Source organism: Epargyreus clarus, unplaced genomic scaffold, assembly GCF_041222505.1.
Source record: "Epargyreus clarus isolate Ecla_fem2 unplaced genomic scaffold, WU_Ecla_fem_2.2 ptg000034l, whole genome shotgun sequence".
Lineage (NCBI taxonomy): Eukaryota > Metazoa > Arthropoda > Insecta > Lepidoptera > Hesperiidae > Epargyreus > Epargyreus clarus.
The window spans coordinates 10,022,693-10,166,871 of NW_027332239.1; the positions used below are offsets into that span (position 1 = coordinate 10,022,693).

Consider the following 144,179-nt stretch of genomic DNA (forward strand, 5'->3'; position numbering starts at 1 on the left):
AATTTGAAATTTGCTACCGTTCTCGGGTCCGCCTACGTATTCCCGTTTCACTTTACCCACACACAACTGTTTTGTTGAAACAGAAATGACAAAACGTGGTGCACAGAATTTAATAAATGTTACTTAATGATGGTAATATACGCGAAAATAATAGTTGCAAATGTCTTCTGGGGGAATGAGAGGGATTAAAATTTAGAGCTTAGCCTAGTGCAAATTGACTCTACATAATTTTGAGACCTTTTTAACGATCACTCAAGCATGCATATACGAGTACAATTCCTCACGATATTCTTCACTTATAAAGCACGTGACAAAAAAATCTAAAAAAAAAGTCCGTGAAGTATTTGAACCTCGAATCCCCGCGCGCTCAAATTTCCTACCACTAGGCTATCTAAACGGATCACATCACAGGATATAAAGTCCGCTGAGGCTGTCGCGGCGAGCGCGACCGGCGCCGGCGCAGGCGCCGTGTATCTTAGTATTCTGCGTATCATGTTGTTAGGCTATTCCTCTTGACATCAGGGCTAGCGCGCATTAAGGTGCCGGATGCTGTGACCCAATTAAACGATCAATGTTTCTTACATACATGTAGCCTTGAGGATTTGATTTGGTATTCATTGGTGTGTTATTCCCATATGTATAAAAATTAATTGATTTTTTTTTAATTTGCGCTTGAGTTTTTATTTTGTTAATGTTGTACTCGTACTTATTTGATGAGATTGTGTTCATTTCTCGGCCGAAAGTAAAACATCGGTTGTCCTAGTTTTAATAGTCTCAATTTGTTTTATTCATTTATAAGATCCTTTCATCACATTATTTTGCCTTTGGTGCCCCTTACATACTATTCTAGTTCTCTGCACGTTCGGAATCCCTATGATGTTCTCATTAGTTCCACGAAAAAAGATTTGGTCGTTTCCAAGATTAGATCGGACGGCTAGAAATACATAAATAAATTATTAAACAGCGTTCTCATCTCTCAGGGCATGTACTTAAAATTATGCACATTGAAAATTTTAATAACAATTAGCAATTATATTTTCAAAGTGTCACTATGTGCTTTCTAGTTCTTATGAAATGCGTAACAAGCAAGCGGAACCGATTAAAATGTCACAGCTATAAATCAGGGTTAATTATCGCAGGCATTCGTAATTAACCAGCTTGACGGCTCAGCCCTGGGTCCAGCGACGGACGACGCATGCGCAAGGTCGTTGGGTGCGTTTCTATCTACGAAGGCGCCAGCTGACCATCTGTATACGTAAATAAAATTAGCGTGTCCGTTTGTATGTCAAAATACAACCTTTTACTAAATGCATACGAAAGTGTATAATATGGCGCTTATAACAAAAACACAGTTATTAAAAATTTTGTCTGTTTGTTTGTTACGGCTAATTTTGGAAAGGGGTTGATCAATTTTCACGAGACTTTGGTATATAGCTGATATAACAAGGAGTAACTTAGGTTACTTTTATTTTGGAAAATGATGCATTTTCCAAAATAAAAGTAACCTAAGGGCTCCATGCTAAAAACACAACGTTTCGTTGAAGGTATATCGGTTATATGTACTTACGTTATGACACAATTCGTGTCACATTTTGAAACACGGGTGATACCGCGGCGCATAACTAGTTGCAAACGCAATCAAATAGCATCCTCCGTTAATGTGTATTGAACATCAATTCCTTTAATGGTCCGTCTCCATCTTACCAGTATTTGTGTAGCGCAATAAATCTGCCCGTCGACGCCGCTTTCGACTTTGTCCTATTTTAGTGCGTACAATAGATACGCACGCATGTACGCACGCATCAATGGCGCTATCTAGTGCGTCAGTCGTTATTTATTTTAGATGCAGCGACAAATGTAAATTTAGATTGCGATTTCCAACACAGTTATATTGTCTGCCGGCGCCCGTTTCCTGATAGTCTCGGTTTATGAGACAATTTTGTTGTGATGTTGGGAAAGATAGTGTAGCAAAAATGTGGAGCTTTGTCGCTTATGTGAAGTGTGAATTTTCGAACGAACGAAAGCGGTCGTCCTATGCCGCGGCGTGACTTCGCCGCTTGGCGCAGGGTCTGCGGGCCTCGAGGGATCCCTCCTTGCCCGGGCAATCTCCTCAGTGGGTAACACTGCCCACCGGTGTTGTGGGCTGCCGTGAGGCAGCGGTGCAGCAATCGGTCCTAACGTGACCTGTGCTAGGCTGCGTGTGCAGATTTTCAGTCCTCCAGATGGTCGGAGGACACCTGCCCCTCGAGTTCACGAGGGAGCGGGCGACCGTCGGGGGGTCGAGCGTGGAGGGGCGCGAAGCCTCTCAGATGGGCATGTGGCCCATTGTCGGCGCATGCGTACATACGATGCGCCAACCTGGCCACAAACCTGTCCAAGGTCGGAACCTTGAGGTCGCGCTCCAGCACGTCGTTCCGAACATAGCGGCCCGCCCTCACGATCGTTCGTAGGGCCTGGCTCTGCACGGCACGGAGACGCTTGCGGTTGGATTCTGACACCAGGGCATACCATGCTGGTGCCGCGTAAGTTAGGCGTGATCGGACGTACAACTTGTACACCCTTAGTTTAGTACGGGTCGGTAGATGAGATGCCAGCACTGGTCGGAGCATCGCTCGTGCAGCACGGGCCTGTCGGATCACGTGGTCCACCTGAGGCACCATGTGCAGCGAGCGATCAATGTGACATCCCAAGTACCTAACTGTGGGCTGCCAAGCTACTTCCCGATCACGGAAACGTAGCGGCGGCGGCATAGTACGCCTGCGGCTGAAAAGTGTCGCGACCGTCTTACCGACGTTGACGGCCATACGCCACTTGTCCAGCCACTCTGGGAGCAGGTCCAGCAAGCGCTGCATCCTGCGTGTTGCTAGCACAGGATCACGAGAGGACGCGAAGTACGCGCTGTCGTCCGCGAACAACGCGAGTTCCAAGTCCCTTTCCCATTCCTCGAGGTGACCTTCGAGGGTGGGAATGTCGTTGGTGTAGAGTGCGTAGAGTAGTGGCGAGAGGCAGCTGCCTTGAGGCACGCCCGCACGTATTGGGCGGGGGTCTGAGGCTACGTTCTCGACCGATACAAAGAACTGCCGTCCATCTAGAAACGACGCTATTAGCCGCACCAGCAAAGCCGGCACGGGCGACTCCAACAGCTTAAAAACGAGACCAGGATGCCATACGCGGTCGAACGCCTTCTCGATATCGAGAAAGACGCCGACCGTGTGTCGTCCGTAGTTGGCCTCGCTTGTAAGATGGTGGATCACCCGTGTAAGCTGAAGCGTTGTCGAGTGACCGGCGCGGAAGCCGAACTGCTCGTCCCTTAAAACAAGTGACGGCTGCAGTCGCTTCAACGCCAGTCTCTCGAACAGCTTCGCTATGGTGGGCAATAGCGTGATGGGACGGTAGCTGGCCGGGAGACGACGGTCTTTCCCCGGCTTCGGGAGAACTATTACCTTCCCCAACTTCCAGGTGGAAGGGAAGTAGCCCGTGCGGAGAATACCGTTGAAGAGCCTAGTCATAGTGACTATGGCTCCTCTTGGCAGCATTGCCAACGCCATATTCGGCACGCCGTCGGGGCCTGGCGCCTTGCGCTTCGGCAGGCGCAAGGCGGCCTTCCGCGTCTCCGAGGGGGAGATAAACTCCAAGCCCTGGGGTGGCGGTGTCGGACGCCCGAGGAAGTCCTCTACCCACGCCTCTACGATCTCGTGGTGTTCGGCGGCGGCGGCGGATGCGGGGTGAGGGGAGAATTGCTCTTCCAAGTGCTCCGCATGGATCTCCGCCCTGTCCTTAGGCGCATAGCACCGCCTGCCCGCCCCATTTAGAAGCGGGTAGACTGGCGCTTTGGCTCGGGTAAGCTGTCTGCTGAGATGAAAGAGTGAAGTTTCGTGTTCACCAGCCTGGTCGACTCTCGCCTCCCAGGTGGCCCCACGATACTCCGCCATCCTAGCAGACAACTCCTCCGCCACTGCGTTGAGGTCACGCTTGACCCGGGGGCAGCGGGTGCGCGCCCATAAACGGCGTAATAACCTTTTATAGGCCAACTTTTTCTCCAGGTGGACTGGGAGTCTCGCGCGTCTATGCGTCTTCGGTGTGAGGGTGGTTGCTGCGTCCAGCGCCTCCCGGACTGAAGCCGAGAAGGCGCTGGCCGCCGCTTCCACCCCCTCCGGCGTATTTAGCGATTGGGGGAGTTTAATACCACCCAAGGTGGTTTGAAAAGCTCCCCAGTCCACCCTTCGAGATTGGCGCGAGAAGGCCACTGATTCGGCTCCTAGGCCAAGCGTGACGAGTATGGGGAGGTGCTGTGTGTCCAGATCATACAGCACCTCCACATGGACGGGACAACGGAGACCCCTATGGAGCACTATGTCCAGGACTGACAGCACTGTGTGAATTTTCATTGAGAGAGGCACGATTATGTTTAGGTATCAGGCGTTACTTTGCGGAAATCCATGCTATTAAGTTAATATTAAAACTACTTCGCAACAATCCGCTACAAATATGTACGATATTTGTAGCGGATTGCTACGATGTAGTTTTAATATTAACTTAATGTTTAGGAATATTGCAGAATTACTTACTTATATTTTTGAAAACCATATTATGTAATATTAAAATAATAATAATACCTACTCGGCTAACTTGAGGCGACCATTTTGGTCCTCAGGAATAGAAACGCATCTTTGGTCGGCTTCAGATACAATTTCATATGGAGTTGGTCATACACCTTGGGTGGCAGTGACCATTTACCATTAAGTGGATTGCAAGTTCGTTATAAGCAACTCTACTATCTAATCTACTAAGTAATATTTTTCTGCATACTATAGCCGAGCCTTTAAATTTGAATTATCAAAACTTACTTAAAAGTAGAAACGTGTACATGTATACGAATATACGTGTATTCCTATGAAATAAACAAACAACAAGTTACCATAACCGGTTTTCTTTGTCAGATGCCACTAGGATAATCCTGATCAATACACTAATAAGCTAAAGCCATGCTAACTACGTACCAAGTCTAGAATTTCCAACAGGTCAGCTATTTTGCCATCAAAGTTCCACAATCCATCAAAGTTGCGACCTACAATGTTGTCAAGTATTTCGGCCGCATTCTAGACTGTGCACTATGCGTTGACTCCAGGGCCGAATTTAGGGAAGCGGGCTACCGCATCGGGGCCTCCACAAGAGGTTGGCCCCCACAATAGAGAAAAACATATCGAAATTTGGAGCCGTCGTCAAGCAACATACCTATAAGTTCATTTTTCAAACAGTATTAGGTGTTCAAAAAAGTAAATCTTCGAATAAAAATATATTGAAAAAGTTTTTCTAAATAGTATTGAAATGATTTTATTTCTTGACAGTTTTTTCCGACTTGAAGAAAATAAGGTTACTTTTAATTCAGAAATTAATTAGGGGCGTCCACTTTCATTGCCCCAGGGCCTCCACAACTCTAATCCAGCCCTGGTTGACTCTGACGTGTTGCATTGTTTCGGTCAACGTCATTTCTCAATCGATTGCCGATAACGCTCGAAGTGCTCATTACCGAGGCGTGAATACATTCCTGCATGATTTAAGCTGTATTGCTTGTTTTTGGATGTTATCTTTACATATTATTACAATAATTTTATGAAATTGTGATACAGAGCTAGGCTTTTAAGTTCCACGAAAATTATAATGCTTTCTCTGTTTACTTTTTACCATTAGAATTGTTTTTGAATAAAATTGTCTAATTCAACTATTATTTAAGGTATATAATACTAGCTGACCCGGTAAACGTTGTGTTGTCATATAAATAAAAAAATGTTAACAACACCTTACTACTTAGGGGTATGAAAAATAGATAGTCGCCGATTCTCAGACCTACTGAATATGCATATAAAATTTGGTGAAAATCGGTAAAGCCGTTTCGGAGGAGTACGGTAACTAACATTGTGACACGAGATTTTTATATAGGTATAGGATAATAATGATTCACTCGGATTGTTTTATTACACAATGTTGATATAACGTTGGATTTAAAGGTATTATAAGAACCCAATTTTAGTCATCATTATTTAATATGCAGTATGTAGAATATATTTCCAATTAAGTACTTTTATATATTAAGGGGTTGGTTTAAGTAGTTCTTTCGCCAGACTAGGATCATGCCTTGAGAGCGGCCATGCTCCGATAGTATCTGTTCGGAGTTTGTACTTATGCGAGATGTTTAAAAAACATCGATAGCGCGATTCAGAATATATACTTGTGGCTTTTTCTAGATGAATTGCGTAAAGTTGCGTATAATCAAGTAATTTTACTAAGAACTGTGTTTCACTAAAGTGGTTATTTCTTGAATTTTCGTCGAATAATTTTATTCACATTCACTTCACTGAACAATTTTAGTCATATGCAATAATTATGTACCTACTTATGTACGTGTAAAAGTGTTTGTGTCATCATTTAGATACACTTATCTAATTTTATCAGTCTCTTGAAGTTACCGATCGATAGTTGATAACAAGGTAAGTGTTCATTGTTATAACACAATGTCTATATATAAATATTCATAGAAAAAGAACAGTTCATCCTTTTAAATCTTTTTTCCTTTATCAAATATTTATTTTATATTTTTTATATTTATCCATTAAAGACTATGATGAACTTTAGCTATTAAAAAAAAATGCTGCATTAAATAAGTAAATAGTTCAATAATTTTCTAAAATAATTTCCATGACGCATGTACTTATTACAAATCAATTAAGTCATTGTTTATTGTAAAACACAAAATCCTGTAAAAAATCTTATATTAATTTATATTTTGTGGTTTGTTTCTTGTGGTTTAGGTTTTGAATAAATTACGTGTCCTATTCATGTATGTTCTTCATTTAAGGATAATTTTCACACCTTTGAAAATAATCGTTTTATTAGGGTTCCGTACCCAAAGGGTAAAAACGGAACCCTATTACTAAGACTTCGCTGTCTGTCCGTCTGTCACAGGGCTCTATCTCTGGAACTTGATTATTTTACAGAGGATGCGTAATGACGGCCGCTATAACAACAAATACCAAAAATAAAAATTGAAAATAAATGGGGTCACCGTACAAGAAACCGCTATTTCTCGACGTTTTTCGCTTTATCTATTGAACCGTAATAGATAGACAGTTCGAATTTTCACAATGTATTTACTTCAGTGGCTGTTATAATAAAACATACTAAAAATAAAAAAAAATAAAATGTTGGTGGTACTTCCGTACCTTCACGTGCGAGTTCGACTCGTACTTGGCCAATTATTTCTCATATTAAGCTAAATTTAACGTATTACAATTTGTGTAACTCAGTGACTTGTCATAATTATATTTACCAGTCACATACGGTCAGTGACAAAACGAATTGTTGCGAAGGGCATAGGTACAGTTATAACTTAAATTTTTAATTTATCGTAACATCATATGTATGTATGTACGTCACTATGTACTTGGTATATACATATAGGTAAGAATAAAGCAGTGTAGTAGTAATTTTTGTTTGATACCTATTTATTAACAGCTTTTGCGCTCTCAATAAAAACATGGTCACATTTCAATTATAGTAATTCTAATTGAAAATTTGACGAGGTCTTTTTCGAATTCGAGGAACAATGAAGGCAGGCGATCATTCGTTATAATAATTTAAAGCATTATGACTTAAAATAGTACATATTTGTATGTTAAACGCATACAGTATCGTGTATCGATTGCTGATAAAGCGGCAAGTGTTCGCCGTATCTCATTACGGGGCGTGAAATAGGTATGTTCCAACATGTTTTGTTCTCTAAGCAGATAATTGTTATGTTGATTCAGTTACGACGCCTTTGCATACTCGTAATAGCTAACGTATATGCGTTACGAATAACTGACCGTCTAGAAAATAATGGAAGCATTGCTACTTTGGTTTTGTATTGCTCTTACATGGCTCTTACAATATTTTATAATTGAGTTGTATGGTGTTTAAAAATATTACTTAATCTCCCTTTTATTGTAGGGACCTACATATTAATACGAGCTGTGTTCCATTGTTTCACCCGCGTTTAAAAGCGTTTACCCTCGGGAGATTTCATGGGTTTTTTGTGCAGAACCTTAAGTATTTTTCTAAAATGTAGTAGAAAAGTAGCCTAAGCTATACCTCTGAGTAAGAGTTTCGTTAAAATCGGTCCAGCCATTTCGAAGATTACTCAGAATAATTTTATTTGTATACGCTACTATTTTGACATTACAACGTTTCAATTTTTATTTGTACAGATGTATGATCTATAGCTTTTATATTAATCGGCAATTGAGTTTCTGCGTTCTATAGCTAAACGGATAACATTGCTCGCGTAACTCGATCCTGACTGACACAATTTACGTTGCCACTAATCTGATATGGGGTATTGTCTCTATTGTGTTGTGAATTTAATATGCAGTCAGTTTTATACCACTTTCAATCGAGATTTTTATAAAAAATACCTGTTATGTTTGGGAGGCTATAACAAAACGTTTGGAAATGTTTGCGAAAAATCTGACCTGAATTGGGAGATTTAAATTGTACGTGGTAGAAATCCAGTAGGATTGGTTTGGTATCTTTTTAACAGTGTTGTTAATATTATAAAAGAAAGAAACGAGCTTGAATTCCATTTGTATGTAAATGACAATTACAGCTCATGGGAAATTATAATCAAGCCTATATAAGATTGGAGTCCCATCTAAATTGAACACTTAAGTTGAAACACCTCGTTTGTTGTGTCCGCTACTAGTAATATCCTTACCAAAATTTTCACTTAGTTAAAATTAAGCACTGAAGTTATATAACTAACTTATATCCACATATTCTTAGAAAATTAATATGAAATTTACAGCCTAATGTTACACGCTGAGTTTTATATGCCCTTGGTAATAAATTTAATTACCTCCGAACATTTGTGCACCGAGAAGTCATAAATGACTTCTCGGTGCACAAATGTTCGGTCCCCTTTACGGTCCCCGTAAGTAATAAATCAATCATCGTCATCAGTTATTAGGATTATTATTATGATAACTTGCGAACTTACGTTAAACTTAGGATATGAGTAATATGTTATGAGAGAAATATTTTAGTAGTTAGTGTACTACTATTTTTCTTTCTATTTTTAAAGGTGGTAAAACTCTGTGTTCGCCTCGGGCACCACCACCGCCACACTTATTTCTGCCTAATAACAGCAGTGTTAACCGCTGCTGTGTTCTAGTCTGAAGGGTGTGGTAAGGGAGACATAGTAATCCAAGGCTTTCCAGCTTAGTCCACCCGGGAATTTGTTAATCAACTACCAATTTAAGATCGGTACATCATACATAATATATTATTTTAGATTTGTAACGAATTTTATATTAATGTGTTATTCTTAAATTGGCGTATAGTATGGAATAAAACATTAAACTCTATTTTTCGTATCGTCTATTCTAATTACTGATTGTAGTGGTCATCAAAAAGAGCCATTTTCCCCGCTTTTCGTTAATGCAACACCTTTAGTATTTTAAACATAATTGCACCATCGAGTGACGTTTCTCTATATTTTTTCCTTCCACACAGCCGAGCACTATAGAGTTGGACCGAAGTACTCGAGAACCCTTCGCATGCGTACAGTAGTGACGAGTGCGAGATCTTGAGTTCGTCTAGGACAGACGCATTGGTACGTGTCTATGGTAGTTCAAATGTGTGTTTTTTTCTTTATGCAACACTTTAGTAGCTAGTTGACGTAAGGGTGCACACACACGTTCCTTCGTCAACCGATGACGACGACGAATCGATCGTCAGTTGCTACCACACCAATCTGCGTTTATCGACATGTATAGCCGAAAAGCCGAAGCTCTCCACAATAATGGTACGACGTTCGATTACGTTAAAGTTACGTTACGACAATCAATTACGTTAATAGACGATCGATCGATTGGTGTTCGACCACCCTAATGCCACAAAAATCGTAAAACCGTTAATTATTCAAATATTAGCATTTAAACTGGCACGTAGCTACATACAATGGGTAAATAAAAATCAATTTTCGAATGCGACAGAGAATGCAAAATGGACTGACGCCATTTTCATTCAATCAGCATGCATTAATGGCATGAACAATTCAAGTGACGTAGCGCCGTATCGCCGAACCCTACGTCATGCTCACGGCGCTTATGGCATGGAATAGCTTATGGGATAGAATAGTTTATGGCATTGGCGCCAAAACTTTGAGAATTGTTATCCTTTTTCAGTTTGTCAAGGTAACAAGTATAGTTTGCGACATGACAGGGAAAATGTTGGTTGCTGTTTGTTGTTGCTATTTGCTACTTATTTTGTCTAGTAAATTCTATGGATTACTCACTTTTTTTATTAAATTTAAGCTCCATATAAAACTTGGGCAAATATTTGTGAATTGTTATCCTTTTTCAGTTCTTTCAAGGTAATAAGTATGTTATAATACTTTCCGACATGAAATATGAAATGTTAGTCTCTATTATTATCTGTGGATTTACTACTTATTTTCTGTAGTAAATTCTATTGATTACTAACTTTTTTATTAAAATTTCATATAAATTTATGTTATAAAATTTGTGAAAATGTAAGCCGTAATTAAAAATTCGCTGTTACTTTAATACCGTTATTTTTCATCGAAATAACATCGAATAGCAGTTAGTCAGACAGCCAGTCTATTCAGACTTGCAACCTCGACCTTTGAGAGCCACTGGATTATGGCATATCTGTCATCGTTGGGTGCGTGACCTGACTAGACGCTGGGGGATTATCTCGGCTGCCACTGACACTGACTGAACGCCGACCCTCGACAAGTGCGACGCATGAGGGAATATTGTGATTGCGTACACGTTTATTGCATTATTTCTTTACATTACGCGTGACATAATATGTTATTAGGGTTCCGTAAAACGGTAAAAACGGAATCCTATTACTAAACCTCCGCTGTATGTCTGTCTGTTATAGGACTCTATGTCCTGAACTGTAATAGATAGTCACTTAAAATTGTTACACAGTGTGTATAAAGGTGGCCGCTATAACATCAAAAACCAAAAATAAAAATGATTGAAAGATAATTATGTGTCACCAGACAAGAAACCGCTATTTTTCGACGGTTTCCGCTTTATCTATTGAACCGTAAATAGGTTCACGGTTCAAATTTTCATAATACATTTGTCAATGGCTACTATATTAACAAATACTAGAAAAAAAAATATGATACTCTAGATGGTACGGAACTAGGGGTCGCAATACCGGACCATCTAAGCAAAACGGGTATTTTCGGTACTGACCCCAGACAAATCCCGGTATCCCGATATTTTCGAAATCTCGAATCCCGGTTTGCGACCTCTATACGGAAACCTACGTGTGCGAGTTCGACTTGCACTTGGCCATTTTTCACCGCACTACTATTCAATTCATAACGCATACATTCAAAATAGACGCTAACTTATTGCCTTCAAAGTAGAACAGCGAAAATAGGTCATACAAATAAATGATGTTACATTGTTTCACCCGTTTGAATGAGAAGTTAAAGGTTTCTCGCTAACTGGGAGGTCGTTTTATGTGTTTACGGTTACCTAGTGGTATCTCAATCCGCTCGTAATATACTGGCCTTTGATAAGTAAAATAGAAAGATACTTCATCGCCTTGAAATTGAATGAAGCCACGAAGGATGATTTCATTATTTATTGTTTGAGTTCTTGACAAATAAAAAACATTTTAGAGTAGATTTACCTATAAATAACTAATACTACGCGATTTGCGTAAACCTAAATAAGTATTTCAAACATTTTAGAGACATTTAAGAACGGAGACGTGGCGATACATTATTTACGCAACAATTTCAATTCTCAAACCGGGTTACACTTTATTGTTAGGAGTGATCAATCTATATATTTTACTTATCTATGAGCTTGACGCGTTGAAAGTATGTTTACGGCCGGAGTTTATAACCTAACCGATGCATGTTATCCTACGATCTACGTCGACGTTTAAAGGTGGTAGAACCCTTTGTGGTTCGACTCCGGCGGCACCACCGCCACACCTATTTCTGCCTCAAAACAGCAGTGTTAAGCACTGCTGTGTTCTGTTTTGAAGGGTGTGTTAAAGGAGACATACTTTTCCGAGGCATTCCTTGTTCGTGGGCGACCTTAGGTAGGAATATCTAATCCTATCTGGGGTTGATTACATATTTCCATGGTAGGCAGTAGCCACTTACCATCAGGTGGATGCAGTCCACCTCGTATCTCGTTTGCTACTCCTATATTATAAAAAATACTATTTTACCGGTTACGCTCGTGGGGTTATTAAATCGATTTTTTTCTCTTCCTAGGAAATTGCACGACCCTTTGCGTTCTCGTTTCATCCCCGAGCGAGGCTTAAAAGAGGGACGATCGAGTGGAGACCGCAAAGTGATTTTTAAACTCCATTTACAACTGGAGTGAAAGATTAGCTACGTTCGTATGTCAGCCATTTTCAATGAACCGAGAGAGCTCGGCTCTGTGCATTATTAATGGAATGATATTTTGAAATTTCAGTAATAGGATAAAGAAGTAGCGTACTGGGAAGGTTCGCGTGACTTACAGTAGGAGGCATGTCATTCTACGTTAAATGAAGACATTGATTAAAAAATGCATTTTCGGATGGTCATTACACTAATTTACCAAGTGAGGTTCTTTTATACTTGCATTATATAATTTATTTTCTTACTACAATATTTAGTTTTTGTCTCAATTTATTAGCCAAAAACGCTCGCCAAAGCTCGTCTTTAAAAGTTGTTTACGCTTATCTTATGTTTTTGTTGATTTTCAAAAAAATGAACTTAGTGACAGTTATTTAATTAAAAATCTATTTGTTTAATTACGATCTCTTATGACCATTATAATGATCTTTTACACCAATTGACGAGTGTGGAAGGTTTAATATATTAATGTTCAACGAGTGACGTCCCTGTGACGCTAATTTTAGCGACCGCAGTGGTCAAGTGACACCTGTGAATAACAATCATACTCCAGTAAGGTTGCGGTTATCGTAAATTTTCCGTTAAATGTCAGAAGCAGATGAGTCATGAGTCATAAGTCATAATGCCCTTCGTTTGGAGTGACGTTTCATTTAACGATTGTAATGTCGGAAAGGGTCTTCATCATGATACCGGACCGGCAGAGCGTCAAATAAATTATTTTTTCAAAAAATACGTATAATTCATAATAATTCCTAATTCGTAATCTTTATTTAGTAAATTTTTGGGTTATAGGATGTACACATAGTCAAAAAAGCACCAAAAATTTAACATGCCGATTAAGGCGTTCTAAATGTATGGCTCTAACATAAGTCTTACAAAGTACTTTTTTTTATAATATAGGAGCAATAGTTAGGTATAATTGTATGTCTATATTTTCATTCATTATAATTTCTTATTTGTGAATTAATTCGTGTATTTAAGGTACTATCGAGTTCAGGCAATACTATACGGTTAGGTTAGGTTTTAGTTAGGTTAGGTATTATTCACATACTCCTGTCTTTTGACCTTTTTGTATGAATGTATTGTTTATTTTAATCTATGCAATTCGAAGTTATTATAATAAAAGATCTTATAAGTTAGATTGTGTAAGTGCGTGCTAAATATTTTAGTATATTTGCCACTTATAATTGAAATGCTTTATCGAACGATATTTATCAAATAGAGCAATTTGTTTAAGTTACCTATATTGCATTTTACTTACTAAATACATACGAACATATTTATTAAAGTGTTTGTCTGTTTAATTAAAAGTTATTATTAATGTTATTTGTGTTATTGGAGGAATACGAAAACGTCTGGGATTTTTATAAACGTGTGGTATTCTTTGACATCATAAATAAAGGGCTCTACAAAGAGTGACGAACTACACTTCACCTGCAAAAAAAAATCATATCTGGAGGTGAACAATGAAATAAAACCCATGTATGGAGGTGAGCGGTGCCGCGGGTGAAACCTATCATTGAATTGTAAATAGTTATTCCACTTATAATTTAACGATTGTTCTGTATGAAAGAGATTGATTTATATATTTCACGTTTATTGCTTACTTTGACAAAATACTTTGAAATCGTGCAGCAACACCCTAATACATTGTTGTACGATTGGTCGTTATTAACGCACCTGAGAGTAAGTGCTTCAGGTCACTGCATTTACCTGTAACGACTTTGACACCAAATAAAAGAACTCTAGCGTGATCGATAAAGGCTACACTTAATCTCGAAAATATTAAATTATGGTCAAAAACACAAAACCCATGAACGGGGGTTAATACAGGCAGCGCCGTCGACTGTCGATAGTTAATAAATTGATAGATATGATATAATTGAAATGCTTTAACGATTGTTCTGTATGAAACAGATTGATTTATATATGTCACGTTTATTGCTTACTTGGACAAAATACTTTGAAATCGTGCGGCAACACCGTAATACATTGTTGTTCGATTGGTCGTTATTAACGCACCTGAGAGTAAGTGCTTCAGTACCCTTACCATGAGTTTTTACGTTTTGACAAATATGACTGTTTTAGTATTTGTTTACGTATTTGCCCATACAAATTCCATTCAGCGCCCCTAGCGGATTATATCAGAACTATAGTGTCAGTAATGTTACATGCAATGTCTAAATTGACAAAATGACGCTTCATGTTTTGTCTCTCTTTTTTGCGATCATGTGAAGCAGACAAAAAAACTTGAGCACTTACTTATTGTTTACTCAGTCTACTGAAGCAAACGGAACAGAATAATGAATTGAGTAAACGTAACGTAAAATTGTAGGATGTTTTGAAAACTCATGGTAAGGGTACAGGTCACTGCATTTACCTGTAACGACTTTGACACCAAATAATAGAACTCTAGCGGGACCGACAAAGGCCTATTCACCTATAAAATATTACATTCAGGCCAAAAAATAAAATCAGTGCATGAGGGTGAACACAGGCAGTGCCGCGGGTGAACACTGTTATCTATACATACTTAATAAATATGCCAACCTCGAAAATATTTAATTATAACTTCGATCACTAATAAGAACAATTATAAGCAAAAAAAACAAAACCCATGAACGGGGGTCAATACAGGCAGCGCCGTCGACTGTCGATAGTTAACAAATTGATAGATATGCCACATTTAAAGAGATTGATTTATGTATTTCACGTTTATTGCTTACTTTGACAAAACATTGAACTCGTGCGGCAATACCGTAATGCATTGTTGTGCAGGATTGGTCGTTAGTAACGCACCTGAGCGTAATTGTTTCAGGTCACTGGGCTTGGATTTTCCCGTATCGAGGGCTTCCAGTTTATGCCCTCGTGAGGGCTATTTATCAAACATGCTCCGTTTAAAACAATTCCTATTTTAATAGCCGTTACCGGTTTGCGCTGAATGGTTTATTTAAAGCGAGGATAACGGATTCGTATGGGAGTTCATACATTTAGTATTATTTTTACTAGACTGTAAGGAGTAATGTTTATTGAGCGTATGTTTGTATTTTTATATGTACATATGTATATCTTCTTTATCAAGCCCTGAATGGCTTACAATAGCACATGGGAGTTTGTGAAATGTGCAAAAATGGTTTAGGTTAGGTTAGGTTAGGTTAGGTTAGGTTTTCTGGCGAAGCGTGGGATAGCGTGGTCGCATTCTGCGACCGCGTTATGCTCGCAAAAGAGGACGCCGAACGGGCCAGGGAGCGCGCCGATCCCGCGCGGAGACGGAGACGCCGTAGGCGTCGATAGCGCCCACTGGCGCGGTGTCCCTGTAGTTCCGGGACTAGAATAGGGCTACGGTATCCTCTGCCTGTCGTAGGAGGCGACTAAAAGGGGGCTTCCGGGGTTGCGGGCGGCAAGAGTGGGAGCTCGAACCGTCCAGCTAGCGACCCCGGGAAGGACGGTGGTATGTGTGGTCGCATACCGTCGTAAACACTACATGGTGTGGGAGGAGCGAAAACTGCTCCTCCAGGGTAGAGCCCGATCGGGGCATCGCGCTTGGAGGGCTCCGGTTGTGTTCCGTCGGAGATCCCGGAGTTCTCCAACAAGCGTTGAGGACGGCCACCGGGGGGGTTTTAGTGCGGTAAAAATCCCACATAACCCGGCGTCGCTCCCACGTCGTCGGGTACCTTTTGAAGGTTTCCCCCTCGAGAAAAAAAAAAAAAAAAAAAAAAAAAGGTTAGGTTAGGTTAGGTTCGACTCTGAAGGCACCACCACCACACCCATTTTTGCCCTATAACAGCAGTGTTAAGCGCTGCTGTGTTCTGATTTTAAGGATAAGGGAGCTTATGGTAAGGGAGAGATACTTACACGAGGGGTTCCAATTAATCCTCAGTCCCCATAAGATGCCACAGACGTCTATCTATTTATGTCTAAAAATAGACAATTATAAATGTTAAACTTAAAATAGAGTAGTATTATAAATGTTTGCATCGGGGATCAAAAACATTATTGTTAATCATATTTTTAATAGACTTACTATAAAACGATCTACAACTAGTGCCTTTTGCCACGATTGGAATGCAACATACATGTCCAGCCGCACAACCCAATAAATTCCATCTGAAACTTTCCCAATAAAGCCGCATCCACGAGGAGAATTCAGTTATTGTAGTTCGCTAGATTTTATGGTAGATATTGAACATTCGCCGGAGGAACTCTATCTAATTTTACTGCTCAATAGGAAGCTGCGAGCATTGTGATGACTGCAATATCTCGCTCAATAATAATTTCAACGTAAGTTTCTAATATAGACACTAGAAAACTATTAGCTCTACTAATATTGTAAGTTAGTAATTTAGTTTGTTACGCCTTCACGATTCAATCATTGAAGTGATTTTAATCTAATTTTATTTTGACATAGTTTAAACCTCAAGCACATTGACTATTTCAAAATCAACCGCTAGACGTGGAACTAGATTGAAATATTACATAAAAGTAATTTTAAATATACTTAAGGACTAAATAATTAAGTAATTTTAAAATTTTATGACGCCTTATAAAAGTAAGTTTACTGTTTTTGTCCTAAAGGTATATAGTTATAGGTAAAGGCATAGATTAGTAAAGATACTACGTCGCCTTGAAATTGAATGAAGCCACAAACGGCTTATTAGTAAGTTCTTTTTTTGAATTCTTGACAAATAAAAAACATTTTTAGAGAAAATTTACGTATAAATAACTAATACTGCGTAATTTACATAATAAATAAATAATTATTTCAAATATTTTAGGGACATTTTAGCACGGAGACGTGGCAAAACTTTTTTACGCAACTATTTCAATTCTCAAAACTGGGCACATTTTCTTGTTAGGAGTGAATAATCTTTACTAATCTATGAGTAAAGGTGTATACTTATAGGTAAAGCTCATATGCATAACATTTCTCATAAAAAATCCGAAGTTTTCACATGAAAATAACACAAACCCACGTCACTTCACTAATACATTCTATATAATAACACGCATCAATCTATTAACAAAATGAAGTCATGATTCGTTAAATGTAAAGAATCCTGCGATTAAACTTACATTTTCGAAACACGCAAGTATCATTAGTCGGTACAACCAAATTGATTGTTTCTATTTCAACCACTATTAACGAGTCATGCGATGGTTTACTAAGATATAATTTATCTGTGATATCGCCGCTTGTGTTCATTACTCAATTTCAGTTGATTACCTACTGTTCTATTCAAGGAAATATTGGTCGGATATAATAAGACACAATGAAAGGCGTTGTGACTTGGTTATTTGAATTAACTCGAATGTGGTTTATTTTCTGGTCATTGTAGCTAACCAGTACCTATTTTACTGGTTGGATGATACAATAAGTATTTAAAAAAATTGAAGATAATGAAATTGAAGATTTTCGAGGGTTATTTTAAGTTTTATTAAAGTCATCGTATTTAATACTTGGTTCTTATAATTCTATTAATTTGTATTTTTTTCTTCGTTTGAACTTGTTCCAGTTTATTTGCCATATTACAGTTACTAATGATTACAACATTGATTGACATTATTATTGTTGATATATAGTAAAAATATACCTATGAGCAATGCCGTTACGTAATGTATTATATAACTTCCCAGACGTCTATCTATGATTTATCAACTAAGTATGTAGGTACTGCCATAAACTAACACTGAAACAAAGCCAGCTAATACCTATGATAGACGGACAGAAGCGACATTAAGACAGGCTATTCATCAATATGTCACTGTGCCTTACTTGTTTTGCTTATGAATGCCAAATCGGCTAACCATTTACGTTATCTGTCCGATTGATCTCAGTAACCAACTGATTTCCCACACAAGTTTTCATACAATGCATTCGAAGAGTGGCTTTTCACACGTACCACAACAACAACAAGAAACCTGCATGGGCGGCTGAAAATGTATATGAAAGTGCATTCACATGGGTGGTCCATTTGGTCGTGCAAATTAATAGTGTGGTGTGTCACAAAGCAACCACTAGCTTCAACGTGGCAAGACGGTGGCAACTCTATCTCAAAAATATATTTTGTGACATCACAACACATCGCTGCTTGACGATTTCGCTGCGGCGTTGTTGTTGGTTGTGGTACGTGTGAATAGGTTTACTAATAATAAGTATATATTACGTACTGAACGAAAGAGATAATCCAGGGATCACTAACACTACAGCAGTGTTAGTTCTATTATTATCGATTAATTTATGTTTCAGAGCCCGAGTTTGCATAATCTTTGCATTTGCAAAGGTACCTGTAAGTTGGTTGTAAGTTGTAGAATTAAAATATGCCAGTGATTAAGAATAAGTGGTGTTTTAATTATGTCATATAATAGTTATTGAAGTATCATTTGTTTTAAGATATGATGGCGGTGAAATGTGGTGATGAAATGGCGGTCTCACGTAGCCCTCAGAGCCAATATAGTACATATTATCTATCCAATTCTATTTAGAATTGACTACAGCTGAAGTCGGTTCATCATTCAAGCTAACGTATTTTATAAAAAAAATGTAGACAAGTAAGATACATATGTCCTTCCTTATTCTTATTAGATAATTTGCCATTCTCATAAGTGATATTTCCTAGTTTTGCGACAGAACAAAGAACATAATCGTAAAGTTATGATGCTTATGAGCATAATGATGTCATTGTACTGCAGGTTGTGTATGCAATGGGCATACTAACTGCTAATGTCAGCTACATAATCTCACATTAGCATTCCGCGTGTACGACTGGCCACATGCGGTAACTTGATTTTTTAGAAAACGAGAATGCAGTCCATCTGGTAAGTGGCGACTGCCGCCTATGGACATCTGTAATCAACCCAAGATAAGTTTAGATTCCTATCTGAAGTCGATCAGAGATGCGTTGCTATCTCTGAGTACTAAGTTGGAAGGCCTCGGAAAAGTGTTTCCCTTACCACACCTGAAATAAGTGCACCAGTGGTGCCTTCAGAGTCAAAAGGGTATTTTTTTTTTAATTTTGCTCCTATCCTCTAACATGTATCAGAGACATTTTTAAACTACATACTCTTCCATACTAGTTCTCGCTTGTATGCCTCTCGTACTTTTATTCTTCATGCCTGATCTTTCTTTCATACTTCTGTTTTATTCTTGATTTTAATTATTCTGTTTCTATCTGTTCACCTATTCTATGCTATTCTATGCTCTATTTTACTCTTCTGTTTTATTCTTATTTCGTTACTTTCTTAAAAATAAAACACACATTGTTCTTTATTTACATTTGCTTTTTCTATCTTAATTATTCTACATTTCTTATATACTACTTATTTGCTTATCACATTTCATTTTCTTCTTATTTCTAATGCTGGCCATATGTCAAAAGGGTTACCATTAAACTAAGTCCAAATTCCCTTAAATTTCCCAAAGCCTAACTTTTGTATTTGGAACAAATAACTTCATTAAAAGTCATGACCCAGCAACAAATGTAATTGGACCCACCTTTTTGTTTGCCCCGGATTGGGATCGGGAGTGCTAATTACGAGCCACGCTGTACAAGGGACGAAGAACAAAGGGACCAACAAATAGAATATGTGGGCTTAGACGTATCGCTATTGTAATGTACGAGGACTGAGACCACGCCGAGACGTATTATAGCGTTTGATGTCTGTTTTATGTGCGACTGCGTATTTTTAGGGTTCCGTAACCAGAGGGTAAAAATGGAACCCTATTACTAAGACTTTGCTTTGCTGTCAATCTATGGACTGTAATAGATGGACACTTGAATTTTTTACAGAGAATATATAACGATGACCGATATAATAACAAATACTAAAATTAAAAAAAGTTGTATATAAAAAGGGGTACATACAACAAAAGGGGTACATACATTTTTCGATATTTTTCAAAATAACTGTTAAACTGTTATACGAGACAGTTCAAATTTTCACAATGTATATATTTTAATGGCTGCTATAATAACAAAAAGTAGAAATGAAAAAAAAATTGGTGGTACTGAACCCTCCGGGTGCGAGTTCGACTTGCACTTGGCCATTTTTTTCAGTATTGTCGGGCCACAGTGGGGGAGCAAATGGTATAGTAATGAGTCGTGGATCTATAGTTGTGAGTTGACGGTTAAAAACGAGGGTGGCGCAGAATTTATCCCTGTCGAGAGACAGCGTCGCCGGGGGAAATGCGAAGATTCGCCCTATTGTAACTTGTGACGGCCTTGCAATTATTCAACCACTACTTTTGTTGTATTTTAATGTTTTATGAATATCGCGTTGCATCTGGCCTGCATCCATATTTGTGCAATAGAAAAATAATTTGTTTTATGACGTTTTCAATGACATATTTGAATTAAACTGACCAAGCGCGAGCTAGACGCGTACACAAAGGGTTCCGTCCATCACCGAAAATTTCATTAATTTGTCCAGTATATTTATACAGACCGCGATTGATCTTATGGAGTTCGATTTTGTCATTAAATGTGTGGAACCCAAAAAAATGCACATAAAGCATAATAACATTGTTAAGGTGACAGTACTGGCTCGGATCTGAGTAGGCACGTTCGTCCCTGAGGGCCATTAGTTCGTCTGCAGACGGTCGCGAAACTTTGTCTGGAAAGTTCACTACACTTGCAGGAGATACTCTGGATTAATCTATTATTAACACCCTATAAATCGATGTTGAAGATGTGAAGTAAACTTTATGTTATAGGTCGTTACTTCATACTCGTAATAGCATTTCGTTGTTCAATTGTATTCCCATCGTATCGTAAATAGCATTTTGTGTATGATAAGGTTTTTTTATTTATCTTATTTGAATTAGTATATTAAAATATTTTTGCTGCATTGAAGCAAGGAAACAGATTGACAAACGCATCTTTTTCTGGAACGGTAAATATATAAAAATACGACTATACAGACTATACAATGTTTCAAGTGGCAAGGCGTTCCAGCTTAGTCCTCAGGGGTAGAAGCGCATTTGTGGCCGCCCTCAGGTAGGAATATCTAATCCTATCTGAGGTTGATTACAGATGTCCACGGGCGGCAGTAGCCATTTACCATCAGGTGGACTGCATGCTTGTCAGCTACTCCTATATTATAAAAAAAGTGGATATGGATGTAAAAAAAAAGTGGACAGAACCCAAAAACTAAAATGATATACAGGGCTACTAAAACTGCATAATTCGATTTCATTTTAATTTTGCATTCAACGCATACACGATAAATTCGCCCAGTATACTTAGTTATCAGACGAATAGCTTATAATTTACTAACTTGGTTACCGTTTGACGCATTTCGCCCTAGACGATCTATCCTCATCAATAATGTATGTATTCTACGGTCCTCTCAAATTTTATCAACGCCATTTTAAGTTCCCAGCAAACACTGCAGAACACTCGGGTGGGGTCGTAATGCATAATACAGTACAGTCTGTCTGCTACTCTAAAGTCAAATGTATGTGCGTCTTCACCACTTTTCTCCATATTCTTTAATGCCAATAAGCTTTTGTACGTGCTTGGGTGTTGCAATTTTCAGTGTATTTATAAGATTGTAGTAGAAACCGACCAGTTCACCTGATGGTCACTACCGCTCATGGGTACCTGTAACCAAGGTATGTAACCAAGATGGGTACATATAGAACACATGCCACTTTTCTAGATGGTCGCCCCATATGTACCTCAACCGGCAGTAAAAGCAATTTTTCGTGCAGGAACCCTAAATATTTTTGAAGTTCAATTAGATTATTTTTACTCGTTAAGCACTTTTCTTTTGTGTGCAGTCCCTTTATAATTTGTTCCTTCGTTTCCAAGTTTAACCCAATTTATACTTCGAGTTCGTGCTTTTACGTTTTCATGGAAATATGGAAAATTTTTATATTGCTTGTACATATTATTCCTATACTGTGGACTTTGTATAATTAGGAAACAGGCAAGCAATGTCATACGCCATAAGTCTGCACTTAAACTTTATTTTGAAATGTACACATTGATGAATAGAACACCTTAAAAATAGTATATACAACTTTTTAAAACCTCATTGAAATTAAACATGGTGAATACCAAAGCTTCGGCGCTCAAGCCGAGCTTGGTTAACTTTTAGTCAAGTTGAAAGTTTTTCCGAGATTAAATACAAGTGCAGTAATGCGCTTTGAGAGCAAATAAAGCAACGCCGGGTGCGGTGTAGAGCGAGTTTTAATCAGAGACAGTGCTCTCGACAGGAGGGAGCGCAGTTGTGCTCAACGAAATTGTTTCAAGTGTCGATGTCGAGTCGAGCCGTCGTTCAACTTCTCGCTGCTGCTGTTACATGCCATACATATGACATTTCCATATATCGACGTATACGGCCTTGTTTATATTTATAGAGATTCGACATGTCGTGTTAGAGAAATCATAATTTCGATACAATATTTTGACAGGCACGGCCCGTGTCTGCACCGTATTATGGACATACACATTTACCTATACTCATTGTTTATAACGATATTTGATTTTATTTTACCGCGGACCATGACTGACACATACAAAAGCATAAAACAAAACATTTAACTATATAGAAGCGCCGAATTTAATCTCTTTAACATCTAACTAGGGATGTTATAGATACGATATTTCGGATCTGGATATAGATACGGATATAATATGAAAAATATTTCATTTCAGATACAGTCACGGTTACGGAGCTCTATATCATACAAACTCATATTGATTAAACGCTGGGAATGGTACTTTCAAGTCCATTGGATGCACTGTGAATAACATTTTAGGGTGCGATAGTTGCGAGCGCAACACGATAAACTCCCATGTGTTGACATATTTTGACAATCTATCTAATGTACTTACCATCCCTAAACCAGAATATGAGTTCTGGTACAATCTATCTAATATACTTATACCCTCATATTCTGGTCCAATAACTTTCCAACCCTCGAAAATATAAGCAAAATATATTAAAATCGACATAAAAAGTAAACCAAACATATATCAAATCTACGGGTGTATACATGCCTATGTATATTATGTAGAGTCAGTTTCAACACTTGGTAAAAGTGAACGTTTCAGCTAATTCCCTAACATGTGAGTTGTTGCATATGCAATGCAAACTATTTATTTTATTTTCTATTTTTGCGAGCAGACCGTAGAGCCCATTTGTTGCGCTATTTTGAATAGAATAAAACGTGGCCCGCTTATAGAAAAATTTGTTACTAATTCCAAACACGACTCCGATGTAGCAACGGTTCATGTATGTAGTAAGTATGGATAGGGATGTAACGATAGATCGAAATTTCGATAATGTGGATAGTTTCTCCTAAAATATTCATATTTATAGCGGTATACAAACCATAGTCCATATATAACATGACATGTTATAAAAAATGAAATATTGATATCTACATTTTCAAACATTAAATATTATAAAAATAGTAATAGTAAATAAAAATACGATTAGGTTGTTAAAAAAACGCAGTCTCAATTAATAATCTTTGGACTTTGCCATCGAAAGAAGGTCTTATTGAATTTTATAAATTATAAATAACATCGCGTGAAATTTGCTATCGATATTGCATGTCTTATATATAAAATCGATATTTACATCGACATCACAACAACATCCCTAGGTGCAGCAGACGGTAGATGAACAAAGGTAACATTTGGGTGGGTGCCAAATCAGTCGCAGCCGGTCCAAGCTACAAGTGTCAGGCGCAGATTGGAGTTTGGCATGTCTCCCTTGCCACCAGCGAATAATTTACTAACGGAAATGAGGGCAACGGATAAAGCGTTAATTAATCTCTGGAGTGATCAAACTGAATTTACAGACTGCACGCGAAATTAAAGTTTAGGCTTAAAGAGTCAGAAAGGAAGGAAGGAAAGAGTTAAGGATTTAGAATTGTTAAACTAAACTTCACAATGGAAAAGGTAGGAAGTAATACCTATTAAACTTTTTGGTAAACAGTAAGTAAATATGTACCATATATATTAGTATATTAAAATGCAACCGTAAAATGTAGAGGTAGACATTAATGACGCTCTTTTCGACACAACCATGAAGATACAATTTTAATCGGATTCCGTAATATCGTTGTCGAAAAGCGCAGTGTTTTTGGAAACATAAAACCTTTAAAGGAGGTAAACACAATTATTCACCCGCATACATCCAGTCTGCAATTGAAATTGCATCACTCTACCCCATCGCACCCTTACCCTTGCGGTTCCAGTGGGAACGTCTTTTCAATTTGTCCCCTCTGAGTCCTACATTACTGTATATACTTAGCGCTCTTACGGCTTTAAATGAATTCTCTTCATGAATACATTTAAGGGCCTTGATTTGCATATATTTTCAATTCTTATACGATAGTGCAAAAACGAAATCACTATACTATATTATTTAAAGCTAAAGTGGTTTTGATAAGAAAGTGTGTGCTTTTTAAATTATTATGTAAAATTATGTAAAGTAAAATCTTGTCTACTTATGTGTCGCGAATGTAGTCTAACAATATCGGTATTATTAGACTGCATTCGCCACACGGGTTCGCACGTATCTCTGTGAGCTGTTTTATATTTTTATGCTAAAATCGTATTATTAATCGTAATAGTATAATCGTAAATAGTTTCAAATGTCATTCTCCGTAAGTGCTTTGTTTTCGAGTTAAAGATTTGGGAATATCGGTTCAATAAATTTCAATATAAAAAAGTACAAAAATTTCAAAACATATTAAACTTTTAATATCTTGTAATTGTAATAGTTATGAATTTCATAAACGGCTGTCCTCTTCATATTACAGACAGGAAATTCTACGATAAGCATATAAATACGAAAATAACCTGCTTAATGATTCGCGCTGTCTAGTTTATTCCAGTAAATTCTTCACACATTTTACGATGTAACGAGTAATACAGTATCACAGTAATATTTACTCGCATTCGACCCGAGGCGTCGTGTTTCACTGCGAGCTACGCTGGGAACATGAACAGTATCCAGTCTATCCACACCTACGACATCTGATATGAGTTTTTCTCACGAATATTACGACTTGACACTTTCACGCATCAATGTAATGATGTTTGTAATTTTATAACAGACATGTCCACTAGTTGAAATATGACTTAAATAAGAATACATTCTCAAATTTTTAATCGAAAGTCTAAACCTCCATATAGTTACCAAACAAGGAATAAAATGAAACCTAACTAAAGCGAATACTGTTTTAACGTTGCCTATATAAAAATAGATATGATTTTTGATATAAAGATAGAAATACGAGTATTGTTGATACGATAAATATGATAATAAACTATTCGTATGTAATTCAACAAAATAAAAGTTAGCAAAATCGCAAGATTTGTATACTTTTCGATAAATATTACAATAAAGTCCCATATTCTGTAATTACATTGCGCTAATTGCAGCAATGATTTAGTCGCGCGTGCTTTTCCCTTTTATGACAGCTATTAAGTATACAATTTTAGCAAAATATACAATTCAGTTAACATAATAACAATTAAGCCTCGCTTTAATCGTCAAACTATGCAAATTTCCGTAAGGGTTCTTGGGATATGCCATATACAGTATGGTTATGTTATGGGCTCTGAGAAATTTCGTCGTCAACCTATTACTATTCTACTACTGGCCACTGGTCCCGTACAAATAGACCTACAAATATTTCAAAAATGTTTTCATATATAATGGTTATGTAAATGAGGTTATTAAAAAAGTGAATTTTTGATCGAGGCAAACTGTTAAATTTTATTTCTTCCCAAGATTATTACTTATCCAATAGATTTTATCGTCAGAGGATGCTTTTATCTGGATGGGTCGTTGACTGCTATGGTAACGAGACGAATGAATATTTTAAACGTGTACAGTAGGGGGTAATTTGATATGGACACCTAATCAAAATGTGCGGCTAAATTACCGATAATGTTATTACGTTGGCTCGGTGTCACGTTACTTCACGTTTTCATTATTATAAATGTTTCTAAATAGGGTTTTTAGTTCTGTTTATTTACATTTAGAAGCATAAACGGGAACTAATTTTATAAACGAACTACGTATTTTGGGTATTAACTTTTTTAAGTTCTTTTTAAGTGTAATCAGGTAATAATATATTTGTTTTTATGTAAATACTAGCTGACCTGGCGAACTTTACCGCCTCAAAATCTTTTTATTAAATATATTTTATAAAAAATATAGGCTATGTTACTCGTGGATAATGTAACTTTCGAATGGTGAAGGATTTTTAAAAATCGGTCCAGTAGTTTTTGAGCCTATTCATTACAACCAAACAAACAAACAAAGTTTTCCTCTTTATTATATTAGTATAGATATAGAATTATTTTTAAGATATTCTGTAACTATCTACATATGAGTATGCAGATATAAAAACTTTTTGTATTGTTCCATAACCATTTTGTTATTTTTGGTTTGTTATCTGTTTACGACTTTTAGAAAAAAAACGGGAAATCCGTGATTATGGTCGAATTTAAACGACAAACAAGAGCAAACATCTCGTATTATGTAGCAAAAAACTTGTTGAATGTAATAAAACCACAGAAGTTTACAAAGTTACAAGGTCGATCGGCCTTCTGGCGCCACTTATGTGGTTTCGTATTTAAATGTTGTGGCTACTGCCAATGGTGAATGATGATTACTCATTCACTATGGAATAAACATGTAAACAAATTAAATGCAAAGGATTACGAACTTATAAGTATATTTTCCTCTATTTAATTCACACATTTATAGCCAGTGATGTAACCCATACGGATCATTGTGTCGAGATCCGCGAATACGGATACAAATCTCAAAAAGGTGACTCAGTCAAGAGCTAATATCAACGAACGGACCTTGAAACAATAGTCGACTAAACGCGATGGATCCGCGTATAGATCTTCTCGTCCGTGTATCAGCGAATTGAAATACGGATACGGATATCCAGTACATCACTACTTATAACTGCATTTCTGCAAGATACATATTACAAAGATGGCTGTAAGTGGTCTACACATTCCTCGGTGGCACTTGAGTCTTACAAAGATATTTCCATTTAGCGGTAGCGAGCTCCAAGTGTTATCTAAAACGATCATCACTGAGAGTGGATTCCAACAAGTCGACACCGTGTTTTTTGCACACTTAAATTCAGAACACTCTACCACGATGGAATTACTAAGACTCTAGTGCTCAGCCGATTAAATTAAAAATTCTTATCAGAATCAGTTTTTTTATGATTTTTTATCCGTCATTCTTCTACTGTGTTGTACGATGTAAAAAAGACTATTTCATTTGCAATAATAAATAAATTTATTCAACGAAACACCTACAAAAATCTATATCAGAAATCAAATTAAGGAAAAATAATAACTATTTATTTAATTCCATAGTATTAGCAAAAGTATGATCTAATGTTCAATGCTATGTGATCGGATGTATGAATCATAACTTCGACTAAATCTTAACATTTAGGTTTGACTTCTTGTACCAGTCTCCAAGTACGACTATTTCATTAGGACGACACGACACGACACGGTACCGGCGACAGCAACACGACGTCGGCAGCAATTTTTAATCGACAACAACACGAAAGAATAAAAACTTACTTATTAAGAATGACAGTTGTACCTATGTTAAAACCTAAATGTACCTATGGTAAAAGTTAAAACTTATTTATTAAGTATGAAGTATATATATATATATATATATATATATATGTCGGCTGATGGCCACACATCTTCTTTGCTTCCTTCAGATAATAAGATCGTACATAGGGCGATGTAAGAGATCAGCGATCCAAATGACAATCATCACTAAATATTCACCATTACACTTTTATTATACAAACACAAATTCACAAGTCTCATCAAACAATGGAAACTAGAACAGAATAATAAGATTCATCTCGATTTCGGTTTACAACGATCCGTCGGAGCTCTCCGATCATTGCCGCCATGACAAGACCTTCTGTCTTCTTCTCCAACGTTCCGTTACGCCCGGCGCCATCTCTCGCCAAGGCGTTGTAAACTCCAATACGTTCGTAATTTGAATCACTCAAATGACCTGCGCCGACACGGCCTTCCTGACCCTCGCGTGTCCTCACGCGTATAAGATCTCCGCCGACACGCCACTCTTGACTAACACACGCCCTCGTGTCGTAAGCATCTGGAAAACAAGTCAACTATACACACAAGCCATATCCATTGATACGAATCTACAAAAACCCACCCAAATTTTTATTCCATTCCATTAGTCCGAGAACCCATATTCAATTGCACATTTTCTCACTTATAGGTCTCACGGTCCCATTTTTACCCTTTAGTTACAGAACTCTAAAATGCCCCCACAGTTTAATTGGTAATAAAATACTTCATGCGTCGTTGCCAAAGTTTGCATATTCAGCTTTCTAGTAGTCACAGGCCGCCAATCCAGGCAGTTCCCACAGAACCGGACGCCCCCTAGTAAGTCGGACGGGCAGAGGCGTTAACGCCTTTAAATGAGGCCAATATCAGAAAATCACAGTACCAATGTCGTCATATCTTTGCGTCACTAACAACTAAATAAACCGTGTGCAATCTTAATACCAGGGGCAAACAAGGAATACATCATATATCAACATTTTCATCTACCACGTATCAACATCTCGGTCCACCACGTATCAACATCTCGATCCACCACGTATCAACATCTCGATCCAACACGTATCAACATCTCGATCCCACACGTATCAACATCTCGATCCAACACGTATCAACATCTCGATCCACCATATATGTACATTGCGATCTCCCAAGTATTAATATTGCAATTCACCACATATCAACATTGACATCTACATATCGCACCATATAACTGCAATCATTACAAATACTTTCCTTTTAACGTGAAACTGTGAACACCAAACCATTTAAATTATCCATACCATTAAAATATCTCGCGAAACACAATTACTGATTCCCAATAATTCTCTGGATATACTAGCCATACGGAGAGGCAGCTCACGCCACGAGCGGGTCCGGTTGAGGAACATTAGGCCTTTGGGTTAGGTTAGGTAAAAGATCATAGAACTAATGTATTTCACATACGTATTCCACCTTACCCTGCAATAAATTAATTCAATTGAAATGAAAAATATACTACACAACTGTACTGCACATACTAATGTATCGACAACTTTAAAGTACAAACATACGCGTAGAAATTATTGAAATGTCTCGCCTTATCTAAAGTCAATGTGCAATATTCAAAATTATTAGGTAGGAGTTGCGAACGCATTTTTTTAAGCCAGAGCATATCTTTCTAAACTTTACAGACCAACGATGCATAAAGAGACCACTTCCTTATCTCAGACATACCTGTTCCACGTTATATATTTTAGCCTACGTCGTGGTCTTGAGAAAAAAGAAGATCCAATCCCTCACTACAATTTTTGACAAATGCCTTTCAACTTTATAATACCGAACAAGATGACACTGCTCACAAGAAAAAAAAAATCAGTGTTATTTGACGACCCATCCCTTGTATATAAACATCTTTCATTCAATCATAACTTCGTTATCTTACAGTTACACCCAAGTAGCTTCGTATTACTTGAAATGACATCGTTTTGTAAAACCAAAATAATTTCCACATATTTAGGAAATCCCATATGGAACAAGGACATCTTAAAAACTAACTAACCGGCACAAACCCCATTCTTTTATTGTACAGCACTATGCAATAACACGTCACCACCCCACTAGGCCTCTCAGTTTAGAGAAAAAAAACAGCAAAAGAAACTCATATCGTTTCCATATTTTTCCAAGTTTTACACAATTCGCTATACCATAATTTAACGATTAATTTATAGTTTCTTTTGACCGGTGTACCGCAGATAAACCCACTGTTGACTATTAGACACTTCATATCAGTAGAGCTAAAAAAAAAAAACTGAATAAAACATCGTATCACATACTAACTCCATCGTTTGCATTCATACTCGTAACAATCAAACGCATTCATTCCTAATTAATACTGTGTATTCAAAATAAAGTGTTTCTTCGGGCTTTTCGATCTCCAGAATCCAACCGTAGTATTCTTGCGTCTGTAATTATCTCACAAATGGACCATTTAATTTTAAATTAATTCAGCGATACCACATGACCGATATAAAAATTCCCTGTACAGCATCGCCCGTTAGCAGATAAATAAATAATCTTCTTTATCTGTAATAAAGTAATAATATTTAACCATTTTCTATTATATTATTAACTACACTCTACAGATTTCCAATTTCCAAGTAAAGCGTTGAACTGAGAACTTTCGTACTCATTACACAAACCCAATATTTACTTCATCCATTTTATCTACTCGTAATGCAACCTTCATCCCATTAAAAAAGTGACGCGATATTCTATTTCCAATATTATGTTAAAATTTATGATACATTAAATAATATTTCGCTATCAATAATAATGCAACCAAAAATACTGCAATAGCAACAAGTTCACAAATTATTACATAAAATGTACAAAATAATTCATTATTTTAATTTCCGAAGTGACAAAGTCATTTTATATTGACATAAATTTTTCCTCTACCGAACTTCATAGAAACAAAAGGAGGTTTTTATTAATTTCATTTCGTACATTTTCAAAATTTTCCAAACTATCATCGTTTCATAGTATGTGCACATGTTATTATTCTTTTCTCTTGTGTATTAAGTTTATTGAGAAATTAAAATACACGTCCCCGAAGCAGCGAATCACATGATGCAGAAATCAATCGTCTTCAAGATCTTATTTTTTTTCTTGCGGTCATTTCTTTAATGAAAACTATCTACAGCATCACTTCACTTTGTTAGGATATCCAAGACATTATATTACGTTTGTAGCTACAAAGCTTCCAATGTCAATTTTGTCTATCTTCATTTGTCACACATTTTTGCAGAATTTATGATATCCTTGAAATTATCACGATTATTCCTGGGGCGCTGGGTTGGGCCACTTCTGATGTCGGCTGATGGCCACACATCTTCTTTGCTTCCTTCAGATAATAAGATCGTACATAGGGCGATGTAAGAGATCAGCGATCCAAATGACAATCATCACTAAATATTCACCATTACACTTTTATTATACAAACACAAATTCACAAGTCTCATCAAACAATGGAAACTAGAACAGAATAATAAGATTCATCTCGATTTCGGTTTACAACGATCCGTCGGAGCTCTCCGATCATTGCCGCCATGACAAGACCTTCTGTCTTCTTCTCCAACGTTCCGTTACGCCCGGCGCCATCTCTCGCCAAGGCGTTGTAAACTCCAATACGTTCGTAATTTGAATCACTCAAATGACCTGCGCCGACATATATATATATATATATTAATATCCGCACATATGAAACTTTACGTGTGTACACAACATTATAAATATCAGGACAACAGCCTATAAATAAATTGCCAGGCCAGTGGGAAAACGTTCAGTATACTTATGCGTCCTCTGATGTCGTTACCGTGCCGTGCCGCTGTCGTTCCAATGAAGAAGAGTCTTATCTTGCAAAAAATCTGGCAACCCAGTTTGTGTCGCTCATTATGCTCCGCTTCGTAATGGTTTAAATAAGTTTGGAGTGGTTTATCTCCAACTTCTGCAACTCATGTTCGCATTAAATATTTCAGATACGATTCAGAGTGAATTTCCCTCGACTGTTTGTTAACCTAGATATGACAATGTTATACGATTTTAATTATAAACGCTTAAATGTTTGAAATTATAACGTCATTTTATACAATACGGGACGTTGTACGGGCATTACTGTATTTATAGGTATACCTACTAATATATCCACCTAATATGTATATTTTGACCACAGCCACGTAATTTTGACCAACATTTGGATGTCATTGATGAGTCAGGGAAAAACCCAATACCTAGTTCTACCTAATACCTACCTAGGTATTCTGTTTTTATCTCTAACACATAATGAGTTGGAAATTGGTTTCCGTTTTATATGCCTACTGGGTAGGTTTTAATTTAAGTTTACCTAAATTCGAAGAAAGTTATTTAAAAAAATGAAAAATCAGGGGGTCCAAGATTCAAATTTCAGACGCTCTCTGATTTTTCGAAGTTATGTATGCAATAGAAATATTCTTACTTTTATGTTGTAGAAAAACATGCTCAAAAGATCTTGAAGAAACATACTTGCGTAAGCATTTTAGATAATCTCATAGGTTTGTAAAGTCTACTAATCTATAATTCGCCAGCGGACTATGAAGTAAACCCTCTGAAAGGAGAACGATACCAACAGTAAGGGTTGACAATGTCAAGACGTTATTTTTCAGTAACGTAAACAATGTAATTATGATTCATTTATATTGTTACTTCTTTAAAACATGACTATGACTATTCCACACAACTAATGAAGTCGGCCCGTTCATTCACAGCGCCGCTATCGTCCAACGGGAGAGACATAGCACGGTATTATTAAAACTGTATCGCTACTATTTTAAGTCGACTCGTTTCCTACTATATTATTCTGTTTGTGTCTACTCTTGTATGTTAGGCGCATTAAACTAACTTAAAATATTATCATACGTTTTATACAGGGGTTTATGAAGTACCTACTCTACAGTGTCTTATATATTACTGTTAGAAAGTTTGCTTGGTATTTTACTACTTTATGGGTCTATTCCACACCGGGGGATAAGATGGCTACATCAATTATTAGTGACAAACTAGTTTTGTACTTTCAGACTTTATAAGTCGATTCGTCTTAGGTACAGTTAGACCTTTGAATTATGGGTTAATTGTATTATTGATAATAAATAACGCATTCTAATTACTTAGTCCCACACTAGGATTCTCTGTAATGTGGGTGCCGTAAGTACAATTACACAGGACATAAATCTAAATTCATCATTTAGATGTATGCTTGTTGCCTAATTGCCTAACCGGGACTCGAATACGAAATCATTTTAGTGGAGGAATTGTATAGTAAAGGAATTGTATAATAAATGAACATTATGTAGTTTTTCTTCTGTAGTATACATACATATTTAATTAAGTAACGAAAATTATATTTTTATATTTTTTCAAAGAACGAAAGGAAGAAAGAAAGCTTTTTATTCACGTCATTGTAACACAGCACAGTTACAGAAAAAAAATACAATTATCTAAAAATAGGTATGACATAAAGCAAAAGAAACTTATTAAGTTATTTATTGATATAAATACACAAAAGTACTTCAAACAATTTTGTACATGTGTGCGTGAAATCCGTTAGACAATGTTTATTGTAAACCCATCTAATTGGGTAGAAAAACCTACACGAATTCGAAAACTGGTAATGCAGTCATTTCAACGGAGCTAATAGGCTGGCTTTGTGCTTTGTTTCATTAAATGAAGTTCGGCATTGTTAAATAGGTGAAAACTGATGAACAGATAATTATTCACTCTAGCGATGGCGGTGGGCATTACGTGGGTAGTCGGGCGATTAATCAATGTTAAATCAAACTTTTCTTTGTATTACATACTAGATAATCGTCGTCGTTGTCAGCCTATTACTATTCCATTACTGAACACCGTAACTTTGAATGAGAAGGTTTAACATTGACCATTACTTTATAATCATAATCATAATAATCATAATCATAATCATAATCATAATCTTTATTTGCTAAATAAGGTACAATAGGTGTTTAGGCAAAGTATACAATCCTCTTATTTTGCCTGTAAGGCGTGCAAATATATAGTCAGGTATGACGTAATTATTTTATAGTACCAAGTAACAAATTAGTATACACAGAATTAACTATTGCTTTTCTATTCACACATAAATGTCAAACATAAATTTTATGTCAATATATGTTCCAAATTACATTTACAAGATTCTCTAAGTCAGGTCAATTACATAATTTATACATGTCATTTAATAAATATTTTAATAAATTCATATTCAAAAAACAAATTCAGTCATTACAATGTCAATCATTACAATTTCAATTAAATAATTCACTTGATATTACTATAACAAACATAATTATTAGATCAGTACACATACATCTATTGTTACAATTTTATCTATGTATATTGTTCTTCTAAAAAATCTCTTATCGAGTAATAGGCCTTTTCTATGAGATAGGCTTTTAGGGTATTATTAAATTTATAACTTGGTGCTGATTTTATGCTGTCTGGCAATTTGTTGTAGATTGTAGGTGCCATACAGAATATATTTTTTCTGTACAATTTGGTCCTAGAGCCTATTGCTCGTAACTTATTGTTGTGCCTATTTGTGACTAATCTCTCATAGCTGTTTATTTCTTTGTTTACCATCACGGCTACTTCATATATATATAGCGAAGGGAAGGTCAATATTTTCAAATTTTGGAAGTAGGTCTTACATGAATCCGTTTGATGTAACTTACACATTGAACGTATACATTTTTTCTGTGCTTTAAATACACTTTCATTACCAGATGCATTGCCCCAAAAGACAATTCCGTATCTCAAAATACTTCCTACATGGGCGTGATAAGCTGTAAGAATTGCGGTTTCGTTAACTAAATTTCTTAATTTATATAGTGCAAATGAGTATCTGTTGAGCTTTTTAGTAACATGTTCTATATGCGTTTTCCAAGATAAATTGTGATCAATGTGTATTCCTAAAAATTTTGTTGTGTCAGTTTTATTTATAGTTTTATCCTTATAATGTATACATAGTTTTACCCGTTTTGTATTTTTATTTGCAAATGTTATCATGGATGTCTTGTTCAGATTTATTTTGAGATTATTATGATTTAACCAATTAATTAGTGTTGTAAGTGAGCTATTGATTTCATTCTCGTAGTTAGTTGAGGGATCCTCAATAAACAAGGCCGTACTATCGTCGGCAAATAATATCATAGGATGTTTAATTATCTTTGGAAAGTCATTAATGTAGATTAGGAAAAGTAGAGGACCCAAAATACTTCCCTGAGGAACACCGAATAAAACTTCTCTCGCCTTTGATAGAAATTTTGTTTCTGTTTTATTGACAGGACTAATGTTACTTATTTCCGTTATTTGGTTTCTTTTAGTCAAGTAAGATTTAATTAGATCTAAAGCATTATTTCTTATTCCGTACGCTTCCAATTTATTGAATAATATTGAATGGTCAACATAGTCAAACGCCTTGGTCATGTCCATAAATATAGCCGTTACATGCTTTTTGTTTTCTAGGCTCGACATTAAAATTTTTAAGAAATTTATAATTGCTTGATTAATTGATTTATTTCTCCTAAATCCCATTTGTTCATTGGCCAATATATTAAATTTTTCAAAATAATTGTATAAATTATTATATATAACTTTTTCGAATATTTTGGAAAATACAGGTATTAGTGCAATAGGTCGGTAGAATTGCATATTTTGTTTATCTTGATTTTTGAAGATTGGCTTTACTATTGTTAATTTCATTTGGTCTGGAAATTTACCATGCTGAATACATTTATTTAAAATATAGCTAAGAACTGGGGCAACGATTTCTGCAACATATTTAATAACTTTCGTACTTATGCCGTCGAACCCAGTACTGTTAGTGTTTTTCAATGACTTAATAATAAGAAGTATATCTCGCGTAGACGTTGGACCTATAAATATGGAATTTGGTAAGTTATTATTAGTTTTGTATTTATAATTACCATTACTTACGAGTATGTGACTGTTGTTGTGTACATCATCTACAAAGAAGTCATTAAAATGTTGTGCAATGATTTGAGGGTCAGATACCAATTTTCCGTTTACTTTAATTGTATCTATATGGTCTTTAGGGATAGTGGTAGTGTTGTTATTTATTATATTCCACGTTGTTTTTACTTTATTCTGTGAATTCTTTATTATGTAATCATTTTGCGATTTTTGTGTAAGTTTAATTATGGTCCTGAACCTTTTTGTATAGATTTTAAATTGATTTCTGTAGCCTTCATTCTTAGTCAATCTGAATTTCCATAAAAGTTGTCGTTTAATCTTAGAGCATATTCTAATGCCTTTAGATAGCCATTTTGGACGTCTTGTCAACGGTATTTTTATCTTAATGAGAGGAAAACATAATTTATAAAATAACTGAAATAAGTCGAGAAAATTATTATAAGCTGTATTAGGATCGGCAGCGTTATATACTTCTTGAAATGATAGACATTTTATAGACTTATAAAATATTTTAAGGTTTTCGATCCGTAAGTCGCGTTTAAAACTATACCAGTAATTAAAGGTAAAAGTTTTTTTAACCGGACACTGTAGGGCCTGAGCAGTGTGGTCTGATAGGGCTAATTCTAATATAGAACTTTTACAATTACGCATATTATGTGCAAAATTATCTATACATGTTTTACTGCTTAATCGTGTCGGTTCGTCAATACATAGCTTTAAATTGTATGAGCTTAATAATTGCTCAAATTTTATTGCTGTTTTATTTCTTTTTAATTTATCGATATTGAAGTCGCCGCATAATATGATTCTTTTTTTATTTTTAAAACATAATTTGTGAAGAATTGAATCTAGTCTATTAAAAAACATGTTAATTGTTGACGAACTATTGTTGGGTGATCGGTACGTACAAATGATTATTATATTATGCTCTATGAGTTCTATAGCACAACATTCTATAATATTCACAATATTATAAGGTTCTATATCATCGATCATTCTAAATCTAAGACCGTTTCGCACTAATATGCATGATCCACCATTCCTGTTTTTCCTTAAACAGAATGAGGCCAGAGTGAAATTTGGTATTTTTAAGAAATCTATGTCAGTTATAATCATGTTATGTTCAGTAATACAAAGGACGTCAATCATACCAATACCTTTAGTGGACAGTTCATCTAAGGAGACTAAAAGATCATCCGATTTTGACATAAGCCCGTTAATGTTTTGATGTAATATATTTATTTTATTATACACGAAAAAATAAACTTCCATTACTCTCATCATGGTTATTGGAAGTGTGAATATTACTCAACTCTATATTACTAGTTTGTGTGCTGACATCTGTTTTAATTGTGGAACTTAAAAATGATAAATCAGTTTGGATGCATTTGTCAACTTTAGGATCAACTTTTTTTAACGTGGATTTTCTTCCGTAGAATGTCAAATAGTTTATTTTGTAACCTATATGCAAGAGATTTCTAAGTAAAAATGTACATAAGGATTGTGTAAAATTACTTCCCTTCGGTATATTTCGTTCGTATTCCAAGTTCAAAAAGTATGCATTGTCATATCTAGAGCATGCGAATTTTAACTCATAATTTAATTTTTGAACATTTAGACACGCATTGTATGGTATTTCACATATGGTAACATTTGTATTAGTAAAGTTATGTAGCCAGTTATTAACATTTAACTGGAAAGTGAAGGGGTTTCTGTCATTAGTTCCTCCTATTACAACAATGTGATCTTGCTTCCCCAGGGTTGACAGGTCTTCATTAGGAGCGCTTAAGATTTCTGATAGAGTTGCTCCCGGCTTCCATAGACACTGCACAAGGTTAGCATCTTCACCCAATAATTTTTGGAGATTCCTTTGTACTCCTCGGCCTTGCTGGTCCGCCAAAATGATAACTCTCCTATCTTCCTTCTTTTTATGGATTTTTTGGGTACTAGAAGATAAACTATGTTTATGTACAGGATTTATGATCACGTCTTGCTTAGATTTCAGACTTGGATCATTCAGATCGGTTATTTCAGACTGGATTTGTTCTGTAGCGGTCAAATGAGTTTTTCCTACACACTTAGGTGATATATTTTCAGGTGGTACAGCAGACGTTTCTGTTGTTTGGGATTGGGTTCTGATAGGTACGTGTTCTGGTGTATTGGTAGTGCTAGTGTTATTTCCTTTTTTCCTAATTTTCCTTCCAAGACGTCGGGATGAGGGGGTGAGGCTTTTTCCTTCTTGTGACCCAATAGTTTTGTACATCTCAATGACCTTGTTACATCTCTCCAATTCCTTTCGAAGTTGAGTATTTTCATAATTAAGATTTTCTATTTCCAGGGTTGCTATGTTGAGTCCCTCACTAAGTTTATTTATTTTTTCATGTAATTCCCTAGTAAACATATTTTCATCGATGGACGTATTAGGTAAACTCGATATTGAATTATCGAGCATGAACGAAGTAGAGTTAGTTAAATTTTGGAGTGAACTGGATCTTCGTGGTTTCCTCATGGTTATGTTTTCCAAATCCATTTTGATGTGTATCGTTCAATAATATAATTTTGTATATATATATTGTTTATAAATTTATACAATTTTTTTTTTTTTTTTTTTTATGATTATAATTTTTATTTTTTTATTTTTTATGTAATTATGAAATAAAATTTAAATTAATCTAAATTGAAAAAATAAAAGCAATCAAAAACAAAAAAATAAATATTTTTTTTTTTTTTCCGTCAGTAGAGTTTTGAACCTTGAACAGTCCAAGCGAGCATTTAAATCCAGCTATGTTCTAAACACGCCACGAGTCTTGTCCGGTAACTATTGAATTGTTGGTATGGTTTCGTATGCACAAGTGGAGACTAACAGCTGATGTAATTCAACAGAGTTCAAGGTCAGGTACATTCACACTTATAATTATTTTTCCAAGTACCGACACATTTAGTAGTCACAATTACTTTAATTAGTTTCTGTTTTAAGTTCTATCCACTGCACTCACTTATAAATGTTTCACTGTTGTTTATTTATAATTAGTTGCTGTCTTTAACACGGGATTTTGAATGTTTATAGCAAACTGAAGTTTTGGATTTCTAAGAGTTTTGGTTCCCGGTTATAAATTTCAATGATTTCACGATTAGTTGCGAACTTCTTGTTTGGACAACACTATCACACAAAGTTTATACACTAATACATTGTTTTAATGACAGTTCACTGCAATTACTAGTTGCTTAATATTTTTAATTATTTAGAATACGCGTACTAGGTGTTACTTGTGGAGGCAGCGCCCTCTCTATGAGTTATAGAGCTCTATGAGTTATATCTCTATTTATAGTTATATCATTGAGATATTTTAAAGATTTCACACGTATCTTTACGTTTGTCTTCACCGTTAAAACATGTAGCAGTTAAGTTCTAATTCCTGCCTAGGAATAGGCTTAAGTTCTAATTAATTTCTAGGAATTAGATATGAACTGATATTTTTTCGAGTCCCTATTTAAAAAGCTTAAAATAAAATAAGTAAACACATTACACGTTATTTAATTTGCCTTCACGTTTATCGACATTGCTTCGATGAAAATATTTTTAATGAAATGAAAATATATAATGTTATTTCGTCAAATTAAAATTCCTAAAATGGGTTTACAACACAGTTAGTAATAAGCTATAAGTTTTATTGGAGTATATTAGTTACGCTGTAATTTTATATTTATAGCTCTTTCTACGTAAGTAGTTAAGATTACAAGTTAAAGCAAACTGGAATAACTCTAGGGCATGCGCGGATGGTAGAAAGAATATTTTTTTATAAATATTAAGAATGCCTTTAAATATTCATTTAGTTTTTCTATATAAACTGTTGCGAATTTTTACACTTAAAGGAGATGTTTCAAAATGTATGGGCTCCCGGCCACCTTTTGTACACTATACTAAAAACTAAGAAAACATGCAAAGAACAATTCGTAGGGGTTTATTTTCTTCAAATCATGTTCGTTTAATTGTTAAAATACAATAATTTACACTTAAACTTGCAACACAACAGTGGAAAATCATCATGGCGGTAGTGATTACCGTAATAATGTCATCTGTCATTCTATTTTAACTTGACTATATACATTATATACGTTTTTATATATTTTTTACGCGAATGGGCGTAGATATATAAATATTGTATTGTATGTATTGAGAAACAATGCCTATATTTGATAAACATTAATTATATTTACTTTCATAAATCTTGACTAAAAACAAACATACCAAAACTTGTACTTTTATACCAATTTATTTTAGTTAAAACATTTAAGTGTGTAAATAAAACAACTTTAAGTACACATTTGATAATATTTTACTTATTCTTCACTTAGATACATTATTTATTCATTTTCAATATCTTCCCTTACCCATATTTTCATCCAATCATGTAGCAGGTTCTGTAATATCCTGTGACGAGCTCAGCCCAAACATCAAACAATGGTCGTAATGTGAGCGCAACTACCTACGAGTACGGTTCGTTGCCCAGCGATGCAGTTGCAATAATAACTGATTATTTTGTCATCCCAAGAATGTCCTTGTCTTGCTAATGCAATTATCTAAAAAAAGATAAATGTAAAAAGATTAGCTTCTCTAGTTTAAAATTATTAACGATTATTTCACGATTAATACAACTAACTGATGTATAATTTACCTGATGATGTTGAATCCTTGTCAACGCAATCCACAGCCATCGCACGAAAATCACAAGTCCATAAAACATAAGCTGGGTAAACAAGTGAGGTAGAATCAGTCCAAAATCGTAAGCAGCACAGAGCAGAAAACATATTCAGGATTAAAATTGAATCTTCTCACCAGTACATATTGCTTCAACGTTTACATTGGAGTCCCTTAGTGGAGTCCATTATTATTATATAATATGTATAATTATATCCACTTTACACATATCAAATTGACAACTTCTTTTTTAATTTGACATGTCACTTACATCTATAAAACCAGATACTATTTAAAAGGTGGTTTTGTTATAATTATTATAAATAATTAATTAAATTCAGAAATAATAACGGAATACCCAAAACAAAAGCCAGGTTGTAAAGTACTAAGGTAACAATAACTTTACGACAAAAACAGCGAAATACAGAATTACCGACATCCAAAGAGTATAGTACCTGACCGACATCGACAGTTTTGAAAACTTGACATGACAGTATTCCGCCATATTTAATATTTCAATGAGGAATGCTTATTTTAAATATTTTTAAACAGGAATACTTAAGGTTATCAAAATATATGTGTATTTTTCTTCAATTATACAAATTAATCGTGTTTTTTAGATATAGTGTACATGAGATGGCCGAAAATGAAACATCTCCTTTGATGATTTTACTGAACTTCGTTACGAAAATATTTAAAAAGAATGCTACGGCCGTGCCGCTTTTTTTGGCTTTGGCTCGACTTGGCGGAGGCACTGCCGTGCCTTCAGATGTAAAAACTTTACATCAAATGTTTTTCTATAGTGAAAGTATTATTTTAGTAGACGTAGTTTAAGTACAAATAACTTCAGATTATAGCAACGACAAATACAAAAAAAAAAAACAAAAATGAAATCTGTACGAATTGACTACGTAACCCCTATAAAGTATTAAGTAATTAACACAGAAATGGTAACAATTAAAAATATGCCAGCTCTAGATTCGTGCGCATGCGGGTTACCCTCCCGCGTACTACGGAGGGCGACCTTCATAGGTCGCCGCCCCTCCATTCACCCCCTGCATCCCTCATTGATTTTCGACCCACCACATGACACACTATTCGAGCGCGAAAACTGACCGAACGCATGACTGGACGACATTTGTGGCACGTGCGGTCTTGTCAACCCTCGGATGAAATTACAATTAGATTTTTAGGCGTATTTTCCGTTATCAACTGTAAAAGTATGTGCGACACTTTTGCCAATCGTCATTACTTAAGCTCTAAAATATTTGGCCACGTTTATGTCTACATACATTGACCGTGTCAGACACGACCTGTGGCAGACAATTCTTTTTTGGGAAAAAAATATTATGTTGATAGATACGGCCTTAGTCAGTGTTATACAAGGACAAATATATTTTTTGCTACGACAAACTTACTTACTTTTTGCTACGCTCTATGTCTTTAAATATATAATAATACCTAAAAAGAAAAACAATTGGCGACCTAACAACAAAAGCACGAAGTTAATCGTAGTAATTTTTAACATTTTGACCTATTTTAGATCTGTCTGTTTTGAGTCACAGAGTCACGTACCGTCCCAATATTTACGATAAGTTTATATTGTTTTACGTTTACAATGAATGCCTATTACGGATACTTCCTACTGTACCTACGCTGATCATCTACGTCGGTTCTGACGTAAAGTTCCGTGTATATAAACAATAATTTGTAGAACACTTATCAATATGGGCTCAAATACGTATATTACGTCTGTCCTCTTGTTTCATACGATCTCAAATTGTTCATACATTTGTTTATAGGTAGAAAGAGAAAATGGGAATTATTAATGTATTTTTAAAATGACGTTTAAAACTCATCGAATACATAGTGTGTAATGTCTATATATAGATATATGTAATTTTACACATAAAATAGCAATGTTCAAAATATTTTTGTTTTGAACTCAGTTCATGTTTTTCGACTTATATTTGCGGGAAGAGTTATAATAAAAGTTATTTCAGTCGATTGCTTCCATCATAACCACAACCACCTCACATTTGAATGCTTAATCATTTGTTATTGCGGTTTCACGTTATAAAATCTACCAAGAAAATGTCTAGTTTTGATTCAAAACAATAAATAGGTATGCTTATTATTGTGGTAAAAATAAATATTTACCTAATGACAAAGTAAGTAGGTATGAGTTGCACTTATTTTTAGATATGTGCTATGGAAAGGTAGGACCAGAATAGTGCGACGGGGCCATACCTACCGCATTCATAACCTTTTTCTAGCGTAAAACACATTGTCTTTAGGAGTTGCAACAAATGAGGTATAGGTAGAAACCTAGAAAGTTCTACATTGAGTTGTTTGCCATCCATGGGCGGCAGTGGCCGTCGCTGACCATCAATAAAAAGATAATAACCAGAAGAAAACAATAATAAAAAAATCTCAAATGCTTTCATTATGCTCAATAAGTAGTGACTTATTTCCCACTTTTGAATTATAAGGTGGTCTACTTATTAAAACTGCAATTTGCATAAGAGCTAAAAGGAAAAACAACATAATTTAATTACAAGCCTCGAAGCATTAAAGAAATGTTCGATATTCTTTGAATGTCTGAGGAAAGAGGATTCATTATGTCGAATTATTTACGTTTGTTTACCAATTAGGGACGAATCATGTTCCTGGTATTACGTGTATTGAAATTTAAAGTAATAATTAAAAGCGCTTATTATTTCTGGTTAAGTATTACCTTTAATTTTTCGATGTCGTGAGAAGATACAATTTACATTGTTGAAAGTTGGTTTATAAGTCATTATAAAAAATATTTTGCATTGTGAATGAATTAAATATTGGAGAATTTATTTACATCTACAGGCTTAGAACGCGTCAGACACGTGTGGTGACAGACAAAAGAGTTTTTTCCTATACAAAAAGTATTGGTAATTATCTACCCTAGCATAACCGCACAGACATGCCGTGCTCACCAAATATAGAAAGATATGATTTTGTCTCTTACGGCTTGTGACTGACACGTTAAATGTTTGTAAATATAAACGGCAATGTGGATCGAACCGCAAACTTTAATTTAGAGTGACAAGATAAATGGCGATAAGACGAGATTACAAAAAGTTTAGAATGAACACGTAGGATGACCGCGTCTAACGGGGCTGCGACAAACTTCGAAAGTAGAAGATTGTTCGTGAATTGTGTGTCAGTATTATTTATTATTTTGAAGATAAAAAGTTATTTTAAAACACACATACATTTACTTTAACATTCAGGAATTTGCAAAACGCTCACGCCCTAAAACCAATATTTAAAGCAAACAATCCTTTGGAAAATTGGCTAAGTGCGATTCGAATTCTCACTCTAAGGGTTCTGTAGCATTTGTCCTTTTTATTTTAGTATACAGGGTGATTTTTTAAAACGGGCCTTCAGGGCCAAATCCGAAACTATTAGGATTAGCGAAAAATGCTGAAAGGAGTTACGAGGCCAATTTTGATAAAAACTAAAACTGCATCATTACTTTTTTAAAATAACTTTTTCCCTAGCTGGGAATCGAACGAGTTCATTTTGAAAAAAATACACCCTCTATATTATTCCACTATCTGATAGTGTTGCTTATAAGGATCAAAATCTGGGAAGTAATGATAAACGACAAACTAAAGGAAAAGCCTCAATTTTAAGAAAATACATATTTTTTTACATTAATTTGGCAGTTAAGTTCCCGCCATTCATCAATTTAAACATTTCGCGTATTAACATTTTTTTGGCTCAATGTTTCAAATCATTCAAAATGGACGTTTTGTTCTTCAAGAATTTATATTTTTATGTCCGACTTAGTTAAGGTTACTTTTAGGACCATTATAATAGATTTAACTTGCTATGGGCGGAATTTCGTTTAATACAGATGTAAAATTGACAATTTGCGAGAATGTCTTTTTCGAGTCAAATCCGAGTGATAACTAAACAAAGAGATATAGAAAATTATATTTACTGTGAAAACGTAGTTATAATCAACAAACAATAACAATTTACTATTTAATCACTTATCTATTTTTATTAAAAAATAAATCCTAAGAACGGCGGTAATTTACTTGCCAAACTATTACTTTCTCATACTAAGCCGTATGTCACGGTTATAACATCGAATAATTAGTTGATTAACCAACAAATTCTTCAATGGTATGACTTACGTATGTTTCTAAAGAATTACACATAAATCATTTGTTATGTATAATCCTTAAGGATAAGTATGGCAATGTATGGAAAAATATGTATTTTCTTCAAAATTCTCCTTTTCCTTTAATTTGTCACATAACATTACTTCCCAGAATTTGATCCTTATAAGCGACACTATCAGATGGTGGAATAATATAGAGGGTGTAATTTTTTTTAAAATGAACTCGTTCGATTCCCGGCTAGGGAAAAATATATTTTAAAAAATTAATGATGCAGTTTTAGTTTTGATCAAAATCGGCCTCGTAACTCCTTTCAGCATTTTTCGCTAAGCCTCATAGTTTCGGATATGGCCCTGAAGGCCCGTTTTAAAAATTCACCCTGTATAAAATAGTCATCATCAGATCAACTACAGAAGTAAATTTATTTGAAGTTGTTTCCTACTTACGATTTAAGATAAACCGCAAAACGCGGAAAAGAGCAGGAACGTTTTGTTTTTAACTTTTTCTATTTTTTGTATTTGTTATACATACTTAAAAAAAAGCGTCTATCTATTATGGTTCAAGTGATAGAGCCCTGTCACAGATAGACACACAGTGGAGCCTTTGTATTAGGGTCCCGTTTCACCCTTTGGGTACGGAACTCTAAAAAGTCATTCATTAGCGTTGCTTTGTTATCTTAGCAGTAAGAGGCAGTCAATGACCTCACCGTCTCGGGCCGATTGGAGCCAAAGCGTAGTGCGTAATGTGAAGCTCGCGCGATTCTGCGAATGTTTTGCGCTGTGATTCACTATCCGCCTCGCAGCATCCTTGTCATACTTTCAGATCAGTGTGCTTATAAGAAACCAAGTGGTACGCAGCCTTATGTTTATTTCTAGCCAGTTCCTGTATAGCAAGTTTCTATAAATAGAGTTTTTTAACTGCATATACGCGCTTGTGCTCATAACGTCTGTATGACCATTCTTTTGTTTATCTGCGTTAAGGTTTTCTTGAAAGGATGTTCGCAGTTCAACTGGCGAAGTCGTTTACTAATGAATGTTTTATGTAGATCACAAAATGCTCTAGTTCGATGTTATGCTCCTTTTCTGCCTGATGTCCATCTGGCCAAATATGCACATAAGTACAAAACTTTTTTTTGAACACTAGTAACCAAGAAGTGTTTTAATTTTTACCAAATTTTCATTTTTTAGTATTTTCTTATAATAGCAACAGAACTAAATACGTTGAGAAAATTAAAGGTATCTATCTTCAACGGCTGAAAAATACCGATCGCTTTTCCCATTTATTTTTAACTTTTAATTGTTATACACATTATGTAAAAAATCAAACGTTTAATTAAAATGGTTTAAGAGATAGAACCTTGTGACGGACGGACTTAGGCTTAGTAATCGGGTCCCGGTCCCCTTTGAGTATGGAACCCTAAAATTTCGTCATGTTTTGTGTTTGGTAAATAACGTACTAAGTGAGTATGGTAAATACCATAGTGTTACGTGACAACTAGTACGTTATCCCGTTTACTGCCAGAATATTTCAATCTATACACGCCTCTGACGATGTGCCTACGTAGATATTGACTCATCTTCGATCGGGTCTAATAATTCCCATTTCATTCAATAACTTGGTATATTTAACTTGTTTTGATACTTACAACATCAGTACCGTTTTGTCCTTTGTGCTGTGTACGCGTTATTCTTGTGCGCAATTAATTGTTTCGTGATATTGTATATTAAGTTTAGTATAACTAAGTGACAATGTGTAATTGCAAAGCGTTTAAAGATAGAAATGCGAGGAAGGTTTCGGAGAGAGGGGTATGTACCGAATTAAAAATTAACTTCTATTACAATGAGTAGTCATGAAAATAAAACGATATTTTAAAAATAAAATGTCATAATAATATTAAGAAAAATAGCTAATACTCAGTGTAAAATAAGACAAAGTTAGGTTCAATATTCTGAAAATGAATTAATTAATAGCATAATGAATGATGTTAAAAAAACAGACCAATAAAATCCTTGAAATTTTGTGTGGTTGAAAAAAGAAAAATTTAAAAAAGATGAGGCTTAAAATTAAATATAATTTTAATTAAACAAATGAATCTCTATTTTATCACTTTGTGATTTTACTGACAAAGTTATACCTATTGTAATATTTCAATATTGATTAATAATTAAAAATGACATAATTTAATTGTTTCTCGCAAGCCGTTCGCGAATTTTATCATAAACTGTTGCATAAACGGTTGCGTGTATCGGAAACGGACATGGCCTGCCCCAACGCGCGCCCACAGTTGCACAATGCGATCCGTCTTTATCGCCAAACGCCCGATTTAGGACGAGCCGTTCCGCTGCAGCTGCAGTCCCGCTGCTTTATTCCACTTTAACACTTTCATCTTATTTAATAATTTCATCTTAATTATTTCATAGTGTTTTTTGTATGTGCCACCTTGATCTTATTTAAAGAGTATTCTACGCGCGGTTTTCTCCCTGTATGTATATACCTATATTCGAAGTAGATACCTGATTAATATGCTTTTGTATTTCCCCGTAAAGACCTCTATCGTGATCTCATTTCGTCAATCCTTTATCTGTTACCAAGATTAACTAATTTTTATAGGTTCAAAGAAAACAGATTTTGGGATAGCATTTTGTTCTTTAGTTCCGTGCAAATAAGCATAGAAGGAAGAAAAACTGTAAGCAGCAAATATCTGACTTGTATTTCATGTTAAAAATAATAAAAACGGCATAATGCGAGAACAGCGGAGTGTTGATTTTTGTACAAGTATAGTAGTCAAAACAATTATAGAGGTTCAAGTGGAATAGACTTTTTCTTTACCCACATATTTGAAGCTCCATAATTTTTTGCCAATAATAAAAAAAACTAAAGCAATTTGTCACGTTTCCTATGATAAATTACACCACCGGTTACATAGTTTACTCTGGATAAAGAAATCCCCTACTAATACCGTTAAACGCAAGATGTACCTAATACGCATTTTATAAGATGACAAATTATTTACTCTTCGGTAATTGCAAGTCATTGAGTATATCTTGTATTAATGTCCTTGTACACATAAGCTAAGTCACCCAGGTGTACATGTTTAGTGGCAGCACGTCTATTGTTATGTTATTTGGTTTTTACGCAAGACTAAACAAATTGAGGTACTCCCGAGTAGTGACATGACAAAACCTATAGTCAGGACCTCAGGACTAACATTGTTAGATTGTGTGATCTATGTATTTCCTCCTGTTGAACACGGAAAAGGAAAATGAGATGAAAACGTACTATTTGATTAAACGTATTAGTATTAGTATTAAGTTAAACGTACTTAATGTTATTTTGAATTAAGATGTAAATAATTAAAAAAAATCCCGAGTTATGCCAACAATTCTGAATTAAGATACAAATTAAAACAAATGGAGCATGCAATTCCTTAATCAGGATAGATGGCGCATAATTTTAACATTTTGTTTTGCCAAATGATAAGCCCGAATTACTCGAAATACCCATTAATATATTATAAAATTCAAGTAAGATCGCAGTACGAATTATTCCTATGGCTCAACATTAATGCAATTCTGTATAAAACTTTCGTCATTAGAATATTTTGAAAATAGAAACGGTACCACACGTGCGTCAAATTACTCGTATGTGGGTGCAAAGGTGTCAAATGTTAATAAGGGGTACATTCAAGATAGGTGGGCTTGCATGTAGTCCCCCTCGATTTGGTGCATTTTATGTTTGTAACTCGATCTCATACATAATTGATATGTGACACCTGGTTATATCTGGTAGGTTTATATTTCATGTCATTATATTACAAATCTATTGAAATTATTTTATTATTAGCATTATTTTAATTAATTAAATTGTTTTATTTTTATAATATTAAGTTCTTATTTATATACCTAATCACTGGCAGGTATGAGTTAGCATAAACAATAAAAATAATGGTTTTGAAGTTTGAGTTGTATTTTGTGCGGGAATAAAACAGTTGTAAATTGGTATAGTCCGCGTAAAACTGCTAGTCCGCTCTGAATATAGAAATGAATCGCGTCGCCATAGCAAATTGTATGGCTACACCTGCTCGCAACAACTTCAGAGCGGACTAGCAGTTTGGCGAGAACTATAAGAAATAGTTTTTATTCTTATAACGAGCTATTGCCCGCGGCTTCGCTCGCATTACGAAGTAATATTTTCATCCCCTATATTATCCCCTTGGGGGTAGAATTAATCAAAATCCTTTCTTAGCGAATTCCTACGTCATAACATCTACCTGCATGCCAAATTTCAGCCCGATCCGTCCAGTGGTTTGGGCTGTGCTTTGATAGATCACTATGTCAGTCAGTACCTTTGAGTTATATATATTTAGATTACACATATCCCATAATTCCTATATTTACACTGTTGATGCAATAAACAAATGTGTAGGTAGTGTCTGTCCTACCACATTAAGTACCTATATATTAAGGTGATTTAATAGGTATCGTAAAATGTGAACACGACTGGCATTTAATCATTCACGTGTTGTCAATTTTAAATTTTTCATCAATTTTAATGACTTTCGGCTTGACCGATCAGTTACAGTTGATAGTGAACGTAGATTACTTTTCAAAAAATTGAAATTGTGAGATCGCTTAATTCAGGTTAATGTAGAGACCACAGCTGAGTAGAGACGATACTTTTGGTTTTCCTGTTATTTGTAAAAAGATTTATAGCACCGCGCCGTCATGAGACATGAGTAGGACAGTATGCGATATGAGGTTAAACTTTAAAGTATTCGGATTGGGATTTTTTGCTTTCGAATCTGAAATTGTTAACTGTGATTTATGTTTTTATTTGCCTGTCTACTTATTTTTGCTTATTTTTATACGTACCCAAAATATCTCTTGAATAGTTAACATTCTTAAATATACGGTTGTGATGAGGAAAGTCGATTGCATACCTACTTTCTTTACTAAAATACTTTCGATGACATTAAGCCTTAATTAAGGGCGAACATTATTTTACCTTTATCCTCAAGATCCAATTTATCCATTTTATAATAACATGTGCAAAGATTATTTTAACATCTTTAACATCCTCAAATCTTTACCATCCTCAAAGCAATGTTCGGTGTTATAACATATTCAATGCTCTCTAAGTATGTAAGTATTTAATAAGCCACTTCTTGTTGCAGTGTATGGCGCGAGCGTTGTACGACAACATAGCGGAGTCACCAGACGAGCTTGCGTTCCGGCGCGGCGACCTGCTCACAGTCCTGGAGCAGAACACGGGAGGCAGCGAGGGCTGGTGGCTCTGCTCGCTGAGAGGGCGACAGGTAAATAACAGTTTCTCTTATAAACATGCTTAGAAAACAACGTGGTTTGGGTTTGTTATAAGATTGGAATAGCAAACAAGCTGGTGGTCTACTTGATGGTAAGAGGTAAATGCCGCTGCCGCCCACAGACTTCTGTGACCAACTACTAACAATATAGAATAGGTTCTTCTTGAAGCCGATCACAAATACGTTGTCAGGCTGTCACTCATGAATACTAAGATGCATACCTCATATATAAATAAGTCGTTTTGCACACCCATCTATCGAATTGATTTACGCTAGAAATGGGTATAGCGATTATACCTCCCTGGGCGAACGATACTGACTCTACCACCATTTAAATATGACAAACGATTTCAAAGGTGAACGAAAATTGTAGCACTGAATTCACATTTTACGAGCTTTCGCCTGAAGCTCAGTTTTTGTAGCTCAAATATATAGATACTACGGTTTTGTTAGTCGTATTGGTTTTTGGTTCACTGCGTTTTACTAGTGTGAGCCGCCTCTAAACTTTACCTGTAATTCTCATTTAAATGAGAGGGTACCCACTTGTAGATAAAGAGAAACCTAACGTGTTTTCAGTGTAAAATGTCGTATATTTTGCGAGGAAGCAGAACAACTGAAACAAACAGTTTTTGATCTGTACGAAGAAAAGTGTCCTTTTCAAGATAACGAATTCTGAAACATCTGACCATTAAAAATATTTTATATTTATTGTGTATGACTATTGCTTCCGTTTAATCGATTCCCGGTAAAATGAATAAAAGCAAAATACTCGTATTATTAATTCTTTAAAATTAGCTTTTTGTAAACAAGGATAAATTTCAAGAACAAGACCTTGTTTCGGTCGAAGCCGCCGTGAGGTCACCGGCCGTTTTTGCGGTGAACATAATGACGTTGCGTCTCGTTTTGTTATGGTGAGGTTATTGTAGGTTGATATTAACGAGAATTTAGGGTCGGTACATATCTGACGGAAAATGCGTCGAGCGTATCATCGGTCGCGTCTATTCGGTTAAATTAGACCTGCCACATTGCGCGTCTTGTCTTGTCTGTATACAAACGATCTCTGCCATAGATATATTATACTAACAGTAGGATAATATATCTATGATCTCTGCTGATGTTGCGTTGTCAAAAATGTCAAAATATACGTCAACAACAAGACGGGACTTCGTACCCACCGGCCTCTCATATGCCGCGTCTGTGTTTGCAATATGGGGGTGGGTAGGGATTATTCGGGTCTCGAGGGTACCCTCTTTGCCTGGGCAAATTCTCAAGGGAGTGAATACTCCCCGGATTTTTTAATATTCTTTCATAATAATATAATATTATTAAATAATATTATAATATAATGAGACAACATTAAAATTATACCAACCCCGCTGTGTAGCGGGGGGTACAAAATATACGTGGCGCGTGGCCGACCGACTGATAATGCGTTCACGGAAACTGAACCAGACGTCTTATGCTCCACGAACTAACGCATTATCCGTTAGGTGTGAAAGGTTAAATGTTTTATTATATAATTGTCTGTTCTGGCGTAACGCGACCGATAATACGTGACGCATTTTCCGTCAGATATGTACCGATCCTTAATGTGCTACGTTTGTTGGTTTCAGGGAATATGCCCGGGGAACAGATTGCGGATCGTGGCTGGGGTTTTCGACGGGAGCACGGCGCTTCAGCGGCGGCGTACGAGGACCCCCGCGCCAGTGGCCCACCAACCACTGCCGGCGCAACAATCACCGGCATTTACAAAAGTGAGTTCCTTCTTTTAAATGATCTTTAAGAAAGCTTATTAAATATCGAATTTCAAGCTGCTGTATTGCTGTACTTAACCATTGACTAATTTAAGATATTCTTCATTTTATTGTTTATCTTAGCGCTACCCACTTTTTATAGGATAAAAAGATTAGAATTTTGCATTGCTTGATTGAGATATGTCGGATTTTATTAATCCTTGCAATTGCAAATTCCAATTGATAAATACTGCGTGCATATATTTATAATTTACATACTTAATATGTAAATGGGTCTACTTCTAAAGTTGTTTATAAACGCTTAATCTAATAAACAACGATGTTTTGCTTTCAGTTATTATGTATGTAAAGTACGCGCCAAACTGTTAGTCCGCTCCGAATATAGAAACGAGTCGCGTCGCAAATTCGGCATTAGCGAGACGAAGACAGCGCAGCATCCCCCGGCACCCGTCCGCTGCTTGCTCTCGCCCACAGGTCGCACATAGCTGTGTTAGTGTGCCTTTACTCGACCGCATTGGCTCTCTATCTACACCTGCGCGCAACAACTTCAGAGCGGACTAGAAGTTTGGCGCGGACTATAACATCATATTTTTTTTTATTTTTAAACCAAATACTGATCGTTTCAGATCGAAGAGTGTTCACATTATGACGTACCACGCGCGCCGATGCCAGTCAACCGGCTCGGCACATACGACTCGCCGCGGCCCACAGCGGACTGGTACGACGCGCCGCGAGCTCCGCGGCCCGCCAGCGCGGATTCCGCGTGCAGCGGCACGGGCTCGCTCACGTCCGCAACGTCGAGCGCGTCCGCCAACTCGGGCAGCTCGGCGCACTCGGCCGCGTCCGCGTCGAGTACGTACGACGTGCCGCGCTCGCGGGCGCTACCCTTGCCGTGTGACGCGGCGTTAGAAGCTTTAGAGAGATTGCAGGTAGGTCTTTGTGAGGGGGTTTGAACTTGTAATGAACAAGCTACTTCGTACCTCCATTTCCAATTTTAAAATGGCTTAGGAAGTTGGTTGAAATGGTTATTTGGATCTAAAAAGTAATAGATAGACAGCAGAGGCTTAGTAATAGGGTTCCGTTTTTACCCTTTGGGTACGGAACCCTGAAAATCTGTACAACCTTTTTTTAAAGTCAATATTACCAAGTTTACCTTATATTATGAGGTAGGTGGACAGCGCCATTACTTAGTATTCTGTAGGTTAAAAACGAAATATTTTCAAGGGCAACAGGTCTGATCAATCATTATTACATGTTATCAATGTGGTGCATTTTTATCGATCGATAAGTAATCCAATTAAGTCACGTTGAGCATGGACCCGGTAATTTTATTGTACGTCAGTTACTGACGACGTTCTGATAATCGCCTGTATCGCCTGCGAGCTGATAAATATTAACTGATATGATGAATGTAAAACTCGATACAAAAGAGACTGAATCTCGGCAAAATCATGTGATTGCCTAAAATAAAACAGCTAATTGGCAGTCTGTGTATACGTTTCTCCCTCCATAAAAAATGTAAATAAGAACCTCCATTTCATTTTTGGGTCCTCAACCCAAACGTCTATTTATGTCAAACATTACGCATAATTGCTAACTACTATAACTCTATACACCTCAACTTGTTTAACTGTAAATTATAACGTCCGTATTCTCCTGGGGTCACCTGCTAAATAAAAACCTAAAATCCTAGCTAATGATTACATATGACAATTATAGGGTACCTACTTAATCACGATAAGTAATTACTTAATTACAAATAAACACTTTCAGTTTTAAATAAAATATCCTTCCGTATTCAATATACTTCAATATATTTCTGGAAAATCTAAGTCTACTCTACCACTACTCCATAGATAAGTAAAGATACTTCGCCGCCTTGAAATTGAATGAAGCCACAAACGGCCTATTAGTATCTAAGTTATTTTTTTGAATTCTTGAAAAATAAAAACATTTTTAGAAAAAAATTACGAATAAATAACAAATACTGCGTAATTTACATAACAAATAAATAATTATTTAAAATATTTTAGGGACATTATAGCACGGAGACGTGGCTAAAGTTTTTTACGCAACTATTTCAATTCTCAAAACTGGGTACATTTTCTTGTTAGGAGTGAGTAATCTTTACTAATCTATGCACTACTCTAACAATTCTCCAAAACGTCACTTAATTCTAAAGTCACTGATTACAATACCAGGAGGAGGCGTCAGCGGCGGTGTCGCGCTTGCTGTCGTACGTGCGTCCGGGCTGGCGGCGGCGCGGTGCGCTGCGGCCGCGCGTGCTCGACGTGCGCGTGGCGGGCGCGCGCCTCCGCGCCGCGCTGCACGACCTCGCCGTCTTCGCCGACGCCACGCTGGCTAACGCGCACGATGCGCAAGATAAAGGTGATTGATTATACTCAATATAATTCTACGTCACTTTCTGCCTACTAATAGCAGTGGAAAGCGCTGAATTGACTGACTGACTCTAGATTGAATAGTATGTGCGGAGGTTTTAGAAAATTCAATAAGCAAACCAATACAATGCAATACAACTCATGGTAATTGCCCATCCTAGACATCTATTATTAACTCCAGTTAGGATTAGAATCCTACGAAGGATGTCGGCAAGAAGGGGCAAAAAGTTCAAATGCTTCACTCTTCGAACCTATAAAATTCAAAAAAAGGCTTTCATACTCGATTTCCCCCGTTTGTAGCCACCTAATGGCGTTGCCAAAATTGAATCCTTGAGTTAAAAACTTCTTAAAAATGTGTATAAATCTTTGCATAGAAAAAGGGAACATAAGCATCCTCACGCATGAAGTAACGAAATGAATTTAGTAGGTACTTTACAGCAATTTGCTTTATTCCCCAGGTATCGCAGTAAAGCTACGGCCGCTGGTGAAGGCATTAAAAGACGCGGAGCGGATCACGCACGAGGCGACGAGCGCGCTGGACGCGGGCGACTGGGCGCCGGAGCGGCTGGAGCGCGACCGCGAGCCCACGGACGGCACGCAGGACGCGTTGGACCAGCTCGTCGCGTGTGCACGCTCCCTTACTGAGGACGTGAGACGCGCGGCCTCGTTTATTCACGGCAACGCGTCTTTGTTGTTCAGGTTAGTTGACGGAAGAATGAATAAATTTTAATTTATGACTTGTTTGTTCATTTTCATTATCAAAGTCAGCTTGATATACCGTTTATACGTAAACATCGATCAGGTCAGACGCGGTCCATAGTCAGAAAAAAAAATGTTATGGCAGGCACGGTCTGTGCTTAAGTGGATAATAATACCACTAGAGATGTGCAATGTCGTTAACCTGGATATGTATCAAATAGTATTAGGTTTAGTTAAAATAAGTTTTATAGATGAAACTCATCTCATTTACCAGTCATAAATACATATTGACAAGAAGTATACGTTTCATCTGGCACGGCACGGTACTGGCACGCTCTGTCTGTCGATGTAAATGAATCCTTAGTCTTGGCCCACTAGTGTACATGTATGTTTTTATAGGTTACTGTAAGGTACGTTCAAACATAGTAATGATAACCTTTTTCAACATTAATATCGTATCCCCAGGCGATCAGCGGCGGTCCCGGAGCACGAGTGGACGGAGGAGTACGACTACGTGCGGCTGGAGTCACGCTCGGCGGTGGGGCGGCGCAACGCGGAGATCCGCGCCGCGCTGCCCGACAAGCTGCGCGCCTCCTTCGACGCGCTCGTGCGGGACGCGGACCACGCGGGCGAGGTAAATATGTGCCACTGCATGTGTGTGTGTGTGTGTGTGTGTGTGTGTGTGTGGGTGGTGTTGGTCCTTCGAGCCGGATTGAGATGGAATGTGAAGATACGCGCCGCGCATCACGGCAAACTATGCGTCTCCTTCGACGCGCTCGTGCGGGACGCGGACGAGGTACGTGTGTGTAACTGCATGTGTGTGTGTGGTGTTGGTCCTTCGAGCCGGATTGAGATGGAATGTGAAGATCTGCGCCAGGCTGGATGACTAACTGCGCACCGCGTTCGACGCTCTTGGACGGAATGCAAATCAGCGAGCTTTGTACTATCATGCAACATATAGATACCCGCAAGTAATTCGCCGAATAACTCGTCAATCTATGACGAGTAAGTAAACGCGACGTTAAAATACAGATTTATAATTCTTTGCTTTGCGATAAACCTCAATCCCGCGGAGAAGGAAGAGCATCGTGGCGTGTCTCGTACACACCCAAGTAGGTTATTTACATATTCAGACTATTATTTGCGTGAGTAGTTCTAACACATTTCGTACCATTTAGGGTCGGTTATGGTGAAACAAAAGTAAACTTTAGTTTACTATAATCATTCCTCTATTATTTCAGGTTAGCGCAGTAGCAGCGTCAACTCGGTTACCCTCCGACGACAGGCAGCTCGCAGCGTTCTACGCGGCTCAAACAGCTACGTATGGGGCTCATCTCGCCACGGCGGTGGAAGCCTTCCTGCGGACCATCGAGATGGGCCAGCCTCCCGATGTCTTCCTCGCTCACGGCAAGTTCGTCGTGTTGAGCGCGCATAGGATAGTACATGTTGGGGATACAGTGCACAGGTACTAATTTATTTTTAAAGAATTAGTTATTGTTGTCATAGTTGTATTTTTCGCTTCCAAGTATTTAATAATAAACAAATAGGAAGTAGATTGACGCAGATAGGTTTGATGGTGTCAGATAGAAACGAAAAAAAATCCATGGTTTAAGTCTATGATCACATAATTAGATTAATTATATAGAATCACATAGGTTGTCTATAATTGATAGTATCGGGCTTGCATTAAGAGTATAAGTACCTACTATTTACAAGCGATTTCATCCTATATGCTATGAGTGCCGCTTTGTTTCTCTTGGGAAATGACACAATTTCTCTTATCTGATTTTTCATAACTCATAACGCACCAAATGAACTACAACTTCAAAAATATCAATAACTTTACGTCTATTTAACTTTAATAAACGTTATTATTACAGGAGCGCACAACACGCGGGTCTAAAAGCGAAAGCATTACGATGTTCTGACGCACTATCCGATGCGCTAGCAACGACCGTGGCGAAGACGAAGGCCGCGGCGCAGCAGTTCCCGTGCGCGAGCGCCGTCGCCGACATGGCGGAGGCGGCGAGGACACTCGCAGCACGAGCGCACGAGTTGAGACGGGCCTTGGTGAGTACGCTCATTTTAGTCCTTCGAGCCGGATCATGATTGTTTTCGTGTTTCCACGCGGTGGCGACAACTGTGGCGAAGACGAAGGCCGCGGCGCAGCAGTGAGGTCGCTTATTTTGGTCCTTTTTATTGTTTTTTTAACAATATAGGAGTAGCAGACAAGCATGCAGTCCACCTGATGGTAAGTGGCTACTGCCGCCCATGGACATCTGTAATCAGCCCCAGATTTGATATTCTAACCTGGGGTCGGCCACAGATGCGCCTCTACCCCTGAGGTATAAGCTCGGAAAACTATGTCTCTCTTACCACACATTTAACACTGCTATTATTAGGCAGACATAGGTGTACTGGTCGTGCTGCCGGAGTCGAACCACAGAGGGTTCTGCCACATTCACAAGTTTGCTTATTTTGGTCCGTCAAGCCGGATTTTGCTAGTGATTTTAAAAGTTAAAATTAAATTATTTGTATAATAATTCCATGTTGAAAATAGCAAAGTAGATTTTTTACAATAGGTTCCGTTGGCACTTCTGATGGCTAAATTAGAAAGCTTCATACAGAAATAAGTCTTACCAAATTTTATTTCAGTAAGAAATGTTTTGGCGTTGTCTTCTCTCAGCAACTTAAACTATGTAAACAGAACAATCGAACTGCAGGGATCCTTTAAATTTGAGTGAGATTAGTTTTGGTTGTACAAGACACATTTTTCTACTAATATTATGCAGTATCCTTATACTTACTTTATGTCTTGCTTGCAGGTCAGAGCAGCGGAGCCACCGCCAGAACCACTCACTCCCGCAACCACCGTACCCCCTTCAGCCACGACCACACCACTCACACCACTCACCCCAATCGCCTCACACAACTCCGCTACACAATCGATGGCCGCGCTGCAAATATAACCCGATGCTTAAAGCATAATGAATTGAACGTGACGTGTTAGTCAGACAGCAATGTCAGGTGAGCAAGCTTGAAGCTTTTAGTGGCATTGTTTGTCGATACGAAAGGTCGATATCAGGAAGACAATAAAGAAACAGTTATCGAACTTCGTTGTTAACAAAATGTTGACTCTGTAATAATTTATGTACTTAATTATAACAAGTGTTTGTGAGTGATTGGTTTACGACCATTATAGACGCGAGGTGAGACCATTCGAATGGTGACCAAAAGATTGAGACTTGTAAGCTTCCAGCGAAGCGCAATGTTACCAAAGAAAACTGAGATAGGACACAATACTTACATCGACGTATACTGCCAGTAAAAACGTTCAAAACAGAGTTTCTATTAAATTTAGACTTTATAATGTTACAATGAAACAAAGGCTGCCTTTATTTGATTTATGGATGGAGTTTGGCTAGGGATGCAAACGTTATTGAAATTTCGATGACATCGATTTCAAAATATCGATTTTATATCGAAATTGAAAGCACAGCCGATACGATATTATCATATCGAAAAAATAAACTATTTTACGTAGTAATAAGACCAACTCGGCGGAAAGGGTTTTCCAATTTGAATATTTTCAATTATCGATATTTTACACTTTCGATACAAATATCGATATTAAAATCGATAAATTGCATCCCTAGCGTTCGCAGCTATGTGCGATTTTTAAATTGCTGGATGCTCATTTGCCGTAGTGAGTTGAGTTGTCCGTCCAGTTTTATACAATTTTGCAACAGTATCATAATTATCGTAGTTTGTGTATGTGTTAATGTATTTATGACACGGAATGTCGGCAATGGTAAGATAGTACAAAATGTGCTCGCCACTTGAAACCGGTTAGAGCCGTTGTGAGATATAGGTATACTTAAGCTGACTACACATTGGCTACTATCGCTTGAACTGGTCGCTTTAGCGATTAAGTGGTTAACGTGACTGTCAAACTGTGCTCGGTATCAATTTTGTAGGCATCTATGACCATCGATACATATTTTCAATAAAATAAAACAAGTGCCGTTCTTAGGTTGCTTCATCAACAAATTGGACGTCTGAACGGCTTAAGCAATTGTTCAGTAGCTTAAGTGACAAGATGGCAGCCTACCCAACGTTCGTGCGATAGTAGTCAGTGGGCGGTCAGCCTTAATTTCCTTTCCACCTTCTGCATACTTCGTATTGATTCCGCGACTTCTAATAACTAACGCCTATAGCAAAATGCGGCATGATGTATTATTAAATATAACTATAGACTGCGTTTGCGGTTTAACCGATAAGTGAGATAATTATACAAATAATTTCAATGTTCCTTGCACTATTTACGTGATTCGAACTAGAGTATTACGCTCAGATTACTAAAAATAGGAAAATTAGACATGAATTGATTACGACTGATTCCAATGTTAGTTAGTATGCTCAATTACTATAGCTACTAATGCTAAATTGTGTTGAGGCAGTTTTATAAATGTGGCTTGTTATTACTAAACATTAATAATTAAAATAGATGTATGTAATACAAGTACCACGGAAGTTTCGTTTGAAAAACATTACGATCCATCGCCAAAACGTATACAAACAGAAATTATGTTTGATTTTATTTATTAAAATGGACTCTATGTAACTTTAAATGAAAATGTATTTCAACTTTATTGTATGTATTAAGTAATAATTATTTATTTAGTAACTATTTATTTGAGTAGCTGGCTACTTTTTGACGTTAATTGCGAAAACTGACAACCCTAAAATGGGCGGTAGAGTAAAGATGATTAAATTTGAGTATGTCATATGGAATACAATTTTCATATAAAATTGACTTTACATATTGTGTCTGAGAAAGTAAAGCAAATAACCTTACCAACCAAATCTTATGATTTGTATGTATAAGTAGGCATCTGTTGCACTAAATAAATAAAAGTATTATTTAGGAAGGCTATCGACTTTGACCAATATTTTTCATCCTATCCAATATATTACACGAAAGCGCGATGTCTTTCAAACGAAACCATTTTAAATGTAAATGTCGATATTTGTACTTTATAAATATAAATAGTAGTAGGTAATAATATATCAATGTAAAAAGCATGTTGTATATTAGCAATGTGTAATATATTTCCTAGAGGTCGTAGTTTAGTTAGGCATAGAGAAATTGTACAAATGCATATTAAATGTAATAATTTTATTAATGAATTATAATTTAATCAATTGTAAAACGCAATCAAGTAAAATATACAAATTTTCGTATTTATTTTTTTGTGTTTTAATTTTACCTTTTGACAATCAGCACCCTTGACTTCAATAGTAACATCATTAAGTGTAACTTAACTATATATATGCAAAAATAAATATGTACTTCGTAAAAAGCTAAATCGATTCTAGTGTAACTGAATTTGATATCAATTTACAAAATTTCACGAAACAGTATTACTAAACCGAAAAATATTATAACTAAGCAGAGTTAAATTCGTCTATTTACATTTATTTAGCTTCATTTAATAATATCTTATTACTTCTATATACATATAACAGCCATCTTCCTAGATTACCGACTCATAGGTGCTATAATTAATTATCACTAGCTAAACGGTGAAGGAAAACATCGTGAGGAAACCTGCATACCTGAGAGATTTTATAAAAAATAAATAATCTCAAAGGTATGTGCAGTCTACCAATACGCACCTGGCCAGCGCGGTGGACTATGGCCTAATCCTTCTCATTCTGAGAGGAGACCCGTGCCCAGCAGTGGGACGATAATGGATTGATGATGATGATGAGGTGCTATAAAAACCTTTACTTCCTTTCCTTATAAACAACCTTGCCATAAAATTATCCCAATTACAACACCCACGCCATCTGCTTTCAAAAACCGTCATATTTTCCGCGAAGTCATAAATTAAACTTATTTTTAGACTTGTTTATGCCTCATCTGGCCTTTATTTTACAACAATATTTTATTGGACAAGTAGCGGCGGTATTTATCGTAAATCTGGGATCTTGAAATATAAGTGGGTCTTTAAATTTTGACGTTTATTCATAAGAAATATGACTTTGGAAAAAGAAAGATCGTTCGTTTTATTGAAGGTTGACAATGATTTGTAGGTTCATAAGTACCCTTCACTTTTATATACAATATTTAATATCTCCTAATTTAATATTTCAGTCTTATATCTTTCATATTTTAAAATAATTAATTTAAATGCAATAATACTGCTCTTTGAAAACATGGTTATTGTCTTGTTAGTTACTTTGAAAAACCATTTAATAGCTTTGTTGAAGAAACAGACAATAAGCAGTAAGTAATGAAGAAAATAGAGAAGAAAAATATATAACATAATTAACAAAATTATTCAGTCTGAGATTTCAAAATAACGACTATTCTAATTCATTATTGCTATAGTACATATTAACAATATTTGTAATTGCGTACATACATTGCCTTATTTATTATCAATTATTTAACAGTGTTACGAACCACTTCATTATCGAATGTTTTTTTCCAAATATTTATTGAAGTTTACCAATTAATTATTTACCACCAAAATAGTTGGTTTAACATTCAATATTAAGAATTTCATATCAAAGTTTTGACTTGCGTGACACGCTGTTCTCAATTCCAAGAGTAGATTTGAGTCCTGTGGTGGTATTTTTTTATATTACGGTAGTAGCAGATGAGCACGCAGACATCTGTGATGTGCCCTAGATAAGATTAGATTCATACCTGAGTCAGTAGCACCTGAGGACTAAACTGGAATGCGTCGGAAAAATATGTCTCCCTTACGACATTCTTCTAGTCTGAACACAGTAGCACTTTACACTTCTGTTATTAGGCGGTCATCAGTGTATTAATGATCATTCAATGCTGATTCATGTACTCCCGTGTCCGTGCTTCCTCGTAGGTATACTGAAGGCATACGCGTGTTGCGGGCAGTTTTCTATTTGCAGTTACGGCCATTAGCCGCGCCATGCGAAGCTGCAGAGCTCTACTACTCAGGGATTTTTTCCCAAGATATATTGAAGTTTACTAACTGTAAAGTGTAATAACTGTGTTAATAATCATTCAAGCTGATTCATGTACTCCTGTGCCCTTCCTCGAAGGTGTACTGCAGGCTTTCGAGTGTTGCGGGCAATTTCCTCTTTGCCGTTCGCCGTGCGAAGCTGCAGAGCTAGAGCCCAGTGAATTTTTCCCAAAGATGTATTGATGTTTACTAACTGTACACATAGATAAGTATAGATATCTCACCACCTTGTAATTGAAGGAAGCCATTAAATAGCTTAAAAGGCTGACAGATGTGTCAGCCATTTAATGGCTGTCATGGTGTAATTTACGCGGAACAATGCCAACATGTGCAGTTACGTAAGTGGTGCAAAAACACAAAATCGAAGAAAAAGTGGGGAAAAATATCGTTTCATTCGTCAATGATCTAAAAACTACATTTTTTAAATATTTTATATAATAAATGACAGTGACAACTTCAATTGTCAAAACTAGTTCCATTTTCTTGTTAGGAGTGAGTAATCTTTACTAATCTATGACTGTACAGTGTTATAACTGTATTAATGATAATTCAATGCTGATTCATGTACTCCCGTGCCCGTGCTTCCTCGAAGGTGTACTGTAGGGCCTCGTGTGTCGCGGGCAGTTTGGTCTCCGCGGTCACGGCAACCAGTCTGGCCGCTCGGAGACGTAGAGCTCTTTCTACCGCCATCGACTCTCGCGCTGCAGCCTCCGCCTTCATAGCTTCTTGTAATCTTTGTCTTTCCAACTGTGAAATAAGTAATATTATAAGAAATACTGTACCAGATATCATGACAAGTGAAATATTTTATTTATATATTTTTTTATTTTATTTATATATTTTGAAATCGTAGGTATCTATTTCTCTGTATATGTTACTGAATCTTTGCTTGCTTAAACTCAATAGACAAATAATTGAATATCTTCGATACATTATATTTAACTGTTGGTAATAAATACGACAACAGTACAGACAATTTACTTGATGCTAAACGTTACTGGGCATATTTAAAGCCATTAAATATAATAAAAGTTGCACATGAAATTAAATAAAAATATACAATTTCAATAAACTTACTTTCGCTGTCTCTAGCTGGTAGTTTAAAAGCTCCAATTTTAATTTTGTCACTTCATTGTTACTGAAATTATAAGCGCCAATAAAGCTAGTAGATCCTGAAATAACAAAAAAATTGTCATTTGCATTTACATCAATATCAATCCAAACATATTATACTTAATTCACGCCCAAGATATTGCTTTAGAAAACTTTGATAGCGTGATTTGGGATACACGAGGCGCCATCTCTTATTAACAGAAGGAATAAAACAACAATAGCTATACAAGAAACAGCTTATACAAGAAACAATAATTTTCGGCGTTTTTCGCTTTATCTATTGAACTGTAAGACAAATTAAGTCCAAATTTTCGTAATGCATTTATTTGTATGGCTGATATGATAACAAATACTAAATTTAACAAATAAATGAAAATTTGATGGTACGGAACCCTCCATATGCGAGTTCGAATCGCTTTTGGCCAATTATCTATAATAATTCTCTAATCATTCATTGTGTTATAATTACCTAGGCCGGAATCGCTACTGAGAACAGTGCTTAAGGGATCCGGCGCAGCATCAGGGTAGTGGATCGCTGAATCCGGGAGTACGTCGTTGGCGCAATCATCGTCGTCGACCACACAATTATTATCTTCACGATCTTCGTCCGAATCGGGTTCATATTCGAAACGGGGCTCTGCTTTTATTTCCTGTAAATAATACAATAAAAATATATTTTCTAGTCCACCTAACGTGATGTTTGGGCTTTTCCAAATAAGTACAAATTACTAAGATTTTTTTAAATAATATCGTAGGAGACGAGCTTGCAGGTTATTGATGGTAAGTGGCACTGTTAATGGATCTGTAAAAAACCCCAGATAAGATTAGATTCCTACCTGAGGTAGGACACAGATGCGCCACTACAACAGAGGAATAAACTGAAATGCCTCAGAAAAGTATGTCTCCCTTACCACACCGTTCAAACCAGAATACAGCAGAGCTTAACACTGATGTTATTACGCAGAAATAGGTGTGGTGGTGCTGCCACCAAAGGCGAATCACCGAGGGCTGTACCATCTTCCAAAATAGATAGAAATTTTGAATGTTATCATAAAATCACACTGGCTTATGTGTTCTCTAATGGTAAATCTTAAAACATGGTGGCAGGCTTAGAGCACTATCTCTAAGCCTGTCAAGTCATGGGACATATGTGATCAGTGATAGGACATAAAATATTACCTTATTAACCTTACTGTCTTCCTCTTCTAGCTTTTCATGTCTCTTGAAGTATTTCTTAAAGTAACCACTTTTAGCATTTCTCTTCAAGTTATGAAATTTCGTACGTAATACTCGTGTAGATCTTTTTTGTGGACTCTTTTTATTGAAAGCCTCTGTTATCTGAAATAACCAATTTAAGTAATGAATACTGATGCTATCATAATACTTGTTTCTGACTTATAGTAGTATAGATAGATATGCGGTTTGTGCAAAGAAAAGTTATTTATATAACAGATTCTGACATTTGTGTGTCATTCTCAATGTGTAGTATATTGATACTTTCCTCCATTGCTCTTTCTATAATATATGGTTATAATCCCTGCAAAGTATGCATGGAGTTTTTACTCTAAAGGGTCAAAAGAAAACTGTGATACGACATTGCAACGTAAATATCTACAAGCTTGCATGACACTGGAAAGAACATTTGACGTGGTAGAACCCTTTGTGGTTCGATTCTGGCGGCACCACTGCTACAACTATTTCTACCTAATAAGGTAGTGTTAGGCACTGCTGTGTTCCGGTTTGAAGGTTGTGGTAAGGGAGACAGACTTTTCCGAGGCGTTCCAGCTTAGTCCTCAGGGGCAGCGGCACATCTATGGTCGAGCTTAGGTAGGAATATCTAATCCTATCTGGGGTTGATTACAGATGTCCATGGGCGGCAGTAGCCACTTACCATCAGATGGACTGCATGCTCGTCTGCTACTCCTATATTATAAAAAAAATCTTTCATATCATACATTCCTGCAACGCCAGGGAGACTGCAACTGATGAGAGATGCATTGCTACACACCATTTTCTGCTTCGTGAATTCGCTTTGCACCAATTTCATGTTTTGTGTTTTGACTCTAATATCAATATGCATAACAGACATAAATATGCATATTGATGCAGCTTAATAAAATAAAGGTCTTATATTTTAGTTATATACTAGCTGACCCGGCAAACTTTGTACCGCCTCAAAATCTATTTATCACATATATTTCATTTAAAATATAGCCTATGTTACCCGTGGATAATGTAGCTTTCGAATGGTGAAAGAATTTTTAAAATTGGTCCAGTACTTTTTGAACCTATTCATTACAATCAAACAAACAAAGTTTTCCTTTTAATAATATTAATATTAGTATAGATAATGTAGGATGGATAGCTCACCCTTAACCATGCCCTGTTCTTCAGTTGTATTGCCTTTCCCGTGTTTTCCCTAGAAAGTATTAGCCTCCTCTCCTCTTTTACACATTTTAATAAGAGACTGCTTTCTTGGGGTGAAAAATTTAGTGATCTATTCCTGTAAATTATATTATAATGTTTATCATCATAACTTGAATATAATGAAAGAAAAACTTGTTGCTATTACGTAGTTTTTTACCTATAGGTAAATTCATATGCATTCTCACCTTATTTCAATTTCATCTCCTGAAATAAAGAAAATACATTATAATATTGACAAAAGTTATGTAATAATACTGAATTAATAATAAAATGTTTATTTATTTTAAGGCAGATTATGTTCTCAAAATAATACTTACCAGATTCATCAGATTGTACTGTTTTTTCCAAGTTATTAGAGATGTTATCTTGATTTTCTTCTTTCTGCTCAACTATAGCTGGAAGGATTGATTAGATTGTAATTAATACTAATTATATTATTGTTTAATTATAGTGTGTAACTTCAGTGAAACTGCTTTAAAAACTATGCTTTACATTTTAACAACAATTTTTTTTTTTTTTTATAATATAGGAGTAGCAGACGAGCGTACAGTCCACCTGATGGTAAGTGGCTACAGCCGCCCATGGACATCTGTAATGAACCCCTGACAGGAGTCGATATTCCCACCTAAGGTCGGCCACAGATGCGCCGCTACCCCTGAGGACTAAGCTGGAACGCCTCAGAAAAGTCTGTCTCCCTTACCACACCCTATAAGCCGGAACACAGCAGCGCTTAACACTGCTGTTATTAGGTAGAAATAGGTGTGGTGGTGGTGCCGCCGGAGTCGAACCACAAAGGGTTCTACCACCTTCAAATAATTAAAAAAAATACTACAGTTGCAGTTTGTGCATGAAAATATAAATGGATACAATAATAGCCATAAAGGTAAATAATTCAGTTTTATACTCCTAAGTAAAATACAGATTGTCGTCAGTTAATTGCCAAATTATTTTCTAAGAAATCCCTTTAGAGTACCTTCTTTTAAATCTTCCTCAACTTCTTGTGGTACATCCATTATATTGGAGCTCATGTCAGCCTCATGCATCAGTGTGACCACTTGATTTGTAAGGTCACTGAACTCATCATACTTCGCATCCATTAAATTTTTAGACACTTTCTTAGCATTTCGCTTAAGATTCTCCCATTTCGTCTTCAAGCACTCCGCCCCTCTAGCATGTCGGAAACCTTGGCTATTGAATACTTTAGCAATCTTCAACCACGCCACTTCTTTAGCCTGACTAACGGCGGCTGTTGTCGACTTGTTCAAAATAATTACTTTGTATTTCTCAATCAGTTTCAATAAACATTTCTCTTCTTCTCTCGTAAAACATGGGCTTCTGTACCTGAATACAACATGGACGGATTTAAACCAACATATATTCTGTATCAAAATATCAACATGTTTATATTTGGTAATTTAAAAGTAATGTTTATACTTACGAAGAAACATGGGCCGGCTTAATTTCGTTGCTGTCTTCATCCATATCAGAATATATTTAAATAAACAATAAGTAAATTAATTGTTTTACATGTACGAACTAATTAAAACGCTAATGTAATATTATAATAAGATTTTTTACTGACTACCATCTAAATAAGTTTTCTTTAAAATCCGCTAATTCAATCTATTTCTCTATTCGTATTCAGACAAAACTGAACTGACAAAATGACGTTGACAACTGACATTTTTACTTTTTTATTTTTAGAAAATGTAACAAAATCACATTTTTTTCTTTAACATTGGAAAACGTAGAAATGATTGACAATGTTATGTTTAAAAAACTATTTTACTTTCGACTCTTAAAATATTTTATGTAATTCGTAGTGAGTTTTATATTACAATAAATGTAATCATTTTTTAATATCAGTTGAATAAATTAATTTATCTTTGTCTACTCTACAGGTAAATAATACGCATTATGTCATTTATTTATGACTTATGGTTAGGACATAAACAAAATTTTATGTCAGTCCCGGAAAAATATAGGTTAATTTTCAGATCTTGAAAACATTGGGTTTTATTGTGTAGCATGAAAAATATACCTAAACCATAACAAAATCCGAACTATAATTGTTTTATTAAAACTAATTAACTATCCCACCATTCAATCCAAGTGTGATCGTAAGTTCTTTGTGCTAACAAGTTCAAAATGGCGGATATCGCCGATTCCGTAAAATAACGCAATATGCATAAAATATTGTTCCGGAAACTGAAACGCTTTTAACGACTGATATTTAATTTAGTTATTAAGTACTACTGGTAAATGCATTCCGCAATACTGTGTTCATATTGATAACCTTAGTGATGAAGGAAGTGATTTTAGCTATTATAACCTTCGTATGTAGCATATTTTTAGTTTTTATGTTTGCGTTGTTTTGTAAGTAGTCCATTTTGAATAGAATTTGGAACTTGTGATTGCGTTGGTATAATTGAGACGTAAGTTGTTATATTTTGTTTCAGGTTGGTACGTTGTGTGGAAGTGCTGTCTTTCTAAGTTTCGCTTTGTTCGCGAGCTCCTGGGTGGTATGTCCGATACTCCTCCAGCATCAGAGACGAGACAGCCTAAGCCTAGAAAACTAAGAAGGGAATAACGCAATCGAAAATATACGTTTCCTGTATTTATATTTACTATAATATAATATATTTACTATAATATATACCCATATAATATTACTTGTCAAGATGAATATTCGTTGCGCTCGCCCAAGTGATCTGATGAATATGCAGCACTGCAACTTGCTGTGCTTGCCAGAGAACTATCAGATGAAATATTACTTCTACCATGGATTATCATGGCCACAACTCAGTTATGTGGCCGAAGATGAGAAAGGACATATTGTTGGTAAGAATTTTAATAATTATTATTTTAATATAAGCTAAGATAAAACTATGTATATCCATAAAGTACAATTGACTTGTGTTTTACCTCAATGTATAGTTTATACACAAATTTAATTTTTGGACAAGTTAGGAGCTGTAAAGTTACTAGGATTGATTTTGCAGCTGTTTCAAAATAACTAATTTAATATTATTATTTAGTCCCATCTTCACTGATTACAGATTATAATTATATGCATCATGACTAAATTAATAAGATATTTATCATAATCATTTAACTTATAGGATATGTGCTGGCTAAAATGGAGGAAGATGGGGAAGACAATCGCCATGGTCACATAACATCACTTGCAGTCAAAAGGTCCCACCGTCGTCTCGGACTGGCACAGAAACTCATGAATCAGGCATCCCTAGCCATGGTTGAATGTTTCCAGGTGATTATACATTTTTATGTAATTTCTACTGCATATTTTTAAATTATGAAACTGTAAGAACAAAATCAGTTGCTATTGTTGCAATATAAAGTAATGCAATATAATTGAATAGTTGTGCATTTTTTAAAGTTATTATTGGTGTTGCAAAGAAGCCATCTACCTGGTGTTAAGTAGCTACTGTTGTTCATGGACATCTATTATCAACCCCAGATAAGATAACATTCCTACTTGAGGGCCACATATGCATTATTACTCCTGAGGAACAAGTTAAAAAATCTCCCTTACCACACATAGATATCATGGCAATTAGACAATCAAAAGAAAGTAAAAAGAATTTTTATAACCTTTATAAATGTAACTTTCATTATTTACAGGCTAAATATGTTTCCTTGCACGTAAGAAAAAGCAACAGAGCTGCTTTGAACCTATACACCAATTCTCTTGGCTTTAAGATCCTGGAGATAGAACCTAAGTACTATGCTGATGGAGAAGATGCTTACTCCATGATGAGAGACCTTAGTGCATTTGCAGCTGAAAACAAATTGGATACTCAACTGCCTGAAAGTTTGGAAATTAAGTCTGAATCTGCTATTGTTTCTCAGTGCTAAATATATGAATAAAGCATTTTAAAAGCAACTGTTATTTATTATTATTTTATTTGAACCTATATTCATGTCAATTTAAGCTAAGCTAAGTAAATGTAATAATGAAAGGTAGTAGAACTATTATTGTTTGACCAGGGACATACCATTGCCAAGGCCATAGGAGCAGCAGTTCTGTTTTAGTTGAAGAAAAATCCAGCTCATTTACATATTAAGCGGTCATCTTAGATCTCATGAATGGCGAAGTACCTTATCAGCTTCAGGTATAACCTGTTTTATATTGAGTTGGCAAGTTGGTCACAGATGTCTAATTGATAACGATGACATCTTTTAAGACAAAAGAAGTATACAAATTCTTTAGACATAATATCATAACAGTAGCAATATAAGGCATAAAAGGCTCATACATAGCTAGATTCTTCGTTGAATATAGAAACTGTACAGCATACTGTTATCTGAATTTACAGATCGTAGACTTACTTTTATCTACATAAAATATTGATATAAATCTCGTTTATAATGCAAGACATTATTAAATAAGTTTAAATAGTAAAAGTGCATCAGATTTTAAAATATTGTTTGCAAAAATATAATTTACCAATCATCAATAACCATGTAATACATCTACTCTCATAGATATAGAATGAAAACTGTTAGGTTTAATGTTTAATTAGACTTTTATTATATAAAAAGATTAAATCTATAAATACATAATTGTAAACAGTTAAAACTACCTAGCTCTCAGGATCATCCTCCTCCTCGTACAAATGGTTTAACTTTAGTTCAGGCTTCTTTGTTTCTGTATTATCTTTTTTGACTAAGAGCTTTTTCTTTTCCTTCTTTTGTGATACTCCTACAACATACTCTGGCATAACCAACTTGTCTCTTTTGAAAACTATCTGTTTGTCTGTGACTGGTTTGGGTTTAATAGTTTTTGATACTTGGAACATGGGTTTCTTGAATGTGGCGCCTGTTTCATCCGTGTCTACTTCCTGGACCATTTTATGTGCTTCTTCCCGTTCTTCCAACTCTTGCATGAGCGCGAGTGCTGTAGCAGTGTTAGTGGCGTCCGACATCTGTTCTGGTGTGACATCCGCTAAGGAGTAATATGTCCAATTTTGTGGATTCACTATAAAACCAGGTTTAGTTTTCGCACGCAAACAATCCTGGAGTTTGGCTTCTGGCCGTTTGAAAATACTTTCCCTGCCTCTAAATTGTTTCATGCGCTGCTTAAGTTTTCTGTAGGTTTGTTTATCGATCTCTCCATAACCCTGGGCTGGGGGGTCCTCTGCTTTGTTGGTCTTCGAAAATCCACATTGCTCCTCAGCAACTTTTAAATGTTTGAAAAGGCTTTTCTGCCTTTCATGAAAAGAAGACATCTCGTAGCAATACAGCTATTGTTTTTAAAGAATTGTTATATATTATAATCGATAATCTAATTTGTTTTTTCTATTCCTTCACGTTTTGTTTACGAAATTTCATCGTTTTGACTTTGACTTTTAAGTTGACAGCTTGTATTTTTAAATAATCATACATTTTTAATGGCAAAGATAAGTCATAATACTTCCATTATAACATTACATTACAACATCATTTCAAAATTAATAGTCTTAGCTAGGATTTTCTACTTATTTTATTCAGTAAATTTATAATGATTTATTTACCAATGATAGTAAATAACTATGCTAAGGTCTTTTCGGGCAGAATGGGTTTTGACGACCATGCTGCTTGTTACACAGAGGGTTCCGGGTTCACTGCCCGGCCATACGTATATAATTATGTAAATAATAGGTCTTTATGTATCTATAAGTGAACAAATTTATTACTTATAAGCTAATCCGATCTAATATGTGAAATATTTAAGAAGTTGTTTAATGTGTCTGCCTCATAACTCTATTAAAGAAACTGATAGATAGTTTCACGCGGAAGGAAAATATAACAAGTAAACTTATTTACATCTCTCAGACATAGGTATCTCCGCAATCTTTTCTTAAAGTTGGTTACTTGGCTAGCACTGTAGGTGATGTTTTTTTTTTAATTTGTAATCGAGGTACAATTAATTATGACGATACTATAAGCAATATTCTACGAATTATTAATTTTTATTTATAACGCCATTACTGTTATAGGTAGTTACATAAGCAATATTAAATATTTAGCACAATATAAAGTCATATAAGTAATTGCTGTAATTTTGCTTAATCATCGATAAATGAAGTAATGCCTAAAGAAAATAAGGCATCAACATTAGAATTTAATGTAGTTATTTCTGAATCATACCGGTCATTTTACACTTCGTAAGAATAATGTTAGAAAAATAACAACGAAACATTAAAAGATATGAGGATATAGTTAATTTTTTACGTTCTGTTGTGGTACATTGCGGTTAGAGTTAGTTAAACTATAAAGTCGAGAACAGTTGACATAATATTGCACAACAAATGACTAATAAGTTTTCTTGCACTTATTTATTGCACATAAATTGCAAATGGGAATTTATGTAGTAGATAAGTTAATCTATTTTTATACTTGTTGAATAAAAATAATAGGAAAATGATAGGGAAAAAATGGTAGAACTCTTTTTTGGTTTTGTTACGGAGGTACTAGGTAACAACTATTTTTGCTTTTTAACAGCAGTGTTTTGGATGGGAGTGGTAAGGGAGACACCTATATACGAGGTGTTTTAACCCAGTCCTCGTGGGTAGCATCATATTTATGGCCTATCTCAGGACTCCAATCTTATGGAACTGATTACTTTCGGATATCCATATCATCTTAGTTACAAATTAGATAGGCTGCCTTAGCTAATTACACTGTATAAAAATCAATATACTTAGAAAACTAAAAAAGACGCTTTTATGATAAAATCAACTAAAAAGTAGAAACTAATTTTCAATCTAGGAATCAATTAAGGAACAGTAAATAGTATAATTGTGAAAAAAGCGTGGGATGCTTCATTTATCCCTTTTCGAAAAGCGCCACATGTTATAGCGGCCACCATTATGCATCCTCTGTAAAAATTTCAAGTGTCTATCTATTACGGTTTAAGAGATAGAGCCCTGTGACACACGAACAGACAGCGGAGGGTTCCGTCTTACCCTTTGGAATCCTAAAATCATTCCACAAGAGGGCATTCTAGGTAAGTTTCAGAACATTTGTGTTATAGGGAAATAATATTATTATTTTTTAAACTAAAAATCACGCTATATCAGTTATTGAAACTAAAAAGTAATAATTGTTGAAATCTAGTAACTTTGCGATGAACTTTCTCTAAGGCGCTCGAACACCGCCTCGAAAATCGTTAATCCTGATGACGTTGATAAGGACAATGGAAAAACATATTAAAATCGTGTATTGTTGTTGATAATTCTTCAAAATTTTGAATTAAACTGAACGTTCAAAGTGGATAGAAATCGGGTTCAAAGATTTCTTTACATACATACATAGATATAACCAAGCTAATAAAAGAGTGTTAAAATATCATTTAAACAGCTGTTCACTTTTAAAATATTTTCTTGGATAATAAAATGTCTGCAATAGGTACCCAGCTAAGCGTAGTCTCACCGACTGAGTGAGGGTGCATCGGTGACCTTATTAACTGAACTAGTTAACTAGCTACTCGCCACCCTACCTATGGTAATGCTTAATTGAGTGCAATGACCAGAAAAAAACATTTTTGGTATGAAAATCTTTGCTTATTTCAGCGTCATTTTGAAGATAACCTAATCAAATGTATTATAAAATTGTATGAAGTAGAGACTAATTGTAAAATCAAAAAGACGATTGCTTAAAAATATAGCCTAGGTATGTCACTCTCGTAATTTAGACGAATCCAACGAAATTGTTAAAACTCGTCATGCTGTTTGGGCTACAGGACGTGCCAAAGAAGGAGACATACATACGGTACATGGTACTCTCCAAAAGCATTACCTACCACCGCAGTCGGGTGATATAGGGTGGCGCAAAACTAATCACCTTATTTTGTTTTTAAATTTGTACTGAATAAAAAAAGCGATTTTGAATAATAGAAATCTTTACCAGGGCCTGTATCTTTTTTTGCTAATAAGAAAATATGATATCTGTCAAGTGTCTTCCACCAGCGTTGATACAAATTTGCGCCCGTTTTACCATATTTTCCATGACTTTCCTTAAGATTTCCGCCAGTAACACTTCGCATTCTAGTCTTCTTAGTCTTAAGGAAAGTCGTGGAAAATCAAGCGCAAATTTGTGTCAACGATGGTGGAAGATGGTGAAAGTTATTCATAAACAAAATAGGGTGATGATTTTTGAGCCACCCTGTATAAGGATATTCTACAGACACAAACTTTATAACATAACTTTAATAAGTAAATGAAAATGAAAATGAAAATATTTTATTTGTATCAATACAGTTACATAAGTAATCCATTGTTGGGGCCTCCTTTTAAGTATATTTATACCTGTGACAGGAAGCCCCGCTCTTCCATAGCATAATAAATAATTCTTATAGTGTTATGAAGACCAATTGAAATTGTTGACGTGAAAAATAGCTTACCTAGTTCAGCTACACATAGATTAATTATGAATGTAGGTGAGCCATACTAGAATCCAAACCAAAGCTACCGACTCGTGCCTACAATGCGCGTGCTTGGGCTTAATTCGCTCTAATCCGGAGATAATGCTATCCAACACAAATACGTAGTGCCTACGAGGCAAAGTGTATTTATGAAACGATTGTAGCCACATCCATGCAAAATCTTTTATTTATTTTATATGGCAAAGTAAAAGAAGCATTTTACTACATATCGTAAACTAGTTTTTGCCCGCGGTTTCGCCCGCGTTTAAAAGAAAATGATATGGCATACTTACATAAAACTGAAAATTCGTACCTTCATTGGAATGACAGTGGCGCCATCTGGCGAAAATTGGTCGTACCAACTCTGGAACCTTCGTGGGCTCATGGACAACAACTTTGCTAAAGATCATCACTTGATTAAATGCATAGTTTAAGATAAGAAAGTTTAAGATTCAAGCCTTACTAATATCGATTAAAATAATCGATTTATTTGGTCCAAAAGATCGATTCCCCGATTAATCGATCTTAGATCGCCATCCCTAGTTACCGTGGCATTTCCGGGAAAACATATACCTATGTCATTTATCAGGTCTCAGACTATTTTTATGCAAAATTTCATTAAAATCGGTTTAGTGGTTTAGGCGTGAAGAAGAGACAAACAGACAGACAAAGTTACTTTCGGATTTATAATAGATATTAGTAAGGATAAGGATTTTATAGTGATAGTACTAGTGATTTTGCCAATTGTCTCCAAATATGATTAAGTAGATACCTACACTTCTTTACAGCTTTTAGCAAGCACCTCTCTTTCTGGTTTCGATTTAATCACGATTAGAGAGTAATTATTACTTACCAATTATAATTTGGTATGCGTAATGTGGGATAAACAAAAATAAAAATATATCGTTTATAATAGTTTCCTTTTATAATGTTTTATCTTGTTGTGACATAAAATAATGAAGATCGATCGCAACTTACGTAAATATAGGAGAAAAATTGGGTTTACTAAACTTACTTAGGTTAATATTAAATAAAACCTATTAAATAACATCTATTTTCTTTGATTATAATAGGAAATAATACCACGCAATGCAATGGATTTTATTTTAGTAAGTACTTAATCTTAATGTAACAATAACGTTAATACCTACTAACTATCATATGAATGATAATAATACTCCTCCTTACCTCAAGGATTACTTCCAGTACAGGTTCTTAACCCATGACAAAATGCTTCGGTCGTCTCGTAACTTAAGGGCAGATATTCCACCGCATACGAGTGGTTTTTTTCATTTTTCTTTCTCTGTTCAGGCAGTACTGCTTTGGAACGCTCTGCCCGTGCATATTAGGAAAGCACCAAGTAAAACAATGTTTAAAAAACTTGTCCGAGAGCATTTTCTAAACACCGCTGCAATATCGTAATCATCTGTATTGTTTAGTTTATATAATATGTATGTATTTGTATATATTTTGATATATATCTGAACTATATATATCTATGTATATATATAATATAATATAATATAATTTATTTTATGTATATATAATTAACACCTGCCGCCATTCTCTCCTTCCACCCAGGGTTGACTGGCAGAGAATGCCATCAGGCATTAAGTTTGCCCTATTGTATCTTTTTATTTTTATAGAGGTGCAATAAATAATTAAATAAATAACTATATGCGGGTAAGATCAAGGCAGTAAGATGCTTTAAATGTTTGCATTGATCTGATTAGGAAACAAAATTAAACAGATAACCTTATCCATTGGTATATAGCAGTAGTAGGGATTCACCGGTTCTGGGGCACCGATTTTCCCCCTCCCCTCTCTATTCACCGGTTGTGGGGCACCGACTTTCCCCCCTCGCTTCCCCGTCCCCCCGCTGCCCTGTTTGCCACGATCGAGGGGCGAGCCCGGCTAAAAAAAAAAAAAAAAAAAAAAAAAAAAAAAAAAAAAAAAAGTTTGGTGTCAAAATGGGGGTTTCCGACCACGCCCGATCGATTGCACGCATTTATTTTACGCTATCTCCTTTGCTTACGAAGTTAGCTTTTATGAATAACGACCTCTAATTCATTATCTAATCACCTCCTTATCTCATTAAGCTCGCTATGTCCATATAACAATACGGACCTTACTTATCTAATCACCACTCGCTGTCCTCACAACATAATAGGGTCATTATCACTGTGTCGTTAATGATGGGGGTATGCGCATGGTAATGCAATAAAAAAAACTTCGTATTGACATTGTTTATTATTTCCAAAACAACCTTTTGAACAATTGCGATACTACAATATCGTTTATCAATTTATCCTCACAAAACAGGCTTAAAAAATCTCTGAGTGTATTTCCATAATACATGTAATGCAAGTATGTAAGACTATATTCTCCACAAACTGAAGACCAATCAAGTTGTATTCTATATCTATTAAAATCCCAATGTTTTGCGTTCCTTCTGAAAAAGGCTTTGTGATGGCCTGTTGGTGGTCGACCGTATGAATCAAAATACCCACCGATGCCATTTCTGTCTATGTACATGCCTACCCAGTGAGAGCCTGGTTCACTGTCAGGGTCCAAATTACTTATCAAGTACATTGGAGTCTTAACGTATAGCGGTAATCGGTTTGCTGCATAGACATTGTTTTTCAAGCTACAATGAATTTTACTTAAATGCTTCTGAATCTCGATTGTATCCATTGTGCATGCCTACTTATCGATACCTCTGATAGGTACAATACACTATTTACAAATGCAGAGCAAAATTATCCAAACCTTATATTTAAAGGGACGCAATATGGTTTAACTCGAATGAAAGACTTCAAATAGGTATAATATATTACATTTATTAGGCTTTTACTTACATCTAAGTATATAAATTTATCTTAACTACTGTAGTCGACGGTTACATTTCGGTTCTTATCAATTTCAATAACGTTATCAAACTCTGCATACACTATACAATTAATAGTTTCGGTTAGAGTTGATTCAAACCGAACTTCTACCCTTACACTGCCATGCTTTATAAGATTCCAATGAGTCATGGAATTTGATGACAAATCAGGAGTTAGGTCAAACGCTAATAGGCAGTAACCTTTTGCATATTGCTCCCTAGATATTCCATTACCTTCATTTAGAAAATGTATACCAGTCCCCGAAAATAAAGTGTGATAGGCTGCAGTAAAAATATCATTCTCGAATGATGGTTGCAATGCTTTTGAAGGTATTTGTTGGCCATCAATATATAAACAAAATGTGTTCATAGCATAGTTTTCAAAATTGAATGGATTTTTAGTAAGACTTCCATTGAATGCTGTGTTGTTTACAAATCCAACTATACATCTTTTAGGTACTTGCCCCAGAAATTTTGCCATATTTTGCCTAATGGTATTGACACATTAGCTTGGGGTCATTACAAACTTAGATAACAACGGTGAAATATTGGTTTACTTGCAAATATGTTTAATGTAATTCTTTGAACTATATATTATCTTAATTGTGTTTATAAATGTGTATGTCTAGTTTATAATTGTTAGTTTGGTAATGTATTTCAATGTTTGTTCCTGTAAACCATTTCATGTATGTGTTCTAGTTTTAAGACAAATTATACTTGATTATTATAAATGTGTATTGTTCATTAAATTATGTTCATTGTTAAATAATACGTTGTGCAGTCAACTTGTTTTAAAAATGTTTCATTTCATTCATCCCTTTACTGCAATAGTTGCTGGTCCAAGTGGATGTGGAAAGTCACAATTCGTTACAAACTTCTTGAAATATGTAAAAGATATTTGTAGTACAAGTTTCGATCAAGTTACATGGTGTTTTGATGAAATGCAACCTTTATACAACTTGAAACTTGTTAATTACCATCAAGGTATGCCAGATCTTAGTATGTTTGATGGGAAAGGTCCCCAGCTTGTTATCATCGATGATCTTATGAGAGAATCGGATGGCCGCATCGTTGACATTTTTACAAAAGGAAGTCATCATAGAAATTTGAGTGTGTTTTATATAACTCAAAATTTGTTTCATCAAGGTAGAGGTCAGAGGGACATTTCCTTAAACTCGAGTTATATAATATATTTTAAAAATCCACGTGATAAAACACAGATTCGACACTTAGCGAGACAAGTATCACCTGAAAATACTAAATTCATGGAAGATTCTTATAAAGATGCAACGAAAGAACCTCATGGATATTTAATGATAGATTTAAAACAAAATACTAGTGATATATGTAGATTAAAAACAAAAATATTCCCTTCTGACTGTTACTGTACTGTATACTTACCTACAAAGGGGTTTAAATATGCAAAGCAACAAGAAATTTCCGTCATTTATTAATAATGTCTCGAACCTTGAAGACACATAAAAAGTTTTTAGAAGCTCTTCATATTCTTAAACCAAAATACCAAAAAGCACTCTTAAAATCCTGCAACGAACAAGAGATAAATTGTATTTGTGAATGTATCTATAACGTTTTACAAGGTAAAGTACAACTCCCAGAAAATGAGAAGAATAAATTAAAGAAATACAAACACTTACTTCGACAACTGGTGCGTAAAACTACAAACAAAGTCCGTAAAAATATTATAATTCAAAAAGGAGGATCATTTTTACCAATAATATTAGGTTCAGTTCTGAGTGCACTAGTAAATACCCTAACATGAACATGGAACACGCTAAGAAAATGTTACTTATAGATCCAGGTATAATAGAAAAAATTAATCAACAAACAATGTTAGACAGTCCCATGTCTAGACTGGATGCCGAAATGCAAAATATATTAAAAAGTAATATTGAAGATAGAGAAAAGTGTATTCTCTATTTACAAATTTTACAAAGGTACCTACACCATACTCAAGAAGACCGAAAACCTTATGAGTTACCTATTGTTACTTATTTTTCTGATGTTAATACTGGTGATACAGATAATATCAAAATGAAAATTGATAATAATAAACTGGAATTAGATACGAATAATAAATTTAATTTAAAGAAAGATTTTAGTGATATAAAACTACAGGAAGAAGCTAAGACTAATATAGTTGCTGAACAGACTCCAAAGCGAACAACAGTTGATATAAATTAACACGAAAAGGTTAACTCACCAACGTATACACCGAAACAAATATTGAGAGTGATACCTAAAACATATTTAAAGAAAGGTGAGCTGTTGCTAGGTCTCTTGTCTGATCACAAGGATAAAATTAATTGGGATGGCGAGGGTACTGTATTCATAGACAAAGTTAAAATTCCTGGAAGTAACATCATAGACTTGGTGAGTGATTTTATTAGACCAAGTAGAAAAATTGATCCAGTAGGATGGCAACAATTTGCAACTTTATTGAAAGATATCAATACACCAGTTACCTACCTTGGTAATACTAAAAGAACTGGCTTTATAACTCAGCTAATATTAGATGAGCATAAGAACTTTACACCTCGAAAAGATCCGAATTCAACACCAACTAGTACTGAAAGAGAAAAAGTAAAACCCAAGAAAAAATTAGTCTGGGAGAAATGGAGCCCTTATTAGAAATAAATAGTATTTATTATAACCCTTCTCATCCTGCTGCATTCGGTAGTATTAATAAATTAGCCAAAGCTATGAAAGGTAAAATGAAAAGAGAAGATGTAAAAGATTGGCTACGCTCACAAGAAACATACACATTACATAAACCTGTAACAAGAAGGTTTTCCCGTAACAAATACATACTGTCAAATTTCAATATTCTTTGGCAAGCGGATTTAAGTGATTTGAGAACATATTCTAAGTACAATGATGGATTTAACTTTATTCTTTGTGTAATTGATGTATTTAGCAAATATGCATTTGTAAGAGCTATGAAAAATAAAAATTCATTTAATATTAAAGAATGTTTTGAAAGTATTTTCATTGAAGCTAATGCAACACCCATACATATTCAGTCTGATAAGGGTACAGAATTTATTTCCAAAGATGTGCAAAGTTATTTAAAAAGTAAAAATATAAATTACTATACTACTAATAATCCCGATATTAAAGCAAGTATTGTTGAAAGATTTCAAAGAACCCTCAAAATGAAGATGTGGCGTTATTTTACACACAATAATACTTATAAATATATTGATGTTTTACAAGACTTGGTATATGCATATAATCATAGTTATCATTCAAGTATTAAAATGTGCCCCTGTGATGTTAACTCACATAATATTATGACTGTATGGAATAATTTATATGATAGAGATAAGAAACAAACAGAAGCAACAACACAATTACCTAACTTCCACATCGGTGACTATGTAAGAATAACCAAGTATAAGCATATATTTCAAAAAGGATATGAATCTAATTGGAGTGATGAAATATTTATTATATCCTCAATTATAGATCGGTCTCCATGGGTTGTATACACTTTGAAAGACTTACAAAATGAAACAATAAGTGGGACTTTCTATGAAAAGGAGTTACAAAAGGTATCTTATAATCCTACCTCAAGTTATAAAATAGATAAAATAATCAGTACGCGATATTCTGGTGTCAGAAAGCAAGTGTTGGTGAAGTGGAAAGGTTATCCAGATAAATTTAATAGCTGGGTGTTGGCCTCTGAATTAGAAAAAATATGATGAAAGAAAGTTTCTATTTAACATTGCTAAGTAACAGTTCTATGGAGTACTTTCCTGATAACAAAACAACGAAGTTTTCAACAAAATTACCAAAATCCTTAACGCTAGATGGGGAATGGTCAGTTGGAGTTGCCGAATTTCAATATCCATGTACCATGTTTACTGTACAAGAACATGAAAATATTATATATATTACAAAATCCATGACCATGCCAGGCGATCAAATACCATCCTTAGTATATTACAAGACTCATATTCCAGCGACGAATTATGACAACATAGATCATATTTTGGTAGCTTTAAATAATACAAAGGAAAATATAAAATTTCGTTATGATGAAGTATCAAAATTAGTTTGTGTTTCTGTTACCGATAAATCAATAAGATCAGTGAAGCTATCTCCTAAGCTGTCGTTTCAACTTGGGTTTGAACCTGACAGGAATCTCATTGAAAGAAACACAGGAAAGTGTCCTGCAAATTTACATTTAGGTCTACCATCACAATTATTTGTATATTGCGATATAGTTGAACCACAGATAGTAGGTGACGTCATGACTCCTTTACTAAGAATTATACCATTAGATCCAATGAAATATATTTATGGGGCGAATAAAATGCATGTTTTTTCACCTCCTCACTATTTACCAATCATGCGACGAGAATTTGACACTATTGAAATAGATATAAGGTCAACCACTGGTCAAAAGATACCATTTCAATTTGGAACTGTGTGTATCAAACTTCACTTTAAAAAACACAACAATGTTTTCTCATAATAATAATAATAATAATATGACTTGCCCCTACGAACATTATTATTCCCATCAAGCTGGTTCTGGTATTGGAGTAATATATAAAGGAGCCGCGTTTCAACGTGGTCATGGCATTGGCAGTTTTTTAGGAGGCTTGTTTAGATCAGTTTTACCTTTGCTTTCAAGGGGTGCTAGAGTTATAGGAAAAGAAGCACTAGGCGCTGGAGTTGGTATTTTGTCGGACTTAGTGAATGCACGACCCATGGAGGATTCAATAAAATCTCGTCTCAAGGACGCTAGTTCCAATTTAAAACGAAAAGTTGATGAAAAAATTGATAGAATAAACATGTCTGGATCGGGGTATATAACGAAGAGAAAGCGTCTTTCCTCACTCAGTGCACGCTCAGCTGCTAAAGTGAAAGCCATTAAAAAATTGGCAGTTTCTCGTGCCAACATAAAAGATATTTTTTCATAACTAATAAATTTAAGGAATTATGTCTTTCTTACATAGTCATTCTTGTGAATGTATAAAGTCTGAACTAGATTTATTTGCATTGCCATCAACACAAACAAGTATTGAAAATGGTATTTGGATTCATTACAAACCAATTTCGTCTCTTGCTGATGATGGACCAATAGAATTTCAAGTACCAGGATCTGGTGACGATTACCTAGATTTATCGCATACGTTAATACATATTAAAGCAAAGATAGTTAACCTAGATTCATCAAAAGTGAGCACACCCACAGTAATAGCACCAATAAATAACTGGTTACACTCACTATTCAGCCAGTTAGATGTATATTTAAATCAAAAACTTGTGTCACCACCTAATAATACATATGCTTACCGTGCTTATTTGGAAACTCTGCTGAACTACTCTCCTGCCGCAAAGAAATCTCATTTGACTTGTGGTCTTTGGTATGAAGATGCAGCTGGACAAATGAACTCAACAGACAACACAAATCCTGGATTTCTGAAACGACAAAAACTAGCATCTGAAAGTAAAGAAATAGAAATGATTGGACATCTACATGGTGATATATTTAACCAAGAAAAGTTTTTAATTAATGGGGTTCAAATGAGTGTCAAATTAATTCGCTCAAGAGAATCGTTTAATCTGATGGGTTCTTCTACTGATATAAAATGTAAAGTATGCATTACGGATGCAACTCTTATTGTTCGTAGAGCACGAATAAATCCAACTGTACTCCTCGCACATCAAAAAGTCTTAGCCTCTACTACAGCAAAATATCCTATTACTCGAGCTGAAGTCAAAGTTTTAACTATACCATCAGGGGTTCAGGGAAAGACTCTTGACAACATTTTTCTGGGGCAAGTACCTAAAAGATGTATAGTTGGATTTGTAAACAACACAGCATTCAATGGAAGTCTTACTAAAAATCCATTCAATTTTGAAAACTATGCTATGAACACATTTTGTTTATATATTGATGGCCAACAAATACCTTCAAAAGCATTGCAACCATCATTCGAGAATGATATTTTTACTGCAGCCTATCACACTTTATTTTCGGGGACTGGTATACATTTTCTAAATGAAGGTAATGGAATATCTAGGGAGCAATATGCAAAAGGTTACTGCCTATTAGCGTTTGACCTAACTCCTGATTTGTCATCAAATTCCATGACTCATTGGAATCTTATAAAGCATGGCAGTGTAAGGGTAGAAGTTCGGTTTGAATCAACTCTAACCGAAACTATTAATTGTATAGTGTATGCAGAGTTTGATAACGTTATTGAAATTGATAAGAACCGAAATGTAACCGTCGACTACAGTAGTTAAGATAAATTTATATACTTAGATGTAAGTAAAAGCCTAATAAATGTAATATATTATACCTATTTGAAGTCTTTCATTCGAGTTAAACCATATTGCGTCCCTTTAAATATAAGGTTTGGATAATTTTGCTCTGCATTTGTAAATAGTGTATTGTACCTATCAGAGGTATCGATAAGTAGGCATGCACAATGGATACAATCGAGATTCAGAAGCATTTAAGTAAAATTCATTGTAGCTTGAAAAACAATGTCTATGCAGCAAACCGATTACCGCTATACGTTAAGACTCCAATGTACTTGATAAGTAATTTGGACCCTGACAGTGAACCAGGCTCTCACTGGGTAGGCATGTACATAGACAGAAATGGCATCGGTGGGTATTTTGATTCATACGGTCGACCACCAACAGGCCATCACAAAGCCTTTTTCAGAAGGAACGCAAAACATTGGGATTTTAATAGATATAGAATACAACTTGATTGGTCTTCAGTTTGTGGAGAATATAGTCTTACATACTTGCATTACATGTATTATGGAAATACACTCAGAGATTTTTTAAGCCTGTTTTGTGAGGATAAATTGATAAACGATATTGTAGTATCGCAATTGTTCAAAAGGTTGTTTTGGAAATAATAAACAATGTCAATACGAAGTTTTTTTTATTGCATTACCATGCGCATACCCCCATCATTAACGACACAGTGATAATGACCCTATTATGTTGTGAGGACAGCGAGTGGTGATTAGATAAGTAAGGTCCGTATTGTTATATGGACATAGCGAGCTTAATGAGATAAGGAGGTGATTAGATAATGAATTAGAGGTCGTTATTCATAAAAGCTAACTTCGTAAGCAAAGGAGATAGCGTAAAATAAATGCGTGCAATCGATCGGGCGTGGTCGGAAACCCCCATTTTGACACCAAACTTTTTTTTTTTTTTTTTTTTTTTTTTTTTTTTTTTTTTTTTTTTTTTTTAGCCGGGCTCGCCCCTCGATCGTGGCAAACAGGGCAGCGGGGGGACGGGGAAGCGAGGGGGGAAAGTCGGTGCCCCACAACCGGTGAATAGAGAGGGGAGGGGGAAAATCGGTGCCCCAGAACCGGTGAATCCCTACTACTTATAGCAGATAACAGAAAATTATCTAAGGCTAATTAAACTACAATAGCGAATTACCTTAATGAAATGTTTACTCGTGTTAACTTTGTTTAACTGGTACAATTTATGTTCTAAGATATTGTAGGGGCAATGATAGCGTAGTTATTGACACTCAGTCTCTCAATCGAGTGATCTGAGGTTCTGAGCACGCCTCCCAGGAACCTCTGCCGTTTCAAAGTTATGTAGGTGTTAGAAATGAATTATCGTTTGCTATAACAATGAAGGAAATGATCGTGAGGAAAACCTACAAGAACATTTTTCAATAGAGTGTGAACCGCCAATTTACAATTGGTAAGCCTAGTAGAGTATGGTCTAAACTCTTTTAACTCTGAGAGTAGATCCGAGCCCAGCGGTGTAACAATAATTAGTTGACTTATATGAATTGTAAGTTTGACAATTTTATTTTGAGTTGCTTACAAATTTCTGATTATTTAATATAGTGAACAAGTTACAAGTTCTTGTCATTTGCATAGGATAAGAAAAAACCTTTATATTTCTGCCGTCGTAAGACCCACGCTAGCGAAATCTGACGCATCGAAGTTCCATAATCTTCATTTCAACTTGGCAAGAATGAGACAATATAACTCACAAATTTTAAGTCAAAACAAGTAACTTAATGATTGGACTCCCGAAGCACCATCTCCACTCCTTTCTGCCCAATAACACCAGTGTTCATCTCTACTGTATTTGAAGGGTATGGGAAGAGAGATGTAATTATCCGATGTGTTCCAAGTCAAGGGGTCTTAAGGGTAGTAACGCATCTTTGGTTGACTTCAGGATTCAGGTAAGACAAGAGCCCTAGAATAAGAATTTTATCTAGGGTTGATCACATGTGGTTTTGGGCGGCAGTAGCCACTTACCATTAGGAGTATGCTCGATTGTCACCTTTATATTATAGATAAAAAAGAAAGTCACATGGAGGAAGCATATCGCTTTTTTCTTAGGTAACGATTTCTACCATTCAGTTACTAACGTACTGTAGGATGTTTGTATTAAACAATCTCGTAACAAAAGTAATAAATAAGTCTTAAACACAGGTATCGCCGCGGTCAAGTACTAATAACGAATAAAGGAACTATTTTTAACAAACGCAATAACTCTATACAAGAGCTTATTGTGTGAAACAGTTTATTATTTTGATTTATGTGTTGGAAACAATATAAAGCACGTATCATATTACATTATAGCTTATTTAACTAAGTAGTAAACGCTACCGTATCTCTAGTGACTCATAGAATTATAGTTGGGGTGCCCAAGAAAGGATTTTGGGATTTTCTCGAGCGCAACAGACTAACATATGGGAGATATCTTACACCCTGTGGTGCATCCTAAACCATAAAATTTGAGCTTTCTATGTCGAGGGGTTAGCACAAAAAAAACCAACCACTGGTCATGCTTGAGTGCGGTCAATTTTCTTTTTAATATAAAGAAAATAATGCTAGAAAACGGGTAACATCATAATATGACGATTACCACACGTCGAAGTGGTGAAAAAAAATAGTCATTTTGAAAAAAAAACAACCTCTATTATTATGCTATCTGATAGTGTCACTTATTAGCATGAATCCCTCGGAAGTAATGATTTATCACAAACTAAAGGAAAACGCAAATGTTTAGGAAAATACATTATTCTCATACAATTTTTTTCTTTCAAATCGTCAAAAAACCGCCCACTGAACCAAAAAATATCATTATAACCTTTTCTTCATTCTAACGTCTAATCTACACAATCGTATAAGTACCAATGACGCTCGAGTTTGAACACATTTAGCATCGCGGGCTCCCCTACTATTATATTTGTAATAACAGAAAAGCATTGAACTCAACATTGCGGTTTCGAGGTTTTAATCTAAGCGGTTATTATTTTGTTTATTTACTGTATTTTAATAAACTATTATAATTTCGATAAATTTGACCGTCATTTACTTCCGTTTTCAAGTTCGAAGGGTCCGTCTCCCGAGTCACGTAAGAATACCTTTAGTTATATAAATTACATCGATATTGTGACTGATAACCGTTAAATGGATTGTCTGATTGAGTTTTTATAAAAAAGGAGCTTAGATTCCAACACAAAATAATAAAATTGTAGTGTATTATGTTTTCGATAAATATGATTATTAAAATTTGAATACCTGTTTGAAATCAAAACATGTTTGTCTGTTTTTTTGACTTAAGTTACGAAACAGGTGGATTTTTTATACCATCTTAGCAGCAAGGTCGATTAGATTTAGGTGGTTGATTTATGATATGAGATAAATAACAGCTATGTGATATAGTACATACATAAAGTATTTATAATATTAATTTCATAAATGGTAATGAAAAAGAAAGTAGAGTCCTTACAGTTCCTTACAGTAGATGTAGTTTAAGTACCTAGGTCCTAGGTATCTTTAGTATGCATATAAGAACATGCATATATATTTCTTATTACTACAAAATCAGCGTATAAAAGTTATTATTTAATCCCTGATCAAATAACATACCTTTGGAACAATATTTCATAAGTCTACGGTATTCGGTATTTGTACGAGGTAATGATATGAGCGTCTTTGCATATCCCAAAGTATGTGTAAAGAAGATCTAAGGGTGACCCCGCAAAAGTAGGTTAATCTTCTTATCATGTATCAAAAATACAAAGTAGATTTTAGTATGTATTTATGTACATAGTCAGTTTACTTACAGGGGTTAGGTCTGTTGTAAGAGTAAATAAGGGAAGCTTTACGATTACGATTTCATCTCATCGCAGGCTGAAAGCTCAGTTAGTCAATATGCCGTAGCTACTGTTCAGTGGCTACTTGTTTGTTATTGTTGTCGGAGTGGAGCGCATGCGCGGCGGCGTCGGCTCGCGGCCCGGCCGTGCCGATAGCATTCAGCAGCGCAGGCTTGGCGCGCCTCGACGCTCAAACACCTAATATTAGCTACATCGGGTCGGGAAAGCGCCGCGAGCGAGCGCACTCCGCGGCGCTCCACGTTTCACTTCGGGTTTTTCCGGGCGAGGCCGCAGGGCGGGCGGCGCGCGCCACTCACCCACCTCAATCCCAGCGCCACCATACACACTACTGCACGTTTCCAGCACGACTCGATACGCTGGAGCAAGATAATTTAATGACAGTGCATTATCTGCGAAACGTTGGACTTCTTTAACTAGTGCTGTGGTCGTGTCGCATACCTGGATCAGTTTCCACTCCTGAAATGTGAAGTGCCCGACGGCATTGTATATACCAACAGGTAATTAATTGCTTTCGAATATACCACACACAATACATTTTTTGTTTTTATATCACGTAGCACATTTTAGTAAACGTTCTTATCTAAGCAAAGTAAATAATCGAAGCCAATAATGGTAAACTAAAAAAGTAAATAGAAATTTCGTAAGGAATATTTAATCAAGCAGCTAATTACACACACCTGTATTTACTGAATTTTGTTCCAGTATCTTATCACCGTTACTGAATTAAAATGTTTCAGTTCTTACGGCTTTATACTTTTCGAATATACTTAGGTATGTTAAGACACCTACTTAATAATCATCATTATAAAAGGGCTTAAGTCTTAACAAAACAGTTAAGGAATTTCTTCTCTTTGTCTACTGTTTTTTGGTTTGGTAGCTCTTGACGATTTTCAGTTTTATCAATAAAATGTCATCAAAATTTCTACAAACATTAAGGTCGAATTTTAACCACATTTCGAGTATATCTTTAACTAAATTGTGTAGGCATATGTTTTCGATTGTTTATTAACCAAGTCGCCGGAATCTGCGATATTAGCCTCAGCTGTTTGTGTTTTCAGAAGTGCAACGGCATGGCATGTGTCTTTGCATTCTTGAAAAACAATAAAACGTTACCAAGTCGCACAATCTCAGTACGCTTTATAAACGTGTAGATAAAGGAATTTTAAGCTATTTTCTGTAAGAAGCATGGAATTTGTAGAGCGGACATTTTAAAGATTTTCATTCAAAACTTTCACCTCGCTTCACACGGACACCATCTAGGATTTATTGACGTTTGACATATACGTTTAAAAACTTACCAATTGGTAATAACTCGTGAATTATACTTTTACTTCTCATGTCCAGCGTAATACTATTATATAGTTGAGTATTGGTAATAAGTCGTGAATTGAAGAAGTTTTTCCCTTGTGTCCAGTCTAATATTATTATATACTGGAATGTCTTTGATTATAACAGACAGAATTAAACATGAAGTCAGTTAATCAAGTTGTTAGTCATTATGCACTTTTTGGATTATGCATTTTGGCATATCGCCAATTATATTGTTTTGAATCACTGTAAGTATCTACCTACAGTGGTTCTAAGAAATATAAATGGTCTGTTACTTCTATTTAGTTTTTCCAATATGTTAATGGATATAAATTGGTTTTGTAATTCATTCCATTTGTAATTATTTTAAATTTAATAATATATAATAATAATATCGGAGAATTGTAACTGATTAAGGTATTAGGTGAAGTACACTAACGCATTAGGGAACCCTGTAAGATGTAAGATATGTGTAAATAAATAAATAAATTATTTCTGTCCGCGTCTATTATTAGGTATCTTCGAGACAATTCCAGATGAAAATTCCATTGAAGGACTGACGTATTAAAGTTAGTCTACGCAATTTCCTTCGACCCTTCCGTAAAGCCACGTGTACAAATTGTCACGTGTTTGTATTTTATTAATTTTGGAGGAGTTCTACCTGTCACGGTTCAAAGGTACTGCGAAAATCTCCGAAAAATAGCGGTTTCTTGTACGACGACCCCTATTTTCGGTGGTACAGAACCCTTCGTGCCCGAGTTCGATTCGCTTTGACCAATTTTTAAGCAATACAAGTATTAGCTACCATGTGGCGATTGAAATAGCACTCGAAGGCTTCACAAAGAGCAACTTCTAGTTTTAGCTGGACAAATAATTATAGTAAGTTAGCGAGCTTACTTTTATTAACAAATGTCGTATAAAAAATGCTCTTCTTCAAGTTAGATCTTCAGTTTAAGGTAGCTACTAGTCGAATGGATTTAAATGTTTAAGTTCATCACTAAGTAAGTCAGGTATTATCTATTACTTTTCGTTTTTAGGGTTCCGTACTCAAAGGGTAAATACGGAACCCTATTACTAAGACTTTGCAGTCTGTCCGTCTGTCACAGGGCTCAATCTCTGGAACCGTAATAGATAGAAACTTGAAATTTTTATAGAGGATGAATAGGATGCAGAGGATGCATAACGGTAGCCGCTGTAACAACAAATACTAAAAATAAAATAAAGTTGAATATTAAAGGGGGTCTCCATACAACAAACCGGTATTTTCGACATTTTTTGGTCTAACTGTTAAACCGTAGTAGGAAGACAGTTGAAATTTTTATAATCCGTTACATCTTACATCTACTGTAACTGATATTATAACAAATACAAATAAGAACAATAACACATATTACAAGATGGTTATTTTATAAAAATAAGTAACAAATAATGAATAATTGGTGGTACGGAATCCTCCATGTACGAGTTCGACTCGTACTTGGCGAATTATTTAATAAAATAATGTTTGATACAGAATTTCCTACTACAACATAATCTTAGATTATGCATCTAACATGTAGAGACATGTTCTAAGCAGACACTAGTTCCTCGGGAAAATCAATAGCACTCAGGTACTACAAATGGAAAGAGGTAAACATGTAGGCGGAGGAACTAGGAGCTAAATCTATTTATAGGAAATATATTTGCAAATGTCTTAAGTATAGAAGATGGTAGAATTTTATTAGGTTTATATTATATTTTTTTTGTTTATATTATATAAGAGTAGCAGACGAGCATGCAGTCCACCTGATGGTAAGTGGCTACTGCCGCTCATGGACATCTGTAATCAACCCCAGATAGGGTAAGATATTCCTACCTGAGGTCAGCCTCAGATGCGCCGCTACCCCTGAGGACTAAGCTGGAACGCCTCGGAAAATTCTGTCTCCCTTACCACACCCTTCAAATCGGAACACAGCAGCGCCTAACACTTCTGTTATTAGGTAGAAATAGGTGTGGCGGTGGTGCCGCCGGAGTCGAACCACAAAGGGTTCTACTACCTTCAAAACGTATTACCTTCAAAAAGGTATACGTGGTTCCATCTGGATACTTGTTAACCCCCAATTACTTCTAAATATATGTCAGATCGCCGAGCCTCGCGTCTGACCGATATAGAAATGCCAGATGGCGTTCCTTCATAGTGCACCAACTGCTTTCGGTTCCAACAAAGAAGCACACAAGAAAATAATAAATTCGGAGCCGATGGATTTACAAGTCCACACGCCATCAACGTCAATTGTCAACTCACTCTCAAAAACGAAACAATAATCATAGTTCTTATAACAAAAAGGCGACACTTGCAACCCCATCCGGAGTTACCCGCTCCAAAAATATAGTCTACTAAAATAATTGTTAATGAAGTAATTTGAATGGAAATCATAAAATAAGATTAAATAGCTTCAACTCAAAATTAACTAAAATTAATTGAAAATAATAGCCCGCGCCGTTACGGCCGTCCTGCATCATCACAAGTCCTCGTGTGTGCTTCTTCGATGCCTTTTGAAAACAAACAATACCACACTGCGTACCTCGATACACTCGGCCATACTGACCCTTTACTAAATTAAGGCAGAGAGCAAATTATAAACAAAGTACATACTGGGTATTAATCTCGTATAAACTTACGTGACAAGAGTCTTACCCCTTACTATAAACTGTAGAAATTCACAAAACACTAAGTCGTTACGATTACAACTCATACTCACCCGATATATATTCAGAACCACTGTGTCATACATACTCCTTTGCCACATAGGCTACTATGACACACAGGCTACTGTGCCACACAGGCTACTGTGCCACACAGGCTACTGTGACACACAAGCTACTATACCACACAGGCCACTATACCAAACAGGTCACTATACCACTCATTCTACTTTGCCACATAGACTACTATGCCACACAGGTTACTACGCTACACAAGCTGCTATGCCACACAGGCTACTCTGCCACGCAGGCTATTATGCCACACAGGCTACTACGCTACACAAGCTGCTATGCCACACAGGCTACTCTGCCACAAAGGCTACTATTCCACACAGGCTACTATGCCACACAGGCTACTATGCCACACAGGCTACTATGCCACACAGGCTACTTTGCCACACAGGCTACTATGCCACACAGGCTACTATGCCACACAGGCTACTATGCCACACAGGCTTCCCGCACCACCCCACTTAAGTTACACTTCTCATTAAAGTTTCGTTCGCTAAAAATACCACACAGCAAGAATACTTACATCATACGATTAATTCAGATACGGGTCTTGCCTAAATAGGAGGCAATATTCTATAACATACCATCGCCGTTATCGGTGCATCCTGATTCTCTGTCAGTAGATAATTCCAGGCCAATATCTAATTCTGTTGGAACATGAAAATCTGGCATTTACCTCTAACTTGATTATTATTGATTTTATTTTAAGAATCTTGTTCTGTTTTGCTTGTAACCAATTGCTAGATTGTTGTTTTGTCTGGTGACTGAGAACAACGGCTCCGTACCCATCGGCACTCACATCTGTGTGCAGCTCGATTGATTTATCGACATCAAAAAAATAAAATCGATACGACCGGTTTGTCTGTTAATATTTTAATTTTTTTTTCTCACCATCATCATCATTAACCCATCACTGTCCCACCGCACGAGTCTCCTCCCAGAACGAGAAGGACCAGGTCACAATGCACCGCGCTTATCAAATTTACACTTGGAAAGATTTCTCAGGTATGCAGGTTTCCTCACAATATTTCCCATCGCTTAAGCAAGTGATAATCAACTTCCAATACGCACATAACTTCGAAAAATCAGAGGTGCGTGCCCGGGATTCAAACCTCGGACCTCTCGATCAAGAGGCCGAGTTTATCAACCACTAGGCTATCACTGCTATTTCTTTCCTATTGTTTTCAACGTTGGGTGTCCAATTACATTTGCCTTTTCCTGTTCACCTATATAAATGGCCTGTCTTTTGAAAGAAACTGGGTACAATCTCAAATATGAAGCGTATCCTAAAAATTCAACCCTAGATTCATAAACCAGCATTTTTGTTTTGAATTCAATGATAAACTATTTTCTGTTAGAGCTTTTAAAACTTACTGAAGCCTGTCAGAAGCTTCTTATACAGTACAAGCCGGGACAATAACACAATCAATGTAAATTACAGCGAATGGCTCTATTAAGGAGCCTTACGTAAACCAGAAGGCATGGAGAGATATTCGAACTATCCATCAGGTATAACGAAACAATACGCTCAATAGAGTCTTTATGAACGACAATCTGGTGGTACTCGCTCGCCATATTCAGGGACATGAAATAATGAACACTCACCCTTTTTACTACGCTTTTATCAGCTTTACCAGCATGTATCTAGGTATGAATGCATGTAACGGAATCTCAGAACCCGATACCCACCCATTTCTAACGGTAAGTTCAATTCAAAATTTTGAACAACTATCAAGGTCCTATGATAATACATTATTTTCGTAGCAGTGTTCGACAACAAAATTACAACTAATTAACCAAGTGATGCTGTTATCGATCCACAAAGTTCACCACCGAATCGCTAGATGGCGTTAATTATTATTGAGATAAAAGTTCGTAACTAGATTGCAAAAATCATTACCTGTTAGTTTAACTATAAGTGTATTTTTTTAGTTTTATTTTTAAATTATAAGTTATTCCTAACTAATAGAATAGGACTCGAGAACCATTCTTCAGCTTTCTGGTAAAATACCGGAGTCCAATAGTTCGTTAATTTTATTTAGGGCCATTTGCCGCTCTTCAGGGCTAAGTCGGTATAGTCGTCGTATCTTCAGAATAAGTTGACATACTTGAAAGGAAAACCCCAATGAGAGTAAATGTCTACCTATCATAATATCATGTGAAATACACAGGTTAGGTACAACGTGAAACAACTAGATAAACGCAATGCCCTACTGTCGCTAATAATTGCAAGTTACAGTTAACATTTGAATAAATAAATGAAAAAAATAAAACGCCTTCTACACTCACAACCCCACACCAGCTTACTACCTGTTTCGCAGGTGCCATGGACACACACAGTGACAAACATAGATTCACCCAGACCAGAAACCTAAATCCATCACTCAGACATCCGTCCGGCCGGGGATCGAACCCGGGGCCCTCCGCGTCTCAGACCGGTATGGTGACCGCCCCGCCACGCGGGTCCTTAAATACCACTCCGAATAACTCTGGTATTTTGTCGTTCACCTGAGAATATGTTAGCTACACTTTCTTTAAGTAAGGATCATTCAGCACCGGAATCGACCTTCCTCGGGCAGTGTGTCACCATGTGACCCTTTTCACCGCAGGAATAGCAGATAAAAGGGGTCTCTTAGTGGCTACTGCTTTCATAGTTTGTTGTGGCGTACGATTACCTAAAAACTCAGAACGGGGATTAGTTATTACATCTCTTTTGCTTTTATTAAAAACGCAGAAATTTCAGCAGAAACGTGGCCCATCTTGCCACAACTATATCATCTTCTAGCGTGATACATTCGTGGTTTCTTCGCATCACTAGGCAAGTTAGTTGTGTCAATTTGGAAGCATGTGCTATTGTAACAGCAATGGCAATTTGTTCCACCGCTAAAGATCGCCACTGACTCATTAGTGTACTAAGAAAACGAGTGGCATACGAGGACTTCATTCAGGAAGAGGCATTCTCCTTCCGTAGGGGTCTCAATACACAATCTACACAAAGGCTGCCGGAGTTTTAACAAAACCTGCCAAAAATAGGTCTCCCAACTGAGGCCAAGTTATTTCAGTAAAGCTATTTTGTGCTAACCATGAGGTCGTAGATCCTTTGAGGGCTTTACTCATTGTAATAATAACATGAATAACCGATAATGACTTCTCTTGCAAAGATTAAATCCACTATATTACACCAGACGCGTGCGTCGCTTCCGTGCACCAAATGTGACCTTAGAATTATAAGAGCTTGGTTCTCTAATTACACGAACGAATTCCTTCATTTGCTTTTTCTGCATTTCAAATAAAATTTTCCAACTGTCACTCTCACTACGCTGTGGAGCTCCTGGGCGTCCCGCTTCTGATGTCAGATCGCCGAGCCTCGCGTCTGACCGATATAGAAATGCCAGATGGCGTTCCTTCATAGTGCACCAACTGCTTTCGGTTCCAACAAAGAAGCACACAAGAAAATAATAAATTCGGAGCCGATGGATTTACAAGTCCACACGCCATCAACGTCAATTGTCAACTCACTCTCAAAAACGAAACAATAATCATAGTTCTTATAACAAAAAGGCGACACTTGCAACCCCATCCGGAGTTACCCGCTCCAAAAATATAGTCTACTAAAATAATTGTTAATGAAGTAATTTGAATGGAAATCATAAAATAAGATTAAATAGCTTCAACTCAAAATTAACTAAAATTAATTGAAAATAATAGCCCGCGCCGTTATATATTATTCAGATCTGGTTTGTTTGAAGTTGGTTAAAAAGTATTTTCTCTAGCAGTAGGTAGGTAATGTTTAGAATTTCAGATTCATTATCAATTATTTCCATTTTTTACACGGTTTATGTTAGCTTCACTTGTATGTTTGTCAGTGAGTAACTCCGTTTTTCAGTAGAAAGAGATCAACATACATCCTTATCTTACCCTGCATGTATGAAAGAATGAAATGGAATAACGAAAGCTTAGTTGATTTTATCATAAAGCGTGTTTTTTAGTTTTTTGAACTTAATTTATTTATGCCTGGTTTGTTAAGAGTTGGTTGAAAAGTATTTTCCATAGTAGTAATTAGATTGGTTGGTTTTTAAACCATTTTCAAGACAAGGCCTCTAGATTACGCTTTATAACACCTTTTATTAGTTATTTATGCTGTAGTGTCATCTCATTTGTCTGAGTGTGATTTAGTATACACCCAATTGCCCATTATCCAGCTCGTTTGTGTAAAATCATCTACGCTATATTAAATAGGTACTTTGGTGTAAACATTTCATGTTAATTACATTTGACACTAAGAATAACAGGAGAAGCGCGAATCGGAAAAATAATTAAGTTATTAAGTACGTCCCTATATTTATATTCCCCTATATTTATTTATCCCTATTATTTATTGTCCCTATATTTATAGTCCCTATATTTTCTTGTTTTATACGCATTTCAGATGAATTTACTAAATAGCTGTTACCTATCTTGACATTGCAAACGGACCCTTAAATGTAATTTATTAAAGTAAGTATATTTATTTGTTTTTGGTATGATTACAAACCGATAAACTTAATACTTACAAAGAGACTGCATAACTATTATGAATTCTAAAACCCAGGCCCGCAACTAATGAATATTAAATATTATTCAAGTTATTTCCATATAGGTGGGATCAGTCATCTTATGACGCCGATTTAGGTATATTACGAGTAACCTACGTAACACATTACCTATTGCGATGACGAAGTGTCTACCTAAGAACTTGACCAATCCAGGCCAAATTAAAGGTCAAACTTTGAATATTTCCACCGTGGAAAAGTTTATTACAAATCCTTTGTATTCCATGATAAAATATTTTCCATTAAGGATATCGGGAAATAATGAATAATGCGAACAAATAGGATCGAATCCCGATATATTAATACGAGTAACGTTAGACTATTTAGTTATTGTGTGGTATGCTCTCTTGCGTGCATGTTGTATTGCTAGAAAACTGTGAGTACTATATTACTTTGTTGTTTTTATACTAAAATAATATAAGAATTTTAATGCAGATTTTTTTCCTAGACTTTACTACAAACAAAGACCAATTAGTGATGTGTATGTCTAACTTTTAACGTAATGCTAGGGTAGATGAGTCTCGTAATAGAAAGTAGTTACCGTCATCTAAGGACAATTGCAATAATATAGTTTGCACATACATCGCAAGATTTAAAGCAATATTATGAAATAACTATTGTAGGAGGGAACACCGATAGCGTAATACCAGTATCTCTCAATCTTTATCATGCCATGACCCCCTAAGAAATTGAAAATATTTCGCGGCTACTTTCCGTTGTTTCTAAATTACATTTTGGTATGTTATCAATACCATACAAAATTAATGTAATTGCAATAAAGAACTTGCATATATGTTAAGATTATAAGGTACTAGTTAAATACGTTAAATTAAGTACAAATTTAACATTATCTTATAGAAAATTAGCTGACCCGGCAAACGTTGTGTTGCCATATAAATATAAAAATGTTAAGGGTGAACAACTCTTATCACTTAGGGGTATGAAAAATAGATAGTAGCCGATTCTCATATCTACTGAATATACATATAAAATTTGGTGAAAATCGGTAAAGCCGTTTCGGAGGAGTACGGTTACTAACAATGAGACACGAGAATTTTATATATAAGATCTGTATCTCTAACCTTAAATCCAATCAAATAAATTGCATCCTCTGACAATTGCAACCCAAATGTAATATTTCAATGGTCTATAAAATGTATTTCTTTTTTGTTTGATAAGTTTTTATAATCCTGTCCAGTTTTGATTCTAAATGATCGGATTAAGCGTTAAAAGTGATGTTTTTATCTTTTCTTATTTATTGATATCTTATTGATGTAAGCATATGGTTATACAAAATAAAATATCCAATATCTAAAATGGGTATGAGTATCCAAAGGTATGAGTAATATGTAACATTTAAATGTCAAAAAACATTATACTCCCTATTTTTGTCTGAATTATTGACAAGAAACTTCCGATTATGGTTTCTCAAAGTACCTAGAAGTATATAAGTGTTCAAGGGTGGTAGAACCCATCGTGGTTCCACTTCTGTGGCATCTTCTCATACCTGTTTCTGTCTAATAACAGCAGTGCTAAGCGTGTACCAGTGTGTTCTGCATTGAAGGGTGTAATAGTGGAGACTGGAGACATCCTTATCCAAGGCGTTCCAACTTAGTCCTCGAGATAGCAACGCGTCTGTGGCCGACAAAAGTCCATGGGCGATAGTGGCTACTTAAGGTTCGTTACCCTTTGTGGTTCGACTCCGGCGGCACCACCACCACAACTATTTCTGCCTAATAACAGCAGTGTTAGGCGCTGCTGTGTTCCGTTTTGAAGGGTGTGGTAAGGGAGACATACTTTTCCGAGGCGTTCCAGCTTACTCCTCAGGGGTAGCGGCGCATCTGTGGTCGACCTCAGGTAGGAATATCTAATCCTATCTGGGGTTGATTACAGATGTCCATGAGCGGCAGTAGCCACTTACCATCAGGTGGACTGCATGCTCGTCTGTTACTCCCATATTATAAAAGAAAAACAATATGTAAGTTTCCAAAAAACATATTGCATATTCTGAACCTAAACTTCGTGAGTCATTTTCGGTCCGATGAGCAATGTACCAATTTATGTTTATGGCTTATGTATCTGTATCACTATTGCTCATCAAGGATTTTGACCTTAACGTTTTATGGTCATTTTAACGTTCAAAACACAAATCGAAAAACTAGCAATAAAATGAATTTATAGCTTACAACTACTCTAACGACTGTTTTACTGTGACATGCATGTTAATATTGTAGTAGGTGTTCGCGTGATGGTGTCCTGAATTACAGGCCATTGCCTGTACCCTTACCATGAGTTTTTACGTTTTGACAAATATGACTGTTTTGGTATTTGTTTACGTATTGGCCCATAGTATTTCCAAGTTCTGACACAATCCGCTAGGGGCGCTGATTGGAAATTGTATGGGCAAATACGTAAACAAATACCAAAACAGTCATATTTGTCAAAACGTAACAACTCCTGGTTAGTACTGGTGTAAGTTTACTATTCCTTGTTCCGAGATCAATAACATGTTCGGAGCGGGAGATTAATTCGCATTAACTTCAGTAGTTAGCGTTGACGTAACATGGGACAAAAGCCTACATCCTAGTGGTTGAAACTTGGCTTCAGTCAGGGTCTGAAATTCCAAAATCAGGCACGCATCTCTGATTTTTTTTTAATTATATTAGAAATCAAAAAGTACCAGTTTCTTGTATGGTGCCCCCATTTATTTTCTTCTTTGTATAGCAGTAAGAATGTTTTACTTCTCTGTAAAAAAAATAATGTGTCTATTTATTGCGGATCAAAACATAGTCCCGTGACAGAAGGACAGACAGCGGAATCTTAGACATAGGGTTCCGTTTATATTCTTTGGGTATGCATCCCTATAAAAAGTCTTCAAATATATGTGAAGTCTAAGATTCACTCATGTAAGACTAAGTCTCGTGCACAGCAGTGGGCCGGTAATGGGTTGACAAAGTAATATGGTAGAGTATCTATGCATGTCTTGTTACAAATGCATACCATGTCGTGGCAAGAAAATTTTGTTTTACAAATTTTAAAATTCAACCCGAGACATTCTTGGTTCTGGTCCAAAATGGTTAGACAAGCGAACATCGTTTTAATGTAAATCGCCACCGTACACGGGTTACTCTTGACCTAGATTTCATATTTAGGGCGGGCAACCGGGGCCGTGCTGCCGCCCAAGCCCGGAATTGGCGTTCGATCATTCACGCACTGCAAGGAACTTAATGCTCCCTGGATAATGTAATTCAAAACTATATCCGTAACAATACAGTAACTCCATCGTTTTTATGTGATGAAAGTTCCAGTTTAGTCGCCGCACCCTATGATAATGATTAACAACTTTATATTAATTATAAGCCTAATCCAATTTTACAAGGAAACATACCTAAAAATGCTGTAAGGATTACAGTAAAAAAATACATTAAAAGAATTTATTGGGGCTCTATGTTACCAAAAGATTCTTAGTTCTTGTCTTCTCTGTTCTTCATAAAAGATGAATTAAAATGTGAAGAACTAATTCCTGTAAATCAGAATCCCATCAAAAACATAAACGTGAAAATGAGAGCCAAGTTCAATATAAAGATGCATCATTGTCGACTTCGCTGACAAAAGAATTGAAATCTAAAAGAGTGCCATGTTCTGCAGATATTCTTGAAATTTCAGTTACAATAATATTTTTCATATTTTTCGCTACTAATTTTTTTCCATTTAATAATAAGTACAACGTCTTAAATGTTAACACTCAATTATTACATAAATCATTTATTTAACATCCCATAATTCAAGATTAAGATTTGACTGATTTGAAACACGGTACTTTTTTCAGTTCTTATTTTTTGACAACTTGTCGGACACGCTACCGTGTGTATAGTATCTAACAAATATTACGGCTACCTGCATATGACGTCATCTGTCCAAACTCGGAGGCTACTTAACAGAATTATAATATAAAGCGTCGGTAGGCAACGTTAACAAGTTGTTAAAATAAATGTGGAGCATTATTTGTATTTCTTATTGTAATCTATATGTTCTGCCCAATTCAGTACGAGTACTTCAGCTCATTGTGACCAAACAATACACGCATATATGTAATATACATAATATTTAGTTACAAGTCTTCATTTTTCAATGCCAAATGAACTGTAAAAGGTTCTATTACGAAACGACAAGTGTTTTTACTAATATTTGCTTTAAATATTTACTTTACTTATTACAGCAAAATATCTGTGAAAAAATATACAAGATGCATCACATACATGCGTATTATGTGTGTACATTAAAAATTATATGTTGTTATAACTTTTAGTAATATAATAACAGTAATTTTATATTTATTATAAGAAAACGTGCATATTGTTTCTATGCTTACGTAATTTACACATAAGAAAATATAAGAGACGGTATACAAAAAGGCGGTCTTATCGCTAATGAGCGATTTCTTCCAGACAACCTTTGGACGGACTTAAAGATATATGAGACATGTAGAAGGTAGGGTGTACACACAAAGCAGAAAGTATATAAATAAACTACACATATATCTTATGTAAATGGTATTACATAGGTACACTAAAAGGAAATACGTCTTGGAGAAGAAGGATAAAAAGAGGAGGAAAATGCTATTTTTAAATCTTGTCTATGACAAAGTACCGAGTAAACGACAAAGTAGTTGTAGTCATTTTTGTCGTTGCAAAACCATTTCCGTGTGGCGCGGTCGACATCTATTTCCGCCATTTTACGACAGATCTCATAATTCTAATTTCAGAGACTATTTCACAAAGCCTATGAAAGTGCTATATCTTGTACGATTGATGCGAATAACTTATACGTTTGTGGTCGAAGGTCCTTTATCTTTAATATAGTGACTGGTACTCGTATAAGTAACGTACGATTCAAAATAAAAAGAAATAGCAAATAGCTTTAAACTAAACCACCCGAAAGAGACTCAGAGAGAGAAAGTGGCATGGAGACAGTGTAACGCTTTTTCTTACGTGACGTTTTTTAACATTCAACTTTTACTGCAAATTAAGGTATTTTTTAAAGTTATTTTTATTTCTCATTATTATTTTTAATTAAGTTATTTTTTTATTTCTCATGTTTCGAGACTTACGACTGTTATTATTTTTTTTCAAATAGAGTAGAGCTGTAATAAAAGTTACTACGAGACATATGTAGAGTTCTAATGAAAACTCTTACCTATATACGATTGGTTTGGTTTGAGTTGATTTAGCTCTGTTGCCAATAGAAGGTAAGTATTTCCGCATGTCACCGTTCTATTTCCAGCCCGAGACGATCCCGCCTTAGTGCTCACATCAAAGTGCATAGAAAGCTGTATATACTCGTATACGTACATATACATTATACATACAGTACGTCATTTGTAAGTCGCTTAATGATAATGATAATGATAGCCTTTATTAACAATCTTATTCCTAACATTTTATGTTTTCATTCCTTTTTTTTTACATTTACATAATTTATTTTAAGCATTTGTAGTAAATTAATTTAATTTTTTAGACACCAGTTTCTTGATTGTCTTGCTTTCCAGCATAGGCCTCCCGGAGAGTTTTCCACAGAGATCTACGAGTATCTCTTGTTTTTCTCATCCAAGTCGTTCCTGCCATTTTTTTAATATTATCTTCCCATCTTTGATATTGTCTACCTTTTCTTCTCTTTTTATATCTAGGACACCATTCCGTCACTTCTTTGGCCCATTTTACAGTATGACTTCTAATCAAATGTCCTGTCCATTTCCATTTTTGTTGTAGGATCCGGTACTTTATATCTATTACTTTTGTTCTCTTTCTTACTGTTGTTAGTGGACTTTATCCTTTAATTTTATGTTGAGTATACTTCTTTCCATTTTGTGCTGACAAGTTTCTAAAGATTTAATGTTTTTATTTGTGCAACTCCATGTCGGATATCTATAGCTACTCTCTTACGTGCTCCTAAAGAAAAATTTAAATAATTACCAAGTGTTAGGCAAACTTGCATGTAGAGGGTTCTGGACCACCAAATTATCGTTTATTTTTAATTTTTTGTATTATTTTTCATAGCAGCCATAGAGATAAATGCGGTATGAAAATTTGAAATTTTGCAGTCCATTAAAAAAATAATACCGAAAAATAGCGGCCAGTATGGCGACCTCCCCTTATAGTCAAAGTTATTTTCATTTTTAGTATTTTTTGTTTCACGTGCCACCGTCATATACAAAAAATTAAGTGTCTATCTACTCGTGTTACGTGTCATAAGGTAGAGCAATGTAACAAACGAATAACTAACGGCTTAGTAATATGGTTCCGTTTTTACCCTTTGTATACGGAACCCTAAAAATAACCCCCATAATAGTATCACGTTGTAGTATTCTATAATTTTGTACACTAAAGTACACGTCACATTCATATCCTTACTAATATTATAAATCCGAAAGTAACTCTGTCTGTCTGTCGATTAATCGGAGAATCGATCTTTTGGACCAAACAGTCGATTATTTAATCGATATCCTTACTAATATTATAAATGTGGAAGTAACTCTGTCTGTCTGTATGTCTCTTCTTCACGCCTAAACCACTGAACCGATTTTAACGAAATTCTGTACAAATATAGTCTGAAACCCTAGAATGGACATAGGATAGTTTTTATCCCAGATAGCGATCTTAGATGTCTTAATTAGAGAATCGATCTTTTTGACCAAAAAAAGTCGATTTTTTTAATCGGTTTCCAGTAATGGATCCTACCTACGTTTGTGGGTCTTTTGGCATACTCTAAATAACCATGAGTTTAAAAATATCAATTCTTGCAAGCGGAGACGGTTGCAACATTATATTTATTTATATAGATTTATTGGGATTATATTAGGGGTGGCGATTCTTTCCGAAAAATATCGATTTTTGAATCGATTCGAATCGAAGTGCAATAAATCCATTCACAAAAAAATCGAGGCCCTATGAATCGATTTTATCTTCGATCTTTTTTCGAGGATGGCGAAAAAAAAGGTTATCAGGATCAAACAAGCACTGAAATTATGTATCCGTCAGCAAATCCTTACTTCCTTACTAATATTATAAATGTGGAAGTAACTCTGTCTGTCTGTCTCTTCTTCACGGCTAAACCACTGAACCGATTTGAATGGAATTTTGTACAAAGATAGTCTGAGACCCGAGATAGGACATAGGATAGTTTTTATCCCGGAAATCCCACGGGAACTACGGATGGCGATCTGAGATCGATTAATCGGAGAATCGATCTTTTGAACCAAAAATCGTTTATTTTAATCGATCTCCAGTAATGGATCGATTCAGTGAATCGATCTTTCAAGCCAGAAGATCGAAATTCGATTTTTTCATAATTTACCTACATTTACTTTACTTATCCATGTTAGTCGATCATCTATCTATTTATATAAAAATGAATATTTGTCTATATACATTTTATAAAATCGGAAACTATGCATTTGATCAAGTGATGATGTTTTGCAAAGTTGTTGTCCAAGAGCCCACGAAGGTTTGGGAGTAGAATTGTGTAGCTCGCGAGTGAGTGATATAAAAGATATATATCTTCACCAAAGAGCTAATCACTCATCAACTCCGACGGATTTGAATTATATCTTTATATCCGCATCACATGGTTTAGTTCATAGATTCAAACGATTCCGGATATAAGATCTTCTTCAACTCAACAGTGTTATACTAGCTCGCGAGTGAGCGATGAGTCAAATGAGCGACTGACTGAGAGTGAGTAGTGAGCCTGATTCGAGTCAAATGCGTTTATTGAGATATATAACAGTTACGGTTACGTATTCAACACTAAATTAAAATATTTTATTGCTAAGAACATGGAAACCGGGATATACAAATAGCGTTGGCTGTGATAATTCATATATAATTTCTTGCCAGTTTTGTATTACTTATAGGAATCAAAAATGTTGTCAAAACATTTTGATCTGATTCTCTGATATACTGATATAAAATGTCGCGTATCTTTACAGAGCTACTGAGCTAAAGTGAGCTATTGAGCTAAAAGAGTGATATATATCACTGAGTTCAAAAGATATATATCACTCTTTTCACTTTAGTGATACATTTTGCGCAACTCTATTTGGGAGTTGGTAAGACCAATTTTCGACAGATGGCACCACTGTCATTCCAATGAAGGTACAAATTTTCTGTTTTATGTATGTCATATTATATCTTTAAAATGCGGGCGAAGCCGCGGGCACCACTAATCTTTATATATATATATTTCTTATGTGCGTGTGTATGTCACTGAACTCCTCCTAAACGACTGGACTGATTTTGATGAAATTTGTTGTGTGTGTTCAAGGGGACTTGAGAATGGTTTAGATTCACAATTTAGTCCGTGGGAAAAGGTTTTTATGGAATCGAAAACTATGCATTTGATTAAGTGATGATCTTTAGCAAAGTTGTTGTCCAAGAGCCCACGAGGGCTTGGGAGTTGGTAAGACCAATTTTCGACAGATGGCACCACTGTCATTCCAATGCAGGTACAAATTTTCCGTTTTATGTATGTCATATTATTTCTTTAAAATGCGGGCGAAGCCGCGGGCACCACTAGTTCGTTAATAAGGTTTAATTGACGAATTATGCAATCAATTAATTAAGACAAAGTACTACGTTGTCGTAATTTACTGATACGGCGCTGTGTTCATTTTATTTTTCACGCCATATCATTGTAGGCATTTTATTTTTAAAAATCTCTCAGTTATACAGGTTTCCTCACAATGTTTCGTTCACCGTTTAGCAAGTAATAATTTCTAATACGCACATAACTTTGAACAATCAGACGTGCCTGGAATTTGAATCTCGGACCCCTCGATCGAGAGGCCGACTTTCTTAACCACTAGGCTATCACTGTCTTATTTTATTTTTCACGCAAAGTGATAGGCACACGATATGGTCGATATGGTCTAATTAAATGCGTTACCACGGACAAGGTTAACTGGGAAGTTCTTAAACCTATTACGCAAGTTGTAGGAAATATGCATGAGTACCGCTGAGGGCACTTGCCAACCGTGTCTGTTTTAGATTGGGCTATAAACTTAGAATAATAATTGGCCAAGTGCCAGTCGGAGTATTTTTTGTTATACGTAGGTACTCTGTAAAAATGTATTACGGTTCAAGAGATAGAGCCCTGTGACAGAAGGATAGACAGCGAAGGCTTAGTAATAGGGATTCTGTTTTTATCCTTTTGGTTCGAAACCCTAAAAACGTGTGTGTGTTAAGAAGTTATACTTCTTTACCATAGTAAAACATTTCTTTTATGGGTATTGTACCCATAAAAGAAAAAAAGCATATTATTATTATTATTATTATTAAAACAAAAGTGAAATCAAAAATTTCATTTGAAAGAAAAATAAAATCACATCAAATAAACTATTATATAATAGCAACATCATCTTTAAATGTTAAATTACTCAGTCCGTTCGCAAGTACCTATTAAAAATATATTATTAATTGGACACTTCAATAATAGATGGCGTTGATTACAGATTTATGGTGTTGTTTTTATCTGTTGATGTGCGCGCACATAAAAATCACCACCATCATTAATTATTCTCAAACACGCCACAACAAGAATAACTTCAAAAATATTTGAAAACCAAACCATTTCTTGAGAAGACTGCAATATGACCAATGAAAAGACCGGCTCCTTCTGAATATTTTGTGACGTCTGAGATCATGTTTAATTCTGTAAAGTGCAGTCTATTAAATTAAAGCTACATATTTAATTAACATACAAGTACATACATTACACATTGTAGAATTTACACTTACAAGATTACTTCTATGATAACAATAGTTACCATGACAAAGTAACTATAAGTACTAGTTTTCCAATATTTGTATTAACTACATGACCGATTTACCTGAAATTTTTTACAGACATTGTTAGGGGTTCCGAAACAAATATAGGGTACCTTTTATTCCGAAAGAGACTGACTTGGCGAAGGCACGGGTGAAACCTAGTAAAGGAATCTACACTAATATTATAAAGAGGAAAACTTTGTTGGTTTGGTTGTAATGAATAGGCTCAAAAACTACTGGACCGATTTTTAAAATTCTTTCACCATTCGAAAGCTACATTATCAACGAGTAACATATGCTATATTTTATATGAAATATATTTGATAAATATATTTTGAGGCGGTACAAAGTTTACCGGGTCAGCTAGTATTTAAATACACGAGTTATGTTCGCGTAAAATATAATTTACTCGTACAATGTTCGCCTATTATAGTGTGGATTACAGCTATGCTTTCGAAACATTGCCGGTTCTGCTAAATATAGTGCATTTTGGCCCATAAAGCTATGCGAATGTATGTGGGTTAGGAGGAACCATCAGAAATAGTACAATCGTAAATGTCCCTGCAGTTTCGAAATCGCATAATGCATTTCTGGAATCAGATATAAATATAGACTTGCCGCGGATTTGGTTGCAACACGCCGTAATATTTAGTTCAGGGGGCTTACTACCATTTAAAAACCATCATAGTTCAGGAATGATTTGTTTCAATATTGCATCAACATTATTTTGTTTCATACCAAGACCTCCTTGAAACAGGTCGTGGTCCGAAATTTCAATGTATGATTAAAATAATATTGTTTTAAGAGATGGTAGTAACCCCCCAGGAGATACTGTGTTCAGCAAAATATTATATTAAATGGTCAAGACTAGCCGTGGGCACAGGTTTTCTCATACCTTTTTGTAATAGAAATAGCAAACGAGTCGCAGTTAACCCGCTGGTACCTACTTGGCTTGTGTCGTCTATTGATATCTGTAATCAACCCCAGATAATATTAGAGTCCTACCTGAGGTCAGCTACGAATGCGTTGTCATCCCTAAGGAGTAAGTTCGAACGCCTTAGATCTCTGGTCGCCCTTATTAGGTACACTCGCCAAACTGGAACAAAGCAGCGCTTCACACTGCTGTTATTAGGCAGAAAACATAGGGTAACGGTGGTTCCATTAGGATTCTATCCATTGGAGTTATTTATTGATACCCATTGGGACTTACTCCTCAACGTACTCTACAAATCACGGAAGCGCGTATGAAATAACCACTTGCGGTCACCCATCCAAACCTCGACCGCATCTGACGTTGCTTAATTTTAAAGATCGTTTATATCATACAAACAGCAGAGCAAGCCGTTTCTATCATACGACCTATAAGTAGGTTGGTTGATGTTGGTATCTTCTTGAGGGAAATATATTTCTGAGCTTCAATGAGTATTTGTTTTCTTGTATTAATGTGTGTTCGTGGACACAACAAATAGACATGTGTCGATATGAGTGCCTCTTTAATAACATAACTTAAAAAATATTGAAACAATGTAACTATCCTGAGCTCACGCATAACGATTGTTTTCTTCAAATTTCAATCAAAAATTAATTAATCGTCACATGATTTGACATTAAAGATTCCATTTATTTTTATTATTATAATATAGGAGTAGCAGACGAGCATGCAGTCCACCTGATGGTAGGTGGCTACTGCCGCCCATGGACATCTGTAATAGGATTAGATATTCCTATCTGAGGTCAGCCACAGATGCGGCGCTACCCCTGAGGACTAAGCTGGAATGCCTCGGAAAAGTATGTCTCCCTTACCACACCCTTCAAAACGGAACACAGCAGCGATTAAAACTGTTGTTATTAGGAAAAAAATAGGTGTGGCGGTGGTGCCGCCAGAGTTGAACCACAAAGGGTTCAACCACCTTCAAATTTCCATTTCTGAGAACTAAGGTAAAAGGAAGATATGAGTATGATGAAATGCGCGGGCGATCGGCGCGTATATTTTTGTTTACGCGCAAGGGAATGCGAACAGTGACGCATCGTGGAACGTTGACGCACGGCTCTTGAAACGTTCTTCCTGTCACAATTCATGTGAATTTAAACTGAAACTATACACTTGTAATAAGCGCTAATAGGACGCGTCAATCGTGAAATTGGAAAAAATACCTTTTATTTTATGACTAGCGAAATATAAATGTTAATAAAAAATTTAACGGCTGGGTAAAAAGTAATTGAATATTTTAATGAGTAAAATTAATCCTGGATTGAATCCGGTCGGGCCAACGCACTTATTTTTGCTTAATAACAATATGTCTACCAATTTGTACTTCGCTAGCGCGGTTTCCTAAACCCTTCTCACTGATAATGGGGATCCATTCCCAGCATATAATAAAAATGTTAAGCGCTGCTGGGATGTAGTTTGAAGAGTGAGATAAAAAAGATACAATTATACGAGGCGTTTCTTAGTCCTCAGGGGTAACAACGCATCTGTAGACGACTGTCGACTGTAGATAAGAAACTACCTCGGGTTATATCCCTTTGTCTGGGGTTGACCATAGATGTCAATTGGCACCAGTTGTTACTTACTATCAGATGAAATAGGAATTAATTATATATTTTAAGGTTGCAACGTATACATAGTGACATCATTAAAAAAATAATTTCATTATTTTAAATAGACTGCAACCTAGATAAGCGGAAATGTAAATAAAACAAAATACAGCACAAAATTACGCACACACGCCAATTACCTTGGTCGTCTGTTTAACACCTAGAACGATTCATAAAACAAACTGTGGTAATAATGATTCTTTATATGGCACTGATATCCTCACACACATATAATAAGGGCGCTAAGAGAACTAGTTAGCGGCTGACAATGAAACACTGCGGATACCTACGTAACCTACGTAGGAACTTAGTATTCTGTTGACCTGTCTACGTGTTTGATACAGTATATTGGCAGCTGTTTATAGGTAAGCCATAGTTCTATTTAAGGAGCACGAAATGTTGTCAGAGTAAGTCAATTAGTCCAAAAAGCCTTTTCTTTTTTTTTCTCGAGGGGGAAACGTTCAAAAGGTACCCGACGACGTGGGAGCGAGGTTATGTGGGTTTTTTACCGCACTAAAACCTCCCCGGTGGCCGTCCTCAGCGTTTGGTGGAGAACTCCGGGATCTCCAACGGAACCGGAGTCCTCCTAACACGATGTCCCGATCGGGTTCTACCCTGGGGGAGCAGTTTTCGCTCCAGTCTTAAAAGCCTAGTCACTCCCTGAAGAATCTTTGTTGTCAAATCAATCAATCATATCATGAACAACAAAAGTTAATAAAGTAGTTGGTGTATTCGCATGTGTTCTCCGTGTGTCTTATTTGTTATAATAATCAATAAAGATAATTGCACCTGACAATAATTATTCCAATGAATTTACTGATTGATGTCTTTCTGGTGTGATATGGAGCTATATGTGCAGCATATTAAATTTTCACAATATTTTTCTATGATCTAAAACCACCAAACCAAAGTGGTTTAAATTACCAAAAGCCAATCCGCTTAATGAAAATCACCTTTCATTAAGCGTAATTCATTTTCTTATGAATTATTATCATTCATTCTTTGTATATCATTGTTTCAGTGAGAAGAAGATCCCACCATGACTGTCGTAACAAATCCAGCCCGCAGTGCGACGGACGCACCCGTAGAAGATGAGAGACGAGAGGATGTGATCGAGCCAGAAGCGCCACCCCCTGAAGAGGAAATCACAAGTATCGTCCAAGACCATATAAGATTGTACGACAATGAGAGACAAAGCGATATTATCTTTGTTGCCGGAATAAATGGTGATACATGGCGCTATCCTGGACACCGTCGCGTCCTCGCTGCCACCAGCCCTGTGTTTGCAGCTTTACTGTCAGCCAAAACCGACGTAATTGTTGTTGATTACGTCGACCGTCGAGGCTTCGAACAATTACTACGTTATCATTACTGTGAACCTACACAACTAAACTCTGTAGTCACTGCCCGGTGTGCGCTGGACGCCGCCTACAAATTCTTGTGCCCGCCGTTAGCAGAGCGCTGCGCCCGTCGCCTCGACGAATTGTTGGATGCTGGCATAGCGCTTGAAATTCTTCGTGACTTGCGCTACCTCTGCGCGAGGTTACCTGGTGCGGCTTCCGCTCCTCCACTCCCTGCTCTGACAAACGACCACGCGGCTCGTGCATTGGCGCAGTGCTCGCGTTGGTGTGATTCCCTCGCTCATAATGCTTTGCTCGTTCTTGACGAGCACGCCGACGAAGCCCTCACTGATGAAAGGCTCGAGGAACTTTCCTACGAAGATCTGGCACTCATAGTACGTCGCGATACGTTGCGGGTATCGAGCGAGCTCGTAATAGCAGAGGCTTTGTTCAGATGGAGTACGTCAGTATGTAAACGTTCGAAGCGGGAATTAACTCCGACTAACAAACGTGCTGCGCTCGGAGGTTTATCTTACTGCCCTCGTTATTTGCTCCTACAGGGAGAAGATTTGGATCGGGCTTTAAGCTTGGAATTGCTCGAACCAATGGAACGTGCTTTGGTGTTGGCACGAGCACGTAAGCTGTCGGCCCCCATTCCAGTAGGTGCGGATCAAGAGGCGTTGCTGCGTCACTGGGCTCGTCCGCGGCCAACGAATGCTGCTGCGCTACCAGTACATCTCAGCTCCCGTTCGCTACCTCCAGTTGAGGAGCCCGTTCCCACTAAGCTATGTGGACGCAAGCGCAGACGTCCAAAACAGCCCTGTTTTGAGCCCGATGACAAAAACCAGAAAAAAGGTTGCTGTGCATGCTTTGGCGAAGGTTTACTCAGAGCTCTTATTTGTCTCTTTGACTAAACAAGGAGGAAACGCGAAACAACGAGGGATTTGTTTTTAGTATGAGGACTGTTATTCGTGTAGAGTTTAAGACCAGGGAAATAGATAGGTAATGTCATGTTTGAGTTGGAAGTGATTTTATTGCAAAATTGGTGTAATTTAATTTTTTACACGCTTTTATTTTTCTTGTATCGTTAAAATATTGTGTTTTGTTATTTTTGTATTATTAAATATTAAATTAACCTTTAAACATTTACAAATTGCAATGGATATGTTTACAAGATCTAGATAAACGAATGTAATTTGAGAGCCTAAAAATGTGACATTTGTATCGTAATTGAAAATCTAGGAGAAATGAGTGTACGGAAATTTAGTAAATGTTGTAGTAATGGAGGTTCAGGAGTTGGTTTTTGAGTGATGCGATTAATTGCTCGATATTATTTACTTATACAATCTTTATTCGCAAAATCGCAGCTAAATGTTATTTCTAATTACTTCAGTGTTGTAGCTTAGTTGCAGGGCTCGATCTAGGAAGGAAAAGCTAGATAATTGTTCAAGGCGGCAAAAATAAGAGGGGCGAATTCAAATTTGGCCCCGGGCGGCAAAAACACTACGGCACTGCTTATGACTTATAAGGTGTCACTGTAAAGGGCGGCAAAGATTATTATTGCCCAGAGTGGGTAATCAGCTAGATCAGGTCCTGCTTAGTTGATGTTAGATATTTTGTGGCTCAGCTGCTTAAATCAAAGTATTATCCTTAGAATTATATTCAATTTAATCTCAAATATTGTGATACATCTTTCTTATATAACCGACTGGCTTATAATCAAACACTTTCAAGGGATAAAAGTTTATGAAGATTTCGTCACTGTGACGTTTCAAATTGTCTAACAATTTGTGTTTCTTTATCTTTAGTCCAATGGCTAGTTGGTGCACAAACGTTCTAAATGTAGGCATAAGCATTTATTTTAATTGTTGTATTTTAGATTATGTTGCATTTATTAAGTTTATGTTTGTAAAGATGTTAATATTAACAAAAGGGGAACAATTCCCTAGTAGGCGAATTAGTAGGATTTTTACACAATGAGTAATATAATTTTAATATTTTACTAGTCGTATTTTAAGTACATGCTTAACGTTATACATTTTAAGTAGCATTCAATAAATGTAGCAAATTTATTATAGCTTAGCTTTCCTTATTTCATGTTCCATTCTGATACATGTGTTCAACGTCAATTTCTGCTAAATGTAATTTTACTAATTTAGTTTTTTGACCGTGCCATACTTATTATATGTCGTTTTATTATAAACAGTATTTAAGATAACGTAACTTCATTTTATATAGGTACTAAAATTCTTGTAATTACTGTCTTTTACTCGTACATGATATTCTAAATGTGTATAAAATGAGACTAAATATTTTCATAAAATCCCTTATTCTACAAAGATTTCTGAACACAACTTTAAAATTTCTATTGGCATTATCTACTAATAAATGAATGTTTATACATAGTTTAGAGATTTAAGATAATACATAATTGGTCTTCAATTTCCGATTGAACATTGTTACTCGTACTTGCAACAAACGTTCGTTCTCAATGATAAATTTCTATTCGACTCGAAAAGCTTAAGATCGAAGATCTACTTGTAAATTCTAAAAGAAATATAATAAATGTTTTATCTATTCGTCTATTTGTGTCTTTATGTGTATTATTCGTGTAGCGTTCAGAACGATTACTTAAATAAAGAAATCATTTGCATTAAATGTATTACTTAATGTTATTCATGTGTTCGGCTCTGAGCTGCATTTATGTAACCACCCGATTCTGAATGAAATAAATATGATGTTTAAAAACGTTTGTGTTGAAAAGTTATTTAAAAATTTACAGTACATATTTTATGAGGGCGAAATTTATAGTGCCCGAGTAGTATGAATGTATAGGTGATGCTAAATCAAATTGGACAATATTATTAATAAGGTAAATAAAGTCTTAAAAAGTAGTAAATTTTCGTTATTTTTTAGAGTATCTTATTGTTATGAAGGTAAAATTTTTAGATAAATAAAATTATAGGTAGAGGGCGCCTGATGATTAAAGTGATAAGTGACTACTGCCGCTTATGGACATCTGTAATCATATATACATGGAGTTTTTTTTTTTTTTTATAATATAGGAGTAGCAGACGAGCATGCAATCCACCTGATGGTAAGTGGCTACTGCCGCCCATGGACATCTGTAATCAACCCCAGATAGGATTAGATATTCGTACCTGAGGTCGGCCACAGATGCGCCTCTACCCCTGAGGGCTAAGCTGGAACGCCTAGGAAAAGTATGTCTCCCTTACCACACCCTTCAAACCGGAACACAGTAGCGCCTAACACTGCTGTTATTATGTAGAAATAGGTGTGGTGGTAGTGCCGCCGGAGTCGAACCACAAAGGGTTCTATCACCTTCAACCAGAGTTCTACCAGCAGTCGGCAAATGATGTTTTACTACCCCTAAGGACTAAGTTAACGTTTCGTGTCTCTTTTATCTCATCCTTTAAAAATATACCGATTATGGATCTGGTTGTGGAAACCTCTTTGTTAAATGTACGAGGCGTTCGAATTTAGTTCAAAATTGTTTCTAGTTAGAAACGAGTTTAAGTCTAGGTTAGTTGTGAAAAGGGTACAAAGATTAGACTATTTACATGTTCTTCAAGATTCAGTATGCACTACAATCTTCTAACATGCCAGTGATTAAACTGCCTTTTCCTACCGATTTCTTAAGTAATAGTTTTCCAAATTTCAAAATATACAAGTATATTTAAATGAAAAGAGTAAAATAATCTTATAGCTCACTGCGTAATAATTTACTTATCACTGAAAGAAGAATACAGATAGTAACAGCTTAAAACAGATAGACTAATAAACACAGCTTTTTGATTCATCGTAGTTAATTCTTAAGATATCCAGCGGCTAATAGTAGATTTACAGAAGAATACAAGATCATTTAAGAGGCAGTATTTTGTGTTATGTCGGACACTTCTTTCTCTTCGACTATAGGAGCAGCAGATCGGAAAGAACTCTTCCGTGACCGGAGGCTGTAAGCTTCATCACCAGAAGCGAACGCTTCTAATTTTTCCACTTTCGCAACTATTCCTGTAAGTATACTCTCAGCAACATGTAAATCATCCCGTAGCGAGATTACAGTGTTCTGCAATTCTATCATCGAATCTATCTTGGAATCGATTTTGTCAAATTTATCTTTTATTGACTCGCGCGCACGATGCATCTCATCTACCTGACTGAATATCCGTGAAGTTATTTCACGTCTTAATTCTTTAAATTTCCTATCGAATGTACTATCTTCCTTGCTGTCACGTCGTTTCCGTTCTCCAGTGTTGGTGGATAATGTTCTGTACTTGTAACCTGAACTCCGAGCTGTATAGCAATTTTTATTAAAGTTTTCTGACATCACTTGTCCTATACACTTAAGAATCGTTTCTTAAGTTAATCTTCATGTGATGTTTCGTTATTCTACATTTTTGCTCATAAAATTCCATACGAAAATTAATATTTACATGTTTTTATGTTTAAATACGTATTTTTTTCAATTTACAATGGTCAAAGTGACATATTGCATTATTGAAGTTTTCCACGACCATATCCTTGGTAACATTGCAGATAAAAATTATTGGTATAAATTGGAATGAATTTAATACTAAGTTTATAAAAATTAAATTTACTTATGGAAAATAACTATTAATTAATATATAAGTACTACATAATATTTCTAGTACTATTAGAACATCAGACGCTGTGTGATAAATACTCTAATTTAGTTAAATAATAAATAAAAGAACCCGATTGTAGATACATTTCTACTTATTCCTAAGAGGGTCGCTACGTAAAACGAGTCCCTATGTTTGACAGCTGACTAATAGTGATTGGGGTATGGAGTTGGTTACGGATGTTCATGGGTGGCAGTGGCCACTTACCAACAGATGGTCTACATGCTCGTTTACTAGTTCAATCTTATTAAAAATATACTCTATAAAATCAACATCATTCAAAATTAAAGGCATAGGACGAGATAGAATGTATCATGTCATAATGATGTCGAAGATTGAACTAATTTTCATGCTCATTATTCTGAGAGTTTAGGCCTTGGCTTAAGGTGTTTCAGAAGCCACTTCAGTTCTATCGGTATTCATATTACTATAGTTTGTGATAACACAACTAACCTTATGTCACTGTAGCGCCACCTAGCGGCGTTTGTTAGTACTACAACGCAGTGAAGTATGCTGGGCGGAGGTAACGAAACGGAAGAAGACGCACGCTTTATGTCTGAATTAATTCAGAATATTTCCAATAGATGGCAGCACTAATATCATTTTGATAAATTCGTAAGTATACTATGAAGGTATGTTGGTTATTAAACAATGTTATTAAACAATGTTTTATGATGATAAAAACAACATTCTAGTTAAAAATAAAATCATGGAATATGGAAAATGTATACATTCTTATAATTTTTAAACAAAGCAAATATAATATGTATCGGTAGGTATATGAATAACTGTAATATGTATAAGGAAATAAACACACAGGAATTTGTTTTAATGCTATTTGTAATATAAATGAAATGTATTAATAAATATAAATGTGGCCAAATCCATTACTGATTATTTGCGTTTAATTAAACTTATTTTACTATATAGCCTAATTATAATCCACAATAATATTTATATTGTAGGTATTTGAAATTTAACAGATATTTACCAAATAAAAGCATTTGGTACTTAACACAAATATAAGAATTTAATTGAAGTAGCTAACTGTTTTTTTTTTTCAAAATATTAAATATTCAACATGGCGTTAAGACGCAAAAAACCTTCAATAGAACATCCACAAACCACTTGAGAATGCAATTGAAAAAGTCGCCTCAAAACAATAATTCAGGCTTATATTTGAATTGACAATAGATAAGAAAGGTTTAGTTTTTTGTGACAATTGTGTACAGATAACAAAGGAATCCTGCAGGTTGAGCCTGTTATTGTTCCGAAGTAAATTTATTTTTGATGAAGTGCAAAAGTCGGTGTCAGGCTTTTGACACATTTGAAGATTTTTTTTCATTTGCCATTTGTGAATGCGGTCTGTGGAGCGTTTGGCACACATGGGCCCAACATGTCCATTGTGCTTTGTGAACTGATCCTAATGAATGTTGGTGTGAACTCCTTATAATGTTTCGTTTTCACTGTTATAAATAACATTTTTCAAAAGATTTCTCACGGTGATATGTTACAGTAATCTCGGGCGCTGTATAAACTGAACTTTTTAATGATGAAATGCTGTATTCAGGTATTAATTTAACATGGGTTTGTATTGTATTGTTTTCAGATCATAATTACTTCTTAATTAGGCCTATGCACAGATACGTGCATATTCTGTACACGTATCAGCATTAACTTCCTATAATTGACTAAAACAGTGTATAGTAGGTTAGTTACAAGCAAGATTTGACGTAAGTAATTACGTCATAATCTTGTATATTCCTGAGACTTAACTATATCGGTTTAGCCATTACCGATATCAGACAACCATGCAATAATTTAATATATACAAAAGTGAAATAAACATTTATATTTATTTATATTATTTTAGTAACATGAACTTAATCGAATGTATCTAAATATCTGATACTACGTTACTAATAGTGTAACTAATTGTACTAAATCCATATCTATACAACTAATAATTTTATGTACGTCATTGTAAAGGCGACAGCACACCCACTAGGACGCGACAATAAATTTAACGGATTGCCGAATACCGGGAAAAGTGCAGGTAGATGCGTACTCCACTATATAATAGGCACTCAAACTCTATTCAACGCATTATTGCGAGAGGTTCAATAGCACATTTTTGTAATCTTTTCAAAGTTAAGCGCCACCTTACTGTTCGCTACATTACTCGCTCTCTTTTTTTGTAGAGTTCCGTAGAGAAATTGAAAAACTTAGAATTATTGTGGATATTTCTGTTTGTCCTACGAATTATTTTTGATGCTATGAGATTCGGAAAGTGTTGAAATTGTTTATATTATTGATAGGCTTTTTACATGCATGACTTCAAGAATGGAAAATACTTTGGAATATAACAGTACTGTTATAGGGCAGAGAGAGGTGTGTTGGTAACTCTAGGGCCGGACCACCACACAAAAATATATAAATTATGTCTAAGCCAAATGAATATTAATGGTACCTACAACATAATCGAGAATAATCGATAACAATATAAAACGTAGATTGAATGTTATAAATTACTATTATACTAAACTAGCTGACCCGGCAAACTTCGTACCGCCTCAAAATCTATTTATCAAATATGTTTCATATAAATATAGCCTATGTTACTCGTGGATAATGTAGCTTTCGAATGGTGAAAGAATTTTTAAAATAGGTCCAGTAGTTTTTGAGCCTATTCATTATAACCAAACAAACAAACAAAGTTGATAAAATAAATAGTTACAGGCCACTTATTATATAATCCCGACTCGCACTTCACCGTTTTTTTTGTAAAAACGTAATTTTGTAGTAAGATTCCGTTTAAACAGGTTCGAGGTAGTCGCCGCGGTTGGCGTCACAGGTATATTTTAAGGTGTCCCCAAAAGGTCTTTCCCAAATAAGATCCTCGAGTGTTATGCATATTAACAACTAGTTAATTTTCGATAGCTTTCAGCCTTGTGCCGGATTATACTTTAAAAAAATACAATTTTATTAAAAATAGCGTGTAAAGGTAACTTAAATATCGTGTTACAATTTAATGTTTTATTTGAGTTACTATTTTGAGGTTTCATACTTTTCCTTGTTAATTTAGATGTTATTTATCCTTTGCGAAATATATTTTCATCAAATTTATGGTTCTAACACCTATTTGTAACATATTTACTACTTACATATATCGATTTAATAATAAAAATGTCCAATTCGAATACATATAAATCGGCATTATGACACAAAGGTATTTGAAGTTGCACTTTCTTGGGCAAGTGAGAAATTTTAATCTCCTTTTTATATGACTGTGCAAATCGTCACTCTTAAATGACAGGTTCAATGACCTTTATTGCGATACTCCCATAAACCTTATACTTAAAAACAAAAAAACACAAGTATTTTATATTGTGCTGTGCATATTATTCATACAATCTAATTTATATTATGTAGTCGTTTTAATCATTAGAATTATGTATATACGAGTAATTAATATTATGTACGTTTAGATAAGTTCAGTTTTAACCTCACCAAGAAGTAAAATTTATAACACTCAACCAACTTCCAAGGGATTATTACAAATTGTTTTCTTTTTCTGATTTTTTTACGACACACGTTTTTAACGTAGTGACACGTTACTACTAAGCATGTTGTATTTAATAGTCGAAGATATCAGTTTTCTTAGTCGCATCGCCTACCAAAATTCCACGATAGTAATTCAACACCTTGGTCGTAGAATGGGAAAAAATGTAAATAATGTGGATGGTGTGCCCCGCGTTTTTTGTCCGCTCCGTGTCGATTGGTTGTATTGGCGTCGTGTTCGGGGGCCATCTACGCCCGTAAAGTGGTTTCTTTGTTTTTTTGTTATTATTCGATTCTAGGATGAGATTAAAACCTGATGGATGTGAAAAGAGAACCACGTTACAACTGAAGGTGGTAGGAACTTTCATTGTGTGACTCACGTCCCAGCGTACGCGTGTATTGTAGATCCGAGTTAGGGACGACCAATCCGTTTTCTCCGACCCATCTTATGATTTTTTTTAAGTTTTTATATCAAATTTTGTTTGTTAAAAATATATCGTGAATGCCTAAGAAAATCCTGGCCGGGCTATGAGACCTTAAAAAATAAAAAAAATACATCCTTAAATTATTCTCATTTAGTTTTCAGGGTGCAGGCAAAACAAGATTTTTCCATCACTCAAGGGTCGGAGATCAGGCAAGCTCCTCTGATTCTTCGATAATATGCATTTTACAAATGAATAAACCTGACTTCTTAAGAAAATAAATTATTGTAGGAGGAGGAACTCTACCAGTCCACACATGGCGATTATAGTCTAAACCTCTTTCAACCGGCGACCCGTGCCTAGCAATGGTCTGTACCATATTACTATGATAACGTATGACTGTTCATACGTTGACGAGAACAAGTTTTGTGGGGGAGGAACGCATCAGGCAACTTTAGGCCTACCTGAGTTCCAACTCTTAATCAAAGTATTTGGATTTACAAAGGTACATTTCGGTAGGTATTTACAAAGGTACTGATACGCTTGATGATTTAACTAGTGAACATAGAGCAAAAGCAACCACGTGTTCCTATACACAAAACAAGTATTTACGTAGCTAACGATTACGACCTAAATTTCTTATTAATCGAGGCAGCATGGACGTTCAAAAGAACGGGCAATATAAAAAGTTTATTACTATGCTTCATGGATCCATTCTTTTTTTCATTAAGAAATATTTCGGTCCGATTCAAGAATTTTTGCTTGACTAGTCGACGGTTTAAGCCTCACACACTTCAATGGTCCGGCGACGTCATTTAGACACATAAAAAAGACAAAACAATAACACTATATCGCCCGGGTGGCGCCACTACTTTTAGTAACCTTCTATCTATTCAAAGAGATACTTTAAGCAGCTTATCATTTGTAAAAATAAGCTGTCTTCACAAAGATTAGACAACAACTCTTCCAAGACTAAATGAAAGAAACCTTTGGTCACCATAACCTTTAAAACATTTAGGTTAATAAAACGTTTCGTTCATAAATCTTTCGTAGGTTGTAAAAGTGAAATTATCTAATAGCCAGCATTATAACTCTCTTCTTGATAAGGTCGCCCGGATACTCTCCTTAACAAAAGGCGTCATTAAGATCCACCAATTCCACGAGGTGATATCGTAGCCGAGGAGAGCATTTGTAAAAAGAAAAACAAAACTGGGGAGCTCCGAATAGGAGGCGCGGACAATGAGCGACGTTAATTCCTGCCCTAAAAGCTCTAATTGGTCGTTTTTCTTCGGCCAGGAGGACGGACGGCGAGCAAAAAGTGGAGCCGTCGCGGAATGCGCCCGGTTGAATAACCAGCCGTCTGTGCCGACATTACTAACTATATATAAACAGGGAGCTCGTTGCGTAAAAATACGTTATACGAACGTACCATATCGACGTGATTTATTTTTCGTGCCACCGTGCGCACTTTCAAACTCGGAGTGCTTATTTACGTTGCAGCTCGTTTGTTTTTTCTTGGATTATCGGAGCTGCGCCAAGAATGTCGAAATCATTCAGCCCGGTAAGTGGGCAGAGGAATTTGCCATTCATATCGCCGATGCCGACGGAATAACAACTCGGATTTTAGGACGGCGACGGTTTCAGCAATCATTATTTAAAGCGAAAATAGCGTAGGTCACCCGCTGCAGTGATTTGTGATCGACTTACGATACGAATAGGAACATTATCTTAAGAATGAGCGGGTCTATGCCAAGATTGAGAAATGAACAGTATTTATGCGTATTAACATAACATTTCATTAAGAAATCTCACTTGAAAAGTCATCTTGATAAGAAATTATTGTTGTTTTGATAGCAAACATGTTAGTTTTGCACACATCTGTGTTACACATTTAGCAAATAAATTCTTTTCCCATTATCAGATGACTTACATTTGATTTCACTACGTATAGACAAAGCATGTAGAGGATAAATGTTTCTTAGCTGAATCAGAGACTTACTCATAAATTGCATCATCCATGAAGAAATTCTTATGAAATAAATATTGTTTTTATGATTAACATTAAAGGGGAAATATCGCTTTTGAAGGATTGGTATCGAATAATTTTGTAGAGTTTTCCTAAGTTCAGGTTTTTTGAGTTACTTTTAAAAATTTCGTACAATTTCATTATATCGATTGATATTATATTGTTAATTATTATATTACTGTAATATTATAACAGTTGCATGTACGTAGTGGTAAGGAATCGACATTTTATGCGTAAGGTTTGTGTACGATGAGAAATTCTATAAACATACCCTACTCTTCAATCTTTGAACAACATACAAGACCATATGTGTAAACATTCTGGTTCGAGTATGTTTCTGTTGGGGAGGTACCGCCGCCACACCTATTTCTAACCTGAAACAGTCCTTGCATTTCGCTGGAAGGGTGTAGAAGTCGACTGACGTACATATGAGATGACATTTCTTTTCCTCAGGAGTGTTAGAGCTGTTCTAAATAGGATTGGCTACAGATGTCCATGGATAGCAGTGTCCATTTACCATCAAACTGCGTGTTTTTTTAATTTTTCAGTCTCATAAAATCACACATGACTCTTAGTTTGTACGTACATTAATAGGTCGTAAAACGAAAAATGCGATGTACAAAAGCAAAACACATGTTGTGTTAACTCAACCCTGAGAATAAAACAAAAATTCACCACCGCTCGCTGTGTGCTCGAGGCAAACATAAAGAATTAAGGCGATATACAAACAACTTAACGATATTTATAACAGTGACGTGGCTGCAATATTGTAGGCAGAGCTTCTGTGCGTACTCGTAATAATCTTTATGTGTAAGGTAAGAGTGCGTGCATACTGTACGAATATGATGGAGTTATTGGATAAATTAAACAGACTTGCAGTGATAAGGAGTTAAGTGGTTAAGTAACAGAGGGTTGAGTAGTTTCATAGGAATCTTAGGCTTTATAGAAAACATTTATTTTCATAAGTTTAGTTACTGGCGATCATTCATCCAACTGCTGATGATGACGGATATGAAGGTTGAATGAGTTGTAGGTGGTAGAACCCTTTGAGGTTCGACTCCGGCGGCACCACCGCAACACCTATTTCTACCTAATAACAGCAGTGTTAGGCGCTGCTGTGTTCCGTTTTGAAGGGTGTGGTAAGGGAGACATACTTTTCCGAGGCGTTCCAGCTTAGTCCTCAGGGGTAGCGGCGCATCTGTGGCCGACCTCAGGTAGGAATATCTAATCCTATCTGGGGTTGATTACAGATGTCCATGGGCGGCAGTAGCCACTTACCATCAGTTGGATAGCATGCTCGTCTGCTACACCTATATTTAAAAAAAAAATCGAAAACAGCAGTGATTTTGTTATCGTGACGGTCAAATTACTAATATTCTATAAACTATTATTTAGCATATCCGATAAAGTTTAACATGTATGAGAAGAACAAATAACAGTATTTGTTTTTCTATTTCGAATCCATGAAAAAACTGTGTAAATAAATGAAATTGATATAATACCTATATCCGTCTCACTTGAGGTCAATTGACGATCTCAATTGACTACCACGATTACATTTAAATAGGGAAATATTCTGCCATTTTATAGAATAGATAATCCTGCATTTGAATCGTGGAAAATTTGTCATTCTTAGAAACAACTAAATTATATAAACTGCGGAGTCCATTCAAATATTAGGCTTTTAAGCTGTATTGCTGGATTTCCCTTATGAATTGTTTGACGTAACTGCTCTGGGCTGTGCAAGTTTGAAGTTGGTGATTTTATAAGTTTAAGTTTAAGATAAGTTAAAGTATAAGTTTTCCCTAAGTTTCCTTGTACAGAGAAAAAATAGAAAGGGAGTAAATATATACGTCAGAGATGCAATTAATCACATCACTGTTAGTATCAACATACAACCAGTTATTGATTTAAAACCTAACAAACTGTAAATATGTATAACATAATTTTGATTAAAATTACAGAGCCTTTAATCAATATCGTTTAATATAGTAGTTGTTGTGGAGAGATCTGTGTCAGCAGTGGGACATAAAATATAGTAATAGTGTTACAAAAAAAAACTGACCGTTTAATGATAAATATGCGAAAGATTAGGTTCATCTTACCTATGTCACTCCCACAAGAGAGAGGAATCTAACGACATCTCAAAAGCCTATCAACGCTATATGGACTGTCAAAAAATGAGACATATATAATAATAAGCTCGAAAGACATTACCAGATTAAATAATAAAATATCCATCTTTACTAATATTATAAAGAGGAAAATTTTGTTTGTTTGTTTGATTGTAATGAATAGACTCAAACTACTGGACCGATTTAAAAAATCTTTGACCATTCGAAAGCTACATTATCCACGAGTAACATGGGCAATGGTTTATATGAAATATATTTGATAAATAGATTTTGAGGCGGTACAAAGTTTGCCGGGTCAGCTAATATTAGATATTAGTTGTGTGTGTCCACCCCGTTACAGTACTCACACAGAGCGTGGCACGTGAGGTGGCATCGTATGCGTCAACGTGTAATGTATACAAAACTTGGGTCGTCGTATAGTAATTATTGTCTTTCCCAGAAACAGCTGGACGAGGAAAGACAACGATCCGAGCGTATCAGATTGCGTACTAATGGCCAAACAGAACACGGCTAATTCTCTTGAATTCAATTTTCGATTATTACGAAGAATACTTCATATTTTGTGGGTAAAATATGCCTTTGGGTTTTCCAGTTATCGTTTTTGTGTGAAATTTGAGAGATAGATGTAGGTAATAAAATTTGAGGAATAAACTTTAAGTTTTTATTTGTTATACAGCCTTTGAAAAGCTTCGAATAAATATATTTGCAACTAGGTTACCTCTTTCCTTTTGGAATCAGGTTAAAATGCACTTTATAATCGTAGTTGTGTACTTAGATTTCATAATGTCGTGTGTACCATCTACATACAAAATTATAAGTCTACTTATAATATAAAAAGTAACAAGAGATAAATAATAATTTATAGTTATTAAGGGTGTTTGCCGAGTCCTGTATGACAGATTAGCAACGCCCTGCGCCCATTATTAATAATCTATCTATCTAATGTTTTGCCCACTAAGAATCGATTATTCCAATGTTTTCCTACTAAAAATTGTAGATTTTCGGTCCTTGGTAGGCAGAAATTAGATACAATTCTTTTTAATAACTTACGTAAAACGATTACACTACCACGTGGCCGATCATTCTTATATCCTGTACTTCAAACGATACATAAACTTACATATCAATGAGATATAAATAGTACACGGAACTTACCAAGCGTGAACTTGACAATTGGACTTTAACCTACAAATGTGACGTGGAACAAAGGGCGTTCACGATTCCTGTGGCCCTACAGTCTACGTGACAATAGTGGGTGCGTTCAGACAGTGTATATTGTGGCTGGCTTGTAGTACGCATTGCTTAGGCTATGACCAGACGGGCAATATTTTGTGTTTATACTCCATTTTAATATATAATATAGGAGTAACAGATGAGTATGTAGTCGATTGAGTTTAAGTGGCTACTGCTGCCCAAGAACATTTGCAATCAAATATGAATTCTAGATAAGACCAGATTCCTTCGTCGACCATAGATGCACCGCTACCACCGTGGACTAAGATGGAATGCCTCGTATGTTGTTTATTTATTTTTTATTTTTTTTATAATATAAGAGTATCAGACGAGCATGCAGTCCACCTGATGGTAATAAACCCCAGATAGGATTAGATATTCCTACCTGAGGTCGGCCACAGATGCGCCGCTACCCCTGAGGACTAAGCTGGAATGCCTCGGAAAAGTCTTTCTCCCTTACCACACCCTTCAAACCGGAACACAGCAGCACCTAACACTGCAGTTATTAGGTAGAAATAAACTATACATTAAATAATTTCTTGGAATCCGCGAAGGTTCATGGTTTACCTAAATCACAAATCATGTCTATACCACGTAATTTAGTTCTGCTTAATTTACCGGTATAATTAAGTAAAATCGGTTCTAAATATTATTACCTATATAATATCTTAAATGCTAGAAAATTCTAGAACCTCATTTAGAAATAAAATAACTTAAACTTTGCTTTAATAAAATTGTATCTTAAAGTGATAATATTAATAATTGCAATGCGAAACCTACTACCGTAGAGAGCGTCTGGTAGGTATATGTATAAAACCTTAAAGTTAAGTACTTACATCATTGAGTTTAAGCAAATCAGAATTATGGCAATACAATTCCAACGTTTTATTCGGGTTGTGGTCACAGAATAATAAGTACTTTGTGGTAGTCATTTATGTGCATAATAACTTAAGGGTTACTTGTTTTAAGCGATGGAAAGTATCGTGAGGATTTCCATATGCCAGAGTTCTCTGTATTGTCATCAAAAGTGTGTAACATTCCCTAATTTACTTTTGAGTTGTTTTAAGAGACCCGTGCCCAGCAGGGGGTCAGTAACGGGTCTGCGATGATGATGACGCAAAATTGTCCTTTTCATTGTCGAGCTTTTGGATAGGGCCTTACGGAGCACAGGCGCGGGCGCACGGACTTGCAGGTCATTATCCTGAGTCTCGGCCGGTAGGTATAGTAAAATTGTAGTAAAGTGACTGCTCGGCCGCGGCCCCGACCCGCCGCTCGACTCGGATGCTCGCGTTTTGAGCTCTTTGTGTTATATGCGAGCCTGGTACTCGATACTCTCAATAGTTTATTGATTATCGCCTGTCATATTAACACTCATACAAATTTTGTATTATATAGTTCAAAATTGACAACGTATAGTATGAAGTTGATGTCAAATGTCGATCTTTGATAGACAAAACATTGGATAGATTGATTATTAATAACGGACGTCTATTGATTCTGATCAAGTTTGTTAAATAGAAAATAATATGTTCATCACCCTTGTTTAATAGAAGATAATTATGTTTTATATTAAATCTATTTCTAATAATATAAAAGTTTAAGAGATGTTTTTTTTAAACGCCTTTATCTGTGAAGGCACTTATCAGATTAAAGATTTTATTTGTAGTCTATGTAACTTCACGCTTATGTTTTTACTGGCTATTTTTAAACGCGAGTGAAATAACTGCACACAATTAATTTAAAAATAATTGTTTGTTGATATAGATAAATATAAAAATCAAGTAAAGAATTTAACTTTTTACGTATTTGTCGAAAACACCAATTACAAGTTTGATATTTTTGGCTAAAAGAGAATGTAATTATTGTTAAATATTTATTACTGCTCATACCTGCCTATCAAGGTAGTATTTAAATACGATTAATATTGACATTATTCCTTGCTATATTTGTACTGGTGTTAATGAGATAAATATGCGAATTATTCTTTTCAACCTTAGTTGTCAATGGAGGCAGATAACTGAACAAGTTATAATAGTAATAACCTTAATAAAAGGACTGATATGAGACCCGGCAGCGAAACTGGAAAGATTATGACAATGTGTTTAAATTTACGGTCATAACTCGTTACACAATGTGTAATGGGTAATTGTTTGAGCGAAACTTTAGTATATTGGTTTAAATATAAACATAAATGGTTAAGGTAATATGAGTTACACTAAATTACATGAGTAGTTATGGTGTGTCAATTAAAAACGTTTTTGAAGTGAAAACTTCTTTAGAGGCGTTGTGCACTTTTTGTGATGGGTAAAAAATGTTAAACTCGCATTAAGACACGTGACCTGATCGAAAATTCCTGCAAAATTAATTCCTAATCATTCCAAAATATCAAAAATGAACAGCGTTAATATTCAAGTTTTCTCTTTTGCCGGCACTCCCGGAGTGCAAGCAGTTGATTTTTTTGGTACGGTTGAACTGGTAAACGCGCATGTAGTCTACTTAACACACCTAGCCTTCACAAACAACAGGGGTTCTGAAGCTGATCACAAATACGTTGACTGACTAAGATGGTCAACTCATTTGTAAGACAGCCGCGATCCGTACTCTTCCACTAAAAGGGAAGAACTTAACGTTAGAAATATAGATATGGCGGTGGTACCACCTCGGCTGAACTATATTGATTCTTTCATAATAGACGTGTAAACAACTCAAAGGTTAAGGAGAACCTCTCCCTTTGTGTAGAATGAATCTAATGTACATTTAATTGAAATGACAATGTAGAGCAATGTCTACAGCAGTTACAACATCGTACAATAAGCGTATAGTATAGGTCTCGTATATATCTTTAAAGACTTCTTTAATGGCGTTGTGCACATTTTGTGATGGGTAAAAAATGTTACACTCGAGTCAGTACACGTGACCTGATCGAAAATTCGTAAGACGGCAAAGCAAACTGCATAAGTCAAGATGTCATCCGAAGCTAGCATAGAAAAATATGTCAAAGGGTGTCAGTTTCATTTTTTATTTATTATATTTCATTATTCAGGTTACTTTTCGAAAGTTTTCATTTCTGCCAGCACTCCCGGAGTATACGTTGATTTTTTTCTTACTGTGATCAGCATCAGGTAGAACTACTGGTCTACATGTAGCTGGTACCATGAGCGGCGGTGGCCACTTAGTATCAGATGAATTGCATACTCATTGCTACTTTAAAAAAAACTTTGAGAAGCACTACAAAAGTCTAAGAGCGTAACAAACAAAAACATCATTAAAATTACTTGTGAGTATCAAGGTTGTCGAGGTCAATGCACTTGATACGTTATGCATAAAGCCTCAAATATAAGGTGTACCATCGAAGAAGATTAAATCCGGTGTGAAAATGAGCTTTAATAGCGCACCTTATTAGAATTTAAAATACTTGTACGAGAATATTGCGGGTTTAAAATTGAAAGAAAGAAAGAAAGAAACATTTATTCGGATAATTGCAACAGAAATGAAATATTATAACAGAAAAAGATAAAATAAAAAAATTGGAGGTGGATCTTTTGGTTCGATTCCGGAGACACCACTATCACACCTATTTTTTTACTTTATTGTGTTAAGTGCGCCTGGGTTCTGGTTTAAAGGGTGTAGTGAGGAAGATAGATTTCCGAGTTCCCTGGGATGGTTACCCATTTGACGCCGAACTCAAATAGGACTTCAAACCTATCTGATGTTGATTACAGATTTCTAATTGAGATAGAAATATGGTTTAGCATTATCATTTTAGCAGCACATCTGTAAAATACTAATATGAAGAAATCTCTGTCCTATTCTGTCGATTACAGATATTGGCTGTAATGAAACATGGAATGAATATAACATAATAATTACTATACATATTTTATATACAGAAAAAATGCCAAATATTTTCGTCTTTTTAAAAATAAAATAGTTAAGTATCTTATTATTTTCTTAATCTCCGCACGATCCAATAATGGCCTTTTGGGTATAAACAAATTTAATGATTCCTTAGCTTCAGCGTAATTAAAAAAATAGACCTGTAAGTTAATATTTGGTACACAAACAAGCTTAGCGAAGCTCGGTGCGTGGTGGAAAAAACGTAATTGAAATTAATTGTGCGCTCAAGGTTGCGGGGTCGACGGCCTTGTGACGTGCAGTCACATGTCTAGCTTATAGCCAGTGCATAATGCTCCCGATTTGACAAGTTTGACAGCAGAATTCAACCATAGACAACTGTTTTTATCGATGACAGTAAAGTTTGGATTCTAGTGTTAGTTCAATTAAAAAATTCGTCCATTTTCAATTTCGAAAATAAATTGATGCTACTAAGGCTTTTAAATTGAATAATATCGGTTCACAAACAAAAGAGAAAAAGATACTGACTGAACTGTTTTGTTTTTGATTATACATAAACATGACATAAATCGAAAATAGTTGATTAAGATTTTTGCTACATTTATTGTTGCTAACAGAAAAAAATCTATCGTAATTCGTAATTATTCCAATGTAGCGCCAAGTAGAAATTTTATTGTACATTTACGCCCCTATTATTAATAATCGATTATAGAACTAGTTTTTGCCACTCAAAGTTAAAAATTAATGTCTAATATCAAAACGTGGTAGGCAAAAATTGTATAAGTGGAAATTTCCACACCGTGGACCGTAGTCAATTACCAATAAATAACAAATAATAATTACTATGCCTAAAGCGTGACATAAACAAATATTCAATTCAATTATACATAACATATCAATTCATTATTAATATACTATAATGGAAGGAAAATAGGTTTGAAAACTGTGATGAGCTAAGAGCGCTAATGATGTGGTAGAAATATTAATTAATATTGTATTTCGTGTGGTTGTGATTTCCAGAATTGCCGCTCATAAACAAAACACTATTGTTGTTAAATACAAGCTATTCAGTGCGTTTACGCTTGCGTGTATTCGACGCATAATAATCGATTTTGGGAAGAAATTATAAATAATTTTAGGGTAAAAATATGTGGACATAAACCATGTAAAAAATATAATTTTTCGAGTATATACGCTATTAATCCTGTCTTAATTCGTGACAGTTTCGATTAAAAACAGCTTTCACGAGTAACTAGCTCGTAAAAAGTATAAAAAAATAATTGTTTTTTTTTCATTCCACTACTTTTCAATGAAACTTACATGAGCATAAAACCAACATACTTTCAAATTACAGTCAGACACAATTATTTCATTTATTTGTATAGATATAATTTTAATTAATTTATTTATCTTCATGGGCAAACACGGTTTTATAAATATATTTTGGTCTCATCCTGTTTCATCATATAATACATAACAAACGGTAATTTACTTTTCCATTTTGATATCATTTAACAATAAATTAATTACTGAGTGTTACAAAACAATAAACCGAGCAAGTAAAATTATGAAGTTAATATAAAGATGATTCCCAAACCATTTTCAAAACAGCTTTCTAAGCAATGTTTAGTATACTTTGAATTTGTTTAATACATCCATACTAAAGACCAACCAAAAGTCAATCTCATATTTAATATGCAGTTGTTTAAACTAGACGAAAGACGAATTCAACGACACCTCTTAAGTTTAGGCTGAGTGAACCAAGGATTGAGACATATATAATATGCGCGCTTGAAAAAAATGTGTCCCGTCACGGGACGCCTGGCAGATGTGAAACATCGACATTATTTTGTAAAAGTAATATGCAGAAAAGAACATATTGTGATAGGAACTAAATAAGTCATAATGATAAAATAAAATATTACGTTTTTTTTTTCAGATAACGATGACTATTTATTGAATTCGATTGCGCATGGCGACGCGTCGCCACACCGTACACACTACTGCATATAGACTGTATATATATACCATCGTATAGCGTAGCGACGCCACGGCATGCGTCGCCACGCCAGAAATCGGTTTTACGTGCGGCCACAGACCTTTAGATATAGGTCTGTGCGTGCGGCTATAGATGTTTCACATCAAAAATTACCCTTCGCAGTCATAGATTAGTAAAGAATACTCACCCCTAACAAGAAAATGTACCCAGTTTTGAGAAATGAAATAGTTGCGTAAAAAAGTTTTGCCACCTCTCCGTGCTAAAATGTCCCTAAAATATTTGAAATAATTATTTATTTATTACTTAAATTACGCAGTATTAGTTATTTATTCGTAAATTATCTCTAAAAATGTTTTTATTTGTCAAGAATTAAAAAAAGAACTTACTAATAAGCCGTTTGTGGCTTCATTCAATTTCAAGGCGGCGAAGTATCTTTACTAATCTATGTTCGCAGTCAGGTAAAGTAAAGTTATAAAGCAGAAATAGTTATAGACCTCTATCTGTATCTACTGGGCTACGCGTGTCGTGGCGACCGCGGCTGGCGCTGCCGCCGGCGATAATTGACTAATTGTCGGCAATCATTTGTTTAGCGGCGCACTTAATAAGTATCATCGTTTCGCACCACTCTTTAACCTCGCTATTTTAAGACTGCCCTACTTTAATGCAGTACTATTATTATCGCATCTCGGCGGAGTTACGACTGAGTTATTAAGGATGTAGATAAAAATGCTGTTAATTAGGCAAACATGATAAAAAACGAAGCGGCTAGTTGCTTTATCGGTTATTTTCGTGCACCGCGGGGTAATTGGAATAATAACCGCAATTACAATTACGCCGGTGATAGGCGTTAAACAAAGCACTTGGTGAAGGCAAATTCCTGTTTGATTCGTACTCGTACATGCTTTACGTGTTCAAAATACATAATTGAATTTTTTTTCTGTTGAAAATAGAAAATTTCAAATATTCTTCATTTTTGTGACGCAATCAAAAATTCTTTGTAAGTTGAGCTAAGGACGTTTGGTGAAGTTAAATTCAAAGGCATGTGTTATCCAAACATATATTGAAATATAGAAATTGTTGCAGTTAATTTGGAAAAGTAGCCAAACGCAAAAAATACCGGTTTCTTCAAGTATCTGTCTATTAAGGTGTAAGAGATAGAGCTCTGACAGACGGATAGAAGGACAGACTGATAGCGGTGGCTTAGAGATAGGATCCCGTTTTTACCCCTTTTTACGGTACCTTAATTTTTTTATGATATAATCATTATATAAACTATTAAAACTTATTAAAAAACATCCAAATTAAAATGAAATGTTAACTTCAGTTTAACCATACACATCTTTTTGGATACCTACGAGCAATCCCGCGATCACTTTGTATTAGATTTAACACACGTGTAGCGTAAATACAATTTTGATATGGAGAATATTCTTGTGACAGCGTGTTACGTCACTCCTTATTATGATTCTAAATACTAAGGCGACAGGGCCGGCGGCTCTGATAGAGTCAGACATGTGACATTGTCTATTTCAATTTACTACGTGGAAAGCTTTTTGTTGTTTAACTATTTATGCGAAATACATCAGGTAAAACCACATTTTTGAAGGACAGGGAAAATGTTGTTATTAAAGAAGTAGGTATGAATATTTTTATGAAGTGTGAGTTTATGCTGCTAAGGTTTCAGTAATTTTGAATTTTGGCTATTGACTGTCGCTTAGTGTGCTCATCTTAACATTATGATACGCATGAATCAAGGATTGCATTTCTGGATGGATGTCCTAGCGTCTTAAATGATAAGATTTAAGCGTACCGTATCTCGACTTTTACACAATTTTTATGTGTATCTACATCAGCCATGATACAAACAATTTAAGGATGTGAATACATTGTTTAATTTTAATAAGATAATTTAGGTACTTCATCTTTATATGTTTAAATAGGCAATGACTCTTAGTCTCTTCTTTGTGTAGAGCTACTACAATAATTTTAATAGCTTATCAATACGAACACTAGTTACTTGAAGAGTATGTAAACACTACCTGTATTTATAGTAGTCCCTATACCTGATGTACCTGATGTAAAGTAGTCATATGCAGTCTACAGAGCACATCACATTAAGCTCGCAAATGTAATCGATTCGATTAGACGTCAGTTTAAAACCACGTCGGTGAAAATAATGAATAAAACATCCCTCAGTTTCTTCCTGGCTCGTTAGTTTACATTATACGACTCTGACACGATTATAAATCTGTACAAATAAATAAAGTTAAATGTCGTCCTGTGATTTCATAAGACGCGTTTTGGGAAATTCATATTACTATTATATTATTATATTTATTTAATGCGTATTTATGAAAAAAACTTACATAAAATTATTGTGTGCCATAAAGACCAAGATGATGACCAAACTGCGTTACGAAGAGTATATCTTTTAAGAAGTAGATAGATAAGATAGATAGAATAAAAAGAAGATAGAAGAAGAATCAAGTTGATTTTTCGACATCATTATCTGTCTGTCTTATTGTTTGTATGTCTGCGTATGGTGTTTTTAGGGTATTTTCACGAAAAATAGTATAAACAATATCAATGCACGGTTATGAAAGCATAATTTTCGTGATCCTTAATTTTTCTTGTTAACACCCATATAATAGAAATCAATATCACTATTAATTTAAAATGTTCCATATATGGATCAGAATTTTAAGGTCGATTTAAAAATTCTCACGCGGTTCGTGCATTCAGCAACATCGCGTGATTGCCTCCAATGTGGCTTCCATCCCGATGCCTCCCATGGGAATCACTGCATCCATTCTTGTGATCAGTTCACCGTGCGAAAGCGAATTAACGCATAGTAGTCGAAAATTTGTGACGTAATTCTGCGTTATAATGTGTCAAAATGATATTTATGAGTAGGTAGGAAAAATTCAAATGTCGAATGTGTAGGAAAATGTTCAAATATGGAATAGGTAGGAAACATTTCAAATTTCAAATAGGTAGGAAAAAGTTTAATGGTCATTAGGATTCGTAATTGAAACCCAATTAGGCTTTTTTTATAGCAAACTAGTTTGCAGTCCACGTGCTTCATATCATGTGTAAGATAACTAAAACGCAGAACTGCTTCATGGGTGTGGGGGTGAGTGTGGCTTTCTTCGAATCTATCGAATTGCTTCAAGCACATTTAAATGGAAAATTTTACTATGTAAGTATCAAGTTAATAATAAAAAACTTTGAGTGGAATGGAATGTCTCGAAAATATTGAAGACTTGCAATATTGGAATAGGCTAAAAACGAATATTTATTAATCCTTTGCTCAAGTTAGACTCCAAAGCCGACTCATTGCACTAAAAAAGTAACTATTCGTAGTAAGAAGTCGTGTAGGACACAAAAGCGACAAATCAAATTGGCCGCCCGGTAATTTTGAACCCGACAATGCATTTTAATTTCTTTTAGCGAACTAATCACATCTACCTTTGATACAGGCATTTGTCAGCACATAATAAAACAGGCTACGGATTGCGACGGTAAAAAAACGCAACCGGCGGTGGCATGCCGAGTGTTGCTTTTATTACAGCTCCACGAGCGAAGCGTTTTCTTTTTAATTTCAATGAAAAATCATACGCACTGCTCTAAAAACTGACATTCCATCTCGGTTTAAAAAAGTGTGTTCCCAGAAAATGCCCGGCCGGAATGCAGCTGCGCAAACCGCTTATTAGGGTACCGTGGGCCACGTTCGAAGCCTATCTAATTAAAGCGCTAAATAATATTATAAATAACACAAATTTATTCAGAAATGTTACGTATTACGGACTAAAATATTCAAAATTACGCTCACTGACACCTCCAACCAGTTTTTTCAGTGCAACCATATCGACGAACCCGATTCGTATAAGTTTGATAACGCTAACGACTTAAAATGCGAAGACGTCTAACACGAAAACTTAGTTATGTACGTACGACGCTACGGAATGTTTCGTGACCGGTCAGCGACGACATTCCCACGAGATCCCTTTTAGTACTTATTTTTGTTACCTATCGAAATAACATCTTGCGTCGGTTCAGAGGTTAAATGTGTCAGGAACCTTATTGTGCTGGGCCGTTCGGAGTGGCTTTTTATGTTTTTCCCATTAGAATGTCAGGCCACACAACGATACGAGTTATGTAACGACATGGAATCAATCACGACCGATATGGAAGATAGTAAGCGCGACGCACAAAAACCTTCGACGGCGAATAATTCATACAGTGTACGCGGAGCTTTACATTGAATGCTTTCCAATCGCACAAACAATCAAGTGTACGCATCGCATACCTTTTTCAAATATTTCTTTTTCTCATTTCGCCGTTTCCTTTCCTGGCTAAGGCCGAGAACGCACGAAGCGTTTATTTCTCGCCTCCACAGTGAAGTGTACAACACGTGAAGAAACACGAAGGTACGTAAATGACAGGTTGCGCTTTCCCGGCGCAATTTATTTCTGCTGCGTCGGAAATACCGTGATTGTCTGCTGTCCATTTTGATGATTAGCAACATATCGACCTCTTTCTATCCTGCGGCTACTACGTAATTTACGTCTACAATTTCTATCTACTAGAACTTGTCAAATTTCGATTTTCGGTAGACAAAAATTGGATAGATTGAATATTAAAAACGCGCATTAATCCAGCCACTTTGCGGTCTCATTAGTTTTAAAACAAAACAACATTACCACGTTTATACCTAAGGCGTAAGAAAAACGCTCCGTGAGTCCTCAATCTTAGTGCCACATGTTTTATTGATGGCCGGTTCATTGATATTGCTGGCTCGTTCAGCCGGTGGGTGAGTGGCCACTTATGTGAGCCATAAAAGGCCTAGCCTTGGCCATATGGGGAAGCCGTCACACTGCGAATGCATTCATGCGCGCGCGCATATCAGATCGACGGGTTACAAAACATAGTGAGGACCGAATCTCTTATGTTACGAATGTAATAATATCCGCTGTAGTATGTACATTTAATGTTTATTTTGTTGTATACGACGTATTGTATGTGTATTGGGATATTGTCTTTTTATGAATCCTGGTAGTCTCTACTTCGGATACACGAAACGAAATAAATAAATATTAAGTGACTATGTTTATAGATTATATAGATGGAAATTTATACACTTTACAAGGAAACAAGTTTCAAAATAGCAAATGGTGAATGGCAACAGAGGAAAAACATTCATTTATTTATAAATTATCAACACGTCTACTTCTATGTATAGCAATAAACGATTCATTTTTACACACACATAAGGTTGATAGACAGACAGATAAAAAGGATTTCTCTATAAAATATTGTTGTCTAATTATTAATAAAAACTATTTTATATAATAAAAGATTCAATAACAGGTGGTAGAACCCTTTGTTATTCGACTCCGGTGCACCACCGCCACACCTATTTCTGCTGCTGTGTTCTGATTTGAGGGGTGTGGTAAGGGAGACATACGTTTTTGAGGCGTTCCAGCATAGTCTCAGGGGCAACGGCGCATCTGTAGCCGATCTCAGGTAGGAATATCTAACCATATCTGGGGTTGATTACTGATGTCCATGGGCGGCAGTAGCCACTTACCATCAGGTAGACTGCATGCATCTGCTACTCCTATATTATAAAAAAGCTCCATTCCTTATTTTCTCTCACAATCAATTCTATGACACTATAACGTGCTTGATCTCTAAACATTATAATATTCATCTTTATTTTTAATACATTCCCGCTAGACTGCTACTCACCAGCAATTAAATCTACTCTTATTTACATGTATATTTTAAAATGTTTTATGATGTTAGAAAAAATATATCCCAAAATATTCTCAAATATATCCTTACCCCTTTCATTACGTATTTATTTATTAACCACAGCCACGCTAATATAAACACAAAATATTGTAAAGAAAATACACGGCCCTTGTCTCACATTCAATGCCTGTATCATAGATTAGTAAAGACTACTCACTCCTAACAAGAAAATGTACCCAGTTTTGAAAATTGAAATAGTTACGTAAAAAAGTTTTGCCATGTCTCCGTGCTAAAAGTCCCTAAAATATTTGAAATAATTATTTATTTATTATGTAAATTACGCAGTATTAGTTATTTATTCGTAAATTTTCTCTAAAAATGTTTTTATTTGTCAAGAATTAAAAAAAAGAACTTACTAAAATAAGCCGTTTGTGGCTTCACTCAATTTCAAGGCGGCGAAGTATCTTTACTAATCTATGGTCTGTATATATAACGTCAGCTGGGGTATATTTCAGCGATATACCTGGAACTTGTCTTTAAGTCTATGATAGATGACGTTATGATGTATCGTACACTCTCGTAATTCTCTAAGGCCGACCGCTTACTGGTTACTATCCTCCAAGCATTATTTACGGTGATAGCCTAAGGGTTAAGAAACTCGGCCTCTTGATCGAGCGGTCCGTTTAAACCCCAGGCACGCACCTCTGATTTTCCAAAGTTATGTGCTTATTAAAAATTAAATATCACTTGCTTACAACGGCGAAAGAAAACATCGTGAGGAAACCTGCGTACCTGATAAATCTTAAAAAAAAGTTTTGCAAGGTATGTGAAGTCTACCAATACGCATTTGGCTAGCGCGGTGGACTATGGCCTAATCCTTCTCAATCTATCCAATATTTTTCCTACCAAATATCGAATTGTGACAATTTCTCCCTGACAAAAATTCGATCGACAGATTGATTAATAACGGACATAAATCGTAGTTCCTCAAGCGATAGAAGCTATTGCGCGGTTAGCCTTATGATACAGTGTGTGGGGTTCACCTGACTACACTGAGTGGAGTGTACTAGCTACATACACGTGACGCTCAGCTGATAGGGGGCGAGGGTGGGGTCACCCCCGCCCGCTAGTGATGTAACACTTCCCGGGATTATCGAGAGGTTTGTTTACCCTCTTAGAAATAGTACGGCATAAAATGGTATTGTTATCGAATAATTTTGTTCTTTGTTTTCTCTATTCTTAGAAACAATACGCCCGTAATGGTACGTATTCTATTTATAGTTATAGAGTAATTGTATTATTTCTTTTTCACTAACTAAGGATTATTATAAATTATAGCGAAGTAAATTATCCTTATTTAAGGTAGAGTCAGTATAATTTGACTAAAAAAGAACCATCGCTAAGTCTATTTCTAAAGTGTAGCAGATCTGAGTGTCGGTAGAAAGGTGTGAACTAAACTAAAGTACCCACTGAAATACAAGAGCCTGAGTGCGAAATAAACCAGAATTTAAATACACAAGTTCAAATAATTTTGAGAGATGTTGATAATTGTCTGAAGCAATGTCATATCTTAACCGACTCCCACTTCATTCACAGATTTAAGTTAACGCCATTCTACATACTAAATATCAATACGACATAATAATCACGTTACATCGTAACATTAATATAAATACCGGAACCGTTCGTAGAAGCTTATAAAGAATCGTAGCCTGAAGGGCCTGTCCCTAGTCGCACGTGTCGCGGCCAAGGCTGCGCCGAGAAAGCTCTCTGCCCACGCAACACTGATACGCACACTGATGCATTGTCATTGTGTGTTGCTGGTGTAGCCTTATTGCGGATAGATTCTTTATGGCGAATTTTGTTTACTAAGTTCGTTTCTAAACTCTACTTACAATTGGTCAATTTTAATGGATGTCTTATTTAGATATGTACTGCAATCAAATCTATTGTGTCTCCTTTTTACACGCTTTATATTAGCTTCACTTGTATGTTTGTCAGTGAGTAACTCCGTTTTGCAGTAGGAAGAGATCAACATACATCCTTATCATACCCTGCATGTATGAAAGAATGAAATAAAATACTTTTCTACTTTTTAGTTGATTTTATCATAAAAGCGTGTTTTTTAGTTTTTTGAACTATATTTATTTGAGATAGAGCTTAGCTAGAAATAACGATGGAATTGACACGTTTGTTACATGTAGACCGCTTTTAATTATCCACTGTTAAGTGTCTCCTATAATTACTTAAATACGGCACATATACCAATTAATAATATAAGCATATACATATTCTGTGAAAGTGTCAACCGACATGGTTCGAATGGTCCTTTAAGTAAGACAGAGTATACGTGAACGGACGGGTGGTAAACATTACGACACTTTGTAACCTGTTGTTGTTGTTGTTTGTAACTTTGTTGTTTTGTGCCCTAAAAATATCAGATAAGAAAACACCGTAGATCACATCTCCATAACAGATCCAAACCGGCTGTGCTTCAACGTTTAGTCATCGCGTATTCGCTGCCGGGTCGTGTAACAGCCAGAACACATGTGTGCGTGAAATTGTAGTACAGGTTGTCAATGCGTGTGTTACACTCCAACTTGTTTGGTGAACAAATTCTTAGAATCACGCCAATGTCGTTTTAGCTTTATCTGTACGACTTGTACGAAAACGGCGCTTCTTTCTTTAATCTTCTGTAAATTGTCGTGCGCGTTTATGGGAGTTATTTTATTTAATTCTACTTTATAGTGTGTGGTGCCGGTCTTAGTAGGATACTGTATTCTCCGTGGATTTCATGAAAGGTGACTAAGAGTGTAAACAGTTCACTATTGTCCCGTGCAGGACAAGGGTCTGAGTATCCGATTGCTGTTCCACGCTGGACAAGGGTTTCATCTCAGAGTGAGACGAATTTAGTACGTAGTTCTTTATGCAGGTTTCCTCACGATGTTTTCCTTCACCGTTTAAGCAAGAGATAAATTTCTAGCGACCATTAGATTAAGGGATTAAATCAAGTGTTTGCAAACTTGTCTATTTACTACGTCTAAAGAAATATCAGTCATAGCTCTCTCCATGATTGGATAAGTAAGCACTGAGCGTCCGAATAAAGTATAAAACAAAAACTACATTTAAAATCCATCAGATGACAAGTAAACTGAAAGTGGTAGAACTCTTTGTGGTTCGGAGGCACCAACGTCACACTTACTTTTTTTTATCTTGTTATAGGCTTGCGTTTGACTGCAACGTTGCCTGATGTTAAGTGAGATGCAGCCTTGGATAAAACACGCTTGCCTAGAAGTAGCCTATTCACCCTTGACTTGAACAATCCCAGGTCGTATGTATCGGGAAACAACGAAGGCGGGAGTGTGTTCCATTCTTTGGCGGTTAGCAGCAGGAATGTGTTGCTATAACGCTTAGTCCGCACAAGAGGAAGTGGTAGGGAAGATATATTTTATATTGTGAGGTATCCAACTTAGTCCTGCAATGCATATGGCCGACCTCAGGTAGGAATATAATAATATCTGAGGTTGATTACAGTTCATGGGCGACAGTAACCACTTACCATCAGGTAAAGTGCATCGTTTGCTACTTCAATATTATAATAAAAACTACAAAGCTGGCTGCATTATCTGAATCGTTGCTCACAGGTCGTTGTATTGAAAAAGATAAACATTTTTAATTAAGTACCTAGCATGAAACCGAGCGCTCCCAACAATGTACAGTCAGCCCCAAATGTAGATGAACAGATTAAGGTTTTAAAAATACGTATACAACCAAGCGTTCATAAGCTAAACACAACTAGCGCCATAATTCGATGATCGTCGTTAAGTTTGAAAAGTAAATTAATGTAGTAAAAAGGTCAAAGGTAGCTGAACAGTGACATATCATATTAGTGACGTTAGCCATTTTGCACATACGGTTTTCAGCTACTTTTGACGTATTAGTGTTCGTCTAATTTTGACGCTTTATAATGTTCATCTAATTACGATGCTAGGGCTGTTTAGCTTCTTATGACTGTTTGCGTGTATAGGTATTTTGAAACATTAATCTGTTCATATATTTTCGACGCTGACTGTACCTCGTTTGACTCGTGGACTAATTACGTTCTTTTACATACACCGCGGGTAATTACTGCAACGGTTTTAGAGTAATTAAAATTCGGTTTAACTTTAAACTGATTTTATTTCACACTAAAAGCCTTAAGAATCAAGCTCGTTTACAAAATTCTAAGTAAAATAATTAAGGAATCATCAAATAAAATTTTAGTTTCGCGTCTAGATATTGTTAGTTGTATCTAAATTGCATTAATTAGGCGCATTGTCTAGTTTCAGTAGTTTAAAATAGTATAAACTTTATACTTTTTTGTGAAAATTAATTTACTACGTTTCTGATATATTACAAAGTAAATAATCTTTTAAGTAAATTCATGTACATTGTACATATATTTCGTTTTATTATTAATTATCAAATTTAAAATGAATACTCACTATATCTAGTAGTTATACCTTTTTTTTTTGTTGACGAGGAACCTTCAAAAGGGACCCTACGTCATGGAAGTGACGCCGGGTTATGTGGGTTTTTTACCGCACTAAAACCTCCCCGGTGGCCGTCCTCATTTGGTGGAGAACTCCGGGATCTCCAACAGAACACAACCGGAGTCCTCCTAACGCGATGCCCTTCTATCGGGCTCTGCCCTGGGGGAGCAATTTACGCTCCTCTCACATCCCCTGGTGATTACAGCGATATACGACCACACAAACCGCTGTCCTTCCCGGGGTCGGTTGCTGGACGGTTTGAGATCCCACTCTTGCCGCCCGCAACCCCGAAAGCCCCTTTTAGTCGCCTCTTACGACAGGCAGGGAATACCGTAGCCCTATTCTGGTCCCGGTACTGCAGGGACAACTAGTAGTTATACCTAAGTTTTGAACCTAAATTCTTATAGAACACTAAAAACGAAGTTAATCAAACATTTCAATATTTTAGTTTCTTAAAAGCTTGGGAAATTATTTAGGGGAAGGATACCAAAATACAAAGGTTTTTAAGATGAATACACTTCATAATTAGGTATGTATTGTTAGCCTGGTGACATAAAATTAGCCTTTCATTCCAGGAATCCAAGGTTCATATATTACACATACACCTAAGATTTTTTTAACTAATGAGCATTAGATATTAATAACGTGCTATAAAGGCTTAAAGACAAGTTCCAAACTACACGCCTAAGTATTCTTTAAAAAAATGTAAAAAAGAAAATACGTCTCAAACAATGTTGTTTATCACCCAAGATACACTTGGATACGCGAGGGGTCCGAAAATATGTAAGGAGGGGGTGGTTTCTGTATTTGGGTCAGTAGGCGCCGTTGCAACCCGTAACGTGACCTGACCTATATTGGATAATGCAATATGTTTTGTTTATGGCAAAGATTGAGTAGATTGAAAAAAAAAATACTAAATCCTCTATCTTATAAGATTTCAAATATTTCAACTACTATAATATAATAAACTAGTGGTGCCCGCAATCGATCTTAGATCGCCATCCCTAGTTCCCGTTGAATTTCAGGGATAAAAACTATCCTATGTCCTTTCTCGGGTCTAAGACTATCTTTTTACAAAATTTCATTAAATCGGTTCAGTAGTTTAGGCGTGAATAAAAGACAAACAGACAGACAGACAGAGTTACTTTCGGATTTATATATAATATATTAGTAAGGATAATGCTTTACATATACCTACGGTAAAAGTAGCGTACAATATACTAGGTATGTACCTAAATCTCAAAGTAATTCCATATTCACAAAGTATATTTTCTGTATATTTCATTAAAAATAAAAGCTCTCATTTAGGTTTTTTTTAGGTCAAAAGAGATTTAAAAAGAAGGAGAAAATGAAATGTTTACATTAATTTCAGAACAATTCTGTGGTACAAGTGGTGGTCGGTATAAGTCTTAGTATAGTTTGACTTTTCCCAAAATAATAAAATTTAAGAAACAATTTCGTAGTTGATTTTTAACTTGCCAAGTAATCATAATTGTGACCTAGGGTATATTATTCGATGTACCTGTAGTTTCGGGACCAGAATAGGGCTACGGTATCCCCTGCCTGTCGTAAGAGGCGACTAAAAGGGGGCTTCCGGGGTTGCGGGTGGCAAGAGTGGGAGCTCGAACCGCCCAGCCAGCGGCCCCGGGAAGGACGGCGGTATGTGTGGTCGCATACCGTCGTACGCACCAGACGGTGTGGCGAGCGCCAAGCTCACCTGGGCGGAGCCCGACGGGGCAACGCGCTAAGAGGGCTCCGGTTGCGTTCCTTTGGAGATCCCGGAGCCCTCTACGCAGCGCCGAGGACGGCCACCGGGGGGGTTTTAGTGCGGTAAGAATCCCACATAACCCTACGACGCTCCCACGATACCGGGTACCTTTTGAAGGTTTCCACCTCGTAAACAAAAAAAAAAGGGTATATTATTCGAAGATGGTAGAGCCCCCTATGGTTCGACTTCGGCGGCACCACCGCCGCAACTATTTCTGCCTAATAACACCAGTGGTTAGCGCTTCTGCTTTCTGGATTGAAGGGTGTGGTTAGGGATAAGCTTTTCCTAAGCATTCCAACTTAGGGGTAGCGGCGCATCTGTGGCCGACCTCAGGTAGGAAACTAATCTTATCTGTATTTGATTACAGATGACCATGGTCGGCATCAGCCATACCATCAGGTGGACTGCATGCTCGTCTGCTACTCCTATATTATAAGTAAATATATAATACTAAGTATTATTTCTACGTGAAACAGACACATTCTGAAAACCAGCACACTTATCTCGACTTATTAAATCAATTATACGCATACTGTTTATGACTGAATCTGGAACAGTATCTTAGGGTGGTCCCTTGGTCGTGAATGCAGCCCGCGTAGATGTCGCGGCCTGACCTATTTCGACGTAAATACGGCCTTGTTTACGTCAGTTACCCCAAATTCGTAATATAGGCTAACGTTATTGTTTTTCAAGTATTTATGAATAGGTAATTTTTTGCACGGGTACGGCTCCGTTTATGTAAAAACTGAACGTGTCCTTTCAGACATAATTGAAAAATATTTACAATTATAATACAGAAAATTAAAAATAATAAATTAAACTATAAATATAAAATAACTTAATTTGCAAAATTTACATGTATACAAAAATGAAAAACAAAAATATAAAAACAAAAACACTACCATAAAAATAATGTCACCACCACTGTCTTTGGGCAAAGACAAAGACAGTGGTGGTGACAGACATAATTATATTTTTTGAAGTGAAAACTTCTTTAGCGTTGTGGACTTTTGTGATAGGTAAAAAATTTTAAACTCGCGTCAGGATCACGTGTTCTGATCGAAAATTCGTAAGGAGGCGAAGCAAACTGCAAAAGTCAAGTGATCCGGGTTCAGCACCAGTTGCCATTAAAATATGTTAATGGGTGTCGGTTTCATTTTTTATTTGTTATATTTTATTATGCAGGTTAGGTTAGGTTAGGTTAGGTTAGGTTAGGTTAGGTTACGTGTTCTGATCGAAAATTCGTAAGGAGGCGAAGCAAACTGCAAAAGTCAAGTGATCCGGGTTCAGCACCAGTTGCCATTAAAATATGTTAATGGGTGTCGGTTTCATTTTTTATTTGTTATATTTTATTATGCAGGTTAGGTTAGGTTAGGTTCGAAAGTTTTCGCTTCTGGCGGCACTCCCGGAGTGCAACCCGTTGATTTTTTTCATAGCTATTGATAAAGACATTCGTAGGTACGTCTTTTTCCATATTATAACAATAACTAGCCATTAATTACTTATAAACTATTTCTTAAAGTGCCTGTCTATTTTAATAACACGAGTAATTTCCTAAGTTCATAACGAAAAGTAATAAGAAACTTGAGTGTGCTCTTCTCGGGTTCTGAAACTTGTTACATCGAAAGTGTTTCGAAACTTTTTACAGGAATGTTTTTGATTAACTTTACTTCAAAATGTATTTCAACAAAAAGTTTTATCGCCATTACGTAAAGGTCATGAGTTCGTAATTCGTAACAAAGTGACGTAATATTTCGCTAACATCGCTAACATTGAAAGGTAGAGTCAGTGTGATTCCATCAAGAAGTCACAACCCCTGCACCCATTTCTACCATGAAAAATTTTTGCGTTTCCGTTGAAGTGTGTACGTGCCGGCTGACATACGCATGAGGCAACCGTGTTTGTCCAAGAGTTAGTTAGTTAGTTAGCAAAACATACGCCTTCATATTCCTCGGGTGTCCTGCTCAAGATGGCTGTTCAGAAAAGGGAACTTCATTTCTGTTCGGACTATCTTTTTCTAGTCTGTAGTAGCAGAGTTATAGTAATGTCTTTTGGTCTGAAGGGTGTCAACCTTATATTTATGAGGCATTTCTTCATCATCAACCCATGACTGTTCCACTGCTGGGTACGGGTCTCCTCTCATAATGAGAAGGATTAGGCCATAGTCCACCCACTGGACTTGGCCAGTGGTAGACTCCACATACATTTGAGATTTTTTTTTTAATGTATCAGGTATGCAGGTTTCCATACGATGTTTTCATTCACCGTTTAGCAAGTGATAATTAATTTCTAATACGCACATAACTTTGAAAAATCAGAGGTAGCCTGGGATTTGAACCTCGGACCCCTCGAGGTCGAGTCGAGGAGAGGTCGAGTTCTTAACCACTAGGCTATCACTGCTACTGCTGAGGCATTTCTTAGTTCGCAGGAATATCTGTAGTTTATTCCTTCCGATAAAATACCTGCCGATTATTGAAGTCAATTACAATATTAACCATTTACGTGTTGTTAATAATTTAACTTTAATACAACCACCACACTTACTTTAGAACAATAATTATTTTCACCTTGGCAAGACCAGATTATACGGTGACGTTAATGGCGATTCAAAGTTAGTATTGACGATACAGTTTCGTGATGTTTAT

At 35.8% G+C, this 144,179-nt stretch overlaps 5 protein-coding genes across 6 annotated transcripts; 3 read left to right on the top strand and 2 right to left on the bottom strand.

The window, feature by feature from the left end:
• The first annotated feature begins 46,577 nt into the window (after positions 1–46,577).
• On the top strand, positions 46,578–60,378 carry p130CAS (Serine_rich_CAS and FAT-like_CAS_C domain-containing protein p130CAS). Its single transcript, XM_073091035.1, has 10 exons — positions 46,578–46,763; positions 50,132–50,272; positions 51,892–52,032; positions 52,659–52,961; positions 54,234–54,420; positions 54,890–55,130; positions 55,596–55,764; positions 56,372–56,595; positions 57,011–57,200; positions 57,956–60,378. The coding sequence occupies exons 1-10, from the start codon at positions 46,707–46,709 to the stop codon at positions 58,097–58,099; spliced, it is 1,797 nt and encodes a 598-aa protein (XP_072947136.1). The 5' UTR covers positions 46,578–46,706; the 3' UTR covers positions 58,100–60,378.
• Positions 60,379–62,299: 1,921 nt separating this feature from the next.
• Positions 62,300–67,341, bottom strand: LOC140755731 (uncharacterized). 2 transcript variants are annotated; one of them, XM_073091034.1, is made up of 9 exons: positions 67,125–67,341; positions 66,660–67,027; positions 66,004–66,081; positions 65,872–65,890; positions 65,630–65,762; positions 64,448–64,597; positions 63,729–63,909; positions 63,224–63,318; positions 62,300–62,893 (listed from the first exon to the last, which is right to left on the bottom strand). In XM_073091034.1, the coding sequence occupies exons 1-9, from the start codon at positions 67,166–67,168 to the stop codon at positions 62,696–62,698; spliced, it is 1,266 nt and encodes a 421-aa protein (XP_072947135.1). In that variant the 5' UTR covers positions 67,169–67,341; the 3' UTR covers positions 62,300–62,695. The 2 variants fall into 2 exon arrangements, with proteins under 2 accessions (XP_072947135.1, XP_072947134.1); XM_073091033.1 differs by having other exon boundaries at positions 64,439–64,597; positions 67,125–67,340.
• Positions 67,342–68,327: 986 nt separating this feature from the next.
• Positions 68,328–69,593, top strand: vnc (GNAT family N-acetyltransferase vnc). Its single transcript, XM_073091324.1, has 3 exons — positions 68,328–68,527; positions 68,809–68,957; positions 69,332–69,593. Exons 1-3 carry the CDS (start codon positions 68,368–68,370, stop codon positions 69,563–69,565), a joined length of 543 nt encoding a protein of 180 aa, XP_072947425.1. The 5' UTR covers positions 68,328–68,367; the 3' UTR covers positions 69,566–69,593.
• Positions 69,594–70,217: 624 nt separating this feature from the next.
• Positions 70,218–71,059, bottom strand: LOC140756070 (uncharacterized). The gene has a single exon (XM_073091469.1). The coding sequence runs from the start codon at positions 70,936–70,938 to the stop codon at positions 70,294–70,296; it is 645 nt and encodes a 214-aa protein (XP_072947570.1). The 5' UTR covers positions 70,939–71,059; the 3' UTR covers positions 70,218–70,293.
• Positions 71,060–87,298: 16,239 nt separating this feature from the next.
• On the top strand, positions 87,299–112,410 carry axed (BTB/POZ domain-containing protein axundead). Its single transcript, XM_073091542.1, has 2 exons — positions 87,299–87,660; positions 109,264–112,410. Exon 2 carries the CDS (start codon positions 109,282–109,284, stop codon positions 110,494–110,496), a length of 1,215 nt encoding a protein of 404 aa, XP_072947643.1. The 5' UTR covers positions 87,299–87,660; positions 109,264–109,281; the 3' UTR covers positions 110,497–112,410.
• Positions 112,411–144,179: the final 31,769 nt, after the last annotated feature.

Bases quoted from the DNA above. Each gene is read 5' to 3' on its own strand.
- vnc (XM_073091324.1), top strand. From the start codon at position 68,368: ATGAATATTCGTTGCGCTCGCCCAAGTGATCTGATGAATATGCAGCAC. The intron at 68,528-68,808 runs GTAAGAATTTTA...TTTAACTTATAG, and splicing joins TGAGAAAGGACATATTGTTG to GATATGTGCTGGCTAAAATG. The intron at 68,958-69,331 runs GTGATTATACAT...CATTATTTACAG, and splicing joins CCATGGTTGAATGTTTCCAG to GCTAAATATGTTTCCTTGCA.
- axed (XM_073091542.1), top strand. From the start codon at position 109,282: ATGACTGTCGTAACAAATCCAGCCCGCAGTGCGACGGACGCACCCGTA.
- p130CAS (XM_073091035.1), top strand. From the start codon at position 46,707: ATGTGTAATTGCAAAGCGTTTAAAGATAGAAATGCGAGGAAGGTTTCG. The intron at 54,421-54,889 runs GTGATTGATTAT...TTTATTCCCCAG, and splicing joins GCACGATGCGCAAGATAAAG to GTATCGCAGTAAAGCTACGG. The intron at 57,201-57,955 runs GTGAGTACGCTC...TCTTGCTTGCAG, and splicing joins ACGAGTTGAGACGGGCCTTG to GTCAGAGCAGCGGAGCCACC.
- LOC140755731 (XM_073091033.1), bottom strand. From the start codon at position 67,168: ATGGATGAAGACAGCAACGAAATTAAGCCGGCCCATGTTTCTTC. The intron at 67,028-67,124 runs GTAAGTATAAAC...TGTTGTATTCAG, and splicing joins AAGCCGGCCCATGTTTCTTC to GTACAGAAGCCCATGTTTTA. The intron at 66,082-66,659 runs GTACTCTAAAGG...CAATCCTTCCAG, and splicing joins TGAGGAAGATTTAAAAGAAG to CTATAGTTGAGCAGAAAGAA.
- LOC140756070 (XM_073091469.1), bottom strand. From the start codon at position 70,938: ATGTCTTCTTTTCATGAAAGGCAGAAAAGCCTTTTCAAACATTTAAAA.